The 144,179-nt window shown below is 40.9% G+C and overlaps 4 protein-coding genes and 1 long non-coding RNA gene across 19 annotated transcripts in view; 3 read left to right on the top strand and 2 right to left on the bottom strand.

The window, feature by feature from the left end:
* The first annotated feature begins 43,925 nt into the window (after positions 1-43,925).
* On the top strand, positions 43,926-52,314 carry SFRP2 (secreted frizzled related protein 2). Its single transcript, XM_081077162.1, has 3 exons — positions 43,926-44,788; positions 47,185-47,265; positions 51,138-52,314. The coding sequence occupies exons 1-3, from the start codon at positions 44,290-44,292 to the stop codon at positions 51,440-51,442; spliced, it is 885 nt and encodes a 294-aa protein (XP_080933288.1). The 5' UTR covers positions 43,926-44,289; the 3' UTR covers positions 51,443-52,314.
* TLR2 (toll like receptor 2) lies at positions 51,452-109,485 on the bottom strand. 10 transcript variants are annotated; one of them, XR_013995170.1, is made up of 5 exons: positions 105,872-105,961; positions 104,216-104,404; positions 62,671-62,808; positions 62,209-62,326; positions 56,190-57,646 (listed from the first exon to the last, which is right to left on the bottom strand). XR_013995170.1 is itself a non-coding variant. In XM_081077152.1 (4 exons), exon 4 carries the CDS (start codon positions 100,229-100,231, stop codon positions 97,874-97,876), a length of 2,358 nt encoding a protein of 785 aa, XP_080933278.1. In that variant the 5' UTR covers positions 100,232-100,247; positions 104,216-104,404; positions 107,874-108,064; positions 109,404-109,485; the 3' UTR covers positions 97,233-97,873. The 10 variants fall into 10 exon arrangements, 7 of the variants coding, with proteins under 7 accessions (XP_080933278.1, XP_080933277.1, XP_080933282.1 ...); XR_013995171.1 differs by lacking the exons at positions 104,216-104,404; positions 105,872-105,961 and adding an exon at positions 62,994-63,098 and having other exon boundaries at positions 51,452-57,646; XR_013995172.1 differs by lacking the exons at positions 104,216-104,404; positions 105,872-105,961 and adding an exon at positions 62,916-63,045 and having other exon boundaries at positions 51,452-57,646.
* On the top strand, positions 62,944-96,330 carry RNF175 (ring finger protein 175). Of its 4 annotated transcripts, none has more exons than XM_081077160.1 (9): positions 62,944-63,064; positions 65,538-65,575; positions 68,337-68,478; positions 78,502-78,656; positions 82,145-82,252; positions 86,240-86,360; positions 88,143-88,276; positions 91,204-91,305; positions 95,733-96,330. In XM_081077160.1, exons 1-9 carry the CDS (start codon positions 62,999-63,001, stop codon positions 95,752-95,754), a joined length of 888 nt encoding a protein of 295 aa, XP_080933286.1. In that variant the 5' UTR covers positions 62,944-62,998; the 3' UTR covers positions 95,755-96,330. The 4 variants fall into 4 exon arrangements, with proteins under 4 accessions (XP_080933286.1, XP_080933284.1, XP_080933285.1 ...); XM_081077158.1 differs by lacking the exon at positions 95,733-96,330 and adding an exon at positions 93,600-95,658; XM_081077159.1 differs by lacking the exons at positions 62,944-63,064; positions 95,733-96,330 and adding exons at positions 63,153-63,290; positions 93,600-95,658.
* Positions 105,821-121,579, top strand: LOC308509297. Its single transcript, XR_013995173.1, has 5 exons — positions 105,821-105,946; positions 106,516-106,626; positions 106,731-106,818; positions 117,705-117,824; positions 119,070-121,579. It is a non-coding gene; the product is annotated as an uncharacterized lncRNA (long non-coding RNA).
* A 7,205-nt stretch (positions 121,580-128,784) lies between these two features.
* The window catches only part of TMEM131L (transmembrane 131 like), a 142,597-nt gene continuing 127,202 nt past the window's right edge, over positions 128,785-144,179 (bottom strand). For 2 of the 3 annotated variants that reach the window (XM_081077147.1, XM_081077149.1), the window contains 9 exons: positions 142,438-142,562; positions 139,184-139,350; positions 137,912-138,094; positions 136,678-136,756; positions 135,762-135,844; positions 132,168-132,288; positions 131,038-131,129; positions 129,833-129,972; positions 128,785-129,191 (listed from right to left, as the gene is read on the bottom strand). In XM_081077147.1, the coding sequence (XP_080933273.1) occupies positions 128,916-129,191; positions 129,833-129,972; positions 131,038-131,129; positions 132,168-132,288; positions 135,762-135,844; positions 136,678-136,756; positions 137,912-138,094; positions 139,184-139,350; positions 142,438-142,562 (1,266 nt within the window). In that variant the 3' untranslated portion in view covers positions 128,785-128,915. The remainder of the gene's footprint in view (positions 129,192-129,832; positions 129,973-131,037; positions 131,130-132,167; positions 132,289-135,761; positions 135,845-136,677; positions 136,757-137,911; positions 138,095-139,183; positions 139,351-142,437; positions 142,563-144,179) is intronic. The other variant, XM_081077148.1, reaches the window with a different exon arrangement.

The raw sequence follows: 144,179 nt of genomic DNA, 5'->3' as shown, positions 1-144,179 counted from the left end.
CCAAGACTGATTTCTCCACTTTGGCCTGAATCCCATTCCACCCATTTTTTCAACTCGTTCACTGTTACTCCCTTTAACAGGTAAGTGGGCTCTTTCTCACCTCTGGTCCTCTACTGTACAACTTCTTCTACCTAGAACAGTGTTATTCCTCCATGATTGGGATCTACATTCTGCCACTTCCACCAAGAAGGCTTTCATCAATTCCCAAGTGAGAATGCATACCATTCTCTAAGCTCCCTCCCACTGTGCTCTAAGCTTGCCTCTATCATCGTGTCTACTCAGTGGCTTACTATCCAGGTTTCTACTGTAGCACATGCTCCGTGAGGGCAGGGACCTTCACGGTATTCTCTTCAGCCATGTCATAGTTCTGGGCACACAGTAGGCACTCAGAAATATATTGAATGAATTAATGAATGGATTATGGAGGCAAGGAGCGGCAACATGATAAAGAACTTTAAACTTGGCACAGCATGTAGATTTAATAAAATAAGAAAAAGGGAGTCATTGGAGGTTTTGAGCAAAAGGATGAAATAATAAAATCAGAGGATTTTATAGTTTCGTTTTACAAGCTTCGCCTTGTCATGTCTTTGGAATAAAATAAAGTGCAGAAACCACAGTTCTGGAGCCAACTGAAGTAATAATATAAGCATACAGTCACAAAGGCTTCATCTGGGGTTATAGTACATAGTAGAAATGAAATCAGATTTTGAAAAACATCAACAAGACTTCCTGACAAACCCATTATGTGGACTGAGAACAATTGGATTAGTCAAGATGATTCCATCTACTTCAGGATTCCATAGTGAATATAAAGGTGTCTATAGAGAGCGCATAAGGTAACATGTATGCTATAAGATGTTTTCGGTTACCTGCCTAAGTTATTTAACCTGTTTTATTCATTTACTATATCCTTTGATCTGAGCATGGTACCTTGAATATAGCAAGTGCCAACTAAACAAATGAATGAATTTATATTTCTCTTTTGCCCTTGAACCTTTTTCAAAAGTTATGAAATATATAACTATATATACATATAGTTTTAGACATATAGTTGTGTGTATATTACATGTGTGTGCAAATATGCATATATGACTATACACACATTTCTGGTTCCTCTAATGCTTTTTTTTTAATTCGCAAAACCCAAAATAACCACTTAGCTCCACCTACCTGACAATGGGAGTGGAACGTGAAAGACAGAGTTGAAGGAATGGGTGGAATGGTATAGAGGCTGAAGTAGAGAAATCAGTCTTGGAAAGGAGGAAAGGATGAGAGGATGGGATGCTAATTTCATAGGGCTGGTGTTGGGAAGCAGAGGCAGGGGCTTTCTTTTTTGATGGCTCTTATTTATCCTGTAAATGAAATCTTTTCTTTCAAGTTCTTCAGTCAAATGTCAACTTCCTACTAATAATCCTTACTCCAAATCTTTTTCTCTCTGATTTACCAATGTATGTATTTTTTTCTTACTATAGATATTATCTGAATAGATTTCCTCAAAGAAATGCAAATGGACATTAAGTACAGAAAAAATGTGCTCAATATCATTAGTAATTAGGGAAATGCAAATCAAAACCACAATTAGATACCATTCCACAGCTTTTCACCTGGCTTTAATAAAAAAGACAGATAATAACAAGTGTTGCTGAGGATGTCAGGAAATTAACACCCTCATACGTTGCTGGTGGGAACGTAAAATGATGCAGCCACTTTGGAAAACCATGGCAGTAGCTCAAAAAGTTAATCAGAGTTATTATTTGACACAGCAGTTCAACCCCTAAGTACATACTCAGGAGATATAAAAACATACATACATCCATGAAAGAAACTTATGCATAAATGTTCATAGCAACACTATATATAATAGCCAAAGGGTGGAAATAACTCAAATGCCAATCAGCTCATGAATCTATAAACAAAATGTGGTATAGCCATACAATGAAATATTATAAAAAAGAATGAAGTACTGATACACACTACAAAATGGATGAATGCTTAAAATATTATGCTAAGTGAAAAAAAGCCAGTCAAAAAAGACTACATATTATATATTCCATTTATATGAAATGTCCAGAATAGGCACATCTATAAATACAGAAGGTAGATTAGTGGTTGGAGAAGAAAGGATCAAGGGGGGTGACAGCTGAAAGGTACAGCATTTCTTTTTGGGACAACAAAAATGTTCTAAAATTGATTATGGTAAAGATTGCACAACTCTGTGAATATACTGAAAAAATTGAATTGTATACTTAAAATGAGTGGATTATATGGTATGTGATTTATACCACAATAAAGATATGACAAAAATATTATTGAAGTGACATCCTTCTATAGGCATTTATATATGGAGAAAAAGAGCAAAGAAAATGGGGAGATAATATTTTCAGAAGTGAAGGGTTGGGCATATTCACACCAATTGACTGCTTTTTAGAAAACAAATCAGGAATATAACATATACAGCATTACCCAAGGACAGTGTGAATACTACCAGTAATATTCCCTCTTTGCTTCCACTGAGGATAAATCCTTGTGTTAAATTTTGAATTAAGTGGAAACATCTGTGTCTATCATTTTACTGGATTGTGGTTCACCTGTTCTGTTCAAAAGGCAGTGAGAGTGTCAAAGACAAGAGGAAAAAGGATGATCTAATTTTTAAAATACTGAGATAAAGATTCTTTCCTGGGAAGGGCAGTTAAACTAAAACATACTTCAACTTCATCCTTCTCTGAGATCCCATCCAAACTCTATTTTCTCATCTGTAGAATGTGGAGGAGGGTATTTATCTAGGTACCTCTATGGTTCCTCCTAATTTGAAAATTCTATGAGAATGTCACAGAATTCAACCATAGAATATGCATAAGAACTGTGGTCAAACCCATCTGGATTAAACAGTAAACTTTGAGATTTCCCAGGTGCTCAGATGATAACCACATCTAGATAAGTGGCTGAAAACCTCATCTAAGAGCTCATCGTCTACACTGACTCTTTTGTCTGAATAGGTAAGGATGGGGAAAATTCAATTCAGCACGATTGCTAGTCCTACTTTCTAGAATACCAACCTGTAATAATCAAGGTGTGTGGATAAGCCTGAATTTTTCCAGTCACTATGTGAACAAAAACAATCCCAAAAAGTTCTCTCTGAAATCATCTGGTCCCTTCAGGCCCAAGAAGTGGGATTGGAAAATTCCTTCCAAATATTTTTTTTTAATAGAGTAGGGACTCAGCAAGGAATTTTTCAAGCCAAAGTGATACATTCTTTTTCCACCTTGATAAATTTAGACAAGTTGAAGTATTCAAAATAGGAGAAGGACTTTGGGACAAGGAAAGAATGTAAATTGGCTCTTTAGCTCTGGAACTGGAAGCAAAATTCTGAGGACTAGAAACCCAAAGATGTGGTGGTCCATTGGGGAAGCTCTGTAATGGAGGAAGCTAGACAAGAAACAATAATACAAACCTAATGAGTTTCCCAGGAATTGGAAATGCTAAGCCATGAGTAGAATTTCAGAGAATTAAAATTGGGGTTGTAATGCAGGGACTCAGCTTCCGACAGGTGAATGCAGGATATGGTGAGGCCAAAAAGGAACAACAACGGAGCCATGGATAGGGGATTCATACCAGTATATTTTCGATGGTGGCTGGTGGAGACACAAGAAGAAAACATCTGCCCGTACCCCAACAAGGGGTTTTCCTGCACCAGTCTCACTGGCAGCCAGTCGAGACACAGGAATTAGGATCCACACAATCCAAAATCCGTGCTTGCTAACTACAATCCTCACTTGCTAGTGTAGCCACAGCAGTTATATACAAAACAATAGTGACTAATGGCCAACTGGTTACAGCTGATGGCCATCTACTACCCAAGGCAGCACCCTTCCACATGAGGTCGAGAGCCTGGAAACTGCTCTCTGGAACTCTGTCCCTACAGGGTATATAGGAAATGTACTTTATCTCTTTCCTTTAAAAAATAATTTTTTGAAAGATCCAGGCTATCTGGGCAAGGTACTAAAAAAATACTCATATGATTAGATCCTACTGTTAAGAGGTTCACTCAGTCATTCTTAATCCCAAATGAACTAGTCTCTGCCTTTACCCCGTAAGTAATGAACTAAATCAGTCTTAAAAGATGGAATGTGTTGGGTCCACTCAAACTGGCTCAGATAATTTTCCCTCTTCCTAGATTTCAGTTGGCTTTTAGGTAGAAGGCATGGAAATTAGACTTCCTTCTCCAATCCATGAATTTAATTTTACTTCAATGAAAGCAGGTCTTGACATCAAATTTGGGTGCATTTGTTCCAACTGGACTTGTAAAGTCATTCTGCATGGGGCAGCAAAGGGCCCAGTTTCATGCTTAAAAAATCAATTTCAGGTTGCATAAAAAGTACATATGTAAGGAAAACTAAGGAAGACTGAAAATCATATTATACAAATTACATCATGGATAGGGAAAGGAACATAGGATGAGGGCAGGAAAAACCTATTGGCCAGTTGTTCTAACAAAATGTCAAACTTTCTTAAGATTTCAAAAATGGTCTTTGATAAGATTTGCTTGGTGGTGTAGGGCTTGTAGCTGGAGTGAGAATGAAGTCTTGTTTTTGATTTATAAGCAACTACTGGGACATACAAGGTAATCAAGTAAATAGAAGCCCACCAAAGACTTGTTTCTTACAAAAACATGAAGATTCCTCAGTCTGTTTCTAGAATGTCTACAAATGGGACTCGGTTTAGAAAATTTTTCAGTTGGAAATGTGAATTCCTTGGAACAAAAGTCAGTATAACTAGCTATACTCCTCATATGAGGGTCACTATGTTATGCCATCATATTTCTCCTGCTTGATTTAAATTATACATAGTGAGAAGAATTTATGGCAAAGACACTGCAAAGGAATTCAATGAATTTACACAATGAAAAAAAGGAAATTATTACATGGTTCAAAGAAAAATGAAAAACTCAGATCCAAAATGAAACTCCATATTTCTGGCTATAAACCTACCAATAAAATGTGTGCTCTGAGAAACACCAAGAGGAAGTCTCCTAAGATCATGGGAGGAAAAAAAAGAAATCCCTGATATTCATGGCGCTTTAGGAAAACAGAAACCCTTATGAGGTCCTACTAAATGTCTGACACATGTTATATATAAGGCTTCCTTTGACTTAATATCCTCCCTAAGACACTGAGACGTAAGTGTTACTCTCTGTTGCACAGGTCAGGACACCAAAGCTCAGAAAGACCAAGGTCAAGCCAGCCGGTAAAGCAAGCCAAAATTGGAACACAAAGCAGTCTGGCTCCAGAGTCCATGCTATTAAATCGTGCTCCATGAGACATCCTGTGCTTTTACAAACTAGAAAAAAAGAATTAGCTTAGCAGTCTTCCGTTTTCTTTTTTCTTTTTTTCGATAAGGAACTACCTCACCCTAGATATAAAAGCCATCGAAGTACAAATGTATTTAAATTCACTCCCATCTCCAAAGACTAACATAAGTTCTGCAATATTCACACGTTGCTACCGGAAATCTAGTATATGGAAAGAAGCAGATAGGCCCAAAATACTGCCAGTTTTCCATTTGACTTAATATAGTCAACGCTTGTAATGAAAGGAAGAAGTCATCAAACGTGAGCTCCAGGTCCACCAGGATGGAAGATGTGACGGGACTTAATTGGATGGTAGTAGACAAGGAGAGAAAGGGATCAAAGATGACCCTTGAGATTAGTTCTTGGTGACATAACTAACAAAAATGGGAAGTCGAGAGGAAGAAGCAGGTTTTAGAGGGCTGATGAGGAATTCCATTTTATATACATTTTGCCCCAGTTACCATCATGTCATCAATTTGGAAACGTCCAGTGACAAGCCTGGAATTAGCAAGTGGAGTACAGCAGAGAATTTCAAGGCAAAAGTAGAGATTTAGGTGTCACGTTGTCATCATTGTGGGTCATCAGAGAAGATGACAAGTGAGTTTTCTGAGAGACTTAAAGAAGGTAAGAGAACACCTTTGGATATGCTTGAAGGGATTCCTGAAGGAGACAGAAAGCAGGCAAACAGAGAAATGGACAAAGACAGGCTGTGTTATAAGACTCATTGAGATAGGAGATTCCAAGAACATGGGATATTCTACAATGTGAAATGTTACAGGGGAAAAAAATTACAAATGAAGCCAGAAAAGAAAAAGAAAAAAGAAAAAACCTGAGTATGGCCAACTACAGATCATTGGTGACCAAAATAATACTACTACTAATAAATACTAGAGTGAATGCAGCTTCTGTGGCATGAGGGTAAGAGCCAGTCAGCACGGAGTTGAAGATGGGAAGCAAGAAAGTGGAGACAGTAAGTAGAGGCCCCTGATTCAAAGACTTTGCAAGTAGAGGAAAGAGGGAAATACTCAGTACTCAGGTCAACTGAAATCAGTAAAGAAGCATTGTGCATGTGTGTAGGGCCAGAGTCTACAGGGAGACTTTAGATGTCAGAGAATGCAGGGCTGGGGACAGTGAGGGAAGTCATTAAAAAGTTGGTCAAAATTCAGCCAAGGGGAAGGATATGACACTGCCCCCCAGAAGAAGACCAGATCACCGTTTTCTTGGGGTTTTTGCAGAGGAGGGGAATCGTGAAAAAACAGCTCAGCAGAGGTTAAAAGAAGAATGAGTGTGCCTAAAAGCCTGCTGACCAAGGTTTTCTTGGTCAAGCAGAAAACAAGGGCACCTTCAAAAGGTTGGGGAAGGAAGGTAGCAGAGAAAAGAGGAAGAAACTTTTGCAGTAGGTAGGAGCACCGCTGGAGTTCAAGCTATGTGCTCCTCACCTGAGACTCTCATGGACTCGTTATTGACTAGCTAGACCCACCACCTGAAAGAATTAAGGAACTCTTGATTATAATCAAGATAGCACCAGCCTCAACGTCATCTCTCTATAAATGCTACCACCCAGAAATAATCTGAGTTTACAAGCTCCTCTCTGGGAAACTCCCCCTTGAGGTCTTAAACCAGTAAGTCTTTCCCACCTCCCATTTAGGGGGTCAAGATTTCTTCAAAAAGCTACAAACCTCAGCCTACCCCAGGGTAACCCACTCCTCCCAACTCAGCTTCACTGTTATTCTCTTCATTTGTAAGTCTCCTGTGGCCCAAGCAGCAGATTCTCACCTCATCCCCCATTCCCTGAATAAGTCACATATCTGACCTTCTGGACTGGAAAATGAAGGGTGAAGATAATGGGGCACTGCCTCCAGCACAAAGGGCTTGTGAAAATTCCATGACAAATGGCTGAGCAATCTGCAGTTCCGAAGCTCTAGGCAAGCTGAGTGATCATCTCTGCCTGGCTGGGCACATGCAGTTCAACAAACACAAAGGCCTCATTCAGAACTTCCCAGGAGCCAAAGACCCGCAGGGAGCTGGCCAAAGGAATCAGAAGACAAAAGAAAATCCCTCAACAAAACAAGGCAAGAGGAAAGAGGATACATAGAGGAAAGGGACTGGAGGTTAGAGGGTCATGGAGTATTCCGCTGCTGAAATTCCCCTGGACAAAGAAATGATTTCATGTTTCTCTTTGGGTAACAATATGTGAGTGTGTGTACGGGCGGCACACTGACCCCGGAGCCATCTAGGAAATCTATCTGATGCAGAGGGACAGCGCTCTGCGGTGCACAGCTGCCACCCCTCTCCAAACCAGCTGTTTGACCATGTCCAGTCTTCTACAATGAATTTCACTTGTGGGCCATTTCCTCCAGAAAAGAAGCAACACTCAGAGCACTGAGGGTAGACTTCTTTTCCTTTTTCTACTCAACTAGAGAGTTATTAACTTCTTTGTGAATATTAACTTCGTTGTGAATCTTGGAGATTTTAGTCTCAGATAAGGGTCTGGCAAAAATTTTTAAAAGCCTAATAAATGCAAAAAGTCATCAAACTTCTGTAGTCTTCTCAATATTCTAAAGTGCTAACTAATGAGTCTCACAGTGGCATTCCAAAGAAATATCCTCCTTGGGGGTGGGACAACTTGAATTTGTTGTGCACCCCAGGGGTTCCCAAGGGCCCATCCAGTTTGCAGGACCCAGAACAGCTCTTTCGTAGTGTATGTCTCAGTGGGCTGAATGAATGGCCCTCACCCATTAGACAGTAATTCCCTCCCAGATCCCCACTCCTAGGTGTCTGAGAGGCTCCAAAAGGGCAGATGGGGTCAGGGTCAAAGTCCATTCTGAGTTGAGTCATTGTCTTTGACCAGCCTGGCCCTGTGCACCAAGGCTTTCTCCATCACGCAGTCCCTGGCTCCCTGAGCTCCCGTGCTATTGCTGTTTGCTGACTGAGCTCATCACATCCTATGCTGACCTGGTCTTGACCACGACTGCCTCCAGGCTTCAGCCCTCTCTGTACTGCCAGCTTCGGATCTCCCTCATGGTCTCAACCTTCTGACTGCCACAACTAGCTCTCTCCAGCTGATTCAGGAAATAGCTTTTTTAATGTCCTCCTTGTTCAGAAGAGTGAAGAACAGTCACAGCTGCAGGATCAGGGACTCTTGGGGCATGATTATGTCATTACTTCCTCATCTATAGTTCTCTGTCACAGAACACGTAGATAGAGGAGGGAGGCAGGGCTACAGTCGTCCTTGGTCCCCTGTGTCCTGCTGACATCAGGTCTCAGGCTCGATTTGACCCACCTGTTAAACTCCTGGTTCACTCCTTGTGATTTTCCTCCAGGACCCTGCTTCCCATCTTCCCTGAACCAGGTATCCATGGGGTAGGGGTGGGGAACTGCTACAGAGACAGTTAAATACTTTCTGTGGTTAATCAGAGATGTTAGGATAGAACTGAACATCAGCTGTAAAGGAGATTTAAACTCTCTCTTAAGAGGCTTCTGGATCTCAGGCCTGAAACTCATCCTCTTAAGAAGATCCCATGAAAACAATTCAAGCCTGGGTACACACCCCAGGGTCCAGTTGTTCCCTGGGAAATTCATATTCTTACCACTATTTCCAGTGAGAGTACAGGCTCTGCTTCTGCCATCTCTTCTCCTTAGCCAGGCAGCTTCTGAGAAAGCTGTCCCGGAAATCCACTCCAGTGTTCTGAGGTGGGCCCATGAGTTTTCTGTGGCCCAGCGAACATCCAGTTAAGAAGTGAAATCACAGACTCTCTTCCTTTTAAGGGTCTGCCCAATCTCTATGAGCAGTTCTCCTGAAGTGCTACCGCCCACCTCCTTCCCCAAAGTATGTATACGTATGCACGCGCACACACACACAGCTACTACTTCCTGGGCTGACACAAATCTTTACCTTTAACCCTTACTCTATCTTAATGGCTCTCTTCAGCCCATCTTTCAAAGGTCTAATAGGCTGAACTAGGTGTGACAGTGTTAATAGTTTCATGCCTGACTCTGCTAACCTCTTAAAAAATCCAGCAGGAATGTCTCTTGGTCCATCTTTGAAAAATAGGGCATACTTATCACTTTTTCTCAGCTTTGGGGTGACAGCAGAAAGAAGAACAATAGAATATCATCTCTTTATGTATGTGTTTAGGTAATTGGATATAAATTAATTATGGGAGTAACAGTTGTTCAAACGTAATGGTTGCTAACAGTTTGTAATATAAATTAGCCAATATTATACCTACTTCATGATGAAATACTTTCCAGAGCATACCCACAATTTAGTGTAGCAAAAAGAAATTACATAGATTGGCCAGAGCTTCAAAAGAATAAGGAAGAAATCCAATATGTCAGCAATTAATATCGATTATTTCCCTTATGTAAGACCTAGTGACTCATTTTTGTTCACGAAGCTTATTCTAGGCACTAATAGTTCTGGTTGCTCTAAGAGAACTACAGAAATTAGAAATCAGGAAATTAGTTGAAAAAATATTTCTTCATTCTTCCATATTAAAGAATCACCTTGCTCAGGGTCTCGTTATTGAATCAAATTATCCAATTTTAATGGAATCTTCATCACCAGAGTTTACCCCTCGAGTGAAAAATTCCAAATAAGTTAATATTTTTCCAAACCAAAAATACTGCACTATTTTGCATCATCCAAAAATGGTCAAACCAGATACAGCTGGCTTAACATTTAATCTCTGCTGTCATATTTTTGGCTTTCTCTGGATCATTGACCAATATATTATATAAACTTCTACTCTAAACTGAGACATAGTAAATCAACTGTACCTTTTTGGGTGGATCTGTTTTGCAGAGTTGGCAAGTTTTGACACATAAAGAATTAGGAGCTGAGGCGTCCCTGACAATCCCACTGTTGATATACCCAGCAGCTTTCGCTCTACAATGCAGTATATCCACAGATTTTGCTTAAATACTGTTGGCCAAAGAAGCAACTCAGGCAGCCTGTTCATCTGCCGTGGTGTTCATATACACACCTGTGTCCCACCTGCCCCAGAAGCCACTAGTTCTCTCCAGTTTTGGCATGTTCACCAACACTGCCTCAGGTAACAGCCTCCACATATGACATGTCCTTTACATTCTCCCCTTTCCTGCTGCCCCCGGTCCATGGCTCTGAGTGCATCATATCCTAACTAAATAGGGAAAGTCTGTCTTTGAATCTGCCACCTCTCCCTTTCTCTTTTTCCTTCTCAGTGTCACCTCCTGGCTGCCAGACCCCAGAAACATTAAGTTTGTTCCCTCCTCCTATCAAAGAGCATTCTCGGGAAAGAATCAGGGCAAGTCTTATCCACATTAAGACTGAAGTGTAAAAGATTGACAAGGGTGCACTTTTGCTTAATAATTTGAACAATTATTAGTCCCCTGCTTGGCTTTAGCTAAAGCTCTGAGTGTGGCAGACATCGGCAAGCATCTCTGCAAGAATCTCTCATTGTCCTTCCTTTATAGCTTTTCCCCACTCTCAAGATCTGGCCCCAACGCCACACTTCCATCCCATTTCATATCTAACAAGACACGTTTTATTCACTGCCAGCTACTCTACTTGCCTCTCTACACACATTATTGTCTCTCAACCCTAAGACTTTGCCTTACCTTCTCCCAATAAACTATACTCTCCACTTACTCCTCGATCTTTAAGTGAAATTGTTAAACTTTCTATGAAATCTCTTGTCCATAACCTCTTGGAAGAGAAAAGAGAAACCGTAAGCTCCCTAAAGTGAGTTTTCATTCCTCCATTACTGAAAAAACAAAAGGAGAAAAGATAAAGTACCCATCAATTCTTTGTCAAGAGAAACCAAGTCAGAGGCTTGTTTTTATACAAGCCTCTAGCACATGATAAAATTAGTTGGTCAAAGAGTACTAGGTTTAATATATGAAGAGCTCATTGTAAAAACTGGTGATTTCCAAAAGGAAAATATGAAAGTTACATGAACAAAGACTATTTTAAAAGGAAATGTAATTGGTTATGAAAAGAAGGGAAATCTCCTCCCTCTCACACAATTAAATCTTCAACAAAATTAATATTTTTCCCATACAAAATTAGAAGAATAAAAAATGATAATACCCTATGTTGCAGAAGAGTCAATTAAAGATCCTTTTGGAAAGCAATTTCGTAAAACATAACTGGTAGCCTTAAAAAGTTTATACTCTTTGATCAGTGACTCCATTTCTAGGAAAAAATTCTGAATGCAGAAAAAAATATATAATTTTAAAAACTTTATAGCAGCGATGTTTACAATAGCAAAATGTTGGAATGATCTAAAGATCCAATAATAAAGGAATACTTACTAAAATACATATACCCATTTAACAGAATAGTTAAGCAGAATAAAAAGTTTATATATACCTCTATTATGCATAGAAAAGATATAAGGAAATATGCCAAAATTTTAGCACTGTTTCCTCTGAAAGATGAAGCTAATGACTATTTATTTGTACTTGACATTTTCAAGTTTTCTACGATGAACATGTATTACATTTGTAGTTTGTTTGTAAAATATACCTTAAAAGAAATAGTTTATAAGACATGCTTATTTGCAGCCTAATAATCTGAAAATTCAAAAAGGTCTGGAGAAGTCTGTATACGAAGTTTGTTCCTGAATGCTTCAGGATGATATCCTTCTGATTCCCACTGGGGTGCAGGGGGGAATCAATTAAAGGATAAGAAGTTATGCATGTTTAAGATGATAAATCAAACACACACACACACACACACACACACACACACACACACACACACACACACACACCTTCCCTGCTGACAAATGTCATATAAACTGTTCTGGACCATCCATATCCTGTTCTCCTTACCTTCTTGGGTACTCAGGTAAACTTAATTTCTCAGCTTCTTATGATGAGATGAGTCAATTAAAGTTGGCAGATGTGGCATATCACACTTCAAGGCCTTTCTGTAAAACATTCTATCTCTTTATCTCTACCTCTATTTCTCTTTGTTTCTATCTGTCTCTCTATCTATCTATCTCTCCCCTGCCTGCATGGCTGGAAGTGAAGGACTCACAGATTAGAGAACTGACCAGAGGAGATGCCCAAACAATAACATCAGATTGGAGTCTCCGTGAAGCAGAGATAATACCTTTATTGTATTAAACCACTGAAATTTTAAGGTTTGTTTTACAGCATAGTCTAACCTACTCTAATACACCAGGACCTATTAAAAGTAAAGGAATCCACGTAGAAATAAACCCATAAACACGTTTTGAAAGAGAAAGGGCTAAGGGAGGCGATTTGATAGAAGAAACAGAGCAGAGATAGCTGCAACCCCAAATATGTGCAGGATAAGGTTCCAGTGGAGGGATGTCTTCCAAAAAGGAACTTAAGATGATATTGGGTCAGAGAGATGGAGCTGAAAACAGGGATTGGATTGATATCTGTCCATGGAAAATTTTACCCTGTTCACCGAGTAGGACAACCAGTGTTTACCTTCAAGGAAGAAAAAAAATGTTCTCTAAGTAGTAGAAAAAGAAAAAAATAATAAATAAGGCACTAGGAGGTAGGATTCAATAGTATTTCCTAAAATAGAGAAAATGAAGAGTAGGAAATTATTAGAGAAATAATAATCAAATGCTTCCCAAACTGACTGAAGAAAAAGTGAGTCTTCTGATTATAAGACCCCATAAAGTATGCAGCACAGAAAATGTGCATGGACCTACTTAGACATGGCATCATGAAATTTCAAAATAGCACAGATCAAAATAAAATCAATTCAAAGACAATGAAATTATCAAGATGGACACCTAGAGAAATGAAAACTGAAAGGGACTGTTGTTGGAAGGAATGGAGGGGGGTTGCTTTTCATTATAACTCCTATCTGCTTTGTGTTTTGTGTTCTCATGTATTACCTTGATGTATTTTTTATTTAAGTATAGTTGGTATACAATGTTATATTAATTTCAGGTGTATAATATAGTGATTCTACATTTACAAGATGTGATTCTACATTTACAAGATGTGATCAAGAAATACAGTGAATGTTTAAATTAAAACAATTATTATAGTAAAAGACACATTGCCAGTAATCACCCTCAAAATATTCCCCCTCGCTTTAGATACATTTATCCCATAGGTCTTGCCACTCTATGAAGCACTTCTAAAAGTCCTTTTTCGTGTCTTTAGTTTTGCTGTCATGTCCTGAATCAATTTGCCTCAATGTCCTGAATCAATTCAAAACGTTTACCTTTCATGGTCAGTTTGACTCTGGGGAAGAGCAAGAATTCACACGGTGCCAGATCTGGTGAATAAGGTGGATGAGGACACACCATAATGTTTCTATTTGACAGAAATTGCTGTATACCAGAAGCAACGTGTGCCGTTGTCGTGATGGAGAATGAAACCTCCGGCTGCTCGTAACATCAAGGTGATGCTATTGTGTTTTTTGACCATGATGGAATTGTGCAAGCTGTGTTTGTACCCAGGAACACTTTGTGAACTCTGAATATTATAAGGGCTTATTAGAGCGTTTAAGAGGGGATGTGCATAGAAAACAGCGTGAGAACTGGGCAAACGGTTTCATCCTCCATTATGACAACAATCCATGTCACATGTCACTTCTGGTATACAGCAATTTCTGTCAAATAAAAATATTGCGGTGTGTCCTCATCCACCACATTCATCGAATCTGGCACTGTGCAACTTATGGCTCTCCCCCAAAGTCAAAATGATTCAGGACATCAAGGTAGCCATGACAGCACAACTAAAGACACTCACAAAAGAGGACTTCCAGAACTGCTTCAGAAGGTGGCAAGAACAATGGGACAAGTGAGTTTGAAGCGAGGGGTGCATTTTGAGGGGGATTAGTGGCAATGTGTATTTTACTGTAATAAATTTTTTTTATTTAAACATTCACTGTAGTTTTTATCACACCTCGTATATATCTTACAATATGCTTACCACATGAAGTCTAGTAATCATCTGTCACTGTGCAAATTTATCACAATATTATTGACAATACTCCCCTTCACATTTTTCACCCATCCCACACCTCAATGTATTTTTCTTTTAATTTTTTAAAAAAGTGCTACCTATCATATCTCTAATCAAACCCATACCTGAATTATGAACAGTAGAGAAAAAAATCACCCTACCTTTACAGAGCTACTATTTGCATAAGAAAATTATGTCAATTGACTTCAGAATAGACACTTTCCCAAATATCCATAATCACCCTAGGCCTCCTTGGTTCTCTCCCTAGGCACAGTAGTCATTGACAGGAATAAGGATAAAATGCATATTTGTGTGGTGTGGCTACAACTACACTCAGAGTCCAAATGAAAGTGATTTAAATCAGTCATCATTTAAATCCCCATCTTCTTTTCCCTCCATTAACAACTATTCATTGAGAGTTCAAGTTAATGTATTCATACTGTGCCATTTTTCAGGGGGGAAAGAGATGGGAAGTCACTTATATATATAACAAATATAAAACTAACCAAAATAGGAATTAAAAAGAAGGTGGCACAATGGTAGAGAGGAAACCTAACAGGCCAACCATAATAGTAGAAATGGCAACAGGGACTGAACCTGCATCCCGTTTCCTGGCAACTGAGGCAAGGAGGGAATTCAGTAAGTGGCCAAATCCTCATCTCATAGAAGAAAACAGACCAATTTCTTAGGAAAGATAGAGGTCTTTCTGGAAGCAACTTGGAGAGAAATACACTGGATGGGGCATTGAAAGCACTGAGAGCATTGAGAAATGTGAGGGCAATGTTATTCCAGCCACTTCTCAGCAAACACAGAGGCAGAATGGTCCCATTGGCGATGCCATTTATCATCCCCATCCCCTAACACACCCACTCAAAAACCCACCCATTTTTAAATGCCCATCCTGATTCTGTGAGGTGAGTGATTCCCCCACTTGCTAAACCATAACAACCATTGGTCTGCTGATGAGAAATTCCAGTTCTTAGGTCCCTCCACTGGAGACTCAGACTTGCCAAGTCTGCCAGAATCTCCATGGTTCACACACACCCCAGGTGAACAGGCAAGTCTGAGAAACAAGGTGATAGGTGATAGTCTCCAGCTGCAAATAAGCTTGTTCCTCTTGTTCATTATGCCCCAGCTCTTTAACCTCCCTCAGCCTGACTCCTCACAGCATCCCAAAGCTGGACTCCCTCTGGATGACAGCCTGCTCTGACATGTATTTGCAGAAAAGCGTTTGAGAAAGATAGGAATGTAACATTTGTTCCTTGATGGTAATAACTCATAACTCCTCCCTCCCTCCCTCCACAGCACTAATTTCATCAGTATTACCATGAGAATTCACTAGAGGCCCCACACGAGATACATCATGCACACGATTTGATACAAACACATCTGTGCTGATGTGCACATCTTTTTATCATTACAGATGATATGCCGGCCGCTGCAGAACATTTTTAAAGTCTTAAGATTGCATCTATTATTTCTGAAATGAGGGAAGAAAAAAAATCTCCCTGGGAGAAGAGCTATATACAATGGGGCATACATCAGTTTTGCTAGTCTCCCATGCTGAATTAATTGCACTTCCAAAACATTCTTGCCTGAACCATGTTTCAAGAAGGCCCTCAGCTACAGAGAACGAAAACTCCCTTCCATACACATCAAAATCAGGAAATCAGACGAGGCACCAGATTTCCCCCCACAGTGTCTTGTTTCTCCCCTGGCATTCATGAGAAACCTGGTTCAAGATGTTGCATTGCAGGGAAATTGGAGATGAAATGGTCACAAACGTAGAGAGATGTTTAGCCTAAGGACAGTTATATGTGTTCCAGAACAAAGTGAAAAAAAAAAAAAAGGTCAAACCTAAGTCAAGGGAATGGCTCAGCTTTCTCTAAAATGGAGACAGAGAACTTTTCTCAGCTTAAACATATATAAGAGTGGGAGAGGGGAGAAACCCGAGATACAGCTTGATAGCATTCTCTTGTCTTGGCCAAATGTTCATTTGGATTGTCAAAATTCATGGGGAATCAAACAGTGTGTGAAGCTTAAAGGTATGATCTATAAATAAATAGAAATATCCTTAATCATGGATGAGGCGTGAGGGGGAGACAAAAACGCATTGCACATGTACCCTGGAGTTTTAGGATGCACTAGAAGTCACGGGTTCAAGAAAGGCTAACCGGAGAGGGCAGACTTGCTACGTGAATTCCAAATCAGCCTCACCAGTCAAACCCTGGCCATCTAAAAAGAATTAAAGATTAGTTATCATTTCAATCCTATGAAAGAAGATCTATATTTCTCTTTTAGACACAAAAGTCCCTAGAGAACAGTGCTTGCCAACACTCTGAAAAAAATAATCTCTCAAAATTCTTGCAACCCACTGTGTTATGATTTCATCTCATGAAATACAACACCTTTACATTAAACCTCATAAAACTAAATCCCACTGGGTCTCTTCCAGGCTCAGAGAATAAGCAGCTCTGTTGGTGATGCTTAGAAAAGTGAAACACAGGCTCTTCTCATTGGGCTCATTCCCACCACTGGGTCCATTTTGCAGGGAATAAATTTGCTTTACTTCTACCAAATATTTACATGTGATTAATCTCACACATAATAGATCTTGCAAATGTTTTGTGAATGAAATAATGCCTTCCAACATCACAACATTAATTCCCCTAAAAAGGATCGTTTAAATTGAAATGTACACAAATTCATTCTAGTTTTCCAGTCTATGAATGTCGTCTCTTGTTCTCTTGGATTCGCCTGTGGGTGGTCATAAGTATGAATATAAGGGTCAGAAAGGACAAAATAAAAGGCTTTCTGGCCAAAGAGAAATTCTGTTGAGTTTCCATTATATTCTTGTCTCAAGAACAAGAAACAATTGCCAATAGAGTGACAATATCTCCATGTAACATACACACAGATTCACACAAAGCCAATCTTCACATGCTCTCATCAGTAGCTATATATTTTCTTATTACTGTAATTTTCAGCAACAAGGTCATCCCTTGATAAAGATATCACCAGGAAATCAGTCAATGATTAGTAACTCAAAGATTGCTAGCTCATGCATTCATACTAATATTATTAGAATCACTTCCCTTCACTCACATTTATCTTCAGTCTTTCCACTGGTTGCAAAAGTGGGTCAAACATCATTAAGAAGAGGTCTCCGTCAGCCCCATCAAGAAAGTTCCACTGGAATTCCGTATGTCTCCTCATATACCCTTAGATATGTCATCCTTTTTTTGTCAGATGTGAAATTATAGGGTATAGACTATCCTTTGGTATCATCATAGATAATTTTCAATTTTACCTCAGCAAGTATTATTTAAAATAGAGGCTACTTTTTTGCAGAGAACTTTTCTCTAGTTGGATATTCATATGGTAGAATGGAGTTCCCTTGTTATTCAAAAATTAACTGTTGATTGTCTTCATTGAACTGGCTGGTGATATAATACAAAGAGCATTACTAGGCAGTAATAACTGTCCACCTCATGAAGAATCTATTCTCATTTCTAATCTATTTTCTAAAAGGAATTATTACAGATTTGAAAACCCTTTTTACCTTTTCTATGCATATATATTTTCAAGATTCAATTCATCAACATTCTCAAGTAAAAAGTCTGGGGTGATTGATTAGTCAGTGACATTGAGCTGTGCTCTGGGAATTCCGATGTCCTGCAAAAGAGTTTCAGCTGGTCTCCTATAGCACTCAAGTTCATAATACACTCATGTCTCTACTTAATTTCAAGAACATATTAATAGCTTACCCACAATGGGCTCTCAAACATGTAAATTCATACTTCCCACTACTTCCAGAATAGTGAGGGTAAAGTATTATCCCCATATTTCTAGAAGTAAGAAAAGATAGGATTAATGGGTCTATATTAGTCCCATCAAATGATTCTATAACAACAGAGCTTAAGAACAACTGGCCTAGGAGTCCTTTATCTCATTCAGGTTATCAATCATTTATATTGCAATTTAATGTTGAGAAAGTATTTTATTCTTCAAAACACTAACATTCTTGTCCCATGTGGTATATTCATCCACTGGACCTATAACATTTCTTGTACTGACTCTCTGACTGGCCCCTGCAATTCTAGTCTGTGTTACTAGAGGGCTGGTAAGGGTCTATGAGCAGTTATTATAAATTCCAGTGACCTTTTCTCATATAGATGTAAAAATGTTTGTTCTCTGAACCAATACGCAAAACAAATACAGTATAATCACACAATTATTCATTCACTTAATGTGCCATTAAAACATTTACTGATCTCCCCCAAATCTGGCTGTCTGGACAAGAAATAACCCAGGGCCCAAATTTTGTAATACAATGATTAGGGGTATGAGACCTTAGGATGTTTAATTTCTCAAAGTTTCCTCAGTGTTCTCATCTATAACATAGAAACAATACCTTTTTATCAGGGTTTTTCTGATTATTAAATGAGAATAATACCTATGAAAACACTTTTTAAACTAACATTGGTTATTGTTGTTGGGTAGTTGTTAATAAGCCCCGATTGAACCGCCTAAGGCCCCTCTTTCCTGAGCTCATTTATTCCTTCTATGTTCTGAGCACCTATAAAGGGCCAGGCATTGCATGGATCAGTGATGACCAAAAACAGCATATAGCTTCTGCCTTCAGGGAGCTTATTGGGGTCTGCCTAGCAAAGGGGAAAGACATTAATTTAACAATTACACTTTTAAACAAATGAAAAATTATAACTGTACTAAGTGTTTTGAAGGAGCTGTGCATAGTGTTACGAGTATTTATCACGGAGGATTTTAACCAGCAGAGGCAATTATGGTTCCTTTATTCAACCATATTAATTGGGCACATGAATTGCCACACACTGTTGAAGGTGCTGGGGATTCAAAGAGGAAAGTGTGGTGCCCACCATCAATTAGCTCACCATGCAGAGAAGAGTGACACGTATAAATAAGCAAGCGAGGTACCATCATAGGAAGACAGTGAGGCACAAAGAAAGAGGTAATTGTATAGAGAAAGGAAGGGAAAAGGATCTGAGAAAGGTCTTAGTAAGGGAGGTAAGTCAAGTCTTAAAAGATAACTAGAAGCTTCTCAGGTATTCACCCTGAGAAAGGGCAATTCAGAAAGACCAGAAATGCGAAAAAGACAGAGTAGAGGTGAAAAGCACATTAAAGTGAGCGCAGTAGTTCTCAAAGGGGCGGAAAGTGGGGTGGGGGGGTTGGATTATTTCCTTACTCTCTCCATCAGGGGGACGTTTGGCCATATCTGGAGATGTGTTTTTGGTTGTCACAACCTGGGAGGAAGGGGCAGGATTACTGGCATCTAGTGAGGAAAGGCCACAGATGCTAATAAACATCCTACCAAGCACAGAGAGTCCCCTACAACACATCTGGTGCAGATGTCAATAATGCTGAGGGTGAGCAACCCTGCACTAGAGGAAATAAAGTAGGAAAGCCTCCCCAACATATATGTACGTCGGAAACAATTTTACTTCCATATGAGAAATGGTCCCCTGAATCAGATATCCTTTCAAGATCTCTATGGTGTTGACCATGTCTCTGTATAGGAGAAATCCAAGAAATAAGGAGCATGCAGAGGTCTGGGGATCAAGGAAAAGGCCTGCAGTGGAAATACAGGTTTCGGGCACATCAGTGAGGTGACCACTCAAGTCCTGGAAAAGACCATCCAGGAAGAATGTGCGAAATACTGAAAATATAAATATGCCCAACATAGAACCCTGGGAAATACCACCATTTAAGAGGCTGGCAGAAAAAGAGGCATGAGCAAAGGGAAACGTAAAGGGAGGGAACCTCTGGAGGGCAAACAGAGGAGAAGGTGCCATGAAAGTCAAAGAAGGACAGACTTCCAAAATTAAGTGATGATAACCCAAATAAGTTGAAAACATGTCTGTACTAAAACCTCACACAGATGTTATAGCAGATTTATCCATAATTGCCAAAAGTTGGACACAGCCAAACTGTCCTTTGGTAGGTGAATGGATAAACAAACCGTGTACATCCAGACAATGGAATATTTTTCAGTCAGTGATAAAGAGAAATGAACTAGCAAGCCACAAAGACATTGGAGGAAACTTAAAGGCATGTTGCTAAGTGAAAGAAACTAATCTGAAAAGGCTTCATAGTGTATGATTACAAGTATATGCAAAACTATAGATAGTAAAAATATTAGTGGTTGCCAGGGTCTCGGGGAGGAAAGGAGGAATCAATGAGTGGGACATAAGAGATTTTTAGGAAAGTGAAACTATTCTGTATGATACTATAATAGTAGATACATCACATTATGCATTTATCAAAATCCATATAATTTTACAACACAAAGAGTGAACACTAATGTAAACTGTGATGTTAGTTAACAATGAGATATCAATATTGACTCATTAATTGTAACACATGTACCACACTAAAGCATGTAAAAGCTATGAGAAGGGAAAGAAGAGGTATATGGGAACACTACATTTTCCACTCAATTTTTCAATGAACCAAAAACTGTTCTAAAACATAAAGTCTATGAATTTTTTTTTTAAAGATTAGGGTTTAGTACCTTAAGTAAAATTAGTATCTATTATGAAGGTTAACATAGAAAAAGAAGCTAAATTTTACCTTTAAGTTTAAAATATAGAATTTATCTTCAAGAATTGCACACCCCCAAAAAAAGTTGAGTGATAAATGGCTAAATGCCATAGAGAAGTCAAATAGGAAGGACCAAAACTGAATCTACTCAACTTAACTATTAGGATATCACGGTGACCTTAGACAGAACAATAAACTGAAATGGTCAACGCAAGGATTGCAGTGGGCTCATCATGAATTAGTGGAGAAGAAGGAGGAAAATTAAGTTTAGAAGCTAATACTACAAGGGCAAGCACACTGCAATACATAAATCTATCAAATCAACATGTTGTATACCTTAAACTTGCACAATGTTGTATGTCAAATATATTTCACTTTTTGTAAATGCAAAAAAAAATAATGAGTGTAGACAACTTCTTCAAGAAGCTAGGCTGTGATAGAATAAAAGGATAGTGTGGGGTGCAGAATAAAGATTAGCAGAATAGAATAGAATAGCTGGTTGCTGGATCAATTGACCTTGAGACTCTTTCCTCTGTACAGCCAGCAGCGATACTGCAGATGGACCACCTCTTTGAGCGAGGAGTGAGGCTTCTGGTCAGGGAGATTTTCCATCTAACATCATGGAGAAGAAAAACAAGTCAATCACGCAATATTCTCCATGGAAAGTTCCAATATCTATCCTCCCCAAAGTCAAAGCAACCTCAAAAGACAAACTTGCACTCTGAGGTCAATATGAACTGCAGCATGAGCCAATTCTAAAGTTAACCAATGCTGGGATTCATTGAATTTTTTAAAGCTTTTCTGTTTATATCAAGGAAAGCTGCACTGAGGTAATCACAGATGGACTAAGCAATCCCTGAAACAAACAAAAACAGTTTCAATGACTTTATAGGGAATAAAAATCTTTATCACAAACTTTTGATCTTGTAAGCATGGCATTTTTTAATCAAGAAGGGTAATGTTCAAAAAAGGTGGGGAAAAAACAAGTAGGGTAAAGCCACATCATCTCATATTGTGTTTCTGAGATAGAGATCAAAGTCTTAAGACACGAGGCATTCTATTCTCATAGCTGAATCATCTTGTTCTAAGAAGTTAGCAGAGTAAAACACGGAAGGCTTAGTTGGAGGATTTTCCAAGAGAAGATATTTCAGCATCTTACTAATAAGTTGACAAGCTTCCTCTAACCTCAACCCTGCACTCTCATACTTTAAATTGCTTCTACTATAGCCTCAGCCCGTTTGGTCAGATTCAAAGTGCCAGGAATAGACCATGGGGCAGTCAAAGCCTGAATTGCACATCAAGGCCAAGACCAGGATTGCTATAAAATTCTGAATAACAGCTTCATGGGAACACTTAGGAAATCCAAGGAGAACTGACAATCCTAAATGCCTCCCCGCTCATATTCCTAGAGGTTCTTTAGGCCAAGGACCACCTAGGGCTGCCTAGGGCTAGGCCCCTCTATGGCCGTGCCTTTATGTTGTTCCCTCATTCCCCCTGCCACCCGGGCTTTAGCCCTTGACCATATGCAGAGGACACTCTGTGGGAAGGAAAGTGGCATGACGTATCCTTGCTGTGGAATTCATTCATCTGGCTCAGAGAACTAGAAACTAGATAGAGTGTTCATTGCCGAATTTAAATCTAGGAATGACCAGTAATGCTAGAAGTCAGACTATATCTTTGTATATTCTAGGTTAAATTATGGCCACGAAATAAAACTACATACAATCAAAAAGAGCAAACATTTTTGAGTCCCTGAAATATCCAGGGAAATTAGTCATGATGAAGGATACCAGAATAAAAAACAAGATCTCAGCAGTTTGCACCCTGACTCTAACCCTTGGCTGTACGTGTGCTTTTCTCTACCTTCCTGCCTCTTCTGCTCTGCCTGCACAGGATGGTGACACAAAATGGCAGCAGGCCACACCAGTAGAATAGAGACCAACTGGCTACCAGTTATGGGTTGGAATGCTTGCGTCTCTTGAATTTAATATCCTTTAGCTCCAAAAGGAACTTTCCATAGACATCTCATACTGCAAAATAGTCCTTATGTGACTTTAGGAGCACATGATATGTATTCTTAGCACTTAGTGTTTGATGCCCAAAGATGTCTATGTGGTGCCCAAGATGCCAAAATGAGTCACAGATGCTTGTAGAAGATCATCTGATGAAAACTTGGGGCAAAATGTTAGTACAGGGTGCACTCATCATAAACTCATCATTAACAGGGTGCACTCAAAAGAGTACAGAGTGTACTCTTAATCCATGGTCATGCTTTATTTCTCCTAATATAAATTAAACTCTGGATACACAAAGGATACATACCATTTTCTCCTTTCCCTTCCTCTATTCAATCCTCACTTCACTAACACACACCCATTAGTGTAAATGTTTCCAGTGATAACCAATATTGAATGAATGAATGAATGAATGAGGTATCAAAGCTGTATCACGTAGTAGGCATGTGTTTGGCTATAAATGAATTTTAAAAATAAAACCTTTCACTATGAAGATTTACACAGATACGAATTTATTCTGTCTCTAGCCACATGAAGTCTAAGGGTAGAAACACCAGGTTGGCAAGAGTAGCTCAAAATGACACAAGTCTCTGTCCTTAGGATCACAAGATAGCTACTGCACTTCCAGGTCCCACATCCAATTTCCAGGAAGCAAGAAAGGGAGAAGGCTAAAGGCCTTATCCCCAAGCAGCCTTGTCTTTTTGCATGGGAAGGAATGCGGTACACTTGCTTCTCTGGCCAGAATTGAGCCACCTGGCCACCCCAAGTGAAAAAGGTCTAGGAAAAGTGAGTGGTTAGCTTTTCAGCCTCTTTAAAAGAGGTGGGCAAGGGGAAAGTTGCTTGGGAATGGGGTTGAGTGAGCCAAGTCCTGTTGCTATCTGTAGACAGTTCTTTTCCTAAGAATAAATGGTTTTCAAATACCTTGCTCCTCACTGATATTATTTTGTCCAATTTATTTAGTCCAGGCTCTTGGGGGGTTGGCATTATTAAGGGTCCTCTTCATTTTATTCTAATATTTCCAGAGTCCAGTGGAGAGCCGTATAATCCAGTCCTTCCAACCATTTGAAATTAGACAGCTCATATTTCTATCCCAAATTTTTCTCCAATTAAATTCATTTCCATACCTACTTTTTCAAATGGATGCATTTTGTTAATGTTCTTTTTACCCTGCTTTGTTTAGAAGTGAGAGAGTTGGAATTCAAACTCAACCAGATCTGTATTCACCATCCTTTAGCTGCTTCTGGAATACCAGTGACTGCAGAAATACATGTACACACTTTGCCATCAAGAGGATTCCCATAGTTTTTTTTTTTGCTCACTGAAGTCTGTTTAAACTTGCCTGGCGTGTGATAAATACATAAAAATAAAATAGACAAAGAAATATTTATGGACTTGGACAGTTGGTTATCGTTTGGGAAAAACAAATTACAAGCCTATCTCAGACCATACATAAAAATAATAAATTCCAGGCCAATTAAAAACTTAAATATGAAAAGCAAAATGTCTAGAAAAAATGTTAGGATGCTCTCTTTATGAAGTACGTTAGGAAAGAATTTCTTACACAAGTCATAGAAAAAATCATAATCAAAAAGATTCATAATTTTGCCTAAATTAAAATTAGTTCTGAATGAAATCAGACCACAATAAAAGTTTAAAAAACAAGACCCAGAGGAAATGAAAATATGTGCAATTCATTTAATTGAGTTTTTAAAAACATGACATTTATAATATATGATGAAGACTTATAAGTCAATAAAGATATAGAAAAAACAAGAAATAGAAAATAGGGAAAAACAGGCAATTTGCTCAAGAAGAAATCTAAATGGCCCAAAAAATATACAAAAAAGAAAAATTCTGAGCTTCACTTATAATTTTGTTTTCACTTATTCATATCCATCAAACTGATAAAAATGTATGCCTGTTAATATTAAGCGTAAGGAGATGGGAAAATAAGAGTCTTCAACATCACTGTGAGAGTTTCAATTGGCACAGACATTTTGGAGCAATTTGAATAGTTAGTGCATATCCCATGACTCAGTAATCTTATTCCCCAGTATAGATCCTGAGAAAAGTCTCTCCAATGTGCACAAGAACACAGCTGCAAAAATGTTCACGATAGCTATGTGACAACAAAATTTGGAAGCAATCTAATTGTCCATCGGTAGGAGAATGAATAAATATATAATTTGTTTACCCAATGAAATATATTTAAAAATATTTAAATAACTGAGACAGAGCTCATGCGCCAGGATGGATAAATCTCCACAACACAGTAGCGTGAAAAGGGACCACCTTTAATCACGCTATGGCCCCTGCCTTCCATTCCCACCCTCCCTCTGTCTAAATTCCACCCCTCCTCCAAGTTCTTGCTCAAGTGCTAATCCTTCCAAAAACTTTCCCTGCTGCTTCCAACCTTGATCCTTCCCTGGGGCCTTTGCTTTGTCTCTCTCTCACTCCTCCAGCAGAATAACAAAGTGCCCTAGCATCTGAGCCTCACCACATTCTTTTTTTTCCTCCCAATCTTGGATCATGTGATGGGGGGAGGGGAATCTCATTTTAATGTGCATTTATTGATTACTCCTGAAGTTGAAATTTCTTCATATGCTAATTCTTTATTTGTATTACTTCTGTCTTATTCATTTACAGCACCCTTCACAGCCTTTTTTTTTTTTTTTTTTTTTTTTTTTTTTTTTTTTACTTTTTAAAATTTATTTTTCAGTTATAATTGACATGCAATATTTTATTAGTTTCAGGTGTACAACAACATATTGATTGACATTTTTATTCCTTACAAAGTGATCAGTATTTCAATTTTGTGCTTTACTTTGCTTGTGTAGACATGAATGGAAATCTCATAAGACATTTCCAATATGAGGCTGACATTCTAATATCCCTTATCAAAAATATTTGAACCCCTAGAAACAATTTTCCAGTGACAATCAACATCTTAGATGGTCTTCAAATAATTTGACTTAAGAGTAGGATTTGGAAATAAGCAGCATTATCAGACTCGAAATGGTACTCTTTTGTAAAAGTGCTTATGGAACATAATCTTTTTTTTTTTTTTTTTTTTCACAGCCTTTTGAATACGGCTCCTGGCACAGCTTGAAAACAGAAAATCAATTTTGAACTAAATTGAATTAAAAGCTACAAATTCAAAGTGACTCAACAAAAACACTCAGACAAAAAAAATATATTACTCCAACATAAATTGTAAACTAAAATATAAAAGCATATGACTAATACTACAAACTTGCTTGCTGAGGCCCTTTCTTCATGAGGTGAATGGAACACATACCTTTATTGCTTACAAGATGCTGGGTGTAGGGGACATCCATCCCTGAAGGCTCAAATAGCTTCTGCTAGTTTGAAGAACAAGCAGTGTTTGATGCAGACAGAAAGAATACAGAAGCCAAGAAAGTATGTGCCAGCAGCCAGTGTTCCCTACAAAACTTGAACTTGAGACAGATGCCCCTCCCAATAAACCTTGAATTTTGCAAATGTATGATCTTATTCCCTAAGTTCAACATATGTGTCTTTGGAAAGGTTTCTATTAACCTATGACTTCTGGGATATACAGATAATAGGCAGAATCATAATTGAAATGATTACATACATAGTCACCTTTCCCCCAGAAAATGCAAACTATTTTTTTCCCAGCAGTTCACATCACATTTAGAGGTCCCTGGGTTTTCTATTATTTCTTTGTAGAATTCCAGAGCCCCCAAGGATCATCATTTCCAGACAGCATAGTTTTTGCTAACAGCTTTCAGTGACTTACTTTGCCATTCAAATTCAGAAGTTGAAATTAAGAATCAAATGTTCAGTTTAAAAAAGATCTGTACCTTTGTTTGTTTGTCTTGTTCCTTTGTTGCTTTCAGTTTTATATCCCACCTATGAGCAAAGTCATACGGTTCTTGACTTTTTCTGTCTGACTTATTTCACTCAGCATGATAATCTCAAGATCCATCCATGTTGTCGCAAAAACTCATTGATACAGACAACAGTTTAGTGGTTACCAGAGGATAAGGGAAGAGGGAGGTGGTAGAAGAGGGAAAAGGGGGTCAAATGTATAGTGATGTATTAGAAACGTACACTTGAGACCTATATAATTTTACTAGCCAATGTCACCCCAATAAATTTAATAAACAAAAAATAAATAAATAACATATATATACAAAGAACTCAAGTGAGTTAATAAAAAAAAGATGAATAACAAAATAAAATAGGCAAAGTACATGAACAGGCACACACATACACACACACTGGCAAATTAACACAGAAAGAAGTGTTCAATTTAAAAATTTTTAATTCACAATTAAAGAGATGAAAATTTTATTAAAAATCTGTAGCTAAAAGAACAGCTATAGAACTGGAATTACCAACATTCTAGCCAGTGACCATCACTGCAATAGTTGCTTCTCTTTTCATTTATGAGTAATTTATCACTCTGTCTGGACTTTGACATGTAGCATCAGCCAATCCAGATTTTAAAGGAGGGCTTGGCTCTCATAGTGCTGACCAGACAGAATCTCTTCCTCTGGGGGTGGTTAAGACGTCAGAGTAGAGCTCCTTGGGAGATTAACTCCAGAATACTCCTTGTACTCAGGATTTAACCTGTACTGAACCCAACTGGATCGGGATCAGGTTTTATAGTTGTCATGGGACTCAAGAACAACCAGAAAGGACAAGTTTGTCGTATTTTCATTACTTTATCCCCTATGGGTATATACTATAGGAAGGTAAAAACATTATTCAGCTAAAAAGTAAAACCAAGCAAAATAGTGATGATTACGTTGCCCGTCCAAATATTATGCTTCTTCTAAATGTTCTACCAGTTTCTAAACTACATTTTCATATATACAAATGTATATGCGATTTGATTTATAAGGTATTTAAGGGATGTTTCTGCTTTTTGTTTATTTGTGTTTGGTTTTTGTTTTTTAGTATCATGCCAAATAAATAACACTTTGCACTAAATCTGTAACTATCATGAGTAAATCCATTTCACCAAGTGAAAGAAAAAAAAATCAGCCCAAACCAGACTTTAGTTTATATTAAAAAGTTCCCTAGGGAACTGGGTTTTACATTTGAGCCCTGATTTAGCTAAAAGATTTATAAGGGCACATGTAGAAATACAGGTCCCTTTTGGGTGATGAACTAGGGTTGAGACATAATTATGATTCTCTGTGCTCTCCATTTCACTGGAAACGGCTCCCAGGAGCCCAGAGGTGAGTTGGTCGTCAAAGAAGAACATAAATGGTCTATGTACTGTGACCACCTGGGTCACTTTCCCAGTCTCCAACACCAATCTAATGGACGTTAGAAGATGATACACAAACATTTCCAGACATTAAATTAATGGGAATATTTGCTTCCCTTGGAAAGCTAGTGTCACCGATAAGTTTTGTAGACCTTGAAGCCAAATTTTGTTGGATCTACTTGTGCAATATCCTCCAAGCTGTTGCTCAGTTCAGCCTGTCATAAGTGTGATGGCAGCACTCATGAGCCTAAGTGAAAAATGATGTCGCCAAGTACCATGTGCAAAACAGTCCCAGGAATAGAAAATTGAAATTTTCCTTGTAAAAAAATAAAATTGCTTAATAACTTGCTGGAATTTCTCAGGAGTGAGGTCATGCACTGGAAGGCCTGATCTTGGCGGCCTATCCTCTTGGAAAATGTCCCCAAATCATCACCTTACAGGACAGAGTGGGGGAACCTATTCATTAGGTCACTGGGGGTGCAGCACAGTTTCTCACAAGACTCATGGCGTTGCGGTGTTGGTGCCTGTGTCTTGGTGGCCATTGTTGCTACTGTCATTTAACTATCCCAGCAAAACCTGAGAAAACTCCTCCCAGGAGCCAGATCATCAACAGCTGGTATCAAGAACACAAGTCTGGATGTCCGTGTTCAGTTATATAACAAAAACAAGATTTAACAAGGAGGTTATAGGAAGAAGCTTCTATTCTTTGTCTTGACACCTCCCCCACCAACTACATCCCCTCACCTCTGTAAACAGCTAAATGCAACAGGGTCCCTATCTTGCAAAACTTTGATAACCACCCTTCGCAGATGAAAACTATCACGTTATCAGTTCTCACTAAGAAAAAATATACACATTTTGTACACATATTTTTGGTACACTCAGAGGAGGTAAAGGTGTGAAAAGTCAGAAATGTACAAATCTGAAAAAATATTAGCAAGATATTGTTCAGAGTAGTTGTTTCTGGAAGTCTGACAGTCAAGTAAGTGCTGCATGGATAAAATATTTTAAATTATTTTAATCCTATTTAGTTCTGTTGACTGAGAACTTGGTCATCATTAATTGTTTATTTCCTAAAGTAACAGTATTGACATACTTTTCTAATATTTCTGTTGAGGATTTCCTATACCTTTGATGAAAGTATTTCACTGTTGTAGGTGTACCAGCTTGCCACTATTTTTTTTCATAACTTTTTTTTTCACATCCAAGGTGAGGTGTTTTTTTTAATTGTTTTAATCACATAAACTATTTATGGAAATTAATATCATTTTTGGATACCCCCCAACATCAAGATTTCTCTACGTTAGAATAAATTTTATCTGCTAATTTGAGTAAGGATCTGCCCATCGACAAATGGTCTCTGCCTGTGAACCTTTAGCTCAGGAATTAACAGTGGATTCACAGATGTCTCTTGTGGTTCCAGGGATTAGGCAGTCTGTCTGATCCATGAACCACAAGCCACACAGGATATAACACTTAAACTGTCTTATAACTACTGCATAAATAACAGGTGAAGTTTTCCCATTACTGCCATTCTCTTGATTATTACCATAATCTATGTTTTCAAGCCATACTGAAGTGTATCAACTTATTTAATGCCTTAATCTCAGTCCTGGAGGATTACTTTCTTATCCTTTGGTGTGTGATAGTCAAAGGAGAGTAATCACCACTATCCTTTGGCTAATAAGGGTAACTTTTATCCTCCATATTCACCTAAGTAGGTCCAAATGAAAAAATTAATAGTGAACATGAAAATAATATATGCTTTGAAATATTTATTTTATGAGGTGGATGTATTTTTAACAACTGACCTTTCAAAATTAATAGCAACATGAAAAAGTAGGAAGGAACATCAGAACAGAAGCAGAAGCAAATGGAGAAAATAAAAGTACCCACCACATAAGGACATTTGTGACACTAGAAACAAAGTGTACATAACGAGAAACAGGAAAGCCAGGTGCAAGTTCTACCAACTGAGCAAACCAATGATGGGTGAAACTGGATGATACATCACTAGCCAAAGCAGGATGAATCTTCTGTGATACAGAAGAACCTATTACACCCAAGAGTTTGTAAATCTCATTAAATCTGAAAGGCAAAGAAATAATAACAATAATAAAAGAGCATGCCTCATTGACTATAAGTCATCTAGAATATAATAACCTGCATAAATAAATAATGGTAACATTTGTCCACATAGAATAGAAAGAGCAGTTCATTGAACCATGTAAAGCAAACCTGTTGGCTTTATCAAGTATCTGCAATTATCTACCCCTAGATGTTTGGAAATGAGAAATCATCACATCACAGCTAGCACCTGTTCCCAACATGAATGCCCTTCAGTTACAATAAAAATTCATTGCATTACTGATAAGTATGAAATCTCAAAAGACAGTCACTTAAGACCTACCTTATGGGATCAGGTGTACAACTGCATGGAAAATCATCTCAATTTCAAAGCAGCAAAAGTACTGATGTGCCCAGGCGCTCCCATGAGGCTGTTTTATCCTGTTTCTCCAACCATTTACAGTCCTGCTTCGGCTTCCAACAAGAGAGCTTGAGGAATAGAGATGCATTTCAGTTCATTTTGTTGGGGTTCATCTGAGTACTGAGTGCCTACTTACTACGGGTGCTAAGTACCATGCTAGACTCTGGCAGCCCAAGATGGAGAAGGCAGGATCCCTGTCCTTCAGGAGCCCCTAGTCAAACACGGTCTTTAAAGAGCTGATTAAATAAATGAAGATGTTAGGGTGGAGCCCTAATCCGATATGACTGGAGTTATAAGAAAAGGGAGGAAAACCAGGGATGCTCATACAGAGTGCCAACCACGTGAAAAGGCAGCAAGAGGGCAGCCATCTGCAAGCCGTGGAGTGAGGACTCAGCAAACCAACCCTCTTGCTACCTTGACCTTGGACTTCCAGCCTCCAGAACTATGAGGAAATAAATTTCTGTTGTTTAACCCACCCAGTCTGTGGTATTTTGTTATGGCAGCCCTAGCAAACGAATACAGCATCCTTCCCTATATCAAGGTTGCTTGATGAATGCAGGAGACAGTGAAGGGAGTTAGGTGATCTTTAAAAAGAGCTCACAGGGAGCTCCCCATCCCTGTATGTGTTTCATACAAGGAGAAACTGGATGAATCCCTCTCAGGGACAACACAGTGGGTGCGAGACAGACCAGCTGGTCTCAAACCTCTTTTCCAACACTTAGATTCTATCATTATTCTCTACAAACTTCAGTGTCCCCATGGAAGAGAATTATTACTTCCATTATCAAATATACATCAAGGTCTCCTATCTAGAACTTAAAACGAAAACAAAAGTGCATTTAAATACTTTCACTGACTCCCTGTGGCCCCTCCTTCATTTGGCTCCTTAATTTCTCAAACACATGGTCTTTTTTTGACATCATCTTTTCCCCACGTTTTGGAGGTGAGTATTTGAAATGGAACTCAAAGGACCCATCAGATCTTACCAAATGGGAGGAAAAGGTCTGGGAGTTGTCTTACCAGCTGAAAAGAAGAGTGATGGTCGTCTGTCTCTACTGTCAGGGTAATGGAGAGGTGAGATGGCCTTTGACCAGCTGCAGTTACCACAAGAAAGCAGTATTCTAGAATTTTCAGATGTGTCTGCTCTTGCTGGTTGTAAAGACCGACTCAGCTTAGGGAACTGTGATCTGCATTAAGTTGTTGGCCAGTGGAACCAACTCTGTTAAGAGAAAATAATAGCAAGAATAATGGCTACTGCTAACTCAACATTTTCATTTTTGTCCATACATTCTATTTCCTATGCCACCAAATCATTTTACAAAGCTGCAGCTGCGAGAACCCATTCAATGAGAAGGGGATCCCTGCTATTCTGTTCCCTCCTTTGGTAAAAGTGCTAATGAACAGCACACTCCCCAAAATGTAAATAGCGCTTTGATTAAAAAGTTAACACATGTACTTAATGCCACAGAACTGTAAACTTAAAAATGGTAAAATTTATGTTACGTATGTTTTACCACAATTTTTTAAAAGTAACACAAAGTTTTTATCACATAATAAAGTAATACCTCTCAGCATGTTAACCCTCTAAGAGAGAAAGAAGGAAACCGGCTAATAGAACCATGTTGGTCAGCATGGCAGGGTGGGAATACGAATGGAGAGCTGAGAATTATATCACCTGCATGCAAAGAGATTAAATGTCTTTATGCTGAGAATAATACTCAGTATGAACTTCTCTGCAAAACACGAGTCACACTATTCTAGTGGATTTTACAAGGTTATACTCTTAAGTTGTTTGAACCAGTTTTCTATGAACACTCTCTGTCTACTGTTTTTGAAGAAGAAGGTCAAAGCCCAGGGTAGAGGGCCAGACTCCAGATGTTGTGGCTCACTCTGTCAGAAACAAATTCACTCTTTGCGCTTGGCTTGTCTCTCAACAATGGCATGTGACTGGAAAAGAGAATGGCTCGATTCCAGGAAATCCTTCTGTTCTGTGTTTGCCTTAAGTGTATAATTTTATATTCAGTTCTCCCTGCAGAGTAATAACAAACTACATCAATTATACACTTGCTGTATGCAAAACATACCACTGAATCTTGGGGCCGTGGCAGTACAAAAAATATATACTCCTGCCATCACCAGGCTTAGAATCTGGATGGGCTGACAAAACATGTTTCTAATTAGTAATGGTTACCCTGAGGAGATTACCAGTGAAGATTAATTACAAGGGTTTTCCTTGGAGTGCCAAAACCGTTTCCCTCAGTTAATATTTCAACTACTTGTCATCTATTTTGTAATACAATTTTTGACTTAAAATACAAATTCCAACAACAGTAACAACATTTTAAAAAATAATTAGACCTCTTTCCAATTTAGTGAGCCTGACTTTCGTTTTAATGTGTGCAAAGTATAAGTCATATTTGCTTTCTCTTTCCTGGGATGATAGAGTGGAGTTCATTCCTGGCCCAGCCCTTCACTGCTGAGTGGCACTCCAACTCTCTGAGACATTTGGGGTTTTATTTGCAACCTCAACACTTCATTATATCTACGTGATAAGTTCCCAGAGGAAGCCTCCGTGAGTGGAGTCAGCTGACATGATGCACTAATGACAATTTGGCAGAAAAAATAATAATAAATAGCACTAAACATAAAATATTTACTTCATACTTCTAAGTGTCATACTCCTTCAACCCTCAATAGGTGCATTAGTATCCCATTTGACAGATGAAGAAACTGAGGCATGGAGAGTTTAGGTGACTTGTCCAGGATCTCACAGCTAGAAAGCAGTAAAGTCAGGTTGGAACCCAGTCTGAGATTTTACTATCGGTCTGCCCAGATATCAGCCTCGGAGAAGCTGATATCTCCCAGTACCAAATATATATATATCAAATTAAACCACAGGCTTTACTTTCTTGGGTTGCAACTATGGTGAAGAAGAGAATCTAAGAAACCATCTGCAATCCTCATTTCCCTCTCTGTGACAAAAAGACTCTGACTCCCCTCCCCTGGGGAGTCTAGAAGTCTGTTCTTCCTCTTTTTGGCATTCCTCCTTCCCTGGGAAACAAGAGCATCCAAATAGCTTAGAGGGTTCCTTTATCTTCCTTCCCTCAATCTACTGTCTTTATCTAATTTCCTGGCAATTTACATTTCATTGAACGTATTTTCATAGCTGGATCACCTCAAAATGCCAAAAAAAAAAAAAAAAAAAAAACCTAATCCATGAAGACCAGTCATGCTTGTTATACAAAATATATCATAAATATATATGCCTAGCTATAGCTCCAACACATTTCAGTTTGCTCAAGGATTTTAGTAAAAGAAATTAATTCAAAAAGTCGTTTTTTTTCTTAAAAAAAGTTTTGCTCTCCCAGGTTACATTCTTGTAAGCACTCTCTCAGCTACACAATGTAAACATATTTGCAAACCATATTTCCTTTGTTGTTTCCTTTCAGTAATGCTCTTATTTCCTGTAGGCATTCCTATAGGAAACACCCATAGGAGTTCATTAAAATTGCCAATTAGAGATGTAGATGAAATTTTACAAGTCCCATCAGCTCAGGCCTCTCAGTTTCAGGGAGCAGCTCTATATTCTCCTAGCCCTGCTAATAGTGGCCTACTTTTATTTCTCCATGTTAGCCGACAATGCAATGGAATCAGATCATAACTTAGCTGGTTGTCATAAAGATTCTGTTCTGATACAAATCATAGCATAACCATAGAAAAAGGTTCATGTAATATTTTCCAGTTGTCAATGTTTTCACTAACCCCAACTTTGCACCATGTCAATCTACACACCTTACCAGTATTTACTCATCACTTGACAATTATTGATCAACAATAGTAACTTAAGCACTACACAAAGCATGGAATGAGATATGAAATGCATACATATACGTGGTAGGCATTACTTCTGTTCCCTAATATCCAGTTCTTCTCCACTTCCAGCCACAGAGTAGGCCTGCACATTCCACCCCTCTAAAGTGAGGGATGGCCTTCTCACTGATTTTGGCCAATAGAATGTGAGTGAAAGTGACATGTATCACTTCCCAGTGGAAGTATTTAACTTCTAATCGTGGACTCACCAGCCCCTCTATGCCTATTAAGTGACTATGGGAGCACATCTTGATATGCAAGTGCCATAAAATAAAGCAGCTGGCAATGCTGAGCTGGGAAAACAACTGTCTTGGAAGGACACCTCAACCCACAGCAAACTTAGCATTAGTGAGAGATAATCTTCTGTTGTTTGGTGATGATTGTTACAGCAGTATAACCTAATCCATCCTGACCGATACAGTATTGGATGTGATCTGTGATTTGCATATGTGTAATTCCTGAGTAAATGAGTTGTTCTGCCAATGGTCAAACATCATGTTAACCCTACTACTGAAAATGAGTACTAATGTGTCCAAGGAGCACTGGGAAAGATAATTTGTGGACATCAGTGTACAACTGTCTTTACTTCTCTAAAAGCCCTCTCCTCCTCCAAAACTATACCCGAGAATGAACACATTCCTTTCCCAGACGACATAAACTCATGGAGTGATAACCCTCACCTATGATTAAACTTTCCTCCACCTTCCCTGTCGATCATCCTCAGGATAGGCAGAAATGAACCTTCCAAGTATCTTCTCCAAGAACCAGAAAGTTCTGGTTCCCAAAGTACATTCTTCTCTGCACAAAGGAATACTTGAAATACATGAATGGGGAAAATGGCTCAGAAAAGTAAGAGCAAACCAATCTCAAATTCTAACCGTGCCATTTTTGAGGTTAACAGAAAAACTCATTTGTCTTTTTTTTTTGTTTCATGGCAAATCTAAAATTCCTCTATTTCAACCAAAATTCCTTATTTCAACCAAGTTGGTGTGGGAAATATCATATTGAGAAATACAAGAAAAACGGTTCCAGAGTTGTGGCCTATCTAGCTAAGTGACAAAAGATATTATGATCAAACTTCCACATCTGGACACTGAGGTGCTTACCCTGACCCATCTTAATCATGATATATTTACATAAGCCAGCTGCTACAAAAGCACTGCCACTTATGAACTGGTAAGAAACTGGAGAGGAAACATCAATCAATAAAGGGAAATCCACTCGTGAAATTGAATATGGGTCAAATACTATATTCAAAGGTAATTTATTATGACATAGATGCCATTGGTTGACATCCGGAAAGTTATTTCAAACAGTAAGTATCATGTGACTGGATTTTTGTAAAGCTTTGTGTATAGTCCTTTTCTCTTAAATTAGAAGAATACAACTGTTTTTCACATTTTTTTTTGGTAGATCTGTGCAGTGAAATTAAAGAGATTTCCATTTTTCTTTTTATAATTTCCGTGTTGCCTGAATTTTTTACATGTATTACTTGTATAAACAACAAAGAAGCATTTGTGGGAGGGAAAGCAATTCATGAGCAAAAATGAAAGTTTCATTCTAACTTGATTGAATTTTCCATCTCTTTCCTTTACTCTTCTATCCAATTGTCTGCTGTTGTGGGGAAATGCAACTATGCAGGGTACATCACTTCTCTGGTGGTTAATGAGAATTTCCCTTGTATTTATTAGAATTTAGGGGAAAAAAAGAATTTAGGGTTATTAGACGCTGAATATTCTTCTCTAAATGTGAATTTATAAACTGGACAGAATGTAATCTCCCTTTGTTCACTTCAGTTGGTCTTCTGTGAGGGCAAGGAACAGATCTCGCAAGATCTTTTACAGGAGGTTTTTTTGATTGTCTGCTTTCTAATAAGGCTTATGAATGTAAAAAACTATATTCTATCACAATACAAAAAGCAACTAAGGTTCTCAGACATGACCCACAAAAGGATCATTAGCTTTGGCCTTTGTTATTCCTTTCCCTAGCAACACATATTTCACTCTGCAAGGACCTTCATAGCCTTCATAGCCCTTTATCCAAGTGTAATGGGAAAATGTCTTTATCCTTAGAAATATATGCCATCTTCACCTTTAACTTAAATGCAGATAAATGGAAATCGTATTTTAACCTACAAATACTAACCTTTTGATTTCCCCTGCAGTGCATGGTGGAGGCCCAATATCTTCTGATTGGATGGATGGAATTAAACCCCAAGGAACTTTAGGAATTCATTCTTTAATGCATTAGGCTACTAATTACATCATCAATGGTTAAAGAGAAGAGCAGGGCAGAATTATTTGTTCTGCCTGTGATAACATGGTAACATTCCATGGAAATCACCCCAAGGACTACCTGCCCCAGTCTCTCTCTCTCTCTCTCTCTCTCTCTTTCTCTCTCTCTCTCTCTCTCTCTCTTTCTCTCTCTCTCTCTCTCTCTCTCTCACACACACACACACACACACACATTCAAAATGAAAGAAATCTGATTTTGAGACTGGGTACAAGCAAGACTGACCCCCTTTTCCCTCCCCCCACCCTACCTCATCTAACTCCTCTGAATGGAACGATAACTAGCATAATAAGTAAAATGTTTCAACTTCATAGTACCAAATAGAAGATAGTAAAAATGTGTTTTCAGTATTTATTCCAGGGAAGAATTGATAAATAGAAAACCTCAGACAATCTTGCTCATTTTGAAGCTCTAATCCAGACAAACTTGAGCATGGGAAAGGGTTTCTGAACTAGTACAAACAATAATAAAATAATTGTACTTATAAAAGCAGTCCTTTCTTTCTTTTTTTTTCCAGGGCTGAATTTGTTTTGAATTTCTTAAACTAAGATTTCAAGGAAACCAGGGAAACAAAGCTGTGAACATCATGGGTAAAATGATCACAAGACCCTTTATAGCCTGCCCATTATAAGCAGCCCAATTTGACATTTGAAGATGTTATTTTTATGTTATATTTCACTCCCCATTATACCACTGGAGATATACAAACTATTAATATTAGGCTTACTAATGAATCTTTGTTAACATTTAGTGCCAATGAATACAGAGTGCTGAGTCTGTGTATGTTGCATGCTATAGTTAAACTAATTACACTACTTATACCAGTTACACAATAGTTACTATAGTTACATAGGTTACACTATTAGCCCTAAATCAACCAAAAACAAATACTTTTTCTAATTTACATATTTGTTTGTTGCTGTGAATACCTGTGACTTACTGAAGCTGAATATGTCACAAAAGGATGAATCCCTTTAACGAATCTGTCAAATTTCTTAGCTTGGGCAGCACAAAACTTATAAAGACCAAAACACAGCATACGGAAACGTGTCCCTAAAAGTCAGTTCAGTAAGAATGACAAAGGGCTTTTTATTCTGGGATTTGTCTCTGGAAAGATCGTACATGTGTGCAGGAATTCAGATTCCATCTGTTGCTTTAGAGCCAACAGGCTTTGTTGTATTGACTTTGTGCTCTTATCTGATGGCAATAAATTCCCACCAGAGTGAAACACCAGCTTAGCCACTGACCCCTGCTGTTCAGATCAGACAATGGAGCAGGTCTTTCTTCCCAGAGACACTCTGTGGCTTCTGGACCACCCTCTATGAATGGTCTTGGGATTTTGCTGTTTCCATTCAGGATTTCCTAATGTGAGCAATTAGGAGATGCTTCATTTCAAGAGTCTCATCAGCAGATGCAACACATCAGTGAGCAATAAACTACTGGAACCTGAGAAAAAGACACAGAAATTGGGGAGAAAGAGGCAGGGAAGGGGAAAGAATGAGCACCTTGCATATCAGAGGTGCTCAATAAATATTTATTTAATTCAGAGTGCAAAATAAACTAGGTGTACACAGTTGACAGGAATTTCAAAATTTGGAACCCCAAAGACCAAGGAATTACTACTGGTCCAGCAAATTTGAGACTGTATGCTGTAAACATAAGGTGGCTGGAGAGGATATGTGCAAAAAACATAAACAAAAATGGAATTTCCTTTCCAGAGGTCCGTGTCACTGAACTTACTCCCCCAGGTGTTGTTGTTTGGTCAGTTGTTTTTGTTTTTGTTTTGGAAATGGAGCCTAGGGATGCCCTAGTAGGACATGCCACACACTAGCCTCATCCTTTCTCCCCAGTATCTAGGGTCATTTTCTCGCTGAGGGAATAATACTAGCAGAAATGGAAATTGGTCTCTCCCAGGGCACCAATCACAGTCTCCATGATGTGCCTCTAGATGTTCTGAGAAAAGCACAGTACTATAAAACAGCTTTCTGGGTCTGTCCAAGTCATCTGTTGACTGAAACCCTCATGTGTCTGGGGAAGCACAAGAAAATCATATTGCAGTAGCCGATTATCACGTTAGGTGTATTTCGTTGTTAAATCATTTTGGAGCTAATGTTTTTAGCCATTTTACTGATCTCCTAAGCATCCATCATCCATGGCTTTCAGGCCTTTCTCAAAGGGCATTTTCGCTGTACTTGGTACAAAGAGGCCTCGGGAACTTGAGGGGTTCACACTGGCTTAGGACACAGCAACCAGAGAGCTCACACAGCCCGGCGCAATTACAGCTCTCCCCAGGCGGCCTCCTTCTCAGCCAGGTGGCCCGTGGGTAGGGGTCTGGGGTGGCTCCTGCTTCGCCCCAGGGAGATGTCACCCTGCGCCCTGCGCCCTGCGCCCGGAGTCCGGCAGAGCGCCCACCGCACTGGGCGCACTTGGTCTCCACTGACCATTCCACGCCCTTCCTGGGCCAGCTTCTCTCTCCCGGTAAAGGGGGCGCCGAGCCCCCACATCGGCCTCGGCGGGGACCGGGACAGCGGGCATGGCAAGCGCCAGGCCTCTCTCGTGGCCCCCGCACCGGCCGAGTCAGAACCTTCGTTTGCTTTTCCAGCTCCGATCTGGGCCCCGCCGGCGCCTTGAAATCTTAAAGGTGGGTTAGCACTTAGTAAACTGTCTGCCCTTAGTCTTGACTCTTCTTAACATGTACGGCAAAGGCTCTCCCTTCACAGGGCGGGACCTCGGTGCCGGAAATCTGAGTCCTACCCTTTGGGGTCCGAGAGAGCCCAGAGCGCGCGGCCGGGGAGCTGCGGGCACCTGCCCCGCGTGCTTTGGCGGGGGCCGCTTCCCATCTGTCGCGGACCCCTCCCTCGCAGCGGCGCGCGGGAGCTGGGAGGGTCGAAGGCGAAAGAATGTACGTAGTCACCCATCCACCGCCCCTCCCCTCAAAAAAGACGGCCTCCAACACCCAACACGTAAAATGTGAACGATCTCAGAGCCTCAACCGCGTCAAGGAAGCCAACTTGAAACCCTCGTGGAACCATCTGTTTGGGAAATGGCGCCCCCAGATGGCTGCCGCGAATCCCACCGGCAGAAGCTCGGGCTGGCGCGCCACACCGGCCTAACCAAGACAGGGATGGCCTGGGACAGTCCCAGGAGGAGAAAGTGACGTCACCCACCCGGCCAGCCTGCCTCCCTGTGGATGAAAGCCAAGCGGCAACACGGTTGGGAAACACCCGACAGGTCAAGATGCGTCCCCAAAGCCAGCCCGTGTAACACCAGCAGCTGGACCCTCACGGTGTGATCCGGTTCCAGCCACTTAACGCCTCCGTGCCTCTGTATTCTCGTGACTACTTACGAATTTGCAAAATGATAATAGTCACACCCATCTGCCCGCTGACAGTGAGGATTTCAGCAGACATGGGGTCCGCAGTCTGTTAGTGCAGCGTCTTGGCGTGGGTGCGCATGCAGTCTCTCCAGGAGGCGCTGGGCCTGCCCTAGCTAAATGCGTCCTACCTGACTCAAAAGTTGCTATAAAGGTTTAAAGCCTCAGAGAAGGCCGTGCCTTTTAATAAGGAGCAGGTGTTATCGAACCAACGGGGTTTTTTGCTCGGCGTGTTCTATTCAAAGAGTAGCCTTTGTGGATGGTTTTATTTACTTGCAGCAAGTAAGAGACAGGATTCACATACAAAGCGGTCTCCCCGACGGAGGCCTACCCATTACTTATATACATTATTTGGTTAATTAAATGTTGGCTTCTTCTTTGCAGTTGGCTAAACTTACCCGGTGGTGTTCAGGTCAAGCTCAACGGGGTGCAGCTGTGTCTGCAAAACACTGTGCTACATTTTAACATTTAGCAAGAATAGCATTTAATAAGAACCTCCCCAGATCTCTGAGACCCTTGTACTATATAACACAGGGAAACCCAAGCTTTCCGATCAAAAGGAAGGTCAGATCAGGGGTACAGTCATTTGGAGGCTAAGAAGCTTGTTTCCAATTTGAGGCTGCCCCTTTATAACCGGTGCTGGATTTTGAGAATTAAGAAATTGGCATATTACACTTGTTCTCCCCTGTCTTGCTTGCACTCCCTCTCAGAAATGAGTACATATGCTTTAACTTTGTATTCGCGAGTGGGAGTGGGAGGGTCCGTTTCCCCGGCTCTCCACAGATGCAGAGCAGACGCAGGAGTCTGAGACCCCTCCCTCAGGACAAAATGTCTGAGCATGAGAGCAAGGGTCCTACTGGCCCAGAAACTCCTTTACTACCACAGCCGAATTGTTCTGGCGAGGTGGGCGGGAATTTTCTTTGTGCCTCGAGAGTCTTCTGCGCCTAGACAATCGGAATCATTCAAGCAGAGCAGAGGGCCAAATCGGGAACACGGATTGTCGAGGGTGTTCTTCAGTCCCTCAGCATTTGGGTGGGAGATTGTTCACTAAGTGTGTGGTGGGGGGTGGGCAGGGACTCCATCGCCAGGGACCCAGGGCAGGCAGCCTCCTTGAAGCAGGCTGCCGGGAGGAGTGAGCACACACCACCACTTACCCTGGGTTTGGGTGAATAGTTTCGGTTCCTAAAAATGGGCAAGTACTAAATGAACCGGGGATGGGGATGGTAAGCGTTGATGCTCGGTTTGTAAAAGCAAAAGCCTTTGGATAAGCACCAAGGGTCTGCAGAGACCGGTAGGCACCAGGGCCAACCCGGAGCGCAGAGGAGTTCGGGTGAATGAAGGTGCCGCGGCGGGGCTGCACCACGTGTGCGTGTCCCTCTGCGGTTGCACAGCGACCCCGGCTGGGGAGGCGCGCCGCGACAGTCACCAAGCATCCGCTTTCATGCGCTTTTCACAAGGTCCGCGCTCGCGTCGCAACCTCCGTGGGAAGTGATTTTCCTGTCCCCTTCAATCAGCTTGTCTCGCGGGCGCGCCTGTCACGCGGACACACTTTCCCCGACACTAAAGAGCAGAGAAGGAAAGGGAGCGGAGCGCGACCCGACGTAGGGAAGAAGACGCAGTCAGTGCAGGGTGAAGTCGAGGCTGGGTGGCGCGGGAGCGTGGAGGGGCGCGGGAGCGAGGAGGGGTGCGGGGACCAGGACCCACGCAGGCCAGAACAGGACTGCACGCGCGACGGCGTTGGAAACTCCACTGAGGTTCCTGGCGCCCCCTGGCGGCCAGTGGGGCCGCGCGGGCTCCCGAAACAATACTTCCAGCCGCGCAGGCCAGTGGGGCTCCTGAGTCTGTGCCCCTCCCGGGAATGCGGTGGTGCCCCTCCTCAAACAAGCTGGACAGGCTCTGGGCTCCTAGAGACCAGTCCGTGCTGGGGCTGTTAGGGACCGAGGCGCCCCCGGGGGAGGGCGTTGGGGATGGAGTGGTGAATGCAGTAGGGCCCTCGTCCTACCTCTGGGCCCGAGTCTCTGCCAGCTTAAGTTCTGGTTGACTCGGAATGCTTCCGTTGCATTTGTGGTTTATTTTCAAAATAGTGTGTTGGGAACGCGGGATTTTTCGGCCTTTGGGGATTTTAGTTAGAAACTAAAAGGCCCAGGATCAATCCCGCGGAGGAACGGCCTTTTGCTGCCCCCCCCCCCGGCCGTTCCCCGGCAAAGCTGCACCCGTGTCAAAGCACAAAAGATGGAAGCTGTCTTTTAGGGACCCGATTCTTGAAGTCCAGAAGATGCTCTCCCTCCAGATGGCGATTTTCCTTGTGTGTTTACGGCCAGGACGGAGTAGGAGATAACAGAATGGGGCTTTCACCACCCAAGTTAATCCCCTTTTCTAAGCAATGGGACCACAAAGCGAGCCAGGCGACTCGGACCTGGGGAGCCGTCAAGGCCAAGTCATCTTTCCGGGAGGAGGGAAGTGGGGACACTGCAGATAGGGCCTGCAGGTGGCTCCGAATGGCCGGGAAGTAGTAACAATGCTCCCACCTTACAGATGAAAGAACTTTGGAGGGTCGCTCATCAGGGATTATCTTTTTGGACCTGCACCGCCACCCCGCTAGGGAAGATGAGGGGGCGGGGACGACCTGCCTCTAGGGGAAAGGAGCCCCCCCACCCCCAATCACATACGTTCCCTCTGCTAGCACCCCAGTCTCAGTTTACAGCTAAGAACCTACCGTTTGCAGTCCCCAGGGGCACTAGAGCTCCAGACCACGGGGGCAGAAGCCTGCATGTTTGCTCACCTCTGCACACGCGGCGCCCAGCACCGCGCCGACCGGCATGTGCAGGACGAAAGAACCGACTCTGGCAAGGCCACGACTAGCGCTTGCTGATCTCTAGGCAGGGCTCCCTCCTCTGCCCACCCCCACCCCTTCCCCGTCTGCCCACCTGGCTCGTGCTCTGCCAGTCCCCTGAGCCCAGCCCTAGTCCTTTCGAACCGTGGCCTGAGGCACTTGGTCGGGCTTTCCTGAGAGCCCCGCGGCGAGGACTGTGCGTTAGGGCCGGTGACGCCTTCGCGCCAAGAGTCATCCCATTCATTTAAGGAAGAACGGGTCTCTCAAACGGGGAGACGGTGGCAGTCGTGTGTGATTCAGACGAGGCTCTGTAGAGGTGTTTCCGCAACAGCAAAACCTAGCTTCGCCCCAACAAAATAACATCCCCAATGTTTTGGGGGGTTTTTTTTCCATGTCAAAGTTTTGCGCCTACGACTTACTGATAGTCTGATTTTTACAAGGGCAGGGGGAGCACACCGTACAGCACAGGACAGGTTGGTAACTGTAGCTGGAGATTCCAGAGGAAACCAAGCTCACGGAGGAGGCCTGGGACCCGCAAGTCCCGGCGCAAGCCGAGGGCACAAAGACCACGACGTCTGCGGGTTCGCGCCCAGGGATGCAGTTCCGCCGCGCAGCCCCGGGGGCAGAGCAGGAACTTCAGCCTGGGGTCAAGGAAACTCTGGCCAGGGCCTTGGGGGGGGGGGGGGCGGAGCGCCTTCCCGCTGGGACCCGGCGGAGAGGCCGCCCACCGCGTCCCGGCACCCCACGATCTCCCGCAGCCCGCGCCCAGCGCGCTCACTGTTGGGACGCAGCTGCCAGGCTCGTCTATTTGTTTGTTTGTTGTTTAAAACGATCCTAGAGCGCGCGCTCGGCAACATCTGAAGGGGGGGTTTGGGAGACAGCCAAAGTTTCCTTCCAGGGAGCGCGTGAGGGGCATTCTCAAAGGAAAACCAGACCCAGAGAGTAGTGACCAGCCCTCCTCAGATTACTCTCCGCTGGCTCCTCCCTTGCTCCCCCCACCTCCAGATTTGCATAAAAAAGGCCAAGAAAACTCTGGCTGGGACCCAAGAGCCGTTCACTCTACTTCCCCGGGTCGGCGCCCCCCCGGAGCTGCACGCCGGCTTGCTGCACGAAGCCGAGCGGAGAGCGCCGCGCCGCGCAGTTCTGCCCGCGCCCGGCCTCTCGGCGGTCCCGCCGCCCGCCTCCAGGCCCCCGAGCCAGCCCGGGACAAGCTCGGGCCCCGGCCGCCTCGCGCTTCCCCGGTTGCGTTCCCTCCGCCCCCCGGGGGTCGCGCGCCCACGATGCCGCAGGGCCCCGGCTCGCTGCTGCTGCTGGTCCTCGCCTCGCACTGCTGCTTGGGCTCTGCGCGCGGGCTCTTCTTCGGCCAGCCCGACTTCTCCTACAAGCGCAGCAATTGCAAGCCCATCCCGGCCAACCTGCAGCTATGCCACGGCATCGAATACCAGAACATGCGGCTGCCCAACCTGCTGGGCCACGAGACCATGAAGGAGGTGCTGGAGCAGGCGGGCGCCTGGATCCCGCTGGTCATGAAGCAGTGCCACCCGGACACCAAGAAGTTCCTGTGCTCGCTCTTCGCCCCGGTCTGCCTCGATGACCTGGACGAAACCATTCAGCCCTGCCACTCGCTCTGCGTGCAGGTGAAGGACCGCTGCGCTCCGGTCATGTCAGCCTTCGGCTTCCCCTGGCCCGACATGCTCGAGTGCGACCGTTTCCCCCAGGACAACGACCTTTGCATCCCCCTTGCTAGCAGCGACCACCTCCTGCCGGCCACCGAGGAAGGTAAGCCCTACTCCCTGTTTCCCCTCCTCCCAGCTCCGCTAAGGCTTTGGGTGAGGGAGGAATCCCAAGCCCCCCGCCCCGCGTCCAGACGCGTACCCGCGCGGGGGGCAGACGCTCTCCTTGCCCTGGTGTGTCATTGTGACAAATTTGAGACAACCTCCCCACAACACACCCAAGCCCCTAATTCCCTTCCCGAGTTATACCAGTTGCTCTTTCTTAGGGACAGTTAAAAAAAAAAAGAAAGAAAAAGAAAAGGAAAGAAAACGAAGAACTGAACGGCATCTTTTCCTTATAGTAGATACATAATTATTTTTAAAGATGCTAGAAGGGAGGCCGAAATTTTGAGAGCGTTGGAAATGGTGCCGCGTTTGAGGAGTTGACGGTGAGCATCTGGGCAGAGGCTCCTCGCTCAGCTTCATGCAGCACGTTCTTACCGCTGGGCAGGATTCTAGGCACTGGAACATTCCCATACAGACAGGATAGCCAAAATCCACAAAACATGTAGTCTTCTAAGGCACTTTTTGGTCTTTGGGGACGTAAGTTTGGGAAATAAAAGCAGGACTGACTCAGACTGGGTTGAAAATTGAGCATTTGTTGTAACTGCCCAGGTGTCTAAGGAAGAGGGCATAAAGGGAATCTCCAGGGAACATTTTCTATCACAATTCAGCTTTTATCTTGGGGATGGTTTTAATTAACTGGAGAAAATCATGCAAAAGAGGGTTTCCCAAGTTTTCAGAAAACAGAGGGGTAGTTCCTGTGCAAAAACCATCAAAGCAATGAAAACCTCATGGGCTCTTGATATTCTTCCTGAAAGGAAAACATATACAATGTGTCTGAGCTGATTTAGGTCCTCCTGGGATGGAAAGGGGGCTTCTAATCCCTTTCAGGACTCCAGCAGCATCTCCCTTTCAATCTCTAATTGTTTTCCTACAGCCATCATTAGTTAAAGAAAATGCAAAGTTGCTTAGCAATCTTTCCTGGCAGGCACCATGAATGTGCAATCATCTTATTGGTTAGATTTCTAATTTATTGCAAATGTTTGGCATATTTCAAACATTTGTCCAACATTCACCACAGACCAACCAATACAGGTTAGTAACATTTTATATACATTCCTAGAGCTCCTAATTGGAAATGTTTCATTTTGTTTGAGTGAGGGGAGTTAAGGGCAGTTTTATGTGTGTTGCATTTGTTTTTATTTCTTTCCACTATCAGCACCAACATTACACTACCTTTCTCCCAGAAGCCATTTTCTCCCTTCAAAATAAAAGTTTACGTTCTTCAAACTATGCTCTGCTGTTTTTTCTAACTTGATAAATAACTCTTCATGAAGTTTTTTTCCCTGTGAAAATTCTATTTTGTATTAATGAAAATCAAATTTCACCTAAATTTTAAAGACAGACAACACATTTATAAATGGGAGAAAGGGAGTATGTTTTCCTTTTCCTAAGAAATCCAGCTCTTTTAGAAGAATCTTTGGAGTTTCTCTGATTATTGTACAAGTGCACACACTCCTACGTTTGGTCAGACCCCAGAGACGGTTTACTTCAACTTTGATTAGCTTCAGGAAAAGGCGTGTGTGTGTGTGTGTGTGTGTGTGTGTGTGTGTGTGTGTCTGGTTGTTTTCTGTTTTGTTTGTTTGAGAATTCGAAATGGACAAAAAGGGGCAAGAAGAACCTTCACCGGGGACAAAGATAACAATGAAATACATGCTGCTTGACTCAAGGATGCATTTGGCAGGAAGCACCTGGTGATACGGACACAACCAGTTAGAGCAGGTTGTTGTACTTACTGGGGTGTGTTTCCAAGGGGAGAAAGGACCCCTCTGGGACCTTTACACCACTAGCCACTTCTCCCTGTCCAAACTTTAAAAGATCTTCAAATGACTCTCCTGAGGCACAGCTCTGCTAAAGGGCCCAGCACAGACATGGCTGTGCTCGTGCCCTGCAGCCAAGAAAGAACCTTTTAGCCGTACGTTGTGGTTACATTTTCCAAAATCCTCAAGAACCTTCTGGTGCTTCCTCCTCAGAGAGGCTTTGGGAATGAACAACTCTTTCAGAGACTGAGTTTGTCCAGGGGTGGAGAAGAAGAGCTAAAAAGCTACAACCCATCCCCGTTAACTGTAGCTATACGTGCACACTCTGCCCTCAGTACCCTTTTTCTTTGGGAGTGACTATTGATTAAACACAATATATGGGCATTTTTGCCCCTCAAAAAAAAATGGCAGGCATGAGAGACTTCTTAGGAATGACTAATCCTTCTTGGATAAAGGAGTTCCAGAGCTGGAGTCTTCTAGGACAATTGCTACTCATGCCTGAGTGGGCCCCTGTGAGTTATTTACAAACTCCACCTGCTGTCCCCTTTTTAGCAAACTTACTAATTTTTCACCTTTCTAGCTCCAAAGGTATGTGAAGCCTGCAAAAATAAAAATGAGGATGACAACGACATAATGGAAACTCTTTGTAAAAATGATTTTGGTAAGTAATACACCACCACCAACAAAAGATTTCACATTCAAAAGTTTTATTTACCACTAAAACTTAAAGGTGCAAATAATTAAGATGTTATTTGATAAAGGTTGGGTAAAATACTATCACCGTTCATCTTGCCTAAAATTATTTAACTTGCTGTATCCTAGTTTCCTCCCTATGTAACTATCTTGTATTGAGTTGTGTCTTTTTAGGTGAGATTCGTTGTTTTGTTAAGCATCAAATAATGAGAATTATTCTAATTATGAATTTTTCAATGGCACGTTTTCCATGTCACTTTGGCTTTTTCTTGCCAACGAGCCTCATCCTGGGCCATGTTCTCTTTCTGACACTTGACATGTGCACCAGTGATGGAAACATAAATATTAGCCCCAGCAAAATACACTCAAAGCATTCAGTTGGCCACAAATGAAAATTTACTCCAGTGCCAAACAGAAATATTCTTACTTTATTCATAATACTTGACATGTTAGTGTTACACTATTAGTGAATATATCCAAGGTACTGGTTAACACTTGAAGGGGGTTCCTTAAATTTAAAAAAGAATAAATAAAGCTTAGAAATTTACTTTGGCAAAATACATGAAAGATACCATGATGGCGTGGTGCTTGGGGACAATAAACAATGCGTGTGATCTGTTACCCAAGTTCCATAGAGTGTAAGTCACCACCCTCAAGAGAGTATTTAAGAGGAAAGAGAGTTAGAAACTGTCCCCACAGGACTCCATCAGCACCATAGCTGTTATCCTTAGGCCTCCGAGGTGAGGGCAGGAGCCCAGCTAGACACGGGATCAATGCTAAATTCACAGCTGACAGTAGCCGAGAACTTTGCCCAGACTCCTTAGGCATTCTGGCTTTTGTTCCGTTCCAAAAACAGGCACCTTTTGATGGGTTGAAGTGGTTGGTACCCCTTAGAATCATTTATGCAGGCAGAAGGCTGAACTTACTGGTAAACAGGTGCCGTTCGTGCTCTATCAAACAATAGTGGACTCTAACAGACCTCGATTAATATTTCTACATCCTCAACAAAGTCCTTGAGATCGAGAGAAGTCACTCCCGCTCCCACTATTAAGGAATGCCCTCAGAAATCTCAGGCCTCGTCGGGTCCCTGAAACTCTGGGAACAATCCAATCACTGCTCCTTACAACCCCAGGTCTCTTCTAGGAAGTGCTCTGGGTTTAACCTTAGCTGGTACCAGAACAACCAGAGCCACAGCTTTCGGAAAAGCTTCACACTGACAAAGAAGGGAAAAAGAAAGGCTACAACTCCTAAATCCTAATCACTCCTTCCCCTCAGCAAGAGCCACAAATGGGATGAGAGGGTTTCCTATGTCTATATTCAAATACATACAAGTCTCAGAGTAGCTGAGGGCTGGGCACGCTGGTCAGCAATCCCAGACCCCCAGGGCCTTACCAAACCACAGCTTCCGTGCTATAATATTTGATTAAGGGCAAGATAGGAAAACAATGAATAAAATTTATATTAAAATTTACATAAAATGTCATTTTCTTCTGACAGCTTATGTCCTTTGTACTAGATCTAATAGAGATCTCTCCTGACTTCCATGAAAAACCTGTTTCTATCCCAAGGCTCCAAAACAGTTCATTTAGGGAACACACACACATACATGTGTGCGCCCTCGCATGCATTCATTGCGTGCATTGTGGTTTATCTTACAGAAGACCTCCTTCCTGAGAATGCTCTATAACACTTGGGCCCTCGAAAAATGGGTGTGTGCTAATCTGTCTTTAGAGGAGAAAGCCTTTCCAAACAACATGGAAGTCATTACACTTAAAGTATCACACATGCAGATTCCGTACAAGTATTGTTTTCTATTTCCCCACGTTCATTTTGTCGCAAAAAGAATAATGAACTGAATTATAGGAAGTACATCATATACTCCTGGTTTATAAGCAGTAATCCACGTTGCCTCTGTACTTTGGGGGAGTAACAGAAGGGTAAAAAGAACAAGGATAGAAATTGGATTTATTTAACATCACACTCTTCCCCCACGGCACTCTTTATTTCAGGGGCAAAAGTACCGGTAAAGATAGGAAGGCCCAAAGTGTATACAACCTATTGCTGGATCGCATAGTGTCCCCACTGCTTCCTACCTACACCCTGCCTCCCCATTCACATCTTCAGGGCAAGAAAAGTTACTCTGAGGTTCTGATTCCCTATGCTCGGTCTCAGCTGAAAATCCAGGGAGTTAATGCCTGATGTTTTCCCATGGTAAACTTGCGAAGTTGGTTATTTTAAAGCTAGAGAAATATGACTAATAAACCCTTTCCTCTGGTTAAAAGTGATGATTCTTCTGATGTTTGGAGTTCAAGAATATTTAATTGGACTAGGTGAGATCTCACACATGCCCTGTCTGTGCTATAGATAGGGCTGCCACGCAATGTATAATCACTTCTGTCATATTGTCCCCACTCTTTAGCCAGAGGCCACAGGAACATGTGACATTTCCATGTGAGTTGTTCCAGGATTTAAGATTCATAAACCCTGAGAGCTCAGTCCTGTGGTTCAGATAGAACATGGGTGGGCTAAGTCACAGTGTCCTTGATTTACCTGGTTGAGCTTTGGTCATTTCCCAGTTGACTCGAAAAGCCATGCTTAAGTCAAATTCTCTTTCTAAGAAAGAAAGAAAGAAACCCCCAAAGCACTTATCCACACACACAAAACTCTTCCTCTGTTATTAATTTACAAAATGCATTAAACTCCGTCAAAGTCAGGGAGTTAACTTGCACATCATCTAAACAGAACAATTGCCAAAGGCACCAAGGGTCTTAGGACACGTCACAGGTAGGCGAGTTAATGCTCCAACCGGGACAAGAAATTGGAAGTTGCCTTCCGAGACTACAATGACGTTATAGGAGACGGGAGGTGGGGGGGAACCAGCGTTCTGAGAACTAGACTCAGCTGGGACACCACCTAACTGAGTGACCTCGTGTAAGTCACTACACGTCTCTGGATTTCAGATTCTTCATGTACCAACAAGAGATTTTAACTGGATGATTTCTTCCAATCTTAAAATTCTGTACTTGCCCTGCCTTCATGGATTCTTGAAATGTAATTCCAGCATGTGTGTTTGTAGGGTTTTCTTTCCCAAAGCATACTGTTTATGACTATAAAATGTGTCTTTTATGTAAACCACTTACTTTTGGTCTTAGCATTCTAATGAGTCTAATATCCATTTTGGAAACAGTACATATATGATCTGTAAACGCCCTGGCCTTGGACAGGCAAATGATAGCATCTGAGGATGAGGTCTTCAGAAAAACACTTTTACAGCTACACATGTGCTCTTAAAAAGAGCCTTGGATATTTTTCTCCTAGTTGCTTTACCAAATCAAATGCAGCTGTAAGATCAATTCTCCTTCCCTGTAGTCTGTTCTTTAGAAAACAATGATTGTGTGATATAATTTCCTTACAGGTTTGTCCAAAAACCTCTCTGACGTAATAAATTGAGTTTAAAGCTTATGGCCACAGAAGGATCACGTTTCACCGAAGAATCAGGCATTTCTTTTCATGCTGACGTTTCCAATAGGGGAAGTCATTTGTTGAGAGCACAAACCACATGCAATCTACACACAAACACAAGGAGGGCAAGGAGAGTTGAGTCCTGCAAAGGGAGTTTCCTAGCAAAACCTTTGAAGCTTTAGAAACGGAGCCACCTGCTGTCCGCAGCTCCTAACCCCCCAGCGCAGCCCCTCACAGTCTACCTCTAGGAAGCCCTTCTTCCTTCCCCGCAAGCCAGGTCACACCAATAGGCAGTGGAATGGGGTGAGGGAGGCTCCCCATCCATACTGCGTCCCCTCATTAGCACTGGTGTGACTCCGTCTCCTTTTATCTTGGTAGCACTGAAAATAAAAGTGAAGGAGATAACCTACATCAACAGAGATACCAAAATCATCCTGGAGACCAAGAGCAAGACCATTTACAAGCTGAATGGTGTATCGGAAAGGGACCTGAAGAAGTCGGTGCTGTGGCTCAAAGACAGCTTGCAGTGCACCTGCGAGGAGATGAATGACATCAACGCGCCCTACCTGGTCATGGGACAGAAACTGGGCGGGGAGCTGGTGATCACCTCGGTGAAGCGGTGGCAGAAGGGGCAGAGAGAGTTCAAGCGCATCTCCCGCAGCATTCGCAAGCTGCAGTGCTAGTTCAGGAGCCCAGATTGCTCCCGACAGGCCAGCTCCAGGGCTCAGCTGACCATTTCCGCTCCGAGGCCTCAGCTCTCGTATCCCAAGCACAGTCCCTTCAGCTCCAGCCCCAGCCTGGAGCAGTGTCCCCCCTGCCTTTTGCACATTTGCACCCCCAGCCTTTCCTGAGATATAAGGCCTTAGGAGGCCTCAGGAATGGATAGCTGTTTTCACATAAAGGAAAAAAACCCCAAACCTTGTAGAAATATTCAAATGAATAAAATCATGCATATTTTTATGAAGTTTTAAAATAGCTCACTTTAAAGCTAGTTTTGAATAGGTGCAACTGTGACTTGGGTCTGATTATTTTTCCTCTTTGGTTTGGGTCACGTGATTTTTCACTTGCCGCTGAGGTTGCCATAACCCACAAATAGCTTCATTTTTGTATGTGGCCCAAACTGTTGTGGGTCACAAACCTGGTTGAGATAAAGCTGGCTGTTATCTCACCATCTCTCAGCTCCAGCCTGAGACTCGGTGCCTAAGTCTTATAACAATTCACTTATCATTTTACACCCTCGTTGGGAACATAACTGTAGCATGTATTGCATTTCCAGGTAGAGTACTTCCATTTATAAAAGCACGTTAACCATCATAGCATGATTTCTTCGAGTAAAGGGCACAACGGACAAATTTTATAATTGACCTGAATACTTTAAGCTTTGTTTAAAACATTTTTTTACTTAATTTTGCAAATTAAACCATTGTAGCTTACCTGTAATATACATAGTAGTTGACCTTAAAAAGTTGTAAAAATATTGCTTTAACCAACACTGTAAATATTTCAGATAAACATTATATTCTTGTATATAAACTTTACATCCTGTTTTACCTACTCTTTGTCTTCTGTCTTCTCTTCGTAGAAGGAATTGGGAAGGGACCTGTATAAGAGTGGTCACCTCCTTTTTCCTGAGGCCCCCCCCTTCCCAGTGTGAAGTATCTTTCTTAAGTGACTCAAAGTATCTGCCCCCTACCCCACCCAGCTCCTGCTTTGTGCCTTCTCTATCTCACAGATTTTTATGTTGCAGACCCTGCAGGGAGGCAGAGATTTGCAGATTCTGCAAAGGATTTTGCTGCTTTTGTCCCTTCTCAGCAGATTGGTTGCAACTATATGGCACCACTACTCTAAACCTAAGGTTCACGAGCTCTCCACTCTACATTTCCAGAGATTTTCATAATGAAAAAGAACTAACCACTGCGAAAGTGTTAGTTTTTTTCTCCCCTTAAACTCTAACCCTCAGGTAAAAAGTCATGATTTGAAGAGTATCCACTGGAAGGCAGGGGGTAGGGAGGGGATGATGAAACATCAACATTTAAGAGGAGAAGGGGATATCCATCCATAAAATGTCCATCCAAACACTTTATTATCTGGAAGCCTCCAGAGAAATTCTACTAAACACATGAGGAAACAGGCTCAGAGGGGTTAGGCAACATTGCTCATAAGAAGGAGAACTGAAACTCAGGCCTTTCAAATGACAAAGTCTATCTTCTATTCAACCTAGGAATGGATTATAGAAACATGGTGACACTCATCTATTGAAGAAATACTTATTGGGTATCTGCTATATGCCTGGCCTTGTTGTTAAGTACTGGCAATACATGAATTAGTCCTTGTTCTTATGGACTTTCTTGAGGAAGTGAAAGAAAATAACTGCAGTTACAATTATAGATTTATAATTGGTAAGTTATATGAAGTATAAGTACAGGTAATGTGAAAGAGCAATAGAGGGTCTCCAGCAAATCTGAAATTTTTAGTGGCTTTCATGTGAAACCTTTATCTGATAGCATTTTATTGATTTCTTTAAAAGTTTCCTGAACACTCATCCATGACCTCTCTAAACACTTCAAGTTCTTCTGACACCAAAAGTCAATATAGCCTACCTCCTGGGCTGCACGATTTGGGCAGTCACTTTCATTTTCTTATGGGTTGCCACTTGACTCTGCTTCTCATCTGAATCGACAAACTCAAGACACCACCCTCTTCCTACAAGGTACCCTGGACTAGACTAGAAGGGTGACACTCATGGATCGAGGAGGTCTACTCTCCTTTAAACATTTAGAACAGAAAACTAGGGACCCTAGAAAAGACAAAAATAAGAGAGAGAGAGAGAGAGAGAGAGAGAGAGAGAGAGAGAGAGAGAGAGAGAGAAAGAGAGAGAGAGAGAGAGAAGGTAAAAGACGAAATAGTAAAACAAAGATTTAGAGATTAGAAGGGGGAAATAAGTACAATTCATCAGAAACTAATGGAAAGAAACAATTTGGAAGAAACTGGCCCATCTGAATTCTCTCTTTCCAGTCAAGCCAAAAGCGACTTGCCCATATAATGGGATACAAAACTTTCAGCTCTGAGAGCAAGTTAAAGCCAGACATGGCCTCCTTCAGTGACATCCTGGGGAGTTTGCCACTCAGGCATCACTCCAATGTCTGCCTCCTGCCATATGTGCCTCCCTATGGACTTTCCAGTCCAGTATGCGATGAGGCTATAAGCCAATGAGACATGCTTGAGCTCAGTTGATTTTTGACAAGGGTGCCAAGAAAATAACTCAATGGGGAAAAGAATAGTCTTTTCAACAAATAGTGCCAGGACAATTGGATATTCATATGCATAAGACTGCAGTTGGACCTCTACTTTACTCTATATACAAAAATTAACTCAAAGTGGATCAAACCTCTAAATGTAAGAACTAAAACTATGAAACTCTTAGAAGAAAACATAGGAGTACATCTCCACAACCTGGGATTAAACAAAGATTTCTTAGATATGACACCAGAAGCACCCATACAAAAGAAAAAAATTGATAAATTTAAACATCTGTGCTTCAAGCCACACCATCAAAAAAATTAAAAGACAACTCATAGAATGGAAGACAATATTTGCAAATCATATATCTAATGAAGGTCCTGTATACAGAATATATAGAGAACTCTTAACAGTAAAAAAACTAATGACCCAATTTTAAAATGGGTAAAGAATCCAGACATTTCTCCAAAGGAGATACATAAATGGCCAATAATCACATGAAAATATGTTTGACATTATTATTCATTAGGAAAATACAAACCAAAATCACAATGAGACACCACTTCATACCCATTAGAATGGCTAGAACAACAAAAAAAAAATCAAGTAATGACACCTATTAGTGAGGATGTGGAGAAATCAGAACCCTCATACACTGCTGATGGGATTGTAAAATGATACAGCCAATTTGAAAAACAGTTTGGCAGTTCCTCAAAATCTTACACATAGAGTTACCATATGACCAAGCAGTTGAACTACTGGATATATACTCAAGAGAATTGAGAACATACAGCCACAAAAACATGTGTATGTGGATTTGCATAGCAGTATTATTCAGAACAGCCAAAAAGGAGAAACAACCCAAAAGTGCACCAACTGATCAGTAGATCGACAAAATGTGGTATAACTACAGAGTGAAATTTTATTTGGCCATAAAAAGAAATGAAGTACTGATAAATGCTACAACATGGGTGAACCTTGAAAACATTATGCTATGTGAAAGAAGCCAGACACAAAGGCCACATATTGTATGATTTCATTTATATGAAACATTCAGAAAATCTATGTAGACAGAAAGTAGATTACTGGTTACTGAGGGGATGACAGAGAAAGGAGAAACAGGGGAGTGAGTACTAATGAATATGGGTTTTCTTTTTGAAGAAATTGTTCTGGAATTAAATTGTGGTAACGGTTGCATCGTTTTGTAAATACACTAAAAAACCACTGACTCGTACACTTTAAAAAGGTGAATTGTATGGTATGTGAATTATATCTCAAGTCTGTTATTTGAAAAAACAGTCAGATATCCCAAGGCTTAAGGTCACACGAGTTATAACTCGCTGTTATAACTCGTGTTATAACCCAGACTTGTAGCCAAATTTGGTTGATTCTAAATCCTGTTGTATACATCCTATCCACCAAATACCTGTACCTCCTTCTTTTCTCACAGTGCAGGCTTTCAGGACAACGGTCTTCACTCCTAGAGAGTTCAACAGTGTCAAACACCAAGTCACTGTCACGGTCCCTAACTCTTCTCTTGAGCTTTGGTTAGTCTCTAACTGTGGACATCTCTGCCCACATGACCTAGAATGCCTCAAAATCAACATGCATTAAACCAAATTCAACTTCACCTTCCACAGCCTTATCTTCCTTTTATAAATAACCTTTATTGGTAGTTATACTTCATTGGCTGGTGTCCTTTCCATTTGTCAGGCCATTTGGAAAGCCAAGATAATTAATCTACCCCTAAGTCTAGCAAATAATCAAGTTTTTCATGCTCAGGTTACCAGCTCTGATCTCTTCTTTGGTGATTCTTCACCCAGATGACGTCTTACTAGGAGATTTTTCATTTCTTTATTAATAATTCCTTAAATATATATACTTAGAACATGGACGCAATAGCAACTACGGGGGAAGGGGGGAATAGAGAAACCTTTCCAAAAAACTCTAGAAAGCCAGTAATAGAGGGAGGCCCCTGACTCAAGCCCTGCCATACACTGAGACCACACATGCTCTTCTCCACATTTGTAACAGGATAAAACTTCCTTTAAAATTGTCTCCAAAACTATGGCCACTTTGACAGATATCTGCAAGATCTGCAGGAAAATCTTAAACAAGTAGTGCCTAACTATTCCCTAAATTACCCACTACCTATTGTATCCAGGATGGCTTCTAAAACTTTCCTTCTTTGGAGACCCAGCAAAATGTGTTTATTATAAAAATTAAACATACATAAGTAATTGTATGCCAAGATATTACATTTTTTAAATAGTCATAATTCAACATTCCCGACACAAAATTTTTGCTTATAACCATTTAGTGACTTAGAAAAATTAAAATTCCACAATGGGATTTATAGATGATGTAATACAGAATTGTCACCTGAAATCTATGTAACTTAACTAACAATTGTCACCCCAATAAACTTTACCTTTTCTTCCCCAAGAAAAGGTAAAACCAACAATAACCCAAAATGCCGATATTCCATTTGTCGGATCATCTAAAATAATGTAAATGTGTGTTTTATTTCCATGTGTACACCATTCTTACTATATGATGTACTAGGATTACTGCATTTATAGAATAAATTAAAAAAGGAACCATATCTCCAGCACTCATGCAAGCCACATATTTTTAGAATTATGTGGCTCAACACCAAAATTTACATTCACTTGATACAAGGATAAGATAACAGGTAGAATGAAACAGATGCAGGCCTCACCCTTTACATTGTTTTCCTTCTCTGGGCTGCATCTCTAATTGATGGCAAAAATACGTCCCTGTCCTGACTAATAATGCCACATGAGAAAACAAGAAGTAGTATCTGCACATTCTGAACTGCATGGAGAAAACATCAAGGACACAATGTAGGCCTCTATTTTAAGTTCGTTTGGATGTGCAGAGTTCTTAATAGTCCTGTAATCAGTAGAACGGGAAAGTGTGCACCCACAATGGTCCCCTCTCCTTCCTTGAGAAACCTCTACAGGCCATGGGCTAAAGGAAACCACGTGTCCTCACTCTCGCTCCATAAGGCTTGGGGGCCTTATGGAGACTTGGGGCAAAAACCCCATGATCTGGAAATGTAACCATACCACCAACAAAATTTAGCTCCAGGCCAGGCATTGTGTTCAATGCAGTGGTGGAATAGTGATTAGAACAGAGTCTCTGCTCTCTGAGTGTTTGCAGTTGGTGGCTGACAGAAACATATGTACCAGCACCTTGAACACAAAACAGTCTGAATAGACTCAAATGCAAAAAGCTGTGGGAGCAAAAGATTGAGAAAGATGTATTTCCACCAGGGATCTGGGAAAACCTAGTGAGAGAATAGGGTGGTCCTTGCATGAAGGGTGGGACTTTCCCAGATTAAAATGAAGAAAGGAGTGGGTCTCCTAAGCATGGGGAAGGCCTTATTTATCCTTAATTGTAAATGAGAATAATCGCACAGCTAATTCATTGGGTGGTTTTGAGGATTAAATATATGTAAAGTACCTGGCATTAGCAGGAATTATAAAAAGCTTTGGCTATTACCATGGGTAAGTCCAGAAGTGCACACTAGCAGGCTGTGGATTCCATGATAAAATAACCGTGTCCTCTTGTTGTTGCTTCTACAATGGATCTTGTTTCAAGCCCCCAGAGAGGACAAATATCTAAAGTCAAGAGAAAATAGAAATGTTAGTATTTTTCTTTCAAAAAAAAGTGACGTTTGTGGAACAGAGGTGCTAAGGGATCTTCGCAATTAACCTGGGGTGTAACAATGATGGTGGCAAGTCCTTGGTCTTAACTAGAAACGACAAATACAACTTCCACAGTAGGACGGGGTTCCTCAGGGTACCCCCAGTGAAGCAGTGGGCCTCCCATACAACCCGGTGCTAAGGGAGCTGGCAGAACAGTGGTTGCTGCTATGCATTCTTAGATAAAACAATTAACCTCTTCTTAAATGTCTTAGATCTGTCTTCATGTGTAAAATGTGGATAATGATACTGTCACAGTGGTCATCTTAAGGATTCAGTGATATCAGACACAGAAAGTACTTAGTCCGGTGCCTGGCGCTGGAGGCATTTGATAAATACTAATTTTCTTCATAGTTAGGACAGTAAAGATTGGCTTGCCTGGGACAGCTGTCTAGCTGAAAAACTTACTGTTTTTCCCCTAAAATAAGACCTTATTTTAGGTCTTAGAATGACCTTATTAGGTCTTATTTTAGGTCTTATAAAATTAGCCATTAGAATAAGGTCTTAGAATGACCTTATTAGGTCTTATTTTAGGCCTTATAAAATTAGCCTTAGAATAAGGTCTTAGAATGACCTTATTAGGTCTTATTTTAGGTCTTATAAAATTAGCCAGACAATCAGCTCTAATACGTCGTTTGGAGCAAAAATTAATATAAGACCCGGTCTTATGTTACCTAAGACCTAGTATTATATTATATTATACCTGGTATTATATTATATTATATTATATTATATTATATTATATTATATTATATTATATTATAAAGACCCGGTCTTATTTTATAGTAAAATAAGACCGGGTCTTATATTAATTTTTGCTCCAAAAGACAGATTAGACCTGATTGTCTGGCTAGGTCTTATTTTTGGGGAAACATGGTAGTAAAGATGAGACTTTTTAGAAAAAGCACAGGAAAGGAAAACAAGGAGGAGAGAGGGGAAGGAGCCCCATGGAGGATTTAAATGTATTTTTCCCTCCTGCTAAGACGGCCCCTGCACTCAATAAATTAGAATGACCCTAGCTAAACTTCTAGACTTGGAAGTATAGTTGGTTTTTTAAAGCAGTTCTTTTTCAAGATGAGTTGTTCAACAGAACTGAAAAGCATGCCCTCGGAAGAGGCTCAGTCCTAAAACCTGAAGGATAACCCACAAAGAGCCAGAATGTGTCATCTCTCTATAGGGAGCCGGAAGCCCCATCATTGCTGTTGTCTGATGGCTGCTGCCTTCTCTAGTCCAAATTAACCAGAAACCTGAGAACCTGAAAACTGAGCTCCAGCTAACATTATTTAAATGAACTGGCTGTTACATGAACCTTAAACCACATGTCATTTGGTTGTGGGGCTGCCCAGGGCCAAGAGACATTAATACAGAGTTCCCAGCTCACAAACGGATTGTGTTCCAAACTTGCATTTGGAAGCCTATGGTTTGAAAGGCAGAATTCACTTCCCCAAAGAAGAGATGTTATAAATGGCAATCAGGAAAAATAATAATAATAATTTAAAAATGGTGATCAGGGCCACACGCCAGCTCACAAAACTCCACGTAACCATGATAGAGCTAAACACTGTACATTTTTGCCAAAACAAGAGTAGGAGTCAATAATGCTACAATATTAATCATTAAAGGACGAGATAAACAGTTGAGGATCCTTCATTTGTCTTGAATACTAGCACTTACGCAAAGGCAGATTTAATAATTAAAAATGAAAAGGTATACCCAGGGAGGCCGAGGGGACGGGGAAAACTGTAGGCAGGAGCCCTAGCAGTTGAGAATCAGACCAGATTGCACAATTTTTGTCACTTCTAAAAGGCTGGTGTCTGCAGCTGAAGGCCAACCTAACACCCAGTGGGGGTTGGGGAGGAGGAAGGAGGGTGGAGGTCGACTCAAAGGGAGTCAGCCTAATTATCTCAATGCAGCCATCTCCTCAGCCAAGGTAGGACCTGGCTTCCCTATTCCTCTCCTTTTAGAAATGATTACCCCCAGTAATCAATCTGCCCCTGACCTCAAGTATCACTGAAGTGCAGAACTTTTGGTGCCTCTTTCATACTGATTTCTGAGATCAGACAAGCTCTTGGACAGTCACATTGCCTGGATGGTTTGAATCTGACATCCTGGCCCCCATTTTGACTGAACCTGCTCCTGCCATCCCTTTCACAGAGCAAAGGCCTTGCCAGTTGTCTAGACTCTCTCCACCACCCTATTCCCTGTGACCAGCACTGCACCTGGTTGAAGACATCATAAATAACCCATTTTAGCTGTAATGCTAAGGATCAAACATACATTTTATGTATGAATATTAACAAGATGTGAGAAAAGTGGAAAGGAGTTCATTGAAAAAGGAAGTTACTTGGAAAAGACCATTTGTAAAGTAATGGAGGGGACTTCTACAAGATCTAACCATGATGTGGCACCATCAGCCCAGGGCAGTTTGGTTATCCTCAGAAGGACAGTGGAGAAAGGGGAGAAATTCATGAGTGACAATCAGGGAGTACATAGGAAGTCTGCAGGGAACCACTTTACAGTAAGTAAATGCACTCTGTGCACTCTAGATTAACTCGCATATATGTAAATGCAATAATTCCCTTAAAATTACCAAAGTCTCACAATTTTATTTCTTCAAATTGGTTTACATCCCTTGCTCATTTTCTATTAATCTACACTCTTTTGAAATTAATTCCTAACAGTTCTGTTTTTTCTGAGAACCAATCCTTGACAACTAGATATATGCAAATACATTCTCTTTGTCCATGGTGTGCTTCTTTTTAATAGCAACTTTTCTGCACAGAAATGTTAAATTTTAATGTAAACTAATTCATTCACCTTTTACTTCATGACTTCTTCTTTTCTGAGTCTTGATTAATATATGTTTTACCATCCTGAGATGATAAACGTAGTCTTCCAAATCTTCTTACAGTTTTGCTTTTAAAACCACCTGTGTTGTTTTGGTATGACATAATTTTTTTTCAGATGGATAAGCCTGTTACTCAGTAGTGCATCCCTTCCCTGCTGATTTGCCACTCCTCTCATATAATGAGTTTCCTGTGAATGCACGTGACCATCTGAAGTCTTTCTATTCTGGTCGGTGGGTCTATCCCTATTCCTGCACCAAATTCCATACTTAATTATCTACTACTCTTGACTCCACTTTTTTCAACCAGCTTTAGGACAATAGCTCATTTCTTCCATTCAGTCATTACAATCACCTGAGGGCCCTAGAACAGGAGAGGACAGAAGGATGCAGAAACTACTGCCAACAGGAATACAGCTCATCTATTCCAGGACGTATGACAGAGTCAGCTGCCAACCATTTGATTTGGGAAACAGAGTTGCAAATCAATTAACTGTGGTTCGGTGAACTACTCCAGAAAGTAGTGGTTAACGTACTGGGAAATGAGATATTGGCTCTGGCCATCTGGAATTTGGTCACAAGAGGAACTGGGTATGAGGAAGAGTAGAGCAAATCCATCACTATCAATGGGAGTGAATTGGACCTTTTCAGTTTTATTATCTTACGACTGTTGAACTGAAGCCAGAAGGAAGATGACTACCTTTGTGTTTACATGTGTCTCCAGTGAAATATGTGGACTTTTCTGATGTCAGGCAACCAGGGAGGACAGGGAGCCAAAACTTACATAATGATAACGGGCCCGAATTTTATAGGAAAGAAAACTTCTGGATCTTTTTTGGAGGGAGGGAGAGAAAGACTGACAAAAGAATCTAGAAGAATTTGAGGACCTCCTGAACTAGAGAAAAAAAGTGACGTTTGCCACATGAAGACAGGCCAGAAGTCAGGTTGGGAGGCAACATGTCCAAGTGAACTCATTCTCTTTGTACCCCCAAACCTGCTGCTCTTTGGGTATTCCCATTCTCAGGGATGGCAGCACTATCCGCCCAAATGCCAAGCTACTCCAACCACATGCCTGGGTACCAACCTTGAAGATCAATTAAGTCTTACAGATTCTGTCACCTACACCACCAGGCTTCAGACATTTCTCCATCTTCCCTCCACCCCATCCCTGCACACATTCATAGACACCACCAAGGCCATCGCCACCTTTCGCTGGAACTACAGCAATAGCTTTCTAACTGGTCCCCCTGTCTTTGGGTCATAATGGAACCCCTCTCAAGGCAAGTCTAGTAATGTCATTTTCTTGCTAAACACTCTGTAATGCCTTCCCATTCTCCTTAGGCTACACTCCAAACCGTTTAATGTGATTTACACGGGCCTTCTTGATCTGGCCTCTGATGACCTTTGCAACCACTTTCCTGAGTGGTGAAGAGTCCAGACCATGGAGTCAGTCTTCTCTGGGTTCAAATTCCCCCGACATCACCTACTAGCTTTGAAACTTAAACTTCCGTACCTCTCTGCTTCAATGTTTTCATGTGTAAGGTGGAGACAGGAACACCAGCTACCTCATGGGGTTGTTATGAGGACTGAATGAGTTAACACAGGTGAAGTATTTGGAACACGAAGCACTTACCACAATAGAACGTACTGGATGTTTGCCTCTGCAGCATGCGAGGCTGGCGGGGACACGGCCATCTGTTGGTCAGTCTCCACTGGTAGCTTCTTGTAGGTGTTGAAAATATGAGTCATCACTGGAATGGAGTAAGCCATATGTGTAAGTCAGATTATCTAACCGTGTGTTCACTCTTTATCTATTGGCCTATATTATCACCCAAGTATTGCTAAGGGCTTCCCCAGCCATGAGTCCAGGCTTGGGCCTGAGGGTAACGGAAAGGAGAATGTCCTCTGGAAGTGCAGAGAACAAAGGCAAGTGGTGGGTGATTTCCAAGGTTCAAGTGCAACTTCCAGAAGTGGCACAGGGGCCAAGGGGCTCTGTGTTCTCTCCCCTACAGCAGTTTCTCTCCTTTGTCATCTTAGGAGGGGCCAAGTTGGCCTTTACCAGGGAGCTGCCCCACACGACAAAAACTGTAGATACCTGAGGGAGGAGAGGACAGTGGGCCCAGGGAAAGGATCACGACTGCAGATGCAGCAAAGGTTCAGTCTCCCCGCCTTTGGACAACATCTCAATTGCTGACAATTCTTGTCTTCTGAGAATCGCTGGTGGGGGACAGACCTGAGGAGGAGAAAACAACAACAACAACAACAACAAAACGATGTCTCTTCTCGCCCCTTCTCTCATCTCCATTTTCACTCGCCAGTACTCCCCACATCTCTCCCTACCTCCCTCTGAGCGGTCCTCCAGCCCTGTCACCCGGTAACAAAACAGCTGGTTCCTGCCCCGTGCACAGGACGTTTTACCAGCGATGGTGGCTGACGACTGCTCCGCTACAGAGGGGCCCGAAACCCGAAGGGCCTCCACGGCTGTGCCGGTGAGCATCCCTCCTCCGGAGCAGGCCGGAGCGCGAGCGGAGGGCGCAGGGGCGGGGCAGCCGCTCGGCCGCCGCCGGCTCAGCCCCACCCGCCGCTCGCGCGTCGCAGGGGCGCCCCAGCTGCTGACTCCGGGACCCCCCCAGCCCGAGGCGCGGCCCAGGCATGGCCGCGAGGGCCGCGCGCAAGGCGAAGCCGGTGCTGGAGGTGCCCCCACAGCAGGAGCAGGTACAAGGAGCGCGACACAGGCCGAGGGGACCCGGGGCCGGATCCCAGGTTCTCGCAGGCCTGGGCGGCCGCAGAGACAAGTGTCCAAGTCCCCCGCCCCTAATGGTGTGAAGCGGCCCGGGATGCTGGTGGCTTCTCTTTATCCCGCCCCACCCCCAAGGAAGCGTAACTCCCCTCCATTTCTCTTCCTTTTTCTCCTCGTTTTCTTCCTCTTTCTCCTCCCCTTCCCACCTTTCTCCTCCTTCCTTCTTTTCCCTTCTTCTCTCCCTCTTTCACCACCCTCTCCTTAACCGGCCCATCCCTGTCCATTCCCTGCCGGTCCTACCGGCTGCCCTTTTCTCCTCCTGCCTCCCGGGCAAGAGCCTCCAGGGCCCAGGTGAAAGCCCAGGGCAAAGAAGGAAGACAGCTGAGGGGTGACGGAGATACACCAGGCTTCATGGTGTGGGTCTCACACTGAAGCGTGCGTCAGAGCCACTCCGAGGGCTGGTTAAAACGCGGATCGCTGGGCTCTGCCCTCAGGGCTTCTAATTCCTCACCTTTGGGCTGCGGCCTGATCCTTCACAAGTGTAACTATTTAATTCCCAGAAGATGTCGATGCTGAGCTTTGAGAACCACTGGGCTAGCTAGCACTTCCTTCCTGCTGCTGGTGGTGATTTCAAACCCAACCCTTTATTTTTCATTCATAGGACAATTCTTGGGCCATGACCAGGTACCTGAAGCTGTGCTACACATGGTGTGTGTGTGTGTGTGTGTGTACACACATGGGTGCACGCGCGTGGGGGTGCAATTAGAAGTGGAACCTTTCCTCTCAAAGCTCACATCCTGAAAGGAAGGTAATACATGGACAAAAACAACTCAGAGAGTAGGAAGAGATTACGCTCCCCAAAACAGGTTCAAGTGAAGCTCTGCAAGATTTCTAAGAAGCAAGGAATTGCTCCTGGCTGAGGGGATGGGTAAGATTGATGGGGGGCATTTGAGCTGGGCCTCGGAGGATGGATGAGATCTGGTCACCTGGTGATGAGGGGAAATGAGAATTCTAGGTGGAGGTGACCACAGACCAAATTGCTTGGAGGTGAAAAAAAAAAAAAACTGTTGGGGATGATCTTGGGAAAATGCAGGGCTGCGGGCGGGGGATATTTACTATGACTCACAGAAATACAGGGTTCATGAAGGTTTGTAGTGAATGGTAAAAGAGAGTGGGCCTTGTAGACCACACTACGCATTTGAGGTTTATTCTCTAAAATGGGGAAGCTATAAGGAAGCTCATGGCTTCCTTGTTGGTTTCAATCCCAGATCATCCAAAGGGGTATGAATGAAGAACTCTGCACACCAGGAGGGGCAGATGACTGGCGGAGTCACTTTTGCTGCTGCTATTTGCTCTTTCTTGATGCTGACATCACTTCCTTGCCCTCTGCCCTCAGAAGGCATGGCCCCTCTGTTAACTCACCCTAGGAGGGACTCACATCTTTTCCCTTGATCCTCTATAGCAAAGCTTTGTGATCTAGAGACCAGCAACCAGGGTGTCACCTGAGAGCCAAATAGAAATGCAGAGTCTCAGTCCCCACCCCAAACCTACTGAATTAAAATCTCCATTTTAACCAGACTCTTGGGTGACTGCATAATGATTGGCTGTTAGCTTTCAAATGGCCAAATATAGTGGATTAGCAATGATCAAGGAATGACAGCACATGGGTACACTCTGTAGGTCATCCAAAAAGCACTTCCTGGGGATGGTCTCTGTGATTTCTAGCTCAGCCTGCAAGGGTGTGGCCAGATTACCCCCTTCCCTACGGCCAGGTTTTAAATTAAATTAATAAGAGGACACAAAAATGCTCCAAACAAGTACATCCTCTGGTCAGCTTTGTCTCTAAAACCTTGAACTTAGAGATGATATTTACTCATTGGCATCATTTAAGATATCAGCAAAACATGATTTTTAGGGATTCTTGGATTTATACATTGTATCCCCAAAGCCAGGGTGACACGGCCTATTGGTAGGCCACTCTCTACAACCTTGACTGAATTGGAGCGTCATCTTGTTCTCAAACATTGACCAGATTACTATTTTGTTTTGGTGTGTGTGTGTTAGTTCAATAAGCAAACATTTTATTAGGACTTTCACCCTAAATTATTCCAGTACTAGGAAACATCACTATTTTTCATGGTTTGGGTTTCCCATGTAATGCTATAAAATACAACCTAAGAAAACAAGGAAATTTTGAGAAGTGCTCTTTGTATGTTTTTCAGATCTCTCACACAAAGCTCTCCGTGGATGATGAGTGGAAGTAAGTGATTAGAATTTTTTTATCACCATTATACTAAAAATTAGATTTCCATCGTAACAGTTTTAGAAATTAAATGAAGCTATCGTTTTATTTGTAAATTTCTCAGGGTAGAGAAGATGGGTTTGCATAGCCAGGCCTACACAAAGGTAGTGTAGACCAAAACCACAGTATACTCTGTGCAATCCCAAAAAGCTGGATTTATATGTCCTTCAAAATAAGGCAGTGTTAACTTATTATTTATTTTAGGCATGAGACACATCTGGTTTTCCTTATATGCTATTTCCTCTGTGTTCTGCTACCTTGTGGGGTCATTGGGTCTCTGTGGGCATCACATGAAATGAAATAAAAATGAAAAGTTTCTCCTTTTTTTGCATTATGATAATCAATTATGAATGTATTCCTAATCCAAATAGTAAATCCATTTGTATACTGCTTTATACCTTCCACAGTATTTCCACATAGGTTAACCATTTGATATGTGCTTCCATTATACATACACAAAATAGATTAATATCATAAAACATAGTTTGTTTTATATCTGCACAAGTCCTATTTTAGACTGATGATAGATTTACTGTTCTATCTACATGGCCTATGTTGAAAGTCTATTCATTACATAGAATATTAAACAGTTATTTTGGATTTGGGGCTACGAAAACTATAACTAAATTCTTGTACCATTTTCTTTTTCTTCACTTCCTATTTCTTCAGAGGAATGAGTGTATTTTTTAATGAGTTTTTAGAAATCATTCTTGTCTCCCAAGTTCAACTTCCAACACAGAGACTAATAGCCATGTAATTTTATTCAGGTTGCTTACCTGATATGGATTTCAGTGTCTTCGTTTGATAAATAAAAGGTTTCAGTACATCTATGAATATTTGCAGTACTGACATTCTAAGATTCCACCTAGGAGAAACTGAACTCAAGCAGGAATATTTACTCTGTGGGCTCATTTCTGCACAGTCTCCAGCAGGGGGCACCCCTGGGATTTGGATGGGGCCCTTTTCTGAGGCACTACTCAGCTCTTCATAGTAGCTCTATAGAAATGCTAGTAAAGAGAGAGAACTCAACCCACATACACAAGTGCCTTAAAAGGTCAAAATCGTGTGACACAGAATGTTATTCTGCAGTATTTTCTGACTGGTTCTCTAATCAAATGCATACAGTCATAAGTGGAAACTTGAAGAGATTTTGTGACGGTGCCCCATTGGGGCTGAAATATAAAGCTAACTAATATTTATAAAGGAATTGATTGGCAATATTCATAATTTCCCCCTTTTTTCCTAATCTTGACTCTGGACCACTCTTTCGTCCTCTAGGCTCATGGTTCTCAACCTGGGTTGCATCTTAAAATCACATGGGTAGGGAACCTTAAAAATTACTGATGCCTAGATCCCTTCCTAGAATGGCAGTTTGCCAGAACTGCCATAACAAAATGCCACGGCCTGAGAGGCTTCAACAACAGAAATTTATGTTCTCATAGTTCTGGAGGCTAGAAGTCCAAGATTAGCACGTCAGTGGTTTTTGTTTTATTCTGAGGCCTCTCTCGACTTGTAGATGGACACCTTCTCACTGTGTCTTCACATGGTCTTCTGTCTGTGTGAGTTTGTTTCATAATCATCTCTTCTATAAGGACACCAGTCAGATTCAATTAGGGCCCACATCTATGACGTCATTTTACACTGATTACCCTTTAAAGTCCCTATCTCCAAATACAGTAACATTTGGAGGCATTGAGGGTTAGGACTTCAAAATATGAATTTGGGGTTGGAGAGACACAATTCAGCCCATAACACCCAGCAATGGTGTTTTTAATTGATATGGGCATTGAACTGTTCATTTAATCGATATGGAGTACAGCTTGGGAACTGCGATTTTTTTAAAAGCTCCCCAGTGATTTTAACTTGCAGCCAAGGTCAAGACCCACTGCTCTAGGCTGCTTCAAGGTCACTTCTGCTATAGGAAGTTAAACCAGGTGACATACTATCTTAATGGTTTTCTCTCCCACTGTGTAAAACTAAGAGTCCAACTAAAAATTGAAACATTCAGTCATCAGCTGAATGTATGGCCTATCTAATACTTAGACCTCTTCTTTCTCCTTATAATGAAAACAATTTATACATGTCATTCAAGAGTTTTCTGTAGCCCCATGGATAATATTCCCTCCCCAGGCTCCATCTGCAGGATATCCTTTTACTCGAGAATACTAGAAATTACTTGAAATTACCAATATTTTACTTTCAAAATTAGCAATTTCACATGATTCAACCTAATAATTATTATTATTCCTCATGTAGGAACATATGTGCTTTGCGGTTTTAGAGCAATCCTGTGAGGTACGGAGCGATCGTTATTTTAAATTTGCAAATGAGGAAACTGAGGCTCAGAGATCCTCACTGACTTTTGAAAGGCTATGTGGTGATGATATGGCAGATCGAGGACTGGAAGTGGGTCTTTCCAGGGCCCATCAAGAACCACTTAACTTGAAGGGACAAGGCTAAAGCCAAAACCACACAGAAAAGCTAAGGGCTGAGAAGAATTGGTTTTGCTGATAAACTTAGGCTCCTCCTCTCAGCTGTCCCTCTCCGAAGCCTAAGGGAAAGGGGAGAACCTACAAAAACTTAGGAAAACTTTGCAGTCACAGCTTGAAAAACCCTACGTGTGAAATCCCCAACTACTCCCTATGAGCCCAGTCTGGTTGTTTTGCTGAATGTGCAAAGGTTGAGGCCTTTCTCAGATGACCTCGTTTGTCGGTTCCAGCCTGCAGCAAGAGAGGATGTACAAGCTGCACCAGGGCCATGAGTCCATGCATGTGGAGATGATCTTGATCTTCGTCTGCATCCTAATCATCGCCCAGATAGTGCTGGTGCAGTGGAGACAGAGGCATGGCCGCTCCTACAACGTGAGTCGTCCCAGGGGCTGCTGGAAGCCTGCCGCTCTTGCTGCCACAACCCTCCTTTTTCACCACTTTGAAGGAAATGGTTTGGTTTAAGTCAGTCGCTCTCAACCAGGTGCATGGGTACAATTTTGCCCCCAGGAGACATTTGGCAACATCTGGAAACATCCTTTATCCTCACATCTCAGTGGTAAGAGAGGGGGGATGGAGCTTGCTACTGGCGTCTGCTGCTCAATATACACAGGACAAGTCCTCAAGACAAAACTGTCATTAGTGCCAAGGTTGAGAAGCCCTGGTTTAAGGAAACCAATTTTCCTTTTGTGCATGAGCAACTTCCACCAATGGCCCAGGAAAGGAGAGTTAGGCATAGCAGAAACAAAAGGTTGCGGCTGGCTGTCTCATTAGCGATAAGCTGTCTTGGGCTGATGGTTTGCATACCCACGGAAGCCGATTAATGCACACACTGCACTGACCTCAGCCACGCAGAGCACCATCCCATTTTCACAGACCAATCCCACCCTACCACATCCACTAGAACTTTGCCCTCTCACAGCCTCAGAGTCATCTGCTGGGCTTTGTCGGACTTGAGGCCTTGCATTTGCAATGTCTAAAGCAGTAGTTCTCAAACCTTAGGGTGCATCAGACTCGCCTGGAGGGCTTGTTCCATCAGACTCTCAGGTCCCACTCCCAGAGTTTCTGATTCAACAGGGCCCAATAATTCGCATGTCTGACAAGTTCCCAAGTGGTGCTGATGTTACTAGTCCCCATTTTGATAACCAATAATTTAGACTTGAATTTGGCCTAAATGGAGAAAAGTTGCAAAGGCAGAAGGTCTTCAATTAACACTCAATAGGGTTCTGGGACTTGGACTGGTCATTGTGTAACATATGCTTGCTTAGACTAGTATTTCTTTTTTTTTTAATCCATTATAAAAAAGTTATTTTCTGCGTAGCACAGGGCCTGAGGGAATTCTTTTGAGTTCTGTGTAATACTTACGTTTAGGCAATTTTGAACATTTTACTTAGAAAGAGGAATCTATTTTTTTGTTGTTGTTTTTTTAAGTAACTGTATCAATTTACTGCCATGTCACCATTGTCCTGTCAATTAAAATAAACACCCTCTATATTGCACTTGGGCAACTTTTTTTTAATGAAGGAGACTAGAATCAAATCTCATTAAGTATGCCCTCATATCAAAGAAAAGCTCCTTAAATGTATCTTCATCATAGCCTCCTTATCTGCAAAGTAGAAATACCTAACATAGAATTTCTGGAGAAACTTACTAATATAAAAACACAGACAGGTTAAAAGTACAGGTTTGGGGAAAGACGTGTCATGCTAACACTAATGAAACCGAAGCTGTATTAAGTTACATGAATTGCAGACAAACCACTTTAGAACAAAAAAAATTATCAGGGATAAAGAGGGCATTACATAATGATAAAAGGGTCCGTTATTCAAGAAGACATAACAATTCTTAATGTGTATGTGCATAGCAACAGCGCATCAAAATGTATGAGGCAAAAACTGATAGAACTGCAAGGCGAAATTGACATTTGCACCATTCTATTTGAAGATTTCAATGCCCTCTTTGCGTAATGGATAGATCAAGCAAGCAGAAAACTGTAAGGATATAACTGACCTGAACAGCAATATTGATCATCTTACTTTAATTGACTTTCATAAAGTAATTCATCCAACAGCAGGAGAGTATACATTCTTCTCAAGCTTACATGGAACATTAACCAACATAGACCACATTCTGGGCTATCAAACATACCAAAACAAATTTAAAAGAACAGAAACCATCCAAGTACAGTTGACCCTTGAAAAAACAGGTTTGAACTCCATGAGTCCATTTATACAGATTTTTCTTTTCAATAAATATACAGTCGGCCCTCTGTATCCTTGGCTTTCACATCTGTGAATTCACCAACTGCAGATTGAAAACAGTATTTTCCACCTTCGGTTGAGAATCCACTTATTTCGGAGGACCGACTTAAGTTGTGTGCAGATTTTTGACTGCGTGGCAGTGGGGGAGGATTGGTGCCACTAACCCACATGTTGTTCAAGGGTCAACTATATACTCTCAGACCAACAAAAATTAAACTAGAAATCAGTAACAGAAAGCTGGAAAAATTCCCAAATATTTGGAGATTAAATAACATAATACTAAATAACAGGAATTAAAGAAGAGGACTCAAGAAATTAAAAAATAATTTGAATTAAACGAAAATGAAAATATAACATATAAAAATTTATGGAATTCAGCAAAAGCAGTATTTAGAGGGAAACTTATAGCATTGAATGCATACAATAGAAATTTATAGTATTTAATGCATACAATAAAAGAGAAGAAAGATCTGAAATCAATAATCTAAGCATCTCCCTTAGGAAAATAGAGGAAGAAGAATAAATTAAGCTACACAACAAAGGAAAAGAAATAATAAAAATTAGGGCAGAAATCAATGAAATTAAAAACAGAAAATCAATGAGAAACTTAATGAAACCAAAAGATGTTTCTTTGAAAAAATCAATAAATTGAATAACCCTCTAGCCAGCTAACCAAGAAATATAAGATTGAGGACACAAATTACTAATATCAGAAGAGAAACAGGGGTCGTTTTTACTGATCCCATGGACATAAAAAGAACATAAAAGTATATTACGAACAATTCTGTGTCCACAAATTTGGATAACTTAGATGAAATATGCTAATTCCTTAAAAGACACAAACTATACCAAAACTCACACGAGAAGAAATAGATAATCTAAATAGGCCTGTATCTGTTTTTAAAAATTGTACCAATAATTTATAACCTTCCGAAAAAGAAAGCACCAAGCCCAGATGCTTTCACTGTGAAGTCTACATTTAAGGGAGAAATGATACCAATTCTCTATGATCTCTTCCAGAAAGTAAAAGCAGAGGGAACACATCAGAATTCATTCTTTGAGGACAGCATTACAATCATACCAAAACCAGATGAAGACATTACAAGAAAGAGAAGCTCTAGGTCAATATCTCTCATGAACATAAATGTAAAAATTCTCAACAAAATATTAGCAAATGGAATTAAACAATGTACAAAAAGAATGATACACCACGACCAAATGGGATTTATTCCAGGTATGTAAGATTGATTCAACAACTAAGAAGCAATTTATGTAATCAATCATATCAGGAGGCTAAAGAAGAAAAATCATATGATCTTATTAATAGATGTAAGAAAAGCATTTGACAAGGTCTAACACCCATTCATATAAAAACTCTCATCAAACAAAAAATAGAGAGGGACTTCCTCAACTTGAAAAAGAATATCTACAAAAAACAACAACAACAAAAACCCACCTATGGATGGCATTATACTTAGTGGTAAGAAACTGGATGCTTTCCCCTTAAAATACGAAGAAGGCAAGAATGTCCCCTCTCACCTCTCCAGTTCAACACTGTACTGGAAGTTCTAGCTAGTGCAATAAGATTTTTAAAAGGAAATGAAAGGTATATAAATTGGGAAGCATAAAATAAAACCATCTTTATTTGCAGATGACATGATTGTCTATAAGGAAAACTCAAAAAAATATATCAAAAAAAACGCCTGGAAATAAGAAGTGATTATAGCAAGGTGTAGGAACAAGGTCAATATATAAAAGTCAATTACTTTCATATATACTAGCAATGAACAATTGAACTTTGAAATTAAAACACAATACCATTTACCATACACTCAAAAAAAGAAATACGTCGGTATAAATATAACAAAATATATACAAGATCTATATGCAAAACAGAGCTCTCAAATAAATGGAAAGATAATTCGTGTTCATGGATTGGAAGATTCAATATTGTCAAGAAGTTGATTCTTCCCAAACTGACCTGTAAGTTCAATAGAATCCCAATGAAAATCCCAGTAAACTATGTTGTGAATATCAACAAACTGACCCTACAGTTTATATAGAAAGGAAAAGACCCAGGATAAACAACACAACACTGAAGAATAACAATGTTGGAGAACTCACACAATCCAACTCCAATATTTACTGTAAAGCTACAGTAATCAATACAGTGTGGCATTGGTGAAAGAATAGACAAATATATCAATGGAACAGAATAGAGAGCCCAGAAATAGGCACACATAAAAATAGTCAACTGACCCATGACAAAAGAGCAAAGGCAATTCACTGGAGAAAGGATAATCTTTTCAACAAATGGTGCTGGAACAATTGGACATCCAAAAGCAAAATAAATAAACCTAGACAGAGAGCCTACATATTTCACAAAAATTAACTCAAAATGGGTCATGGACCTACATGTAAAATGCAAAACTTAAAACTTCTAGAAGGTAACATAGGGAAAAAAATCTAGGTGAACTTCGATTTGGTAATGAGATTTTAGATACAACACCAAAAGCATGATCCAGGAAAGAACATACTGGTAAGTTGCATTTTATTGAAATTTAAAACAGCTCTGTCAAAGATACTGCTAGGGGAATGAAAAGACAAGCTACAGACTGGGAGAAAATAATTGTAAAACATATATCTAATAAAGGACTGTTATCCAAAATATACTTAAAACTCAAAAGGAAAGAGCTCAGTTAATGCAAAGATCTAAAAAGATAGTTCATCAAGGAAGATATGCAGATGGAAAATAAGCATACGAAAAGAAACTCATCATCATATGTCATTAGGGAATTGTAGATTAAAACAATAATAAGATACCAATACATACCTTTTAGAGTGACAAAAACAAAATGAAACAAAACAAAAACCTGACAATACCGAATGCTAATGAAGATAGGGAGCAGCCCAACTTGCTGGTGGGAATACAAAATGGTAAAACCACTTTGGAAGGCAGTTTGGAGGTCTCCTAACTGGTGAACATAGTCTTACAATATGATCCAGCAATAACACTACTAGGTATTTACCCAGTTGAATTGAAAACCTACATCCACACAAAAACCTGCATGCAAATACTTATAGCACCTTTACTCATAATCACCCCAAACTGGAAGCAACCAAGATGTCCTTTAAAATACGAATAAATAAGCAAACGGTTAAGCCTCCATACAACGGAATATTAGTTAGCAATAAAAAGAAATGGGCCATCAAGCCATGAAAGACATAGAGGAAAAAGCCACATACTGTATGATTCCAATTATATGACATACTGAAAAAGACAAAACCATAAAGACAGTAAAATGATCAGTGGTTGCCAGGGGTTCAGGGAGGGCAAAGGGATGGATAAACAAGTGAAATGAAAAATTTAGGGCAGTAAAATTGATCTGTATGATATTGTAATTTTGGATATAAGACATTTATGCATTTGTCAAAGCCCACTGAACTATACAGCACAGAAAGCGGACCTTAAGTTATGCCAATTTTAAAAAAGCATTTAGGAGTTTGGGGAATCTCAGGGAGAAATGCAGGCGGTGATGAGAGCATCTAACTGTATTACGAATGTATGAAACAATCTCACTGAAGGGAGTTGGGGGGAAGGTGCTACCCAAGTACTTTTGGAAATGGGAGGGGTTGGTAAGATTAAGGCAATAGGAACTTCACATAGGCACTGTGTTCTAGTTGGTCAAATTTCCCTTGGGAGAACAGGTTAACTGTTCTGATACTGCTTTATATGTATACTGTATGCAACAATTACATCAATCATGGCAGACGGTGGGAGTGGGAGTTTACAGAGAAGTAAGGGAAGTTAGGAAAAAAGTTGGAAATGCACACAGTCATACGTGTGAACAGCTTTGTACACTAATTATTATTCATACAGTTATTTATACCCTGAAGATGTTACACATTATTATTTTCACATTATTTATGTGTACATAATTTGGACCATGTACTTCAGAGGGGAGGGAGTAATCCAAAAAACTCAGAACATTTTCAAATGCAGCTTTTAACAAATATGGCTATCTTCTGAAGTGATCTTTTATCAGTTTGTCTAAACAGGTTCTATTCTGTGGTCTGTAGAGCTGTGTGTATCAGAGCAGCTTGTTATAAACACAGAAAGCAAAGGAAACGGGTTATCTTAAAGTTTAAAAATACAGTATTAATTGCTCTTAGGTGATGCCAAAAAGTGCAGAGAGAAAGTACATAGAAAGTGAAAAGTTCTTATTTTGTTTGGGATACAACTGAATCCCTGGATGTTTCCAAACACTCATATTTTTAGCATCCAGACTGAGCATCTGGATATTTGAATTTTTCTGTTTCCAGCTGATAGTGTTGATATGGTGTAGACATAGACAGAGCCTCGAAGTGGAATTATTTCCAAATGCTTTTAACAACATTTAATTAAAAATAAAATTTCATTCCACACATCCTCTCCACATTTTCCTACGTCCTCCTTTTCATATCTGCAGGAAACGGGGGGAGAGTACCAAAAAAGAATCCTACTTCCCTTCAAATGAATAGAAGGAAGGCCTGATGACTACATACACACTGTTAACTTGTCTCACTCCACTGGCAAATCATTTGCCACAGATGAAAACATTGTTCCATTTAAATCAAATTTCCTGCCTATTAATAGCTGTAAACCACTAGAACATATTACTATGCTTAGAAATATTATGTCTGTTCAAATCTTTTTTAAATGAGGCAAAGCATAAATACATACATACTAACATACCATTGCACAATGTCCTTTCAGAATTTAAATAGCAAAATCAGCAGTCTAAATTTATCTGAACATAGAAATACGGACCAAGTGAATTTCTAAGAGTTCCATAATTTGAATGAAAAGTGAATTTCCAAGATTCCATAATTTTATTTGTTCAATATATGACCACACTTTCCTTCATGCCTTTGTACTGGTAACAACCATTTCCTGGAGTCATTTATGTACACGATATCTTTCTGCTTCCCTCGAGCATCCCCTGCTCTCCCTCCACCCCTACCCACACAAATACACACAGACACATATACAAGTCGTTGCAAATACAGTAGTTTGGGATTCGCAGTGCAAACGAAATGAGACTCATATGCATACATAACTTCCTTCCTTCCCTCCTTCTTTCCTTCCTTTTTTCCTTCCTTCCTTCCTTCCTTCTTTTCCTCCCTCCCTCCCTCCCTCCCTCCCTCCCTCCCTCCCTTCCTTCCTTCCTTTCCTCCTTCTTTTCTTTCTTATTTCATGACCCATTTATCATCCTGTACAAAAAGACAAATTAAAAGATACCTCTGTTTTGCAAGTCTTTTAGATTCAGCATGTGCATGGCTACAAGAAAAAAACATGGTGCTGTTGGGCAGCATCTGGTAAGTGAGGCTATTCCTCCTGCCATGATGCGTGGGTGGGGAGAACGTGGGTGATGTGATCCAGGTGCATGGGCTGCCCTTCACCCGTCATGCAGATGTGTTTTATATGCACATGCCCAGATGGTGACCCCTCTGGCATTATTAATGGGTCCCAGGTGCCAGGTTTCCTCCATTGCATGCATGCACCTCAATTTCACATATTTCATGTGTTTATTTATGAGGCACAACATTCCTACATTTCATATGTGGCAGTTACTATTAAAAATGTGAAGTTTTAACTACTCTGGAAATTGATAAAGAATCTTTTAAATTGCTATGAAATGTGGCCCTCATTTCAAAAGGACTGCTTGTACAATTACTGAATTCATAAGGCGAATTTCTGAACTTTCCTCTTACATGTTGAGAAAATGTGGTGTTGGGTTTACACTTTAAAGTTAGTTAAGAAATTAAATATCTGCATACATAATACATCATAATGATTTTTTTGCTTCCCTTTTATTTCTGATCTCTAAGGCCTATTTTTAAAAAGTAGTGTGTCTATACGTTTGAACATTGTTATTCACTGTTAATTAAATCCAGGCATCAAGTAAGAGAAATTTGGCATATTCTAGAAATGGGTTGTATTTATAGATCCACAGGGAGAGAATAGTTTTATAAAAATATAGTCTAATCATCATTTCAAACTATCATGGATTGTAACTCCACCAAGTTGAGGAAATGGATTAGTCTTGTAAATTTAGGCTTATAATCTAAACCAAAAAATATAGGAGCATGGTAGTTTCACTGAATTAAAATGAACCAACTCTTAACTTTTTACTAAAAAAAAAAAACTTCAGCATTCTTATGGAGGAAATAAAAAGATGAATCAAATTCTTAAAGCAGAAAGACAAAAAATGCAAATGACAGGTGATCAGATTTTGAAAGATGGAGTTCATGTCCACTTTCTTCTTTAATATCAGAAGTAATGAACAAAAAAAAATTCAAAGTCTATAATATATCATAGATAACAATTTGCACAATCAGCAAAAGGAAATTAATGACCAAAATACTGGTGAGATTTTTTTAAGGAGCTGCATACTTTTATCATCAATAGTAGAGGGTCAAAGTAATTAGTGTTGAATGCTAAAGGGAATGTATCTTGACTCTTGGTTACCTAGCATGTGGTTTTTGGCCCTCATGGAAACTATTTTACTTCCTTAAGGAAAGCCTGTTTTTCCTATTTGGATATAAATATTTATCTCAATTTCATCAATAAAGTGGTAAACCCATTCATTAGCTTTGACCATACCCACAAAGTAGGATGAAAAATGAAAGCAATTATCTAATTCAGGCAAGAGTAAAGAATACTCTTCCCTGAAAGTACCACCTGGAATTTAAAAACAAAAAGGTAGGTAATAGGATGTGTTTCCTGAATTCTCTAGGTAGTTACCACAGTGTCATTCCTTGTGTATTTTTGTTCGAATGCATATGCAGAACAACAACTGTAGCATTCTCTGAAAGAAGATTTAGAGCAACTCTAAGATTTCAGGTCCAAGTCATTTATGGGGATGAAGCAATAAAAAGAGAATAAAAAAAGACAAATAAATGACATCAGTAATTTTTATGCTCAGATAATAAATATGTGACATGCATTCTCTAACAACTCTTTCCACATCACTGGCAGACATTAACTGATCATGATACTCTTTACCACAGAACCAAGGACCCAGGTTTAGAATCCTCAATGGAATGCTTCCAGGTGCCACTACCAATTAAAGTCCACACCTAAGACAAAACCTTTTTGCCATTCCCCTCTTATATTGGTGCTGAGCAAATAATAGGTGGTTAGTGTAAATGTGATAAAACATAAGAGACAAAGATATTGCTATTGTTTAAACCTAGCTGCTTGTCACAAGAGAGGTGATTAGCTGTTAGGCCTGATTTAAAGAGGAGGACTGTCACTATGGGAACTGTGTGACGCATGGACCCACAGCCCATCAGCAGGTCCTGCTTCCTGCCATGTGGGATTGAGGCCAGCCAACTTAAAGAATCGTCTTAAGGCTACTTGGACTCAGGTCAGTGGTATAGGCCACAAAGGGGTTACACACACAGGAACAGGAGAATCCGATCCACATCTTAGGGCTGCCTGGAAAGGGCAGAAACTAAAAAAAGAAAGACAAGAAGCAAAAGGTGGGTTGCAAATCCAGCAGTCAGGGGAGCAGTAACCCCCCAGTTAGGATTCGAGGGTTAACCCTGCAAAGTGCACTGGGACAGGGGACAGAGATCCCAGAAGTTGCTCTGACATCACTTCCTCCTTTGAGATCACTGTGCTTTTGCACATGTCACCGCGATAGTGACAACAGCTCCTTAGCTCCACATAGTACAGTACTGTTTGCAGAACACTTTCCCATCTGTGATTTCTTTTGATCTCCCCTCAGGTAGCACAGGCAAGCAGGGCAGGCATTGTTATCCCCAATTTTGCAATTAAAAGGAGGCTCCAAAATCTCATAGCTGTTGAAGTCTAAAGTTGCTTTCATATAAACTATCCCGAGGAAAGGAGGGGACAGAAGCTGGGTACTTTGCATCACTTCCCATTGGAATTTTCAGAAACATGTGACAATCTGCTCCATAACTCTGCATGTACAGAGCAGCCCGCAGTTGGATGGTGAACCAGTTGCATGTTATAGACAGGATGATGAAGGCGGTGTCCCCCAGAGCAGCTTCTGAATTATTTAATAACAGACATGCCATCCGGGGCCTTCAGTCATTAAGAGAGACTTTTTGTGCATTTCTCTGACAGCTAGTAACCCTGTTGCAGATGTGGGTTGTCCCTTTGTACTTCACGATAAAACTTTACTGGTGGCGATTTCTGTCTATGTGGGGACTGTTCTCCGTTATTACCAGTTACATCCTGTTCAGAGCTACCCGAAAGCCCCTCTCAGGGAGAACGCCACGGTACGTATCCCATTCATTCCTTCCCCACCATGCCCTTCACTATAAACACTAAAAAATATAATTTTCTTTTTTTTTTTGGATAGGGGAGGAGGGTGTTATACTTCTTTTGCCTTCAGTAGCAAAACTATTTAGAGATTAGCCATGCTATTAGTTCACATTCATTATTGATTCAGATATATCTGTAAAATTTATTACTTTGGATATTCGTTAGTGAAAGGCCAGAAGAAAGAGAAGTGAAACTGTTGTTTAAGTTTTCTAGAGCACTATTTGCATGTTTATTTTTAACGTAGCATTTTGTTTATTCCACTAGAAGTTGTCACGCACATTTTATAATAGAGCAAGAGTTAGAAGTTTGTATTTCTGACAACTATGTTGAGGTTTATTTCTGATAAATCATAAGTAATGGACAACTTATTACTCATAACAAAGGAGGTTTTAATAGTCCAATGATCATTTTAATTATCATTGTCAACCTCTTGACATTCATATAATTCCACATCATTCAAAAGTCTTTCCAAAGTGCTTTTAATATGCTCACAAGTTTGCTCTCACTCTCCTTGTTCTTTAAATGATATCTAATCCAAATCAAGATAAAACTGAAATGGGATCAAGAAAAAATGTGTAAAGGGTGTAAGGATAAGACAATGTCAAATTTTGATCTTTGTGAGAGAATAAATCATAAACTCCTGGGAAATATGATTATTTACCCATTCAGATATTTGTTTCTTATCCTCTAAAACAGTGGGAGAGACAAAATCAACTTTTCCTTTTACTATGGAGAAGAAAAATATGCAGTGAGAGAAATCAGATAAATACATAATGATAAAAACTGAAATTCAAATAAATGAATTAAGGCCAATGATTATTTTAATTTAATTCCGCTTTGGGAAGAGCTTTGGGGTGATGACAGGAGACCTTCTACACTGGCCATTTAGGGGTCTTAGATAGCCTTTGGAGGGACTGGTTTACCCACCAGTAAAAGGACAGCTAGCACCCTTCCTCCTTCTCACAAAATGTTGTAAAGTTATTTAAGACTTGTGAAGCAATCTAAGTTTTAGATGAATTGAAATGTACTTGTTTTCATACCCTAGACAGAATCTATATTGTATTTCAATGAGAACAGTTCACTTTCCACTGCATAATGAATTACCCGAGCTAAAGGTAGTGTTTCTGTGCATATCAGCTCATTCCATACAGAGGAACTTCAGGAAATACCCAAATACTGCCTCCTTAGACTGATGGCTCTTATATCTCAGATGACCAGGGTCCCGTGCCCTTTGCTTCTCATGCCCACAGAACATCCATTTCTGGACAGCACAACTCTGAGCCCTGGCATAGTCTGAGAGCCAAAATGCTCCACTAAAATTTTAAGCAGACCTGGCTGCCATTTGAAAAGAAACAGTAAGAGAGGCTAATTAGGGCCCCTTTTCTTTTAGAAAAGCAGTAAGGATGAAGAAACTCCTACTAATGAGAAGCAGTAGACCTTAAGAATCTTTAAGAATCTTTGCTTAATTATCATCTTACAAGTAAGACACATCTTAGCAATTTTCCATTTGGAAGCAGAGGACGTCATTACAAGCTGAGACACCTGATCAGGCAAATCCCCATGGTGCAGAATGCAAATCCAAGAGAAGAGGTCTCCAGCACCAACACCGTTTAAAAACTGGCTGTTCCTCCCCCAGCAAACACCAAGCCCTGGCTGTAGGAAAGAGCAGCAGGGAAGAAGGGAGTTTCCTCTCTACTGCAGTCGGGTTGTCTGTCAAGCAATGGACAGGCTCCAAAACAGGCCACGCGCAGCCACACAGAGCTGGGCCTGATTACATCAATTCCAACCGAAACCCAAGGCCTTGCTTTCCTTCGTGGATGCCACTCTGAAGCCCTAACACAATTCCTTTTCTGGCGTATCTCCCTCCCTGTATAATCAGATTAGCAAGGGAGTCCTTGACCCTAGTGCTCTGAAAACTTGTGCCCCTCCTCCATAAGCAGGACGACTTGGGGGTTGAGATTTGGAAAATATAACACATCTATAACAGTAACATGGCAATACTGAGCATTTCCTGGGCCAAGTCTATGAAACATGACTACATTATCTCACATAATCTTCAGAATTATTTTAGGAGCCGGTGTGATCCTCTTCACTTTATAAATGAGCAGGAAGAAATGCTAAGTAGGTTGGCCAGGGTCCACACAGGCAGGAAGCCACAGAGCCCAGAAGCAAACCCAAGATGACTGGAACGCAAAGGCCCCGCTCCCAACAGCGTGCTATGGCTTAATTACATCAGCAGACCCCTTTGCACAGAGAAACCCTGAATTTCAAAAAGTTGTTTTGCGGTGAGGCGGAAGATCCTCTTAGGATTGGCCACTTTTCCCATCATCACCCCTTTTAGAAACACAAACTTCCACCTCAATCTGGCTGCACTGAGAATAGATCCAAACTCCTCAGCACTGGCAAATCGAAAGGACCAGCCCAATAGCCCAAGGAGTCACTGTGGCAAGAAGACCCCACAAGCCCTCTCTGGCCCCCTTTAGAGATGACACCGCCTCACAGCCATTGGAGCCACCTGTGCGGTCCATGTGCGTTTCCAGCTCCATGCAACTCCCCATGGCCGACCCCTTCCTGTTCCAGTGGTCGGGGCCCTCAGGCTGTGGCACACCAGGAAAGGAACTGTGCTCCAGCCTCTTCCGACATGCTCCCAGACATGGAACAACCATGTGGGCCTTTCTGTAGTTTTTCTATGGGTTTTCACTGCCAGGGATGAGGGGAATGAACAGGATGCAGGGATCCCTTCCAGATCATCTCCACTCTCATTCTCCATCCCCATCCTCTCACGTCTCCACTGAGGCCCCGTGGAAAGAAATAATGGCCTTAGGAATGCTCATCGCGAGTGCTGGGACACACACAAGACCCAGCCACGTCACAGAAGAAAACAAGGCCGAGGCACGCTTGCCATTTCATCCCAGTGTGAGGGAAGGGGCTCTTTGATGAAGAGGAGATGGGATGAGGGCTGAGGATATCTGCTCTAGTGCTGGGGGGCAGCAGGAGCAGGAGGGAAGAGAAACTCCTGGGGGAGGTAGTCTCCCCTCTTGACTTCTCTTCCTGTCTTTGCTTGCCTCTGAGGTACTTCCGCCCAAACCACTCTAAGCTAACCCTGGAGCCAAATGAGAAAAGGAAGGAAGGGAGGCAGAGTCCCAGGTAGAGTAAGCAATGCTGAAGGCCATTTTTACATGAGGAACATAGGTAAATTAAAATAAATTTATATACATACACATAGAAACACATGTGCATGATAGTACTATTTATATATTGCTTGATAGTATATTAACACTCAAGATTACTATTGAGTTTAGCTGATATAATATACTTATATTCTATATATTACATAATAAATGGGATTTTAGAACTAAAGACTGACTTATGACGATGGTTGAAAAAGATAAAATACTTTGTAATATGTCATGCTCTGTTTCTTCCATTTTTCACTCCATAGATTGGTCTACAAATGGTTTCTTCTAATCTACAAACTCAGCTATGCATTTGGTGTTGTGGGTTATTTGGCCATCATATTTACAATGTGTGGACTCCATTTATTTTTCAAGTAAGTATCTCCAATGAAGATATTAATATCTCTCTAAGCACTTGCTGGTACATTCATCTGGTCAAGTTCTCTGTAATATCAGGAAGCCACATTTGGCGCTACCATTTTCCATGCACACATTGTTTATATTAGGTTTGTGCAAAAGTGATTACGGTTTTGAAATTATTTTTAATCTTTTAAACCGCAATTACTTTTGCACCAACCTAATAGATTTCAGTAGTATAGCAGATGTCATTGGGGAAATCACAAGATAAGTAAGAGAGAACTCTACAGAATAAAAATTTTTCAAAAAACTATAAGCTTTAATTCAGTAAAAGAATTGCTGGTAACATTTTTGAAAAACAGATTTCCCAATATGTTTTTAGATTTCCAGAGAAATTCTTCATTCCAGACTATATCTACCAAAAAGGAAAAACATATATAGTATAGCATTTTTAATTTAACTACAATGAATTCCAAAGTAAAGGTCCATTATCTCAACAACTTTGTGATTTATTTATCACTTTCTCAAAAAGCTAAGTTGGTAAATCTGATTATTGAATATACTTTGAAAATATAAATTCATTTCAAAGGACCGATAGTAATTTTTTCCCTCTTCCTACTTAAATATTAAAGACCTGAATAAATTCAATCAATTTATTTCCTTTTTGTTAAAAGCAAAGTGATTAATGTATGTTAGTAAAAGATGATACTCAAACAAAGAATAATTTCAGGGTAGTTAAGTAGTTTCCTACATTTAAGTTTACTAAGATGCTTCTCTTTTACTTGCTATTTTTTTTAACACCCCTCTTTACTCCACCTGAAAAAGGAATATTTCAAAGGCAGTATATAGTTTAATAATCCACATGAATTAGTACTACTAGACTACTAAGAAAATACCAATGTATGTAACAACTTGTACGACAAAATGAGTATTTTTCATTTTCTGATTCTCTTATTTTCAGTGTATTAAAACTAGTATACTTTCTTTATGCATGTATCCTTTTTCCCCAATGAAAGTATGATACACATTGTGTATTTATTTTTTCACCTTGGATTTATGTTTACTCAAATATTTTTAAAAACTATATTTGTTTAGGGTACAAAGAAACTATTATTTACTACAACCGGAATCATTAAAGCTGAAGCATTTCAAAAGCAACTAATGAAAAAAAAAAATGGCTGTGATATTCCCAAATAACAGCAAAGCACTACATGAATTTCACAGCTATGGTAGAACTTTCCTTTTAAAATAGGAAAAACAAATTTATATTAAATTTCATCATCATAAATATAGTATTATACTGAATATTGACTTTATACGTTATACCAGACTTCGCTGTCACTGAAATGTATTATTAAAAGTAGAATGACAGGTATGACAAAATCTGCTTGTGTGTCTCAGAAAAAATACATAAGCTTTAAAGAGAAACTGTACTTGATCTGCAAATTCAAAAGATCACCATTAAAAGTAGCCCTACGTTTATGGTAGAGTAATTCTTACTGAACGACAAATTTTTTTTCCACAAAATTCTGAGGTGTCATTTTCTTATATATATCTTCTTCCCTAAAACCTTGGAAACTATGCCACCCAATACAGTAGCTGCCAGCTGATGTGACCATGGAGCACTTAAAATATGAAATAAGATGTACTGGAAGTATAAAATACACACTGGATTTCAAAGCCAGTATGAAAAAATAATTTTTATATTGACTACATGTTGAAATGATGATAGTATTTTGGGTGTATTGGTGAAATTATTTCATCTGTTTCTTTTTATCTTTTTAATGTGGCTACTAGAAAATTTTTTAATTTTCTATGTACATCCAATCTATATTTCCATTGGATAGCACTGTTCTAGAATTTTGTTTCTGGTACCCAAGAACCTCCCTTGATGGGGACAGTTGGAAACGGAGGAAACTGAGTGCTTAGAAATTGAAAGAGAGGTAAAAAGATTACAGAGCAAGAAAATCTTGGGGGAAATAAAGGGAATCAAGATAATGATGTCTATGATTCAGAACTAAGCTCCTATTTGGAAGATGGTTGCTGAAATGTGCTGTGAACAAGGTCCTCACGGGCAGAGCTGAGACTGTGTGATCAACCTTTGTTCTGAAAAGGGAATTTAAGATGTGCCACATCGCTATGGAAAGCAGTTCTTATTTTTTAAATAAAAGCAATTTTTATTTTTTAAATAAAAATTTCCCAGAATCTCTCTCACATTGAAGTTATCTAAATCTCTGGGACCATAACAGAAATTGAAAGGCAGAGATTGGCAACCTTTACCTCATAAAATAAGGAAGGCAATGAGATGGAGAGCAAGCCGTGGTGGAAAGCACTCTTCCTATGGCAACGGGTCAATCTGATTTTATAAGCATTTCATAAAACTTTCGGAACAGGGGCTCTTACCATTTTCTAGCAGGAAAGGGATACAAAGGAACTCTATAGATCTATTAGGTGCTAGTTCAAGACATAGAAAAGACACTGATTCTTTTTTTTCAATCATACTATCTATATGACTTCATTTTAGTGAATGTAAGAATATTTGTAAGGACTTTAATTAAATCACTTGAAACTACAGTTGTCCTAAGACTATTATCTCATGAGATTTTAAGATCCTTACCCGTGACTTCTCCAATGAAGCATACAAAGGACTCGACCCTTTAGATTGGGAAGGAATTATTTTTTCACTACTGAGTATTTTGAGCATTATTGTATTAAGATTCTTTTCTGTGGAACCATGAATTGGTTACTATACTTTTTATCAATAGGATTATAAATACATGCTCCCCTGGACATGGAGGGAAAATCATCTTCACTCCTTTCCACTGAGTTCTTACATAAACCCAGGCAAATTTTAAAAGGATGAAGCCACCACCTGTGTTGAAATTCCCAATTCACATCACCAAGAGATCTGTACCCTCTGAGTTTACGAAACGCTCTGCCTTTACATTTCCTTCTCAAATTAACAGAGCACAAAAATACCCAGAAGAAGTTTCCAGAGACAGACTACCCAATTCCTTCCTACTCCCCACTTCCTTCCTGACTCATTCAGGCCCATTGCTAATATCTGAGACTGTGGACAGATACAGTAAACCAACTGTACAATGATTAAGATTCAGAAATCAAATTAAGTGCTAATTATTCACTTGTTAAAGAGCTCTTTCTCTTAAAAAGAAGAAGGGGTTATTCTAGAGAATCCTACTGTATTTAAAATATCCAACTGGCAAAAATATTTCTTCATTAATGCATGACAACTTTGGCATAGTAGCAAAAGGCATTAAAATTTGAGGTTGATTCTTGAATTTATCTGAAATATTTTCAGGCAAGATAAAGTATTGGAAAGCATTCTGTAAAATCTGAACTGCATGGCAGGGATTCTCAACCCTAAGTGTGCTGTAGAGTCACCTAAGGAGAGCCTGAAAAACACTGCTGTGCAGACCCCACCCCAGGCCACTTAAAACAGAGCCCTTGAAGGTGGGCTCCTGTATGTCCGTGTAGTTCTAAATCTCCCCGGGTGATTCAAAGCTATATTTAGGGCTGAGAACTATTGCTCCATTAAAAAGGTTCAGAATGTGACCTGCCAGTTGGGATAGCTGGGGTCTGGAGAGCACCCCAAAATATTGCTGCACGGGCCCCATACCCAGAGACCCTGATGTAATTGGCCTAGGTGTGGTCAGAACATGGAGATTTTTACAAGCTGCCCATGTCTTTCTATGCTCAACCCAGCTTGAGAACCATTGGTTAGAACTGTTTGTCTAAAGACTACAGTACTAAGAAGCGGTTGAAGACTCTCCTAAGAATTACTCTGTCCACTTAGCATTGAGTAGTGCAATTTTAGGGAAATTTAGAGAATTTAAATTCATCAAGAAACAGGAAAGCACAAATCAATGAAAAGAATACTCTAAGTTTCTCTTAGATACTATGGTGGGAAATATTTTTCTAGCTATAGCCCTTCCTTACGCCTCAAATGCCACATTCTTAATTTCCTATCCTGTTGTTTCCAATAGAATCAAGGCTAGAGATTCTATGGATTTCGGCATTGTGTCCTTGTTCTATGGCCTCTATTATGGCATAATGGGGAGAGACTTTGCAGAGATCTGCTCAGATTACATGGCTTCTACTATAGGGGTAAGTGTTGCTTTTATTCTTTGCAGCCATTTATGGTACATGGAGAAATGGTCTCATCTTATACCACATTTGTATTTATTTTCAGAAATTGGTTAATCTTTTTTGGTTCTCTCAGCCCAATGACTCCTTGGATTCTTCTTGCATAAAAATTGTCTTTGCTAATTAATTAGAAATACATTTCTTATTTATATAAAGTGTTGGAAATAAGGCATCTTTTAAAATAAAATATGCTAATTATTTGGAAGTAACCATAGCTAGAATACTCCAATTGCCAACATTTAAAGGATTAGTAAAAATTCAACAATAAGAAAAACACTTTATCTCTGCCTAATACAAACAAAAGTCATATATGATGTACATATAACACTTTAGAATCACCCAGTGCCTCAGGGAAATACTCATCATAAAGATCATTGTTATATAGCATTATTGTTATATAGCATTTGAAGAAGTAAAAGATATAAAAAGTGTGCTAAATGTATTCTGACTATATATTGTTCCCTAGAATTAAAAAAGAAACCCTACTATTTTCTTTTTTTAAACTCTCTTAAAAATAAAACTCAGGATAGATGTGCTTTCTGGTTAGATGGATTCCAGGTTCAGATATTAGGAGTATTCATCTATGTCTCACACATGCACATCTCTTCTATACTTACAAGCCAAAGGCTCCGGGAATGATCCAGCAGTTTCAGGAATTCAGCATCTCTGTCCTCTACCAGTCTCTCAGTATACAGCCAGATATGAAATGGAAAACCTAGTGTGAATGACAAGAGTGAACTTCTGGACTATTCTTCTCTCCGTTTATGGGGCAAGACTGAGTGGACATGACCTTGACGTTATCCCCACCCCCTTTGCCCTTCTCCATTTCCATAGGCTCCATCTCAACCTTTTCCTAGAGCCTGGAATCCAGCTTCTGTGGTGAAATGCTGGATAAGATACCTTTTGGAATTCCTCTTCCATTTATCATCTATGGGACAACTGCCTTTCTTCAAAGGTTTAAAGTGAACAAAAGAGGGAGCATTTTCACTCCCAGTTCCTCCAACAAAAACCAGAAACCATACCCTTTAAAAAATTCCCAAAGCTTCTTGTGCTTGTTTATGGTCAAGAGAGCAAGAGAAGCGTTTCTACGTACTTTCCTCTCCAGTGGACCAGGAAGAAGCAATTTAACCTGACAAGTCCATCAAGTCTTTAAGCACCAACTTTCTAGAGCTTTCTCACCTGATCCCACCCATCCTCTGTCTTCACTTCAACCACCAAATATATAAAACCCACTGGCTCAAGTCATTGGCATAGCCACTAGTGACCTGAACTGATGGTGTGTGTGTGTGTGTGTGTGTGTGTGTGTGTGTGTGTGTGTGTGTACGCATACACACTATAATCACATGGGAATTAAAATGGATAGAGAGATGCCTGGGTTTACTCCAGAGCTATGAACCAGAATCTCCAGGAGAATAAAGGGAAGGTTCAGGATCTGGGTAATTCTGCAAAGCTTCCCATGTAATTCTGAACTATAGCCCTGGATAAAAACTGTTCCTCTCAAAGGATTCCTTAGTGGGGAGGTTAAATTGGAGATTATAATTAGCAAAGTCCTTCAAGTCCATTTGGGGTTCAGTGGGGTTTTGCCTAGAAAACTTACTCCTACTATAGCATCGCTCTATGAGAAAAAGTGTTTCAAGTTCCAAGTCAGTGAAGGAGCAGTAAAGCCTGGCAGGGGCTTCCCTGTGTTCAGAGAATGGCATGTGCTTGCCTTTCCAATGGCACCCTGTGCACTTCCCCCAACAGTTCTACAGTGTCAGTGGGATGCCCACAAGGAGCTTGTCAGACAGTATCTGCGCCATCTGTGGACAGAAGATCATTGTGGAGCTCGATGAAGAAGGGCTCATTGAAAACACCTACCAGCTGTCATGCAATCATATGTATCCTTTTCTTGGGAAACCCTTTGGTCTTCATGACGCCAGTACTGGGCGGCAAGTTTCAAATAATCTGTGTTTGGGCATGGAGATGGCAAGTTAGAGAAGACTGTCTCATCACCTTCTCCTGCTTCCTCTCCTCCTCCTATCCCCAGCTCCTCTGTTTTCCTTAGTTCCCAGGCCTTTATCCCCCCCACACACACCCATCTTCCTTATTGAGGCTTTCTGATCATCCCTGATGAATAATGAACTGCTAATTAAGGTGAATCTCCTCCTCCTCCAGTAATTTCCTTTTTTAAAAAGGAATCTTAGTGCCACACAGACAGCATGCTGGCTGGGAAAGCTGAGAAGCCTCAAGTGAACAGGTAGCCAAGAGGGACCAGGGAGAGAAGGGGGTTAGGGGTGAGGAAAAGAGGGAAGTTTCAGGTGCAGTGAGGAACTCAGAACTATCCAGGGGAAGCCCTGTGTCTGAATCTCACAGGATCAAGAACGCCAAAGTGTGCTTTGCCTGGAAATAATCCTAGGAACGTGCTTGTGTCAACAGTGGTAATGGGGGCAGCCAAGTATCAGTTTTGGTCTCGAAAAGAGGTTAAATACCACAGGGAGCAGGACACACTAGATTACAAAAGGAGGGACCAAATTATGAGCACCCAGTTCTCGGACTGGCCTATGGGTTCTGCCCAAATAGCCATCTCCTGGCTGAGGGATCTTTAGGTGTTAGGGACAGGGCAAGCCTGGGCCTGGAAACCAGCATTTTCTGGGAACTGCAGTAAATCGAGGAAGACCTCAGTATGTGGACAGCTGCTGGGGTGTAGGATCCCTGAGCAAGGCTGACAGCTTCCTGAGCATGTAACTGGACACTACAGTTGTGTTTGGCCTGGAAACAATCAGTATTTTCATCCTTGTCTAAATATGTAAAAAGGTATCATTTATCTTTATTTTATACTGCAATATCAATTTTATAATATTGTTATACACTCAGTTCAAAGCTCTGGCATTCTGAGATGATGAAAGCATCTGTCTCTTGCCTCTGAAACCCACCTAACTCAGTCAGTAATACCCTAGGTCTGCAGTGCCTACGATTCAATTCTGTTTAATCTAGACAGATTCCATTTATTCAATCCCGAGAGTAAAAAATGGGACCAAATGCAAGGGCTCCTAGTACATCTGACATGTACTAGGAGCCCTTACTCCAACATTTAATCCTGAATAATTTAGGTAAGAAACACAAAAATAGACCATATGGAATTCTGTGGTGGTTTTTCAGGCTGATTGCTTTCCCAAAAAACTATCATTCTTAGTAGAAATTTTCCAAGTCTGGCCCGAGTTTCAAATATGATTTACTTTTCAAATGTTGGAACAGAGCCCTTTCTGCCATTTGCAAGTAGAAATATTTTCTCTCTCCACCTTTAAAAGCCCTTAGGGATTGTTGTACATGTGTGCATATGTAATCCAAAATGTAGTTATCTTTAAATTTGCTTCACAGGGAGTATTATTAATGGCCCATGTTAGCATGCGTCACATTAACAAGGCAGGGGCAGAGAGCTGAGTAATTCTACCAGAGTGGAGCCTGTTCAGCACGGAGATTTTGAAGCTGAAAGAGAATATTAAAGAGGCGGTGGACATTTCAATGCTGGCTCTATGACCCCTGAACTCTGTACCTACCTGGAAGGTGGGGCCATACTCCAGCCCTTTTGAATGAAGGGCTATACGGGTTTAGGTTCAAAATCTTTGTTATAATACATCACTTTATGTTAACCCAAGCATATTGTAAAAGTGACCCCAATTCCAAGAACATAAAATAGTGGAAACTTACTTGCCCACAGATCTAATACTGGGGAATTATTCACACGGCTTTGACTTGTGTACCCCTCCACAGTCCTCTGTTTGTTAGGGAGGGGACCTCAGCCTCATTGCTGTTCACATGGGTGTATAGTAGGCCCGTCACAAATTCATGTGATCTTGGTCCAGAAAGCCACAGGCGGATCAACTACTGTAGAAGTAAACAGATCAATAGGATGGATCTCATTATAGTTAATCATTTTGCCCAAATCTGCACAATATTGAAGAACCTGGGAACTTCTATTTGCAAAAGTAATCAGTTTTGAGTGATTCGTTCAAATATTTGTTCACTACATTGGCACATAGGCAATGGGGACAGAGATGAATGAGACAGTCCCACAGGTAACATATGGTCCAGGTGACACACGTAAGTACACAGATAGGCACAATACAGTGTGGTACATGCGCTAATAAGACTGAGTCCCTGGTGCTGTGGGAAAACATAGGGTTCACGCTCAACTTTGGGGGGCGAAGGGTGAAACCTTTCTGGACAAGGGGATGTATACAAATGAATCTGTAAATACGTAGGCTTATATTCTATTAAAAATAATTGGCTCCTCATCAGTAATTTTTAAAAGTTCAGAAAACTTATGAAGCTAATAAAATATTTGTAAGCTTATGATCACAAATAATTTAAACTTGTCTAAGTGCCTAAGTCTGATTACATAGTAGGTAATAAGTAGCAATACACAAAAATAAAATAGGGAAATGCTATGGTAAATGCATAAGAAATGCACAATAAGTGAGGCAGGGAAATAAAATGATCTATGTACATAAGTTATTACTGTAAAAAAGCACTTTCACATTCTTTATCTAATTCTCGTGAGAATCAGGTGAAGCAAGAAGCTAAGGGAACTCCTTGGGGTCGTGCAGCCGTTGTTGCTGTGACTCCAAGCTCACAGTCCTTTGTGGTTCCATTGTCCTACACAATCTCCCCTAAAAACGTGACGTGCATAGTCAAGTCAAGACTGACAGCCATTCTCTCTCACCCTCCACTGCTCCACCTTACAGATGGGATTGTTCCCATTATGTCCTCATGAAGCAGACCTTGCCTTTTAATCTCTAGAAGCTTCCCTAACAAGATGCGTAAGCTTTCATGAATTCTGCATCCGAGGTTGGTGTATTGTTGGGAAAAAGCAGACGTGCCCTTACTGCAAAGAGAAGGTTGATTTGAAGAGGATGATCAGTAACCCGTATCCTTTTTTTTTTAAGTTATGAAATATCTTAAATGTTCCTGGTAATTCATTCTTCAGTCTAAACTTTCATTATCTTCATTATAGTTACAGCAGAAAACTTTCTGGTTCCCCTAACCACCTATTTCAAAACGACTTACTGGTCTCTTTCCTGCGTCTATGTTACTATTCTCGTTAGGAACTTAAATGCCAAAAAAGACACATTCTTCTCTTTATATTCCAGATATTCCGTTATAAGTGTTTTAGTGGAAATGTGATGACATTTTAAAAAATAAGTAAATGTATGGAAGGATTGGATGGATAGATGGATGGATGGATGGATGGATGGATGGATGGATGGATGGAGAGAGAGAGAAAGAGAGAGAGAGATGAGTGATAGGTAATGGATGGATGGGTAGATAAATAGATTGGAATTGAAATTTTAAGTCTCAAATGTGAACTAGGGTATAAGAAAGTATTTTTAAGGTGTACCAAATTTTATTATTTCCAGAAATGAGTAGGGTTTCCCCCCTACCCTGGATTTTAGCTTTTTAATTTCTTGCCAAGCTTCATATTTTCTTAGGCTAAGCCCTAATGATAATAATATTGAAAGAAAATTAAGATTATTTTTACAGCCACTAGGATTTTTATAGACAATATGGATCCCCAACAGAATAAACCCAAATCTCATTAAGGAAGGTAATGGACCCCTCCAGAGCTGATCAGAAAGACAGTCTCAATCCCACTGGCCCAAGACCACAGTATCTCTTCCAAGGAGATATATGGGATTGAAAATTATCCCCCTTTAAGCAGAAGAACATTGAGAGGTTAGCATCAATCTGCCAAGTACTCTCTTTTCTCATAAGAGACAGCCTTTCTATACTTTCTGAGGACCAGTCACCTAAACTGTACAGTGCGAAAGGTGACACTCCCTTGCTTCCTACCGTGTTTCCCCAAAAATAAGATCTAGCTGGACCATGAGCTCTAATGTGTCTTTTGGAGCAAAAATTAATATAAGACCTGGTCTTATTTTAACATAAGACTGAATCTTATAATACCCGGTCTTACGTAATATAAGACCGGGTCTTATATAATATATAGTATAGTATAATATAATACATATAATATAATACCGGGTCTTATATAATAAAAGACTGAGTCTTATATTAATTTTTGCTCCAAAAAACGCAGTAGAACTGATGTCCGGCTAGGTGTTATTTTCAGGGAAACACAGTACTCCCCCTTCTCTTTGCCAACAACCTTCAATGAATATTGGCTGTTGGCAGCAACACCCCCATCTCTGAGGACAGCAAATTTTAGCTGGGAACACACACTCATTTCAAGTAGGGCAGTAAAGGAGGCACCATCCATGGATCTGTGGGTCTGAAAGCCATACACAACCCCAGACAGCACCCTCTGAGGTTACCAGCTCATCGACAGGCCTGGCCTTTCTCAGTGAGTCAGTGCAACTCAAGCACAGCAAGGCTAAAGTAAAAGTGTGTGATGCTCCTTCCTCCTTCCTTTGCATCCACTCTCCCTGAATTTCCCTTCTAATATGAGAAGACCGAGTCCAGAACTACTTTGGGTTATAACTTATAAAACTATAGTACAGAGCTCTTTGTGATAAAATCGGTGATAATATGATCATAAATGTCACCTTAAACGATCAGTTAAGTAACAAAGGACAATTGGTTTCTTTATATAGGCTTGAGAGAATATACTTTGGAATATTGCATGTTCTTTTTATTGAGACTCAATAAATAAAAAGTACAATAAAAAGCGACATGTGAAAAAAATCTGCCTTTACGTATGTAACATTGCTACCGATATGAGAGAGCCCAGGTATTAAGTCCCCTTAGCACAATTTATCAGAGATACCAGGAAAAGTATATCTTACCTGTGAACACGTTTTTCTTAATATAAAATTAGTTCCCTCTGATTAACTGACTATAGGAAAGCCCAGCGTTGTTTTTGCTCAATTACAGCAGCTTCCATTGTCCTTGGCTTTCCAATGTAGTCATTTCCCTCTTCCTCCTTCTTTTAGCATAAGACCCTTGCCCTTTTTTCTTGTTATGTAGTTTGGGAATTTATTCTAAACTGTTTCAATTTAGTTTTTAAAATTAGGTGTAGTGTAAATAATACGGATAACCAAACGCTATACAAATCATGTAAGGGGCTTTTAAATGAGCACATAGAATTACCAAGAGAGGAAATACCACCCACTTATGATATTGCTTATTATATTTGCAAATGCTATTTATGAATGTTTCTGCGACTTGACTGTACAGAGAGCAACCTCCTTAACTGAGATTTAGCTGGGAACGTACACACATTTTGTATGGACAAATCCTGGACTGGCTTCGTTATCTGGTGGCCTGGCAACCCATGGTGATAGGGATAGTACAAGTTATTAACTATTCACTAGGGCTGGAATAGCACAGCAGACTTACCCCAGAAGTAATGTATTGACTTATTTGTTGAAACATCTTTAAATCCTTGATCCTGCATTTAATATTGACTTTTTTTCATTTTAGAGATGATCCCAAAAGAGAACTGAATGAAATTTGGTCTATATAAGGCAATTCGTATATGTGGAACGAATTTAAAGAGCTGAACAACAGAATAAACAAATGATGCGTGCCTTGCATCTTTGCCATCACGATTGTTTTCTAATCCACGCATGTAACACATTTGTTACAACCCCCCCCCCATCCCACCTCTAGTTTGGCTGATAATGATCTCATCTGTAAAATGTTTTCAGAGGTTTGCAAAGTACTTCTCACATAAAACATTTAGTTACAATGAATACCTTCTGATCAATTTTAAATCTTAAAAGTAGTTAAGAAGTAAGTAATCTGTGATTTTAAGGATATGGTCTCTCTGCTCTTTGTGCCTGTGACCATGTGGCAGCTTGAGCGCCACAAAGCCCTTCTGTATAGAGGGGATTACTCCCGAAACTTCTAGCCTACAGCCCACTCACTGGGCCAGCACTACGCCGGGGTTCCTGGACCTGCCAACTGCACCCAACCCATCCAAGGGCTGCACTAAAGTAGAAACAATTACTCTTCTTTTGTGCCACTCTGTGTACACACACACACACACACACTCACGCACACACACACACACACACACACTCTATTGCTGTACTCTTTTATTTTCCTCATAGCACTTAACAATACCTGAAATGATATCTTATATTTATGTATTGTTTGTCTGCCCCTCCATGAAGGCAGAGAATTTTACCTGTTTTGTTCCCTGCTGTATCTCCACCACTTGGAGAAATGCCTGGCACATAGTAGGCACTCAATAAATATTTATTAAAATAATTAATTAATCCAGCAGGAGGGAACAAAATTAATGGAATAGGGAACCAATTAGAAAGAATTAACCCAAGAATGATATGTTAGACTCCCAAAATTAATTCATTTTAAATTACTGGTCATTTGTTAAACAGCCAATACTGTCTACATAACACCAGACATCTACTCTGCAATACTTGAAGACATGACACTTGTATGAAGTAGAAACATACCTACTATTAAAAATATTGTCAATGGCAATGTACTTAATTTAATGCTATTCAAAGTTCCATCATAGTTATAATGAAACAAATGCACACTAAGATTTCTGCTTGTTAGTCTTCCTTCTCGAAACTGCCCAATGCAGTCTTACTATTAGTTCACCATCCACGTTATTAGAAGACTTAGACTCTTGAGCTTATAATAGTCTATTGACAAGTAAAAGACCTCTCAGTAGGATAAAGCACTGAAAATTAGTTTTTCTTCTGTACATGGAGCCCTTTAATTGACCTCTGATATATTTGCCACTTATCTTTTGTGGCCAGCTTTTAGAACCCTCTAAAACCCTGGGAAAGTAAACCATATGTCTCTGTATGGGATTCTGAATGACCCTCAGAGTTCAGAAACGTTAGATAATAATAACTAAACAATCCCAGAAAAAAAAAACAAAGATGCTCTTTTCTTTAGGCAGTTTAAATATTTAAAATCAAATCCCAATTTTGTGAAGATATAGACATATATATATGTATATATATATATGTATGTATATATATGTATGCTATACACTAGTTACCAGTGGTTATCTGAAGGTGAAGTGATAAGAGCTGATTATTATTTTCTTTTATACGTTCTTATTATTTCTTTTCCAAAATTTCTACAGTGAACATGTTTAACATTTTCAATGAGAAAAATAAAGATTATTTGGAAAATACTACTTTAAATCTATCAACTATGAAGCTATTTCTATTGCTGTTTAAATTACTGAAATTCAATCTACAGATCAAATCCAAGTTAAATGTGTCTGGTTCTCATGATAATTAATGTTGTATTTAATGTAGGAAATAAAGAAGTAAAGCAAAAATCCCATTATTGGTTTCTGTGGCATCTGCTCAAGTTTCATTCTCCTGAACTTCTCCATTTTTTTCTTAGGTTGGTACTGTTTCCTCTATAACACTTTCCCAGGAGTTTGCACAAGACAGAAGAAACAGTATGTGACTGTCTCAAGGGCCAAAGCCTGTTTTGCACTTCATGAACTTATTTCTTTGAGTTATTTTTCTGTGAACAACGATCCCCACTGTACTCATAACAGAAAAATACCCATTTGGAAATCATAATATACAAGAAGACGAATCACTTCTTGGAAAATAATAGTGGCAGCTAAAATCTACTGCAGGCACCCCGGTCATGCCATGCAAGCACCCCACGGTTCCCATTCTCATAGGCTTGGTCCTCTCCTCACCCCACCAGAGAAAATGGTAACCAAGGGGCATATGCTCAGTGATTTAGTTACATTACTGTCCATTAATGTCTACATTGCGCCCGATGATCTCAATATTATTATCCCTATTTTAAGAACAGGAAAATATTTTGGGTCAAGTTAAGTCACTTGTCCAAAGTTAGTACACATCTACTAACCCAGGTCTTTCAGACTCCAGAGCCCAATTAACCACACAAACCCTGCTCTGGCTGAAAATGGAGCAGGGTCAGAGGAGGTTCACTTCCTTTCACATATGGTTCCCAGCTTAAGAAGAAAGTCACACCCAATCAGTGAATAGCTCTTACATTTTAAATTTAATGCATTAATTACACTCAATGTAATGTATTATTAAATCTGAATTATAAAAATGAACATATGGAGGTAGTACCTATCTTTTAAAGACTGTGTCAAATATTTTGAGTCATTATGAGGAACCTCTAGGTTTATGCTTGTTTAAAAACCTATTTAGCTCGCATGTACTAGTATAAATTTTCAGGAGAAAAAAAAGAGGAGGGCCTTTTTAGAATCAGAAATGAGACTTTTCAAATAAAAAAGAAAGCACCACGGGCCAGCCCGGTGGCTCAGGCGGTTAGAGCTCCATGCTCCTAACTCCAAAGGCTGCCAGTTCGATTCCCACATGGGCCAGTGGGCTCTCAACCACAAGGTTGCCAGTTCAATTCCTCGAGTCCCACAAGGGATGGTGGGCTGTGCCCCGTGCAACTAGCAATGGCAACTGGACCTGGAGCTGAGCTGCGCCCTCCACAACTAAGACTGAAAGGACAACAACTTGAAGCTGAACGGCACCCTCCACAACTAAGATTGAAAGGACAACAACTTGACTTGAAGGAAAGTCCTGGAAGTACACACTGTTCCCCAGTAAAGTCCTGTTTCCCTTCCCCAATAAAATCTTTAAAAAAATAAATTAAATAAATAAATAAATAAATAAATAAATAAATAAATAAATAAATAAAAGAAGAAAGAAAGAAAGAAAGCACCATGATGCAGGGGAGGAGACAGACTAGAAAACGGATTGAGGGCCACAGCAACTAAATACCAATTACAACTTCACGGATGAAGCCTGGAGAAAGCTCAGAGTCAGGGATTTGAAAGGCTTCTTTTAAGTTCTTCTAAACTAAACATTTTATTTACTTCGCTAGTTTGATTTTCATGGAAAGACATATTTTATTGTATCTTGTGTTACGTACTCTCTTGAGTGGCTAGAGAAACCTATCAAAAACCCAGTCAGACAGACAGACCAGTTCACATGAAAACATATCTTCTAGGTATTTCGTGTCTTGCCACAAAAAAAGTTCGATGGGGACACACAGCTCTTTTTTCTAGGCATAGCAACAAGTTTGGCTGAGTGACCCAAATATTTTGCCTTGTCGATCGTGAGAGGAGTCACACAGAGAGGACAGCTAGGTAGTGCCAAGGACGCCCTCTGTCTGTGGATGTGAACAAGTCCGCTAGCAGAAAGTAACCGACACATTCACTTGAAGTCTGTTCATCTGTGCTGTTTCCTAATGAACGAAACCAACAGCTGCACAGAATTCAGAAATCAGTAACTTAGATCACGATTATCTCCTAGGCTAAAGAAAAACCCCACACCATCTTTTTTTCCAATCTTGTAGCAGTTTTTATAAAACAGCACTCCAGATCAAATTTGAAGTTTTAGTAGTTTTAGTAAGCAAGTCCTCAAATGACAGTACATTCACGTAGTTTACATATATAATAGCTGTGGCAGAATGGACTTAGTTACAATTACTGAGAAAAAGACCACCACCAGACCAAGACTGGCCTTTAATGAAGGAACCTAGGACTTTATTGCAGCTCTCAAACTTAACCAAAACCCTTCCTGTTGAGTTTCATCAGTCGGCCACTCCAGGTAGGTCTTGGTGTTCATTATCTTCCGCAACTTACAAAAACGCTGGGGGATGGCCTTTTTCTCAATGGGCTCCAGAAGAATGAGAATGGCAGCGTCATTGTTCTCATCAAAGAGACGAAAATGGGAGAAGTCCAGTTCGTACTTGCACCACTCACTCTTCACAAAGTTTTCAGAAAGCACAAAGATAGTTTTGTGGCTTTTTTCGATGGAGTCAATGATATTGTCAATAATCCATTTACCAGGAATAAAGTCCCGCTTATGAAGACACAACTTAAAGGGAGGATTGAAGTGCTCCAGCTCCTGGACCATGAGGTTCTCCACCCAGTGGGAATCCTGTTCACTGTAAGACACAAAGGCGTCATAACAGATGTCCCTGTGGGGAGCTTTCCGGGGCTTCCTTTTGGCCTGGAGCCAGGCCCACATCATTTGCATGTACCACAGTCCATGAAAATGGTGGCACAGCCCCCCAGTGACCAGAATCAACAGGAAAAGGGCACAGCACACAGCAGACACTAAAGCTGCCTTGTGGCACTCGGAAATGGAGAGGTGAGTATCCTGAACCCGATGGTCCCGCACATGGGATGGAGAGTCACACAGGTAGTTTTCTGGCCAGTCAATTAGGATCTGGGCCATGCCTTGCTGCTCCTGAGTGAAAGACAGGAATTCACAGGAGCAAATGAAATTGTTGCCACCTGCTTCCAAAGTCTTCAGTTTTTGAAAAGAATCAAGTTGCTCCTTTGTAAAAGTATTTATTGTATTTCTGCTGATTCTCATGACTAGTAACATGGGTAAGAAAGAGGCATCTGGTAGAGTGTTCAACTTATTTCTGGAAATATAAAGTTCTTTGAGTTGTGGCATAAGCAAAGAAAATGAATCAAGATTGTTATTGCTAACATCTAAAATTTCCAGAGTCTGGGGAATGCAAGAGGTTAAATCATGTATTCTTGTGCTGGACAAGTTCAAATATTTCATCTTTTCTGGCCACTGACAAGTTTCGGGGATAGGATGAAAATTGTTCTTACTGATATCAAGGTTAGTCAGGTTTTTCAGAGTAAGCAAAATTTCTCCCGTTTCGTCTAATGATGTCAAATGATTTTGCCTTAAAATTAAGGTTTGTAGGGAGGGCCAGGCGTGCTCACAGGCAGAGTTTCTCAATAAGTTTCCAACCAATAAATTGTCACTGAGATCCAAATACTCTAATGACTTTAAATGTCGTGAAAGTGAGCAAGGAACCAGAAAAACCTTACTGCTTTCTATTGTGATTCTTTTAATGCTTCCTGTAAATGCATATATACTCTTCAGGTCATAAAATGAGTAAAAATGTGGAATATGCAACCTCCGTATTGTTAATGTCCCTACTTTACCTGCATCTTTAATTCTATCCAAAAGAGATAGGTCAAAATTACCAATTCCATCAAGGGTACAGTCATCAAACTCCAGATCTAACACTCCAGAAACAGAACTCAACAGTTTCACCAGTTCATTAAAACCTTCATCAGTGATTTCCACATTTCTAAATGTGAACTTTTTAATCAATGTATTGGTTTCATTGATGGATATTTCTGGAAAACGGAAAGTGTTCAAATGAGTATCTCTCAGTTCCAAATATTCCAAAGAACTTAAAAGATCTACCACAATATCCAGGAGGAAAACAGGCTGCTTCAGATGAAGGATCAGATGAGTGATATTCTGAATTGCCTTCAAACTCTTTGGCTCATACCTTTGCAGATTTGAAGCAACAATCTCAAGTTCCTCAAGAAAAGTTAGCCCAGCAAAATCGTTTTCCTGAATCTCAGTGAAGGCGTACGTATTTCCTACTTTCAGGATTCTCAAATTGGTGAGATGAGAAAAAAGAGATGCTTTCCCGAGTGTTTTGTAAGGATTTCCCAGTAAGTTTAAGAATGTCAAGGAAGAAAGGGGCCTGAACCAGGAGGATGATAAATTAAGTAAGAGGTTATGGGATAAGTCCAAATGTTTGAGGCTCCCCAGGGAGGAAAAAGAATTTTCCTCTATTGTATTAATTCTGTTGGACTCCAGGCTCAGAGTCCTGAGGTTCACATAGCTCCGCAGGTCACTGTCGCTGATGTAAGTGATCTCGTTGTTGGACAGGTCGAGGCTTTTCACAGTTGCCGTGAGCCCTGAGGGGATGGAGTTTAAAGACCTAGAGTGGCCATCACAGACATCGATGGGGTCACAAGTCAGAGAAGAAGGCTGATCAGGGGCCCCTTCTTTAAACAAACTGATTATGGCCCCCAAGACCCATACTGTCCACAAGGCAAGAGGCATTGTCCCGTGATTCAACCTACAAGTAAAAAAGCGCAAATGAGTGGTTGCGTTTGACACATATTGTAATTTCAGTTCTTGAGAAATGTTTTGTAAGGTGCGAGAGAGAGAGAGAGAGAGAGAGAGAGAGAGAGAGAGAGAGAGAGAGAGAGAGAGAGAGAAACTACCAGGAAATAACCAAGGCAAATGGAATGTATGAATGAGGATAAAAACGAATTCCCTGACACATCCAGTCACACTAGCTCAGATACACTGCTGCTGTGCAATGAGTTAAAAGTGCAATTACCACCTGGGGGTACAGAGCAGAATTCAATTAACATGGGTTGAAAGAATGAGTAAATGAATGAATAGAAGAATGAACAAGCAAGCAACTTACAAAAAGGGCTAAGCTTAACCATACAGATTTACAATCACCTGTTCCCGCATCTCAAACCTTCTTATATATTGAGCAGGTCTCCACTGTGCCTGATGCCCCTAACGAGTTAAAAGACCTCAGAGCCAAACCACAGCTCTCATTGGACAACTATACACAGAATGCAGCTCCAGGAAGACAGGCTCTTTGACCAACAGAAAAAGGTCCCATGTTTGTCAACCCTGTCTAGCACCTACTGCTAGTAGGCATGAGGGATGCTGGGAACCCCAGGCAGAACAGGTGGTTTGCTGGGCTGAGGGACAATCACACCTTCAGAACCTTCTCTTCCTGCAGAGAAGGCAGAAAGCAGTGCCTGCATCTCGAGGGGCTGTTCGAATGAATGTAGGGGAAGTAAAGCTGTCTGCACATTCTCCACAACTGCTAATCCTTTCAACCATGAATCCAACACTTTCTCCCTGCCCACCTTCTGGGCCCTATATCCTTCTTGGGATATATTACAATATTTCCCTGTAAATAAGACCTAGCTGAACCATCAGCTCTAATGCATCTTTTGGAGCAAAAGTTATTATAAGACCTGTTCTTATTTTAATATAAGACTCTGTCTTATATTAATTTTTGCTCCAAAAGACGCATTAGAACTGATGGTTCAGTTAGGTCTTATTTTCAGGGAAACAGGATAGCTTCTTCATTCCTTGTTTCTGTATTCCTATCTGTTTGCTCACTGCATTAACTCTACAAACAAAAAATTAAATTTAATCCCAAGAACAAAACTTTTTATGGGTAACACTAATTACCTGCATTCCCATGTTCCCATAGAATCTGAGAAATTATAAAGGCCTAGGCTATAACTTATAAGCACAGAAAATTTAAATGTACATAATGTTAATGCATACTTGGTTTGGGAATGGAATTGCCATTGCACCCAGATATTTTATAGCCACACCAATACCACTGCTTTCCATCCTTTCCAGTCTTTTTCAGATAAATGGGGTCATACCATGCATACTTATTCTAGATTTTCATTTCTCATCTAAAAATATACCTTGATGTCCTTCTATGTAAGTACATAAAGACATTTCTGATTTTTTCCAATGGATCACAGCATTTTATAGTATGGACAAACCATTATTTCATAATCATCAGGCAATTTTGTTGTTGTGCGAACATTATGGAGTGTACTGACATAGACCGAGATGGTGAAGCCTACTACATACCTAAGCTGTATGGTTTAGACTTTTGCTCCTAGACTACCCATCTGTACAGCATGTTACTATAGAAAACAACACAAGGTTAAATCAAGCACAAGAGAAAATGATACAATCGAGAGACATGGTAAACACGAGATGTACGAGGCTGCTGCCAGCATAACACAGCAAGTTCTTTACAGAAAACTTTTTTTTTTATGAGTAGAAAGAGTACACTTGAAAATAACAATAAGAAGTATAGTATATTAATAATAATAAAAAATTAGAAAGAAAGAAGTATAGTATAGTAAATACATAAACCAGGAACATAGTCGTTTATTATCATTATGAAGTGTTAGGTACTGTACATAAGTGTCTGTGCTGTACACTTCTATGTGACTGGCAGTGTACTAGATTTGTCTGCACCAGTGTCACCACAAACACAAGTGATGTGTTACACTACAACATTACAACAGGTACGATGTCACTGGGTGATAGGAATTTGTCAGCTCCATCATAATCTTATGGTGCCACCATCATAAATGTGGTCCATCACGGACTGAAATGTTATGTGGCACATGACTGTAATTATTATTACAATTACTAAATTGTAGCGGCTCTTTATATACATCTGGAAATGGAAGATATATGTGTTACAAATATCTTCTTCCACTCTGTGGTTTGCTTTTTCACTTTCTTAGCAAACTCTTTTGATGAACAAATGTTCTTAAATTTTCTATTTTGTTTTTTAATAATGATTTTTGTGGCCTGTTTTAAAAAAATCTTTCCTACATTATAATAAAGTTATTCTCTTTATTATTTTCTAAAATATTTATTGCTTTGCCCTTCACTTTTAGGCCTACAATCTACCTGGGATTAATATTTGAAGTAGCACACAGGATTCTTTTTTTTTCCAATAAGGATATTCAATTGATCCTGCACCATTTTTTTAAAAGATCATTTTGGGGAACAATCAATAATATTATCTTCGCCAACAGCTACATGTCCTCATAGGGGTGGGTCTGTTTCAATGCTCTCTATTCTGATCCAATGTCTATTTGTCTGTCCTTGTACCAGTAACACACTGTATTAAATATATAACATATCTTAATATCTAGGAGAGCAAGTCCTTCCTTCTTGTTCTTCTTCTTCAACTGAGTCTTGGTTAGTCTGGGCCCTTTGCATATTCTTATAAATTGCAGAATCAGCTTATCAGTATCAAAAAAAAAGCCTGTTTATATTAACTGGCAATGTCATGAATCTACAGATCAATTTGGGAATTACTCACATCATTACAATACTGAATCTTCCATTCCTTGAGCATAATATATCTTTCCACTTACTTAAGTCTTCTTTAATTTATCACAATACTACCTTATGGTTTTATGCACAGGTCTTGAGCGTATTTTGTGAGGGGTGTTCCTACGCATTTGATACTTTTGAACCTTTAAAATAGTATTACGTACTGAAATGTGACATATACATCTATATGTTTAAATTTTATATATTTACCATGTATTGAGTAGCCTTGCTGAACTTAGTAATTCCACAGTTTGTAGATTTAAAAAAATTTTCTATGTATGCAATCATATCACCCAGATATAATAATGGTTTTATTACTTTTTACAATCCTTATACTTTTATTTCATTTTCTTGATTACTGAATGTTGAATTTATCAAATTCTTTTTTTCCTCCTGTATCTATTGAGATAATATTAATTTCCTCCTTTACCCCATTAAACACTGGGGATTACATCAATCAATTTTAGTGTTAAAAAAATCTTGCATTTTTACAATAAACCCAAGTTAGTCTGGATGTATTATCCTTTTTATATATTGCTGGATTTTATTTACTAATATTTTATTTAGAATTTCTGCATCTACATTCAGAAGTTAAAAACTGCCCTATAAATTTCCTTTCCTTTCCTTTGGTAGAATTCACTAATACCACCTTCTGAGCCTGCAGAGATGTTGGGCTATTTCATACAAATATTAGGTGGTACCTATAGCATGGTGAGTTTTAAACAATAATAATTATTGATGATTCTTAAATTATATTTATGATCAGAATTACTTCTCTTTCCTTTTGGTTCCCCAATACATTACAGCTAGGGCAGAGAACTCAAAGTAAGACATTGAGAAAGGGAAGGGCAACAGCTGAAGTTAGACTGCATAGAGTCATATCTAATGAGGATTGGGAGTCTACACAAAGTATAAAAATCATCTGCTCAAAGAATTCAGGAAGCTGACAGGGTAGTGAGTAATGACTTCTGGGTCTAAGACCCAGAAAAAAAACAGCATTCAAAAACTCAGACATGGCTTTTCAGAATGAGAAAAAAGTAATGTAAATTTTAAGTGATATTACGGGGGAAACACAATTTTGACAAGCAAGCCTACTATTTAGAAGAAGCATTCATAAATACAACTTACACTTAAAGATCTTTTATTGGGGGCCGGCCCGCTCGCTCAGGCGGTTAGAGCTCCATGCTCCTAACTCCGAAGGCTGCCGGTTCGATTCCCACATGGGCCAGTGGGCTCTCAACCACAAGGTTGCCAGTTGGACTCCTCAGAGGACTCCTCAGAGTCCCGGCAAGGGATGGTGGGCAGCGCCTCCTGCAACTAACAACAGGCAACTGAGCTGCGTCCTCCACAACTAAGACTGAAAGGACAACAACTTGACTTGGGAAAAGACCTGGAAGTACACACTGTTCCCCAATGAAGTCCTGTTCCCCCCTCCCAATAAAATCTTTTTAAAAAAAAGTCTTTATGAAGAGATCACACACAAGATGCCATGTATGATAACGTATGCTCAATCATTAAAATCCAAACAAGGTATTTAACCAGTCAAGCCAAATTCTTTTTTGAAATGCAAAAAAAATAAATAAATAACTGACAGCTTAGAAACGTCCAAAACATGCTGTCAACTGACAATTTTCATAAAATGGATACATGATAAAAAGTTTAAATGTTCTTTGCTTAGAATAGGAAGAAACTTAAAATATTGATGCATAAGTCATTTTCAAATAATCACGATGTTTGCCATTTCCCTTTTTTTGGTCTCCACTTTCAAATCAGGGCACTCTACCTACCAGCTGCTTTTTGATAAAGATCTAAGTTAGTAAAGTGCAGTTCAGACCTTCTGCAAGATTTGGATCACCTTAGATTTCGATTCTCCTTTCCACTTCTCTGCCCTCCCCTTCGCTCTCCTCTCTCTGTCAGGAAAAAAACACTGTCCTGGCTTGTGCTTAAGTTCTAAACACAAGTTCTCATTTACGGAAGTTGAGGAAGTCATAAGGAGAACGTCAAAGCATCCTTACTTTAAAAAGTCGTCTCTGCTTAAATGAAGGCTCTATGTTCTAACCAGAACTGATTAAACCTCATCGCTATCTGACATAGCTCAGGAATGCTAAGGATGAAGACACACGGAGGGGGACCGGAGCCCACCCCGAAGCAGAGGCAAGGCTCGGGGTTAGGGAGCCCGAGCCCCGAACGTTCCCCAGTTCTGAGCCGCAGCCGCCAAAATTCAACCTTTCGAAGTTGGGTCCTAGCGGTACCCAGGGAGCGCAGACCCACCCCGAGCAGGACGCACAAGTACGAGCCTGCAAGCCTTTACCTGGTGCGCGGCACCCCAGGCGCGGGTAGGGCAGGAGGGCGGCCCTAAGGGAACCAGGAAACGGGGTACGAGGCCGGGGTCACCGCCCACCTCGGTCTCTCGGGGGACGCAGCCGCCGGCAGCCTGCAGCCCAGCCCAGCGGAAGTTCCCGGAGGCGGCCCCGAGGGCCTCCGAGGCTGCCAGGGTGCCCCGGCCCCTTTCTGGGTGGCCCGTTTCTCCCGAGGGCTGACCTCCACCTGGCCTTCGCGGGTGCACTTTCCCGCACGGGGCCGTGCAGACTGGGACTGCCGAGCGTGTACGTCCCTGGGGCCGGGTATTCTCCCCGCCCGCTCCGTCCAGGGCCCGGTGCCGAGCACCAGGAAGCAGGGATCCCTGGCGCCCCTGTGGAGGCCGCGCCTCCCGGCGCCCCTGCCGAGCTGGCCAGGATGGGGAGGGACCAGTGGAGCGTACTTTCGGCCCCGCGCCGGACTTACCTTGGAGTTGAAGGAGCCGCCACCAGGCAGAGCCTTCTGGCTCCCAAGGGGGCTGCCCCGCCCAGGAAGAGTCGGGTGTGTGTGGCGGAGGGGTGGGGGAGGGGGTGGGGGAGGGCCGTGGGGGAGGGGGGCGGGTAGAGGGACGGCGGAGCTCCCGTGTTTCCCGGGCTTAGGAACCGCCAGTTTCCGCCCAGCGCTCACCACCGCAAAGGGGTGGAGGCTGTGCCAGGGTCCACGGCGCCCATCCTTCCCCCTAGGCCCAGTCAGGTGGCTGTGATCTAGGTTGCCTGGTCCTGGGTCGGCGCGCCAGGGTCCTGCCCCGATTTCCGCCTTGTGCTGGGCTCGCGTTACAGGAGGGCGCTGGGTGATGGCTGGGGGGGGGTCACAGGGCAGGAAAAAGGGAACGGAGATGCTAGAAGCCCCGCGTGGCATTCCCCGAGGCCCAGAGGCAGATTTCGCAACCAAAGAGAAGACTGATTATCCAACCAGTCTTTTCTTGAAGCCCCGGGCATCCAAGCCGTACATTACCCTGAAACATACCACCTTTAAACTCCACTTCTCCAATTCTTTTCCATCCTTGGAAGCCAGGCTCGTAGTGAAGCATGCTTCTCATTCATCCCCCCCTTTTCAACACTTATTTGCAGGCTAATATATCTCCAACGTCCATTTCCTCCCTCAAGTCTATACTCTCCGGGTTAAAAATGGTCACCAATCACTAACCAGATCAATACAGCAAGATTTTGCTTCAGGAGCTGGTAAGGACAGCGCCAGGTTTTTTGTTTGTTTACTTGTTTGTTCGTTTTAGTCCTGTGGAGTCCCTACTGATGCACTATTTCTATTACCTACATCCTATCCATAGTCTCGCCATAAAGAGATGTGGGGCTCCCACAGATACTGAGACTTCGAACCGGAGTCCTTCCCTTACTCCATTCCATCCGTTTCTCAAGGTAAGTGATTCCAAAAACTGGCTTAGATTGGTTTTCTTCATTGCCACAGAAACTAGTTTATCTCACGTAGTGAAGAGTGTTTATAGGGGAAACAAACTAGTACCATTTAAAAATTAAACTGCCTTAATATTAATAAACTACATTCCATCTTCATAATTACGTTTGATTTTCACAAATTGAGATTGGAGTCTGAGGACATATTCTCGCTCCTCTCTTACACACAAGGAAATGTCATTGAAGCCAGAATTTTACCCTAAATCCGGGCTCCTTTCTCTTACCTTATTCCACATTCCTAATTCTCATTAAAGGTTCAACCCTCAGGTAAACTTAATCAACAGGCATGAATGTGAACTTGAGGGTGCAGTCTGATTTTCCATACAGTTTCCAGAACATGTGGATATTTCTCTCTACCACTGACCATCCAGGCTTTTCAGCTGCCTGAAAAAACTTTCTTCTTATTGATTCAAAATCTTTACCTCTCTTCCTCATGATTTCTGAAGTGTGTACTTGACAAAATTTCGTTCCAACTTTTCCCCCTGAAGCCTCTGTTCTTTCTCTATATATCTTCTCTAGTTGAACTGTCTAGATTGACTTTGGTGTTATTGCTTTGTAATCCCAAAGTAAATTAACATATTCTGGCAAAGTCAGTTAGAAATCATTTATCTACCCATAAGTTATTACCAGTGTCATGTATATATTGTGAAGGTATTCTACACTCAGCAAAATTATTAGCATGCTCTACTCAGGGATAGTCCTTATACTTGTTCAGTTCTTAATGTTTTCAAAGCACTTTCACATATATTTTTTAATACATGAAATAAATAGTTCTGATATTTTAGCACCTTCAGTTCAAGTTCAATTCATATGAAGAGCAGTGTTTCTCACTTGTAAACATTTTGGAAACTTAAAAGATGATCAACCAAAACTCTCAGAGTAAAATTCACTGTTTCGTATGTCAGCCCAAGCAATTGATCTACATTGATTTCAGGCTTCTTGGTACATATGCAGTCAGACAATGAAGTTTGCGAATTCATCCTAGAAAAAGTGCTACATACCTCATTGCTGAATATCACTGTGGTCACCTTCGAAGTACTCCCCTTGGGAAGCCATCCACCAATACCAGCACTTAGTCCACCCTTCAAAGCAATTTTGGAACTCTCTTTCTGGAATGCCCATCAGAGCAGCTGTCGTCGTATTACTTTCGATGTCCTGAATGTCATCAAAATGTCTTCAATATTTCCTTTATCTTTGGGTAAAGAAAAAAGTCATTGGGGGCCAGATCAGGTGAATAGGGAGGGTGTTCCAATACAGTTTTTTGTTTACTGGCTAAAAACTTCCTCATAGACAGTGCCGCGTGAGCTGGTGCATTGTCGCGATGCAAGAGCCATGAATTGTTAGGGAAAAGTTCAGGTCGTTTTCACCTAACTTTTTCACACAGCCTTTTCAGCACTTCCAAGTAGTAAACTTGGTTAACTGTCCAGTTGGTACGAATTCATAATGAATAATCCTCTGGACATCAGAAAATGTTAGCAACATCATTGCAACAAGTTCACGAACTTAATTGTCAGACCTTGTATCTCTGGGGATTAGAAGCATCAATACTAAATTAATTCAGAACAGAGTCCATAAAAAAAACTTTTTTTAATTTAGAGGATTTGTAAATATTTAGGGAATCTAAAATTTGGGAAAATGGAAAAAGAGAGACTTTTCCTCAAGTTCTTTGAGGGACTATTCCAGAAGCAAAGGGCCAAACCATGAGGATGCTATAGGTAAGCTGTTATAGGATAGATCTAAATACACAAGACTCTCAAGGACAAGGCAATTAATTTCAATCTGTTGCAAGAATTCTACTAGACAATAGAAAGGCAACTTCCAAATTTACACACATCTGCTGAATGTGGCTGGATGTGAATTTTCACGAAGGCATGGATTTTGTTCTCCCTTTTGCAGTGAAGTATCACCGGCCCCGAGAACACAGTAGGCACTACTTAACTAGGACATATTGAGGGGTGAACCGACAGACCTGTTCAGGACATCGGCTCAGGAGCAAATGAGAATGAACATCTGAAGTGGGACTGCAAGGGACAGACGCCTGACCAGTGGCTCCTTGGCCTGATTTCCTGTCCTTGCCACATAACAGCTGACCTCATTTAAAGATGGGAATGAAAAAATATAGTGCATGATTTTCAACCATGTAGTCCAACAAAACCAGGCAGGAAGAATATAAAAGGAGGCAGCGTTTTATCAAGTTCCACATTCTTTGGAGCTCTTTGGAAAGTCTACTGAAATATCTGAAGAATCAAATACCTGCTCAATCCAAACTCATGCTGTGACAATCTGGGTAGGAGTTGCCAACGTCTATGTGGATGGAAAAATTAAGGTAATAACATGTCTCAAACCCAGGGATTGGAGCTATGTGACTACTGCCTTCTTTAGGCTCAGTCCCTGTTATAAAGTATAGCTAAGGTTCAGTGTGTACCAGTAGGGGTTGCAGACAAAAATACTGCCAGCTTCCTGGCCAATATCACTGGTCAATTAAGAAGGAATTCCCCTAATTACTGTAATAGTTTCCTACGTGTAAGTACCTTTGAAAGCCTGCAGGTTGCTGTCCTCTTGGCAATTTTATGGACAGACATGCTTGGCCCAAAAAGTTTCTGGACGTCATCTCTGGAAGATTACAATTAGTATTTACATTAATATTTTGTGTTAAGAAAACGGTGACTACTTGGTTTTTAAAGACTTGTCACATTTAAAAGAACTTGGCCTACTAGAGCTAAGCTCAAGTATACAATTTAAAATGTATACTTTACAGTTATGATTTTAAGTTGAAATTTTTCTATGTTTGTAGAAGTATGTATTGAAACATTTAAGAGAGTTTAAAATTCACGATGTTTATAAGTATATTAGTTTATATCAGTTATTTAAGAACTCAGGAAAGTTTTGTTAAGTCAAACCACTGAGACACCTAATGAGGATATCAAATATATTACATTTATAAAACTATCAATATTTACATTACATCATAAAACTATTTTAAAGTTTCATTAGCTATGTTTATAAATAGGATCAAACATCAGCCAAAGTCCCTTTTAAAGTGATGTGTAAATTTGGTAGACTTATAAATAGCTAGTCAAACCTAAAAACTTAAGGAAGGACAAGGTTTTCAACTTTGCAAATTTAGTAATATAGATATTAAATCATAAAGCCAAAGCAAAATTCTGCAGACAAAAAATGTTGAGAACATTTAAAAACCAACATCGACAAAATTAGAGTTACTAAAGAAAAAGTTTTTCAAGTCCTTCCTTGCTCCCCATGTTTCCTGCTCTTCCCCTTCTGCTGCACACTGTTGTCACCATTTCCTCTAGTCTGAGTTAGTCATGACCCGTCTTCCAGTCTTCCCCTGTGTGTCCTCTGCCCTTCCGTTGGCTATAGCTTCTTTGAGCTTTCAATCACTGGTACAGATCCAACTATGTATACATTATTCCCCATGTAACAGTTCCAGCCCACTTACATTACTAAGAGATGATCTATGCTAAATCCCAATGGATGTGTTTCATGGGGTTCCACAAAAGGGCATCATCAGATTAAAGAACCCCACTCTCTGATGTGACTTCTCTTTTGTAGGAAACCAGTTCCTCTGAGACTGACTCACATCACACCACTTGCCCTCATGCCCTCCTGTGTCTGTCACCATCCACTGACTTCCTCATCCCTTCCCCACATATTTAGTATTCCTTTTCAACTCTCCTTTTCAAACTTATCCTTCCTTACTTTATTTCCCAAGTCTAGATCCTAGGCCACTCCTTACTGGCTGTGGTCTTCTCCTCCTCCTCCTCCTCCTCCTCCTCCTCCTCCTCCTCCTCCTCCTCCTCCTTCCCCTCCCCCTCCTTCTCCTTCTTTCTTCTTCTTCTTCTCAATTGGAAATCCAAAGTTTATTAAAAGAATTTATACAACAAAATGATAAAAAGGAACTGATTGACTTTTGCACTTCTGCAACATAGGCTACGGTCTTCTTAAGGGATCTCATTTGTGCCCATTTCTATGCCAATACCTTTCCTGGGCAGGATATTTCCTGTCCAGACATCGCATCCAAGCCCCAGACTTAGATTGGCAGCTGCCTCCTTAGACATATTTCTACTGGGGTGTCGCAGAGCATGTCCACTCCACATGTCCAAATCTTCGCTCATGATGTTTCTTGCCAAGGCTGGTCCTCTTCTAGTGTTATTTCAACACGTGGTACCACCATCCACCCAGGTCCATCTGCTACAGCACTTAGTCCTGCTGCTTTTACCTCAAATCCACCCAACTCTTTTTATTCCCACTACAGTCACCCCAGTTCAAGCTACCTTCCCCTCTTGCCTAGGCCATGAAAACAGCCTCCTAATTGATCTCCTCCCTCCGCCTTCTCTGTAGCTCCTTCACCACATTGCATCTAAGGAAGCCCTATCTAATGAAAATATAGTGGGAGCCACAAATGCAAGCTATTTGCATAATTTTAAATTTCCTAGTAGCTATATTTAAAAAGGTTTGGGATAAACAGGTAAAATTAATTTTAATTACATTTTATTTAACCCAAAATATTATCATTTCAATGTGTAATCAATATAAAAAATAATGAGATATTTTACATTCTTTTTTTCATACTAAGTACTTGAAATCCAGTACTTGTTTTATATTTACAGCACATCTCAACTAAAACCAGCAACATTTCAAGTGTTCAGTAGCCATGTGTAGCTAGTAGGTACTTATTGGACCGTGGAGATCTAGAACGATCTTTCTACAATGCAATCAGGTCATTTCACCCCACCTCATATTTAAAATTCTTCTGTGACTTCCAAATTGTTTTTAGGATTAAGATGCAAATTACTTACCATAGCCTACAAAGCCCGACAGGGTCTGTGGTGTGCTTCTGCTTAAACTGCTGGTCTCTCCTCTTCGCTCCCTCACCATCTGTGTGCCAGCCATGTTAGACATTCAGGTTTGCAGACATACAGAGTTTCTACCCACCACAGGTCCTCTCCATATGCTGTTCCCTCTGTCAATGCCATTCTCTACCACCGTTCCCTCCATCGTCACCAGCACCTTCACCACCAACATCATCTCCACTAGTATCACCACCACTCCCACTTCACCATCACCACCATCTCCACCATCACCACCACCTCCATCATTTCTCTATTACCACCACTCCCACCATATCCACTAGTACGTCCTCACTCCCTGCTGGAGACACTCTTACTTCTCCTTCAGGTCTCTGCTCACCTTCGCTTCCCTTACTCATCAGCCTACATATTCTTTTCCTTCATAGCATTTAGCTTAGTTTGTAACTATATCATCCCACTTCTGTGATTAATTCATGTCTCCCTCACTAGGTCATAAAAAGGAATTGTTTAGTTTAGTTCATCATTGTATTCTCAATGCTCACCCAGTAACTTGTACGTAGTAGGTGTTCAGTTAAAAACTTGTATAAGTAAATGAATAAATCAAGATATCAGGACATGAAGAACTCTAAAATGGAGCACAGAATGGAGATTAAAGAAAGAGGTCAATGAATGCTTTCAAGTTTGGCAGGTAGAATCCAAAGCGGGGATGGAGGAATGGGAGGTAATTACTTCTGTTGAGACAATATGTTTTGCTAAGGTCTCTGCTCCTTGTTTTACGTGTGTTTGTTGAATACTACAATAAGTCTATGAGGCAAGTATTATCTGAGTTTTAAATTCAAGGAGGCTTAGAAGGGTTTGGGAACATGCCAACTAACACAGTTGTGATTGGAACCTTAGTCTGTCTGATTTAAAAGCCTAAATTGCATGCATTTCACGAGATCTCCTTAGACAACTTCCCAAGTTTCATAATCTTGCTAGACTTGTTATTCAATGACAATGTGGCCAAACACTCAAATAACAGGAAAGCAGAATTGTCTAGAGTATGGGTGTATCTATGTATACCCGTTTTGTAAGATTTCTTAATTAATGTTGCCCAAAAATGCATTGCACAACTCAAGTATGGTTGTCCCATACCGTGTTTCCCCCAAAAAATAAGACGTAGCCAGACAATCAGCTCTAATGCGTCTTTTGGAGCAAAAATTAACATAACACCCGGTCTTATTTTACTATCAGACCCGGTCTTATGTAACCCAGTCTTATGTAATATAAGACCGGGTCTTATATTTATTTTTGCTCCAAAAGACTCATTAGAGCTAATTGCCTGGTTAGGTCTTATTTTCCAGGAAACAGGGTATTAGAATCTTAAGCAAAAACAACCTTTCCTGAAAGGCTGTCATTTATTAAGTCTAAAAAGGAATTCTCAAATTTCCCTTCAGGTTACGCATGCCTTAACACAATGCCTGGCATACACGAAAAGTTCAGTAATCATTAGCTATGATTATCATTGTCAATTTCATCCCTGACTCATTGTAGCTTTTATCTTATTTCTTGCATACACACTAAAATATAGGTTCTCTAAAAATATGCTGTGAGTCCCTGCCATAAATCAGCTTTTGGATTGACACAGGGCAGCCATCAACTGTGGCCCATGCACCACAGATTCAAAGCTGAGCCGACTGGTTTCCAGGGCCCAGCACAACCCAGTCGTGCCCATCCCCCATGTCACCATGGGGGCAATGGAGCATGGCTCATAAGGGCAAGGGCTTTGCAGTCAGAGACTTGGTTCAAATTTTGCCTCTTCCATATGCTAGCTTTATATCTGAGCAGATCACAAGATTCAGTTTTCGCATCTGTTACATGGATAATTCTCATCCAGACTACAGTGCCCAAAACCTGGTAACTGCTCAGTATAATCTATTATTTTTACGAAAGGCCCTAGGATTTAAACTATGGGAACTTAGTTCCATCTCTACTTTGCTATGGGACCAGCCAGGCTAATCAAATTGTTGATGGATCAGGAAGAAAACAATAAGAACTTGTTCCGGGGGGGGGGGAGGGGGGAATATCATGCAGTGATTTTCTCTGTTTGTAGTCACGCTTCTATTTCCTGATTCAGCAGTCATGAACCTCTCCCCCGCCAGAATCTGTTAAGATTCGCTAGGGCATCACCAGGTAACTAGGAAACAGCAGGACTATTACCTCACCAACCATGTATATGCTATGGGTATAACACGGTCTAGTTCTGCCTTCACTGTTCGTTAGTCCAATGATCCAGACTGGCTTTTAGAAAGTTAGCATGCTATCGCTTGTTTGTTGGGAGAATATTTTTTAAATAAATTTATTGGAGTGATGTTGGTTAATAAAATTATATAGGTTTCAAGTGTACAATTCTGTAATACATCATCTGTATATTGCATTACGTGTTCACCACCCAAAGTTAAATCTCTTTCCATCACCATATATTTGACCGTCTTTACCCCCTTCTATCTCCTCTCTCCCCCCTTAACTTCTGGTAACCACTAAACTGTTGTCTGTGTCTATGAGTTTTTGTTTCTTTGTTGTCTTGTTCATTTGTTGTTTTCAGTTTTATATCCCACATATGAGTGAAGTCACATGGTTCTTGACTTTTTCTGTCTGACTTATTTCGCTTAGCATCATAATCTCAAGATCCATACACTTGTCGCAAATGGCAGTATTTCATCTTTTCTTATGGCTGAGTAATATTCCATTGTGTATATTACCACATTTTCTTTATCCAGTCATCTATCGAAGGACACTTCAGTTGTTGCCATATCTTGGCCACTGTGAATAAAGCTGCAATGAACATAGGGGTACCTATGTATTTATGAATAAATGTTTTCAAATTTTGGGGGTAGATAGAGAAGAGGGATTGCTGGGCCACATGGTAATTCTATTCTTAAGCTTTTGAGGAACCTCCATACTGTTTTCCATAGCGGCTGCACCAGTTTACATTCCCACCAACAGTGTATGAGGGTCCCTTTTCCCCGCACAACCTCTCCAACACTTGTTATTATTTGTCTTGTTGATACCAGCCATTCTAACAGGTGTGAGGTGGTATCTCATTGTGGTTTTGATTTGCACTTCCCTAATTGCTAGTGAAGTTGAGAATTTTTTCATATATCTGTTGGCCATTTGTATGTCTTCTTGGGAGAAGAGTCTGTTCAGATCTTCTGCCCACTTTTAAAATGGATTGTTTGTTTTTTGCTGTTGAGTTGTATGAGTTCTTCATATATAAAGTATTATAACTTTTTATTGGTGAGTTCAGTCCATTTACATTTAGGGTAATTATTGATATATGAGGATTTCCTGTAGCCATTTTGTCTTCTGTTTTTTGGTAGATCAGTGTCTCCATTGTTTCTTTGCCCTTGATGTTTCTGTCGTTATTTTAGTTTGGTGGTATTCCATGATTTTTTCTTCTTTTTTATATTATGTGTCTCAGTTGTGGATTTGTTTTGTGTGTGTGTATGGTTACTATTGCATTTATGTAAAAGAAAGTTTATCATATATAGGTAGTCCTCTTTCTTCTGCATGCATCTTATCTCCATTCCCCTTTGCAAATTCAGACCTTTACCTCCTCCCCTTTTATGTTTTTGTTGTCAGAAATTATCCCTATTTATGCTGTGAGTTCATTTCTGAGTTGTAGTAACTATTCTCTTCTTCTCCTTCCTTCTTCCTTCTCCTTCTCTGTCTATGTTTTTGCCTCCTTTAACCTTTGTTATATTTAAGTGTGGTATTCTGAATAAGGGTTGCAACTTCCTGCTTCTGTCCAGTAGTCATCTTACTAATCGTTTCGTATCCTTTTCCTTTTTGTTTCAGGTAGGGTAACCTCCTTCAGTATTTGCTATAATGCAGACCTTGTGGTGGAAAATCCCCCAGCTTCTGTATTTTTGGAAAGGATCACTTTATCACTCTTTGATATCTAAAGGATAACTTTGTTGGATATATTATTCTTGGCTGGTAATTTCTCTCTTTCAATACTTTTAATATTGATTTTACTTCCTCCTAGTTTGTAGAGTTTCTGCTAAAAATGTGATAATCTGATGGCTTTCTTTTATATGTTACCGTCTTCTTTTCCCTGGTTGCCTTGAGAATTCTTTCTTTGTCATTAATTTTTGTCAGTTTTAATATAATGTGCCTTAGAGAAGGCCTTTTTGGATTGAGATAATAAGGTGTTCTGTTTGCTTCTTGGCTTTGAGGATGTAGTTCTTTCCAGGGGCTTGGGAAGTTCTTGTTGACAATTTGTTTGAATAGGTTCTCTGTGCCCTTCTCCTCTCTTCTCCTTCTGGTATATCCATAATTCTTATGCTGCTCTTTCTGACGGAGTCAGATAGTTCTTATAGAGTTCTTTAATTTCTTTTTATTTTCAAATCTCTCTCTTCTTCGATCTGCATCATTCCTAGATTTCTATCTTCAATATCACTAATTTTGTCCTCCATCTGGTCAGCTCTATTTCCTAAGTTCACTCTTTCATTCTTTATCTCTTTTATCGAGTTCTTCAACTCCAGAATTTCTATTTGGTTCCTTTTTAAAGTTTCAATCTCTTTGGTTAAGTATTTCTTTTGGTCATTGATTTTACTTCTGAGTTCATTAAACGGGACTATGCGTCTTCTTTCATCTCGGTGAGATTTTTCAGAACTGCAATCTTGAATTCTATGTCATTTAAGTCACACATTTCCATGTCTTTAAGTTTATCTGCTGGAAATTTTTCATTTTTTTTCTAAGCTGCCTTGTTACCCTGGTTGTTCTTGGTATTTGATAGATTATTTCTCTGCCTAGGCATTTATAGGAAGGTACTCTGCAGCAGATTAATAAGAAGCGGTCTTTCTTTTGTTTTGCAGTAGGTAGTACTTGAGTGCAAGTGTTTTATTTTGTCTTTACAGTGCTGGTTTCTCAGATCTCTCTGCTGGGTGGTGGAAAATGCCTTGTATTCCCTGGGGAGGTGGGCATCTCCTTTGTGACCACGTCACCTCAATCTCAGGGTATCTTCCCCATGGGAGAATGTGGTGGGCAATGGGATTCCAAGCCCCTGAAATCCAAGTGCTGTCCCTGCAGTCAGACGCAGTGCTGCACTGCCTGAGGTGTCCCAGGTGCCCTGGCTGGGATCAGGCACAATGGATGGTGGCGCGGGGGGGATGGGGGATTGGGGTGTGTTTCTGGCTTTGTTCTCCTCCCAGTAATAGCAACTGCCAGACCTCAGCTGCCTTGCCTCTGTGTCTCTACGCTTGTCCCTGGGATTAGCCATGGTGTGCATCTGCGGCTCAGGAACTGTGAGAGCAAAATTTTAACAATTCAAAAACATTACAACATGAAGTTAAAATAGAGATGCAGTGTGGTACAGTGGTTATGAATAGAGATTCTGAGCCCTCTCGCTAACTGGGTGATCCTGACCAAGTTATCTGCTTTGTAAAATTAAATTAGTAGAGTAGTTGTGAAAACCCAGCAAGGTACCATATGCAAAGCACAAACAGTGCCTGACATTTACATGTACTAGATATGCGTCAGTTTGTAAGTGGAGTCAAGTGAATAAGTGTATTTACTTTAGAAAACCAACGGAGAAACAAAGCTGCCTGGCAATATATGTGCAAAACATTAGGTATGTGAATAGTAATAGTAGGTTGGCAAAAGTCCATAATGATGGGGCAAATGAGAGGGGAAAGAGGAATTGTAGGTCAGTTGACAGAGGAACTTTCCAACACATGACATTGCAAAGCTTCAAAGCTATGTTAGCAAAGAACGAAAATGTGAAGAGAAAATTAAACAATGTGAATAGGTGTGTACATCTGAGTCAATTTTTCTCCCTACAAAGCATTTGTTTCTAATTGTAAAGCATTTGCCAGGAAAATTACCACATTATGATTGCCACTCAAATAATCAGATCCTGAGCATGTGTTGTCTCTGGCCCACTGAGGGAATAACACCCACGGGGTGAAGAGATACAGACCAAATATAAAATCTCTGACCCTCCCCATCGTTTTCCTCTAGAACAGACACAGTATCAAGAAAGAAGTATTCCTTGAGTGACCTGGAAAGAACTACCTGGCCAAAAATTCTATCTGGAAATTGTGCCATAGAAAGTGGATTAATAAGCCCCTTTGATAAAAGGCAAGTACAGTAAGTTCTCACTTACCATTATCGATAGGTTCTCGGAAACTCTGACTTTAAGCGAAGTGACATATAACAAAACCAATTTTACCATGGACTAATTAATATAAACAAAAGTTAAGTTCCTATGGCATATTTCTAGTTACAAAACATCACCAAACTTCTATATAAAGACCCCAAACACTTCTAATATTAATCATTGAAATAAATGTGAGCTATACAAACACCTAAGAAAGGTCAATAAACACAAGTAAGATCATTCTTTTCCAGTCCACTTATTCCAGTTCAGAGTCCTGGTGGCTGGAGCCTCTCCCGGCAGCTCAGGGCGCAAGGCAGGACCTACCGGGGACGGACTCCCTGCTATCACCGAGGGCATTCATGTTCACGCCCATACTCACTCAGAGAGACAATTTAAACATTCCAGTCACCTAACATGCATACCTTTGGGATGTGGGAGGAAACCAGAGTCCCTGGAGAGAATCTACTCAGATGTGGGGAGAGCATGCACACTCCACACAAACAGTGGCCCAAGGCCAGGAATCTATGTTTTTCATCAACATTATTATAATGAAACAACATTGAAAAAAAATATTATTCAAGCACCTGCTGTACACTAAGGAATGTAAATATTATTGGGCTTTCAACCTTAATATGAATATTATTTCCTTTTATCAACCAGATGAGTTCAGTTTCTCTCAGAAAATGAGAGTGTTGATGGCATAGGTGGAAATGAAATTTTGGAGCAGAGGGTATTGCCTCATGCGGGTTCTGCTGAGACAGTGAAGGAAAAGTATTTGGAAGACAGGGATCTCCTCAGAAGTAGAGAATAGAATCCAGGCAAGGGATGGGGGGGGTGGGGTCCAGAGAAAGGAAGTAGGGAGGAACCTTCTTAATGGAAATTTCATGTGTGGAAGCATTTGCCTGCTTGTCAATGGAGGGCTCCAGGCCCAACAATAACTTACCATTCATTACTGTGCAGGAGAGAGCGACGTGGACTTGGCTTTGGGAAGCAAAGTCCAGGACATTGCTCTCTTTTCCAAGAATGAGGGACAATTCTGCTGAGAAAGTGTTCCCTGGCACTTACAGAAACATGAGAACAGTTGTTCTGTTTTAAACCTCAGACACTTGTGCAACAGGGCCAACACCAGCTATGCCAGGAGCTTGTATTGAGTAACTCTATCTTGCCCTCCGCCGTCCAGTGAGTGACTACATTGAAATTCCGCTCTTGCATAATATGTCTTACAGAAATTGCAGTTTTAGGAAATGAAAGTGACCGCTCCAGAGGACGTGAACTCCCTGTGGTACTGAAACTGCTCCATGCCTTGCACACAGCCATCTGTCCAGGAAGCCGCTTAGAAAGGCCGAGAGCTGAGAAGGGAGGATGGGAAGAGAGCAATAACTATCAATCACTTATTAGGTACCAGACATACGTTTTAAGTCAACAAATGTTTGTTCAGCATGTCCTTTTGTCAGGCATGGGGTTAACTGCTGGGGTGAACAGCACAAAACTCATCATCCCTGCCTTCAAGAAACTCAGTTTTCTAGGGAAGAGAGAAATGAAGCAAGTAATTCCAAGAGAAACAGCATGAACACTACACATGAGGCAGAAGTCTCTTAGCATCCCCATGATAAAATGATGAGCCCCATTTTGCAAATGGGCAACCAGAGGTTCAGAGAGATTAGAGAAGCTGGTAAGAAGCGTAGTCAGGATTTGAATTCCAGACATCTAAATCCACAGCCCATGTTCTTTCTATCAGCTGAATTTCATATCTACCATTTGCATGTCACCAAGGTAAGAACTTGAATAACAATTTACTCTTTTCAAAAGTTTCATACCTTCAAAAGGTGAAGAGCTAGCTGCATAACTAAGTACCATATTTTGCTGTGTGTAATGTGCACTTGTTTGCCCAAATTTGTGAGGAAAAAGTAAGGATGTACATGGGTAGTATCAATTCCGTATCTATATAAATGTTTTTAATTCTTTTATTTATGCTTATGAGTTAAAAGTGTAACTCTAGAAATCAGAAACAATATTTATATGCAAAACAATACCTTGGAATACGATAATCGGTTTTGTTGAACTTAAGACAAACTTGCAATGACGAAGAGTTCTTGCTTGGCCTTCTATGATGTGTATATATCGTAAATTTGTTACCGATACATAAAATTTCTTGTACCATGTACCATGTTCTTGAGTTTTGTAATTATTTGTTACATAAAATTTCTTGTCCCATAATATGTTAAAAAATAAATGCTAAAATTTCTTTATAACACAAAAAAACAAATACCTAAATGTAAACAAATAAAAATTTGAATTAAAAAATTAAAACAAAAGATTTTTTTCCTGAAAGTTTGGGCCAAAAACGTGGGTGCATATTATACATGGCAAAATACGATATTTTTTACCAAGAGTAATAAAATGAAAAGCCACAGGAAATAGTGTATCCACCCTTACTGGGTGGGGTGGTCTTAAATGTGTCATTCCATGTTTCTGGGTATTCTTATACTGACTATTATTACCACTTTTTAGCATTGTAAGATATAATATCTCAATAGCCAGTCTTCGCCTGGGTTTAATATCACAACAGTGCAGTAGTCCTGTCTTCACTTTAGCGACCAACTATCCCAGTTTCCTCAGGACTATCCTGGTTTTATCTCTGAAAATCTCACATCCTAGGCAACTCCTCAGTCCTTGGCCACTGGGGTGGCTCATGATCCAATATCACTCCCTTCTAGTGGATTCTGCAACGAACTACAAGGTACTGGTGTGGCAAAAGCATGGATTTTAGCATTAGAGAGACCGAAGTTCAAATACTTGTATGTGTATGTGCTACATTACTTCTAAGCTGTGTGATCTTAGGGAGGTTACTCATAATTTCAAAACATAAAGATAATATTTAGCTCATGTGATTTGTTATAATGTTCTCACCTCACCAGGCACCCACTCCCCTCTTGTTCACTGTGTCCCATGTTATTGGCCACCATTCTCTTCCTCAAACATACAAAGCTCACTCTTCCATTTTGCACTTCCTGTCCCCTCTGTCTGGAAGGCCTGGATATTCCCGGACAGGCTCTTTCTTGTCATTTAGGTCTCTGCTTACCTGTTACCTCCTCATGAGGTCTTCCCTGGCCACTCCCTCAGGAGTACCTCCTGCAGTACTGCCAAGCACTCTGTTTTATCCCCATTTTATTTCCTTCCTAACTAAATACAATCTAGAACTGTCTTAGTTATGACTGGGGTAGGCAGCCTTCTAAAATGGCTGCCAAAGTTCCCCACTTCCTGATATTCATGGCCTTATGTGAACCTCTCCCCTTGAATGTGGGTAGGACCTAGGGACTTGCTTCTAACAAATACGGCAAAGTGATGTGATATCTGAGATTGTGTCCTAAAAGACTGTGACTTCCATTTCTCTCTCTCTCTCCCTCCCTCCCTCCCTCTCCTCTCCCCTTCTCCCACCCTTGCTTGCTTGCTCTATTGACATGAGTGGCCATGCTATGAGATGCCCTAACGGAGAGTTGCATGTGGTCAGGAAATGAGGGCCGCCTACAGCCAACAAACAGCAAGAAACCAACTCCTGCCAACACATGAACTTGTGAGCAGATTCTCCCCCAGTCCAGCCTTGAGATAACTTTAGCCGCAGCCAACACCTAGATTGCAGCCACATGAGAAACCCTGAGGCCCAAGACTCCAACTAAGTCATTCCCTGATTCCTGCCGCACAGAAACCGTGAGATAATAAATATCGTTTTAATTACATTTTGGAGAAATTTGTTATGTATTGATGCATTATTTATTTCCTCCTCTAGAATATTAGCACCAATGCAGAAGGGACCATGCCTGTTGTGTTCACTTTGGTATGCCCAGAGCAAAAGCCAAAGTCTGGCACATAATAGATGCTCAATTTGATTAAATGAGCAAACAATGAGGGCACAGGCTATGTACAGGATATGTAAGGACAGATGCAATAAATTTTGTTGAATGCATGACTGCTTTAGTGACCAATTAAATGTAAGAAAGGTTAGGAAAACAGTGTCTGGGCTGACTTATTATTAACTATCAAGTGTGTAGTCCCCTACCCTGGGCTCTGAAAATGTTGAATGAATAAGCGATGAACAAACTCAGGCACGGGTTTGGGTTAGGGATAGATTACAAGTGATAAGCTTTGTGTTGACACATTGAGTGTAAAATGTCTAATAGGCATTCAGAAATAAGTCTAGCTGTTCACAGAATATTAAGTCAGAAAAGCAATTCCAGAGTAGTATGGATATCCCATTTTTGTGGAAACACACACATACACACAAATCTGGAAGGAAACATACCAAGATGTTAAGTGCTTCTTGGGGCCTGGTAGGATTACAGTGATTTTCATTCCTTAGTTTCTTTGGGTTATCCATATTTTCTACAACAGACAGAACAAACAATAAAGGTACTCCCACTTAAAAAGCAGAGAAAGAGCCCACAATAGATATGAAAGTCAGTCTCCTGTGAGACATTTGAAGGTAATGAGGGTGGAGGAGATAACACAGTAAGAGGGAGGAGAGGAGAGAGGACTGGTTGCTGCGGGCATAACTCCAGTGCCATCTTTAAGCAAGTTTATGGCTGGGTAAGAGAAAAAGCATCTGGCGTTGACTGTCAGGGCCATGGCATGACCTCCCCCACTGCCTTGTCCTGACAGCCCTCTTTCTCTGAAACATCTCAACCTGCCTTTCAAATCCATTTCCTGCCAGCACACTGGCCTAGCCTTGGTTTTCCTCACGCTTGCACGTATGTGTACTGCCTCCTGCTAGCATCGTTTTCCCAGTCTCTAGAGCAGGGGTGTCCAAACTGCGGCCCGCAGGCCAACTGCGGCCCGCAATCCATTTTTCATTGGCCCGCAGCAAATTCCAAAAATATATTTAGTTTACTTAAATAAACCAGGTGAGGCAATATGTACTTCACCTTGAGTGAGTGGCCCGGCTGTTGGTGTATTTTACTGCATATGGCCCGTGGTGAAAAACGTTGAAAAAAGTTTGAACACCCCTGCTCTAGAGGCTGTCTCACGTTCAACAGCTAGAATCATCTCCCACAGTTGTTCTGAACACCCTTTTCTCACCTCAGCCGGCGCATGAAATCATAAGCTTCGAGACTATTTTGGCCTTTACCACATCCCCCAACAGAACTTGATTAGACTTTCACTTCCCATCAGAAAGCCAACATTTTACCCCCAGTATATAATTGCTACTTATATTTTCAAGTTCTGGCTCAAAATCAATCCAGCAATGACCCCTTTCATGGCTACCTAGGTTTCAGGCATACCGGTTTCTCTGGCAGTGTTTCTGAGGAGCAGAAACACTTTGAAACACAGCAGTTGACATGTATTTGTAACTACGATCGTAAGTTTTATTTTTCTGAAAGGAAGGCAACACAGGGAGCGCACACTGTGTTTGCTGAACCAGGCTGGGCTCCTAGTGGAGACATAAACCCCAGTAGGTATGGCGTGCATCTAAGCCCCTCAGCAGATGGAAGCCTGGTGGGCTGGGTGCCAGGTACCACTGGAAATCAGCCCTCCATTTTCAGTAAGTCCCAAGGCATATCCCAAACAGTGGGGTTTCAAGTCAGACTTTTACAAGAGTCTGGAGGCCTAGGCCCTATTGGCTGCCGTGGGGTTCCGACACCAACATCTCTCCAAGTAGAGGAGAAACACTGTTTCCCCGAAAATAAGACCTAGCCGGATGATCAGCTCTACTGCATCTTTTTGAGCAAAAATTAATGCTAAGACCCGGTCTTATATTCTGTAATATTAATGTAAGACCCGGTCTTATAGAATGTAAGACCGAGTCTTACATTAATTTTTGCTCCAAAAGATGCATTAGAGCTGTTCGTCTGGCTAGGTCTTATTTTGGGGGAAACATGGTAAAGAAATCTTTGCCAAGACTGTATACGTGTCGCTAAACAACAGTAGTTCCCAGCAATATCTTGCTCTCCTCTTTTCGGACACGTGGAAGCCTCTATTTCCCCTTGAGTGGGACCACATGGCTAGTTCCTGCCCGTGGACTGGAAGCAGAAGTCATGTACATACCTCACTGCTGGGATGAAGCATAGAAGAGGCCAAGTCCTCCCAGCACCTTCTGGAGTGGGAAACACACAGACCTCGTGTGGAGGTGGCAGTCACCAAAGTGGCCTGGATTCCTAAGTCACCTCAGAGAGCAGTTGCCCTGGAGTGTCATCTGGGCCTGTTTGGGAATCAGTTTGTTACTACAGTGTAACCTCGCCTATCCCAACTGAATACAAAATCAATTCTGGATTTTGATACATTATTTTGATTTAATTACCTTTTTTTAATTAAAGAAGAAAAGCAAACACGTGATTGGTTTCTCTTCAGCAGCACTGCAGATCTAGAATACATGATGGATTTGGGAACCTGGCCTAACCCGGTACTGCTCCCTCCTCTTCTGCAGGAATTGCTTTTAATATTGAATTACAGAATGAGTGGCCATTCCTCACTCCAGTGTGGTACCGTATTTCCCCGAAAATAGGACATGACCGCACAATCAGCTCTAATGTGTCTTTTGGAGCAAAAATTAATATAAGACTTGGTATTACATTATTATTATATTACACTATATAAGACCCAGTCTTATAGTAAAATAAGGTCGGGTCTTATAATAATTTTTGCTCCAAAAGATGCATTAGAGGTGATTGTCCGGCTAGGTCTTATTTTTGGGGAAACACGGTAGCCTATCCAATCCTGTAACACTACTTGGTTAGTTCCTTAAATTTTTAAAAGATTTTATATAAGGTCTACCTCTACAGTGAATGAATAAATATTCAATTAGCCAGATGAAATGACACTGGGTAAACTTTTTTAATTTCTAAAGTAAGTTTTCCTTTATAAATACTATTAGGTTGGTGCAGAAGTAATTGCAGTTTTTGCAATTATTTTTAACCTTTCAAACCATAATCACTTTTGCACCAATCTAATACATTCCACCTCCATAAATAATAAATACATTCTATTTTACTGATATCTTCTCTGGACTCCAGTCTGAGCACTAAATTGTTCACATGTCTGGATCACTCCACAATAATTATTTTGAAATATTCATTTGAGTTTGCATAACTATTATATGTATTTTCACAAAGGTGTATTTTAAAGGTGACTTTTTACTACTTGTCGAGCATTTCAATGAATTGCAATCAGACTGCCTTGCATTTTGCATGTTGGCTATGTGAGTATTTAAAAGACATTCTTACGTGTGTTTATTCCTAGCCCAGGTAATTACTACATGCCTCATTTTATAGGCTTTTTATTAGGAAATGCTTAGGGAAAAGTTTCACTCTGCCTTTACCTTTACATTAAGGCCTTTTATAGCACGATGGAAATTTTATGAGGACTTCAGCATTTGTTTTTAACATACTTACCTCTCCCCATTGTTAAATAAAATATACTTTCCCTTAAGATTTAATTAAAAGTTTTTGAGGGGAGGTGGGGTGATAACACAGGCTTATAACAGACAATGCAAAGAAAATACAACGAAGAAAATCTCTCCCAATCCCACCCACCAGACGGTGCATAACCCCTCACCCTCATATTCCATATGGGATCATACTATATATAACTTTATATCCTACTCTTTCACTACCTATGTCATTCTGTTAGAATGATCTTTAGAGGCTTCCAAGTATTCCAACATCTGTATGTACTATAATTTGAATACATTCCTACTGTAGAACATTTATTTCCAACTCATCACTGTTCTAAACCTTGTAATGAAGATGCTGGTACATCATTTGTGCTAAGCAGAACAACGACCCCTGCCCCTCACCTCCTAGCCTTTCGTCAACTCATTCCAGCTGGAACGGCTTAAGGACACCAGTGAGTCATTTGCCAAATCCAGAGTTCATGCTCTCTCCTTGTGTGACCTGGTCCCACGGAATTTTACACAACTGACCACTCTGCTTCCTGGCTCCCTCCTACCTTATCAGCGATTCTTCTCGCTCTACCCTGCCACTTGTCTCCTCTCCTCTCCACTTCTAAATATGGAGGTCCCCCGGCTGAGTCCTCAAACTTCTTCTCCTCTCCAAGAGGCCTCACTCACTCCCATTACTTTAATACCATCAATAGGCTGCCAATCCCCCAATGGATGTCTCCAGACCTAAACTTCACTGAGCTCCAGATGTGTAGGAGCAACTGCCTCCATGATATCTCCATTTGGATGTAAGGGGTCTTTGCACACTGCCCAGCTCGGAGCTTGACCCCCTGCCTCCTACCAGAACCTCCCCAAATGCTCTCCTCTGTCAGTGGCATCACATGACCAGCCCACAAAGCCCGATCAGGGGTGTCCACTTTCCTACAACCTCACAACCCCTCTGCCTTCCAGCACGTTCACATGTAACAAACCCATCGTCTATCTCCACTGTAGCAATGGACTTCTACTTGGTGTTTCTGTTACTCCCACACTTCCTATACCTGGTCTCTATTCAGCTGTCAGTGATTTCTTTGAAACTCAAATCAGATAATTGTTCCTTCCCTCTTAAATCGCTCCAGTGGCTTCCCACCGCACTGAGTAAAACCCATCGCCTTTTTGGTGGCCTACAAGGCCTTATGAAAGTGGCCTCTGCCCTTCTTTCCCTGTGGCCCTCACTCTTTGGGCCCATCACGCTGGCCTCCTGCCCCAGGGCATTTGCATTAGCCCTTTGCTTGGCTGGAAAGCTTTGCCCCCTAATCTTGGCACAGCTGGCTCTTTCTTGTTGTTCAAGTTTTACTCAGATGGACCTTCTCAGAGACTTTCCTTGACCACCCCGAAGTACTCGCTGCCACCTCCCCCGTTTATCACATCACCATTTAATTGCCCTCACAGCACACAGCAGTATCTGAAATAGTCTTTGAATCTTTTGCTTGTTTTTTTTCCCTGTCCCTCCTTAAGGACTGTGCCAGGGCAGCAGGACTTTGCCCTGTTCTCTGCTGTCCCCACGGCTCCAGGGCCAGGTCCGAGCTCCTAGAAGGCACTTAGTAAATATTTTAAATGAAAAAAACCTTCCAGTTTCCCTATCATGGATTTTAGTTAGGGTTAAAGATAATATTCCTGGTAAGGTGAATATTTTTACTTTCTTTTCCATGTAGTGGAAAAACTTACTTTGGTTTCTCACATATTCCTGATGAGGAATTAAGGTATCAATCAATGTAGGAAAGTAAATTACGTCAACAATCATACTGAGCAGAACACACATCTGTCTCATACACGCTGCAGTGGTAAAGTTTTTAATTTGATTCTAAAAATCTTTTTCATCAACCTAATATTTTTTTTGTAAAATATACATAACACAAAACTTACCATTTTAACTATTTTTACGTGTACTATTTAGTGACATAAAGTACATTCACATTGTTGTGCAACCATCGGCACCATCCATCTCCAGAATTTTTCAAATCTTAAACAAAAACTGTACCCATTAAACAATAACTCAGTCCCCATTTCCTCCTCCCCTCAGCCCCTAGTAACCACCATTCTACTTTCTATCTCTATGAATTTGACTACACTAGGTACCTCGTGTAAGTGGAATCCTATGGTATTTGTCCTTTGGCTTATTTCACTTAGCAAGTTTTCATGGTACATCCATGTTGTGGCATGTATTGGAGTTCCCTTCCTTTTTGAGGCTGAATAATATCCCACTGTATGTACGTACCATGTTTTCTATGCACACTTAGGTTGCTCCCACCTTTTGGCTACTGTGAAGAATGCTGCCATGAACATGCGTGTGAACATTTGTTGAAGTCTCTGCTTTCAATTCTTTTGGATATATTGAACCTACATTATTTTTTAGTAACATTCAGTATTGGGGGGTTGGGGCCTGTTTCACCTAAATCAGGATTCTGACTGGGTGACCTGAGAAGTTTCTAGTAGCCCTACATGCTTGGAGGTGCTTCTGGCAGAAGGGCAGTCACGATTTATGGTACATGTGCTCTCCTTGTCCCTGCCTCCACACACCCATGGCAAAGAAAAATCAACTCAAAGCAAGCAAATCCAGCATTCCACTTAAAAAAGCTTACCTATGGAATTTCCAGTAAATAGAAAACAAACTGAAAAAAACAAGATATTTTTATTCAAAATTAGAAATGTTTTCAGTTTACAGACGCCACTAGATAATCCCACCATCATATGGAGTGCTGAAATCACTGACAGGCAGATATAAACCAGCGACGTGGTTTGGCAACATAGGGGGCAAACATGCATCAGCTACCTAACCCTGCTGAATGCTTGTATTGGGAACAAAGCTGCTCGTTCAGAGTGAAACCAAACACTTACCAGAATGTCCTGGCTGCTGTCCCCAGTGACTGGCCTGATGGAGAGAAGGGTACATCCTTGCTGTAAGTGAACAGGCAGAGTGCTAGGCTCTCTGCTTCACCTCAGCAGCCAAGACCACCAGGACCAGAAGGGGCTGCCCTCCTCCCTGAGGAGGGTCAATTCAGGCAAGTGACTCCAGTGTTTCCCCGAAAATAAGACCTAACCTGAAAATAAATCCTAGCAGATTTTTCAGGATGACATCCCTTGAACATAAGTCCTAATGTGTCTTTTGGAGCACAACTTAATATAAGACCTGGTCTTATTTTCAGGGAAACACAGTAGTTGCTCAGCTAGGCTTTCTCAGCCAGCAGCTCTCCATCCTAGCTGCACGTTACAATCAACGGACAACTTAGAAAAAAAGATCCCAATTGCCTGAGCCACTGGTCCGTGAAATCAGAATCTCTGGGAATGTTATCTGACCAACTTCACTTTTTGCAAGCTCCCCAGGGGTACTAATGCCTAGGGGGGCGAGAACCACAGCATTCCTTTCTCAACTTTTACCTTCTTAGAAGTCTCCCTTGTTCTACGCATTTGGCATGTCTGACATGCTTCTTGATTTGGGAAGTTATGACATATGGATGTTTAGTTTCTACCACAGATTTGTGAAGGTTTAAAAAAAAAATAGAGTACCCAGATTTCATAAAAAATGTTTATTTCCATATAAAAGTGCCAAAATATCCACCAATGTCATAATTCAAGAACCAGTTTACGCTAGTCATCAAAACACAAGCTTCTTTATTCACATTGTTTAAAAATCAAATTATTCTCACACATTCCCACAGTAACTCGAGTCTCTCGACAGTGGGAAATTTGCATTCCTATTAGCTGTGGTAGTCCATATGTCCAGGTTCATATAGGCACGAAACGGGTTAAACCCTGGGTAGTATTCCTTGCACATGACCGCCTGGTTTTCCATGTGAGTCGAATGTTCCCTGGTGGGGTTGATGGGGCAGCAATTTTCATACACATCACTTTGAGGGGCCCAGATGGAACCAAAAAGTCCAGACATTGGAGATAAGCTTCGGGTGCTGGTGAGGTAGGGCTGAAGTGTAAATGAGAAAGTGAAGGAAAAAAAAAAAAGAAAGAAACATTTAAAAAAAATAGAAAAGAAACCTTAGAAAGACAATGTCAAGGTTGAATATATACCAGTGGCTACCACAATGATATCCATCTAAGTACTTGAAAGTTATTAAACCCAAGGAAAGACCCACAGGTCACCTGTCCTTCTCCCTATACAAAGAAGTGCCACGTGGGTGTGAAAGGGGGAAGGCACTGGCTTTTAAGCAGAGGAGAGTATTCACAGCCAGGAAGGTTTCAGGACCAGACCACTGATTGACCTTCTTGAGACTTTCATTCCATCTCTTCTCACAAATGAAAAGGTCAGCAGGGCCACATATAACGCAGCTGTGTCACAGCAGGCTTCCTGGCCCACATTCAATTTTATCTATGAATCATCACTCCTTGGTGTAGTTTGGAAGTGGCTCGAATGTCAATGTCAGCAAGCCCCTGCCTGTCTGATTATGCGTTAGGTTCTTTCAGAGGGTGACGAGCTTGGGCTTCTGCAATCGATAGGACACCAGCCAGGCTTTGGCTGATCCGAACCCAACGATACAACTAAGTGAGACCAAGTCGGGAAGCACCTGGAGCTGTGTCAGGGCCACAGCGCAGGACAGCAGCACTCACCTGCGAGCTGATGAGATCAGCATGTCCCCAGGCGGTCGGCATGTTGGGTGGGGTGTTCCAGGTAGACTGCGAGTTGTGATCAATAAAATCTGTTTGAATTTCAGCAGGACAGGGGAAGCCATTGGGGTAATTCATGTTTTCTACAAATGGGAGGGGTCAACATAAGTAAACATGTTTATGGTGAGAACTGAATTCCCTTAACCAAAAGAAAACACAGGGCCGGCTCCCTGGCTCAGGTGGTTAGAGCTCCATGCTCCTAACTCCGAAGGCTGCCGGTTCGATTCCCACATGGGCCAGTGGGCTCTCAAAAAAAAAAAAAAAAAGAAAACACAAAAACCCCAAATTTTCAAGGCCTTACTATATTAACAATCTAAAGACATACATAAAATATTTATTCTGTGTGGGCCAGGAGGGCTGTTTCACTGTCACTCTCAAGGTTAAAACTGTCGGTCAGATACATCACCTGGGAAGCCCTCAGTGGGGAAGGTCATCTTCTGAGTTTGACGTTCTGTATTTGATCATTTGATGAGAATCTAATATACAGAATACACTAAAATACTACTCTACATTTGAATAGTGGCAAGATTCTTACCAGTCCTTAAAATTTTCTTCTATTACCTCTCAGGTAATTACCTCAGCCAGTATTACCTCAGCCATCTGCATATATGCCATATGCATTGATAAAAGCAATACGTAACCAAGCACTTCTTAGCTCAGAAGATAATGAACTCGACTCATAAGCACAGGATGAAAGTTACCACAGCACCCCCTTGTGATTAGCATGGAGCAATACATGTATCAAAATCCACATTATATCCAATATACCACTTATCCCTTTCCTCAAGAAGGTGGCCCTAGTATGAGAAATCACGATCATACTACAATGTACAATAAAAACATTTTCCAGTTTATCAAGGAAATCTTGTATCTCTTACTGTTTATCATTACAGGAAAAAAATTAAGAACAAAGTAGGATGATGGATGTTAACTAGACTTACTGGGGTGACCATTTCACAATACATACCAATATTGAATCATTACATTGTACACCTGAAACTAATGTTATATATCAATTAGATCAATTAGATCTAATGTTTTTAAAAGGTACGTTCTTCTATAGTTAGTGCCTTAAGTCTACACACACTTCCTGCTTTGACTTTCTGAGAAGAGAAGAATGGCGTTGGGATTGTTCAAATAGATTTTACCTTCTGGAAAGGCATTGTAATCGTTCAATTCCAATGGACAGTACATATTGGGGAACTGGCCTTCGCAAGTTGCATTCCAATCAATGAAACTGCTACAAAAAAAAATAAGAGGGCTCGTTTCAGAAACAGGACGTCAACAGATCAAGTAAAGCAGGAAGAAACCAATTTTATTGCCCAGTATCCTAATCACTGCTAACTCCTCAATTTTGGAAAATAAAAGAGATACTTTCTCAGGTCACAGAATCAAAGACTTACTAACTACCCGCTCATCACCAATGACACACCATGGCAGGATGGAGAGCTCGGACGGAGAGCACACTTCCTTCCTTTATCATCGGGTTTGTTATGTTTAACCAGAGACAGAATCCGAGGCCTGGCTTTAGCAGCACTGTGGAAGAACACCTGAACTACCTAGAAATGTCTTAGCTCACAGCAGAGGGGCTGAAACATCCGTCACTCAGAGCAAGGCCGGCATTCCCCTCAGGTAAATCACAACTATAAAGACTATGATTCCTCATATTTTGATCTCTGGTACAAACTGGATTCTCATAGAAATAAGAAAGTAAATACTGCTGTAATAAGCTGAACTCCACCCTCCCATCCCCCCAAAGAACTTCAAGTGGATTCTGTGATTAAACACAGATATTAACATTTTCTCAAGTTTGCGTAATTCAATGACATATTAATATCCAACAGCAAATTTGAGACTGCCATTGTATAACTATTTTTCAACACTCAAATCCTTTGACCTTTTAAAAATTCAAATATGTTCAAGATTAATACCATGAAAAAAATGGAAATCTTTGCTCTGTTAGGGAGTAGGAATGACGAGCGATTATTTTTTTCAATTTTGCTTCTAGTATGTTAATAGCGCATCTTTTCTATTTAAAAAAGGAAAGTAATGACATGCTCATCAACTATATTATTTCTATTTTCCTTCAGGTTTCTCTCAATGTCTGGTTTGCTATTTTCAACGACATCACAACGCAGTTCCAAAAGGCAGACGGCAACACCCAGCTAAGGCATCTGGGGAAGGAAGCCTGGGTCTCGATTCTCTAACAGATGGAACTCAAATGCCCACTTCAAGCCCTCAGGCTCAGAAGGCAGCAGTCAGCAAGGAGACTCTATACCTATTATGAACCGGGGCCGGTCCTTGCATCACGCTGGGCACAGTACTCTCCAGAGCGCAGTTGAAGCCGCTCGTCACACACATGGGTTGTGTGGGCCACAGGTCTCCTGGTGGGTAAAGACCTAAGGACGAGAGCGAGGTTTCAGTCTCCCTTCTTCCCCCTCAGCCCACCTCCCTGCTGGGCCCAGCTCCACTTCTCTTTCCTACAGAAAACAGCCCCCATATCACCCACACAACGCTTCCCATCCCCTTTCAGAAGTTTTTCAGAATATAAAGCGGTAAGATATACTCTTGTACTTGTAATGACTCAACAAGTATTTGCGGGCCTACTTTCTGCAAGGCCTTGGTATAGACACCAAGGACACAGCCGTGAACAGGTTGATAGACAAGTAAGCAGAGACAGACAACGGACAAAGTAAGGAGTAGAGCATGGCTGATGGTCTAAGTGCCATGATGACACAGTGATTTTAAATAGAGCAGTCAAAGGCCTCACGGAGGGAATACGATCCATCCCAGAAGTGAATGAGGTGAGAAGTGGGCCAAGGAAGTATGGGGCAGGCATTGTCCAGGCACTGGGAACAGCGCTAACTGGAAAATCGCCGAAATGGGAGTGTGGCTGGTGGGTTCAGAACAGCAAGGATCCCGGGGTGGCCAGCAAGGAGGGGGTGAGAGGAGAGCTGTGGGGCATGAGGTCAGAGCTGACTAAGAGCCAGACAGAACAGACCCTGGCGGACCCCCACTGAGGTCATGGGCATTTACTCTGATCACATGGGAAGCCGCTGGAACGTTCTGAGCAGTCACTGCTGTGAGAAAAGGTCTCCACGGGCTTCTCGCATTTCTATACATCTTGCAAACAGAGGCCCTGAATGCTTTTGTTCCAGACTATCTTTGCAAGGGTGTTTGCTAAGCAAAAGCCTTGCAACATACGGTGTCGCCCTCTGGAGCAATGGGATACTATCCTTACTGCCTATTATTAAAGATACGGACAGGTTCCCTGAGCTCAAGGTTCCTTCCTGAAAAGCAACACACACTGTATGCAAACATCAGGGCCTGCTGGAGTCCCTCCAGTGACACTTGGAACCCAGGGGAATTAACATGCAAACACGAGGATGATCATGCAGCTGCCGTTGCTCCAGCCCTATCTCAGCTTTACGCAGGGCGGGGGGAATGGCAGCTATCCTCCTAGGGAAACTCAGTTCCCCTCTCTGCTACCTAAAGCAAAGCTGCTGGATCAACGGGGCCCCAATTCACTGAGGTTTCCCTACATGTCCGAGCCTGGTGCATTGGCAGTGGGGGTAACCGTATGGTGTGCGCTGAGCCACGTGTCCATCTCAGCACCCGCTATGCAGCACCAAGAATAAACGTGGCCACTCTGTTCAAGAGACAGACCCAAAGCGGTTCTCGTAGCTTAAGCCAATTTTCCCCTACTCTGCTGTGTTTTCACTGACTGTTAGGCTATTGCCAATGGCCTACGTGTTTGGTCTGTCACTTGGAAAGCTACAGACTGGCAGAGTAAAGACCCTTTGGGGCTGTGAAATGTGGCGACGAATCTTGGCTTCTGATTAAACCTTCTGAACCACACAGGTAGAGGCCCCTGGTGAAGGCCCACTGTCTGACAGGGCCGATTGGAGTTAAGCTGCGCCACCCCAACCACCAGCACGGCTGCCTGGGTCCGTCACCACACTGGACATGGCAGTGCTTCCAGGGTCACACTCTGGGCATAAAGGGAAGGACCCCATACAGCATATTTGCATGCTGATTAGAGGAGGGATGGGGAAACGTGCTCAACAGTATGCTTGGAAAGGAAGGCTGCAGTGACAATTCAACAGGTTGTAACAGGAGGGGAGCAGAAAATGGCACGACGGCGGTAGTGAGTAGATGGGCGCCTTCTGAAGGCCTCAACTGCTTCTCTCTTTCCAAGTGAAACGGGAACCCAGATCAGCTAAGAGAGGGAGGCAGGTGGTACTGGAAGCGTGGGCATGGAGAAGAGTGGGTGGGGAACACTCAGCAGTCAGGCCCCCGTGAAGCCAGTGGTCTTGAACCTACGGAGTGGCCGGTCAGTGTGTGTGCGTTGTTCTCCAGTCTCGCTCGTCTGCACAGGAAAACGGCAGAGCAGCCGGAGCACTGGGCAAAGCCGCGACGGGTTTTGGGAGGTCAACGCAGTAAAGGAAGACGAGGCAAGGACGTGACTGCAACACTGGGTTGGGGAAGGGAAGCTGGTCAAGAATGAAAGCACGCAGATGTGGGAGGGGAGGGACAACACCACAGGGGTGGGACCAATGCCTCGTAGACAGTAACTCTGAACTGGGTCATTTCTCTAGTGACTGGAGGACCCAACCAACAATTGCAACAGGTGATCAAAAAGGACGAGTGTTTTACAACAGGTGACTTACAAGGACAAGGTAAAAGGCACTGGAAACACACAGACACAAAAACGTGGACCAAGACACTAGACAACATAATTCTCCACTGACAACAAATAACAAGCACAGAATCACACGGTACGGTGCATCTGTTCCGACATAGTTTTTATTTTTCCCTGTTAACTAAATCCTATCTCTTCTCTATTATGTCAAAGAAAAAAAGGTAGTACCATCTAAACCTTGGCCACATCTTGCCTCAGCCAATTACTGAATTTAAGATTTTTAAGAATTGAAAACACTTATTTCTCCTGGACTTGTAATTAGATCCAACTTGCAAATGATTTCCATTGACAATTTGACAGCACGTCTAAAACGTATCCAGAGAACAGCAGAGAAGCCTTATGCTTTCAAAGTAAACCTGCTCCACTGTGCAGGGCAGTTTTCAAACCATCATAATTTATATAAGCAAAGCATGTGTATGCATTAGAGCTAAACGGTGCCACAGAGAGAGAAAATCAGGCTTATCTTGCCACAACTCCTGACTCTAATTAGGTAGGAAGGAGGCACTAGAAGAAAACACGAGACATAAGACAAGGGCAAAGCGAAGTAAAGAAGCGAAACAGGGAAGCAAAATGAGGGGGACTGGATTTGACCTCCCATAGAGAGACCCCAGGTGGGACCAGCGTTTCCTTCTGACCCATGCCCCTTTCCAGGCTCCTGGGCTGCTGTCCTCCACCAGCTGGCAGAGGCCGCAGGGGCTAGGCTCCCGGTCTCAGGCCTGGTGCAGGAGTGAGGCTAGTCACTGAGAATGCTGAAGCCGGCTTAGTGGGCTTCTAAGACAAGGGGAGGGAAGGGAGGAGGAGGAGAGGGCAGGAAAATCAGCAGGAATCTAAGATGTGGGAACCTTGCCCTTGGTATGCTCTCCAACCGGACCTCACCACTGCCTTCTCAGACTGGGAAAGGTGGGTTCAACTCAGTGGTCACCCCCTCTAAAGGGGCCTTGCTCTGTGTCAGGGCCATAGGAGGGAGTTCAGGGTCAATGTTGAAGGGGCAGCTGAAGTCAGAGGCCCCTAGGTGTCTTCCCACTGCACAAAAGCCCAGTGTCATGGCTTAGAGAAGAGGGCCCTGGGGCAATGGCCCTGCGCCACCCAACCTGTCTTCTCAAACTCCTACGCACACAATGCCACAGAGAACGAACACCTGGCTGGTGTCTGGAGCAAGATGCGCCTTACCTTTATCTTCTTCAACGACTGCAGCCCCAGCAGGAAGGCTGGGACAGGGAACCTCTGCGTATTGTGGGAGATTATTCACGTCTCTGTGGGAAAAGCAAGAAAATGAAGGTCTGCTGAGATTTTCTTATACGAGGAAACCAGAAAAGGGTTGAGGAATATTAAATTCCCAAGATCCAGTTACGTCTTCTTTTAATGAACAACAAAACAATTTTAACTTCGGTCACTAAGGGCAGCTGCAGTTTATCTGCCTGCCACCAGCTACTCCCTAGTTTCCTTTCTACCCCTAATGAAAACCATTCGTACAGAGTTTTCCTTGTCCCCTAGCTGAGGTTTGGTTTTTTTTCCTTCACACACTCACCAATTCAGTTTTAATGACATCTCCCTGTCTTCTCACCATGTGTCAGCACCTAAGAAACGTGGTTACGTTTCTCACTCTGAAACCCTCTCCTTCTTGTGTACCTTCTGTTCTCTCCCTCAGTAAAAGGTGCTTGTTTATTTTGTCTGATGCTGCAGCAACCATCATACAATGTGCATGCAAACATGTAGTACCTACTAGGTTCTTGCAAAATTCCCTATAAATCATCATTGCTCAGTTTTATTTCAAGTCACGGCAAAAGCTAGATGATGCCCATCCTTCTAATAACTACAGTTTCTTCTTTCTACTTTCAGGATGGGAGACGCTCTAACGTGGCGACATCACGGAAATGACCAGCGATGCCACAGGCACTCCCATATGAACGATGTTCACTCGGAAGGCTTCTGCTTCCTGAATTATTAGTAAAATCAGATTTTACTTTCTCACATCCTTAAAAAGTTTTCATGTTAAACCTGCAGAACCAAATACCAAGAAGAAACGCGCTGACAGGAAGAGCAGTGCATAAAACATACTGTAAAAGCTGGAAAGTTAAAAACTTACATGGGATTGCAGATGTTATGACAAAGATTCAAGGAGATGGGAGTTTCCAAAGGAAAGTCATTTTGTGAAACACTGTCTCCTGAATAAAAACAAAAAATTATCAGAAGTTTTTACAAGCATAGTTCAGCTACATCATGTATTATAATACAGATGGTTAATGTCATTAACTCCTAATGAGCAATTTATTTTTCACTTTAAAATGATATTCATACATTTAGGAATTTAATTTTTCTAAGGTCTTTTATAATTTATCTTTTCACTGAAGATTCAATGATGCAACATTTAAATTTATGAATGTTGGCTTAATAATGTTTTAATTATGGAGAAAAAGCTGAAGCCATTAGTATTGTGTAACTTTTTAATAGGGATTTTCTGATGAAAGAAATTTTGCTATATAGACTCCGCCAGTTTATAAAAGTTAACACATGTTCACTGTAGAAAATCTGTAAGAATAAACAAAAGTTTGAAGAAGAAAAACCTAAGTCACCTGCAATTATATTACCGTTATCAACATTTAGGGGTATTTCCTTACAATATCTTTTATGTGTACATGTATGTATAAAATTGGGGTCACACTTCATATGAACTTTGCCTTTTTCATCTTTTACACCATTAATTATATTGGGGACACTTTCCTGATATTACATAGCCCTCAAATTTTTATCAAAGTTTATCAAATTTTTGTTTTGCCCCCAAAACAAAAGTGGTACTTCTATTTTTGGTTAATGTTAAGTACCAAATTTTTTAAAATACTGCATTAGCATCATTAGGCAAACTTTGTCTTCAGGAGTGGATGGAGCTGAGCTAGGCTGTGAAAACCAAGCTTCCTCTGGCCAAGAAAACCAGCCCCATTATTGTCAAAACCTTCATTCATGTCCCTATGTTCTCAACGTGGGTGATTCTCAACTGTACCCCAAAGGAGCAGGACTGGTTTGTTTCTTGGGGGCTGGAAAAAATCTTACCTTTTAATGCACAGTACACATTAATAAACAGATTACAGTGAATCTCAGTGGTATTAAAATTTTATGGAGGTCGTTAGGAAAACAATGACTAGTAAGGCTCCTGGGAAAGGAAGCCGATAATGAAAAAGAAAAAAAAAAAAGACTGAAAAACATGAAATCACACGTGGGCACTTTGTCCAGGTTTCTATGGCTACCGGTGCCCTGGTCTCAGACTAGACCATGGCTGGTGAGAGAGGCCATTCCGGAGTGCCTGGGCTTATATTCAGACTCACCAGCAGGCAGGAAGTGCGGGGCGCCCACCACCGGCTTCTTGTCTCCGTCGGAGCTGCTGGTGCTGCTCCAGCTGCCCCAGCTGCCTCTGCTGGCACGCACGCTTCCAGAGGAGCTGCCACAGTCCGAGCTGGAGTCTGAGCAGGACTTCTCCACGCTCTTCCCAGGCTTCTGGAAGTAACCCTCTACAGGAAGGAAGAGAGAAGAGCTGAACCCACGTACGGATGTCGTGTTTCACTTAAACAGTTTTCAACTTGATGCCCTTTCCAATCTAAGGAGACGGGCGAAATTATGAAGAAGGCCAGGTTCAATGTCAGGGTCTGCTGCTGCTACCTCTGCTCATTTAATGAGAAGAAAGACGTTAACTGAAACTAATGATGGGTCTTTACGATTCCATGGGGGATAGGCTATGTCTCCTCTGCCTATGCGGTGGGCAATTACACTTATCTGGGGCTCAGTCAATACCAGTGCTAATGGTGATCTAAAAATGGTCTGGGAATAACACACTTCTATCAAAAAACCAAGGCTACTCTATTAGACTGGAGCGTTGTAGGTAATTTCCTCCTCTCTTTTATTAAGATATCCGCTATGAGCTTCAAAGTACTATTTATGTGTGGGTGGAAACAACCTCCAATAAGACCAAAAAGATACACACAAGTCGAGGGAATGAACCAAAGACAAAGACAGAAACCCATAACCTCTGCCAGGCTGTGTGCACTGACGTGGACATATGCCTGGGAACGTGGGTGTTGGTTTGGAGGACTGCACCTCCCCTCCTCCGTATCCCACATGGACTGCTAAGTTCGGTGGCTCGTTAGCCTCCGCTATGCTCTGCCCTGCCCTGGGCCTAGCATTGGGTGCCCTCTACCTCCCACTCCTAGGGATGTGCCAGGTCTACCTGCATGGGACAGTGGCGTGGCCCTGCAGGAGCCACTTGGCTCAGCTGTGTGAGAACAGCCACTATTGTTACCTGACTGTTCCTTAGAACAAGCCACACTCATTCGTTCAGCAATCTGCATGAGGACAGTTGAGAATGGCCAGGTTTAGGGGCGGTGGGAAGGAGGAGGGGGCAGTACTAGAGGCCTGCCCAGACTCAAAAGAGTCTTAGCTTTCTAATCTCCTTCTGACAGCTTTCCACTCGGCCTTTACTAAGTAAGTTAGCTGCCTGCAATGGGATAACGTCATCAAGACACCATTTCTCTCACACTGGATACTTCCTCGAGGAAACAAGAGTTCCACCAGAAATACCACCTGTAGCTCATCCGGTTACATACCTGCCTCTCTCTGTGCAGCAGGTAAGCTTCTCCCAATGCCAGCATCTGTTTTACACATTTCCCCAGAGGTTTCCTGTATACACCAGTTTCTTACATCGATATCCCCACTGAGCTCAGACCTTTCAAATTCACTGCACCCAAGTTTTAATTCACTCTGTTCAGAAGACCTGGAAGAACCATAAAAAAAGAAAAAAATCACCTCTGCATGTTATCATGCATCATACATACATACTGCTTTCCAGGAGACTTTTTAGAGGTAAAAACGTGCCTCTGGGACACCTTGAGACCTCTTCTCTTTGGGTCTGGTGGGAGAAGATGATGAGTAAAGGAGGAATATCCAAAAGAAAAAGACTGTGCTGTTTAGAAATAGAATTAATTTGCCGCTCATTTGATCTATTTTCACATTTTACAATGAGAAGAATAAAACTCCACGAGTTTAAATGAGTGACTCAGAGTCAGGTGGTAAGTCAACAGGTCCAGGACCTGAGCTCAGGATTTTTGGCTTGTGTTCTTGGTTATAGTGTAAAACATGATTCGCAACAGATGAACCTGCTCCTTGGTGTCTGAGGGAAGGTACTGAGCGTTTGTATAAAGCTTTCCTCGTTCATTCCTCACTCATTCATTTAGCTGAGTGACTACCATGTGCCGCATATTTTTCGGAAAGGGCGGTGTCTACAAAGAATCAAGTCCTTCTCCCAAGGAGCTCACAGTCCAATAATACTCTCTCTCTTACTAGACTGTGAACTCCTTGAGGGAAGAACTGTCACACAATTTTATAAATATTAACAGAGAAATGTGGAGAGAACGCTGGGCCACACCCAGATTATTCCACACAGGCCAATTTCAGTCCTTGTGTTACATTAGCAAGATGGTAGTTAAGGAGATCATATGTAAAGAGAACTGACTCCAGGTGATGAGCACACAATGTGACATACAGATGATGTATTACAGAATTGTACACCGGAAACCTATGTAACTTGACTAACCATTGTCACCCCAATAAATTTTTTAAAAAAATCAAATACGTGAGATGTAGCACGTGATGCCAGTGGTTTCTGACAGCTCAAGGGAAAGAGTATTTAGATAGGAGCGCGAGCTAAGGAAATAGACAATCCAACAGCTACCTACTTCTTAAGCGTCATGTTCTCAAAACATCCTGATTAGCTAAATGCTGCTTGAAAATCATATTTTAAGAACTTGGTTTTTTTTAGCATATCAGAAATCTGCTTTTAATATATATGTACCATGACATTTAATTGCTGAAATTCTATTCTAATTTTACATCTTTCTATATATACGTTCATACCATGTTTCCCCGAAAACAGGACCTACCCAGACAATCAGCTCTAATGCGTCACTGAAAGCAAAAATTATTTTTTGGAGCAAAAATTAATATGAGACTATAACATAAGACCTGGTCTAACATAACACACTATAATACAATACAATACAATACAACACAACATAACACAACATAACACTGGGTCTTATGTTAATTTTTGCTCCAAAGGATGCATTAGAGCTGATTGTCCAGCTAGGTCTTATTTTTGGGGAAACGGTATCAGGAAAATATACAACTTTAGAGTGACCTCATAAGTCAATCAAATTTTTATGGAAATCCACATGAAGGAATACAAGATATAACTTTCCTTTCTAGAGGATGCTGCACTGCAACTTTCAAATAATTTAGCCTAAATAATTTCAGCTAGAATAAGGATAATTACCAATCAACAATTAGCATTCAATATTAACAACAAACTAACAACGAGTCTATTTCTGTTTTCATAGTTGCATTTTGATGATGGCTCCATGAGCTGGGGACTGAATTGAAGCTTGACGACCCCTTGGCGCTGGCTGACCCTTCTCTACAGGGTACACAGAGAACTGCCGGGGAATGTGTTACAGTGCTGAATCAGAGTCCGAGCCCCAGATCACAACCTCCCTGGGACCTAGGACAGATATTGTAAATAGCACTATTCGTGCTTCCCATCGGAGGGCCTTATCACAACGCAGGTTGCTCAGAGTTCCCTTCTAACAAGTGGACACACAGCAAGGTAGAACCCTTTCCCCTGAAAATCTGGAGCCACTAGAGAAGAACTGGACAGTACTTAAATATCTAGCAGACCTCACAGGAAAGACAAATCTCCAGATGGAGAACTCAAAAAAGAAAAAGCCAGCATGGTGAGGATGGAGGCTGACTTGGGTGAAACAGGCTTTAATGCCCAGGGCTTGGGCTTTACCACGTGGACAGCAGCATACAGGAGCCAGGGAGCTGGAACTGTCTCCTAAACTGGGTCCCTCTGGAAGGGGGCACTGTCAGTGCAAGGGACCTTTGGAAAGCTCCATCCATGACCCAGGGAGGAAAACGCAAGGATGAGCATCTCTGCTGGAGATTGTTGGCTCATGTGTGTGTTGGTGTTGCAAGTCTAACATAAGAAATCAAAATTCAGACAAGTCCCACCACTGAACTTAGAATGTACACACTACTGACCTGGTGAAAAAAACAACTCAAGCTGAGAAATTTACATAAAATTAGGTTTAGAGAGAGATTTCTGGAAACTCGCAAATACGGGACTCCCACATAACACACTTTCCAGAGCCTTCATTTTACTAACAAGAGACTAAATGTCTAGAGGAAGCAAGGTTGTCAAAGGTTGTGATATTGCAAGGCCCCAGTTTAGAAGACTGGTCCCAATTCTGGCTCTGCCCCGACCCACTCTGGGGCTTTAAGCAAACCACATAACGCCTGGTCAACTCACTACCTGCAGCCTCAAGAACCTCAGTTCTCCAGGACTGAACCGAGGCTTCCACGAGTGGTGACTAGTCTCTTTCATTTTTAGGACCCCACATGGGTCAAGGTCAAGCTAGGAACAGAGTACCTGCCTGTACCCCGTGGTTTTCTGTATTACCTGCTTCACAAATGCTCGCACATTCCACAGGCAGAACAAAGGTCCTGGCATAGAGGATGTCTTATGCTTTTTCTCTAAAACCTCCCATAGCTCTTAGCATTTTATAAAATGAAAATCTGAAAAATCGATCCACTTAAAGGTATTTTTAACAAATGAAAACATACCCAGAAAAAAAATTAATATATTAATTTAAAATATATTAACATGCTTTTATCTCAAAATACAAACATCTACAGTTTCATATTATCTGTATCTAATATAACAAAAGTAAGGTTAAAAGGTAATAGCTAAATGTAAACTCAGAGTAAAAAACATCAAAATTTAAAAGGGATTGTAATAACACACCTCAAAACCTGAGCAGCACCCCTTTTCTTGTTTTTTCTACATGTTCGATTTTTGCTCCAATTTATATTTGGTAAATTTCCTTCTTTTTTCTCCTGAAGCTTCTTCTTCCTATAAGAATCTTCTTGCTAAAGAGAAAAAAGAAAACTTTTAGTTAAGGTTTAAGCTGACTAAATATTCATTTAAAAAAACCTCCTTATGATTTTTTTTAAAGGGTTTTGCATAGGAAAATTTGGTCAAGTTAATCTGGAAAAGTAAGGGGGTTTATGATTTCTTAAATAAACTTTTGAAGACCAACTCTGTGGATTTAGAACGTTCCTACACCAGTGAAAACTGAGACATACAGTTCTCAATCTCTAGTTTGTTTTCATTTCCCTTCTTCCTCTACCTCCCTTAACCTCCGCAGAAAGAAAAAAAAAATTGTTGCCTATAAAATTCCCAAGGGGTGAAAAAGGAAAAACATCTGTTAGCAATTTATGGTCAGTTTGCTGTTACCTTCAGCAGCGATAAATCCTCCAACCTTCACCTGTTAATTTGGTATGTGCAATTCACATGAATTACTACTAAAGAAAAACCATGTAAAAACTCTACTTAGGAGTAATTTGTGTGTTTACACTTTTATTTGTTTATAGATGAATAGGAGAACAGCAAAATCTCCCCAGAATGCTCCAAACTAGTTTCAGCTATTTAAATGTATAAGGCAAGAATATGCTTGATGTTTTTTAAATGTGGCTCTGAAAACTTAAGTTAGCATGGTGTATATATATATGTACACACAAATAATATATATGTGTACATATATCAATTAAAGGTTAGGCATGGTCCATTAACAGGCCCAAGGGGAGAGGGATTTCCCTGTCCTTTAAAATTTTAAAGTAGCTTTTGTCTTTAAAGTCTTCTAATATTTACTCTTTCACTTTCTTCTGCCAGGCTGCCTCTTTAAAGCAGAAGCACAGTGAGCAGGGGGAGGTGATGGCAGCTCATACACTGAGACCCTCAGGGCTTTAACAGTATCAGGTTTTTTCCGGAGGAAAATGCCTGCTCTAGGGATCTCACAGAAGCAAACCCCTAACTCAGAGTCCCCTTCCTTTCGACCCTTAGGATTCTCATTTCATAAAGAGCAAAGATTGGCTCCTTTTTCCTTTTTTCATAAGGTTGGTCCAGAAATCAAGAGTAGGAATCCATGAAGTTCTAACATACACTTGAGTAAAACATACATGACTGGAAAGAAGAAAAATAAAAGCATTTCAGATGCCTGCCTGTTACATGTCTGGGGTGTGGAAAGTCTTATGTACCTATCAAAGCAGTATGCTTACTACATTAAACAAACTCTAGAAATAAAACAAAATTGTAACAATGAAGCATCATCAGAAGCATCATCACCTCTGAATACTCGGAAGAGGGAATATTGGGGACATGCTGGACCAAGACGCAATGTCCATGAGCAAAGTAGACACATTGTAACTGTGCATGTGGTGGAATTATGCGATTTTCGATTTTCGCTTTCTTCTTTATACTCCTTTATTTTTTCCCAAATAAGTATGCATTAAATATCACTTTTTTCTGATACTGAAGGTATTTTAAAAACATGACAAGTTAAACACATAGTCTGTAGGACTCTAGTCTGTAGGACTCTAGTCTATAGGACCTTAGACTAATTGCTTAAGTTTCCTGCTCAACAGACACACACATTAAAGACATGATCCAAAGTTAAACATTAGCTACATACCATATTTATTTATGTA

The sequence above is a fragment of the Rhinolophus hipposideros genome, assembly GCF_964194185.1.
Source record: "Rhinolophus hipposideros genome assembly, chromosome: 16".
Classification (NCBI taxonomy): Eukaryota; Metazoa; Chordata; class Mammalia; order Chiroptera; family Rhinolophidae; genus Rhinolophus; species Rhinolophus hipposideros.
The sequence above is the reverse complement of the archived record's forward strand: the minus strand, read 5'-3'. Positions and strand labels throughout refer to the sequence as shown.

Excerpts from the sequence above, each read along its gene's own strand:
- RNF175 (XM_081077158.1), top strand. The coding sequence starts at position 62,999 with ATGGTGGCTGACGACTGCTCCGCTACAGAGGGGCCCGAAACCCGAAGG. Across the intron at positions 88,277-91,203 it reads CAGCTGTCATGCAATCATAT|CTTTCATGAATTCTGCATCC; the intron begins GTATCCTTTTCT and ends AAGATGCGTAAG. Across the intron at positions 91,306-93,599 it reads AAGAGGATGATCAGTAACCC|CTGGGAACGTACACACATTT; the intron begins GTATCCTTTTTT and ends ACTGAGATTTAG.
- TLR2 (XM_081077152.1), bottom strand. The coding sequence starts at position 100,231 with ATGCCTCTTGCCTTGTGGACAGTATGGGTCTTGGGGGCCATAATCAGT.
- SFRP2 (XM_081077162.1), top strand. The coding sequence starts at position 44,290 with ATGCCGCAGGGCCCCGGCTCGCTGCTGCTGCTGGTCCTCGCCTCGCAC. Across the intron at positions 44,789-47,184 it reads CCTGCCGGCCACCGAGGAAG|CTCCAAAGGTATGTGAAGCC; the intron begins GTAAGCCCTACT and ends TCACCTTTCTAG. Across the intron at positions 47,266-51,137 it reads TCTTTGTAAAAATGATTTTG|CACTGAAAATAAAAGTGAAG; the intron begins GTAAGTAATACA and ends TTATCTTGGTAG.